This window comes from Micropterus dolomieu, linkage group LG04 (genome assembly GCF_021292245.1).
Source record: "Micropterus dolomieu isolate WLL.071019.BEF.003 ecotype Adirondacks linkage group LG04, ASM2129224v1, whole genome shotgun sequence".
NCBI lineage: Eukaryota > Metazoa > Chordata > Actinopteri > Centrarchiformes > Centrarchidae > Micropterus > Micropterus dolomieu.
The window spans coordinates 16,455,914-16,580,933 of NC_060153.1; the positions used below are offsets into that span (position 1 = coordinate 16,455,914).

Sequence of the window (125,020 nt, forward strand, 5' to 3'; positions counted from 1 at the left end):
ATTTTTTGTATGCTCACAAAATAATTGTTTAACTTGGTTAAAATCCTGGATCCCATTTTGCTTTATAATATGGAAAGTAAACTCAGAATGTACTTTATTTTTTCCAGAAAGACAAAGAAATGCCCAGTGACAAATTGCATTGAGTTACAGAAGCTAGTGGAATATAGGCCGACCTGGACGTGACGGGGTGACTCCGGCTCTCTGTATCTACATGTTAAAATGTTATGAATCAAATGCCCACCACCTGTTGCTTGCAAACGTGCACACACACACGCACACATCACCAGTTTTTCTTAATCACCCCTTCTTTGTTCCCCAGCACTCATTGTCATCCAAGTGTGAAAGAAACCTCCACTTGAGGCCCACCCATGACCGCCTCTCTGGAGCTCTCCAAGAGGTGGTTACGCACTCGTTTCCCCCTCCACTCCTCCACTCCAGCACCGTTTGCCATGGATGTTTCAAAACCATCTGACCTGGCTGTGCTAACGGGGGGCTATTTTGGGAGAGGGATGGCAAAACCGTCTGCTACTCGCGACGGCCATCGGAAAAAAGAGGGATTGCTAAGAGGGAGTGCTCGCCAGGCAAGTTGGTGAAAAGGGATTGGGGGGTTGGGGCGGTCGGTCCTCCTGTGTATGTGTGTTTGCAAACATGTCCGTGTGTGTGTTCACAGCCAACCCATTGCAGTGACCAAGTGTGGTGTTGGGGTTGTGTGTCGCTGTAGGCCATAGGGATTGCTGTTGAAATTGGAGATTTCATACTCTTGCAAAACCCAGACAGACGCTGAAGTTCATTCTTGGCAACCGCTTGTTGTCAGTTCAGCCTTTCACCCACATCATTATCAACATCTTGGTTTTGTAAAGGCAAAAATAGAGTGTTTTGCTTAATGCATATCATAGCCCTGCTCACTTTTTGTGGTGATTCAGCGTGCGTGCGGCTTTGCAGAAACTTGCACATGCAGTTTGAACATGCTTTATATGTACAGTATGTCCAGCTTATGGAACATTTTATAAAAATGTATCCATTCCAGGTGGTATACCTGTGCTTGGTGCCGCTTCTAACAGAAGCAGCCCATGGTGAAATAAGCAAGCCTTTTGGGAAAGAGCCTGATCAGCAGGTTGGGCAATTGAACATGCCAGTGAGTGAGCTTGGTATCTCTCTCTATTTGCATCTGAAACATCATCTCCCTCTGTGGGACCTGACTAATGCAAGTAAGAAGGCATTTAATGGTCAAAGGCATGAGTCGTCATGCTTGCCACTTGTTAAGGTAACTGAGCAAGCTGAAACACCAGCCACATGTGCTAAAAGTCTATTAAGCTTTAGGATTGCTCTACAGTGTCCTAATTCTGAGACGAGTTCAAAACTGAACATGGACTGAATAGTGTGACATTTCCTGAGAAGCTTTCAAGCTCTTCCGTGTGCAGTATTTGAAAAGTAGACGTAAATTTAATTTACTGCCTTTAAATGTATCTTATTCCACTCCTGCGTCAGTTCATCTTACATACTGTACTTTTAAACTTTGCAGGCATGTTGCAAGCTTTGTGACTTGCAATAAGATTTTCATCCCACTCTTAAGGATGAGGACATTTTACATTAAACAATCATGCACACGCGCGCACACACACACACACACACACACACACACTAGGGACTGGTCTGTAGAGTGAGTGGGCCAGTTCCTCCTACTATTTCTCTTAATGTGTCCCTTGTGCTGGAGGTGTGGAGCTGCCAGCATTGTTCACTAGCTACACTGGACGCTAACAGCTGTGTGTATTTACCAATGATAAGCACACAGTTACTGCGGACATTTTAGCTTTGTAACCTCATTAGTTATTGTTGACAGCGGGTGCTTTGAATATAGCATATGTATTTAAAGTTTCTAGGTGTGAGTTCATCTGGCTTTTTGCCTTTGCTCTTTTATCTGTGTGGGTGTGTGTGTCCGTCTGTCTGTCCATCCAGTGTCTGGCAGAAACGCAGCACAGATAAGGCGTGTCTGCATGTTTGCAAATCCTAGACTGGTCCCGCTGGACTATGTAAGCAGTTCCTCCGATGCAGCTCCGGGGTGTGGATCACAGGCTGTGTGACCGGGCCTCCCGATGCAGCTCCTGGTGCAGCCTCATAGGCATTATGGATAAGCTGCGAGATGCTGCTCCAGGGCTTGGGCTCATAGGCTTTATGAATGGGCCACATGATGCAGCTCTTTGGGTGAGGCGCGTCGCCGGCCTCCCACAGTTAAACTGCTTTTGTTCTTTTCATTTGGCAAAATTTCAGGTCTTTTAAAATATTGGATAAGTAGGATAGCTGGCAGGTAAAAGGGAAATGCTCCCTTCTTTTTTCTTTCATTACATAGGTGCTTTCCCACAGCTCAGGTGTGGCATGGGGTTTCATAAGGTTTTAATAACGAATGAGCAAGGATTTATATGAAAATGCTGCAAAATCAGTGATTCTTTTCCCTTTCTTGACAATGAGATCCTGCTTGTGTCCATCAGCTCTCCATTTCCTTCAATCTAGGTTTCGTGTGACGTTTCCAAGCAGTTAACAATTTGCTTTGTTTAGAGCAGTTAATAATTTGGTGGGAGGATTTGAGGGAATTTTGTGGTTTGCCTGAGGAACACAAACATTCACCACAGATTCTTCACACATGAATAACAGTGATATCAACACATACCAGATAAGGTACTGAAAAACTGCTTCAATTAAAGAGCGTCTATTTTAAAACATCTCAAAGCTGCAGAATTTCTCATTCCTCTCTCTCTCTCTCTGAGAAAACAATCAACTTTTCAACTGAAAGTGTATCGCCGGCAACCAGCTCCATCCAACATACCATAAAAAACACAATGATCTAGCTTATCAAACATTTGTGTGAGAGAGTATTTTAAATGCCTGGAATGTGTGACTCATTAGTCGTGTGTGTGTGTGCGTGTCACATCATCAGACAAGTTTAGATCATTTACACATTTCTTCTCTCCACTGAGTTCAGGAGACTGATGCTTTGCATAGGGAATGGAGGCCTAACTACTCTGTTTTACATAGCAGTTGAAGTCTGATAATGTGCTTTCTCTCTTTAAGAGCCGAACAACCTTCCTGCTTCCACCTCAGAGATGCTTGCTTGCTTGCGTGTGTGTGTACTGTAAACGATTCTTGAGTTGCTCCTTTGGTGTTTTTCACAGCAGATATTATGAATGAACTGAAATGAAAATATATTGTCATGTATAATTGTAAATGGAAAACATAAAGCTACATGTGACCCATACTTACGCAAATGAATGAATCTTTATTTTTATTTAAGGAGCAGGCTACAAACATTTCAGCCAATGGTAGCCCTTCATCAGATCAGTTACCACACACAGCACAGAACCTACGTATATACACGTAGAATTTACACAGGCGCACTGGTCACATGGCATATTTCTGGGAAAAATTTTAAAGATAAATCTGGGGATATTCTATATTTTTCGTATTGTAAATTAATCCTATTAAAAGAACAAAACGAACAATGAATTGATCCTGCTTTGAAGAATTGTCTGTGTAGTCAAATCCTGATACAGCTTATTCCTCTGTGCCATGGAGCTCCTTTGTTGTCCAAAAACTATTTAAAAACCTCATCAGTGAGCCAAATTGTTGCACTGGGACAGGTTCCTTCATTATCACGAACATGAGCACTGCACTGATTTTGAGTCAGTTCCACATACACCATCCTGCTGCTGTAAATGCTCGCAAGAGCACCAAATGTGTATTATTCTGCAGCTGAAAGTAGTCCCTAACAAAATATACTATTTACTCCACTCCTATTTACTACAGGTACCCAGTTGTTTTAAGAAAATACCTTTTTTATTAAAATTTTTGTGGTCCGGTTTTAAAATAAGAGGCATTTGAGACATTTTACATTTTGTTAAATGTATGTTTAACAGACCGTAATTATTTTTCTACAGAGACGGCAACACACTTATTATTTTGAACAAAATCTTTATTCAGCATATGACACATAATCCAAGAATAAAACATTGTACAAACCTTATTTTACCACACTTATTCCTTTTAACACTGTGTATTCCACACAGCCAAAGTTAGTGACTCCTGAAGGTGGCCATCACTCAAAGGAACAGTCATCTTTGCATGTGCATTTACATCCCTCCATCCATCCTGTGGGTTTTCGATTCGCTCCATAATTAGCTATGGTCGCACATAGGCCTGCGATTCGAAGCTGTCTCACTTGGTTTTCATGCTGCCATCAGCGCTGCACCAGACAATTACTCCTTTTCATATCCTGACAGTGGATGGACCCAGTAAGCTTGTGTTAGTGAACACTGCACTTATTTTAGGTGGACTGAGGCCTGCTCCCTGGGGCATTGCCTCTCAGTGACGCTACCTTGTGATGGGACAGCTTTTACACGGGCACACACATCCCAAACATTTCTGCTCAATTTGATTTTCACCCTTCTTGCCACACTTCATCAGCCTGTTTCAGCTATCAACCAAATCAAATCGGGAACATTCTGAGAGGATGTTCACTAGTAAACTTTTATAACCCTCATTCCCCTCTCTGTTTCTTCTTGCTGGCCTCCATTTCAATGATTTTTGAAAGATACCTTACCCTGGTCCCCGCGATCCTGTACGCAGGATAAGCGGTTGACGATGGATGGATGGATGGACCTTGCCCTGGTTGTGGAACAGTTTATTAGCAGTTTCCTGCAAAAGCATTTTAACAACCTGCATATGAAACCTACCGTGCAGCATAGAGTTAGCAAGTACTACAGAGAAAACATCAGTACTGCTGGTTAGTCTTGTCACTGAAAGTGAGATATGGTGAGTTATGTGACTCAACAAGTGACTTTTGTTGAGAAGAATGTCAAGAAATGATCCCTGTAAGATTTGAGACGCATGACTTATCACTCCAACATACAGATATTATCATCATTATGACAGTTAAATGACACAGAGACACTAAAAAGAGATCAGTAAATGAGACAAAAACAGCATCCAACTTCTGTCTCTGAAATTTGCATTTAGCTCTGCATGACTGCACATGCACATATGGCCTTCAGGGTTAATGTGGGAAATACACACCAACCATTCTCATTGAGAGACATTAAGCCCTCTAGGTGAGGCAATTATAGGACATGAAAAAAAAAATCAAAGGCTTCATTCTTGCAAAACATGCCTTAAAAAGAAGTCTTTTGCACTCCCCCTCCCCCCCCCCCCCCCCCCCCCGTTATTGCCACCCTCCTAAGGCTAAACAGCTGATTTATTGACGAGACGCCGCCAACATTATATGGTCTTTGAACCACGGGACACGGCGTGGCCAACGGGATGGAGACCTCATGACTGCCGACAGGCGGAGAGGCACAGTCTCCCCCATCAGCTCTCTCTGTGGGACGCTTTTGTCCGATAAGAGGTCATGCACCACACCCGATTCAAGTCATGTGCTCCTCGTTGGATGACGAGCAACACAAGACAACAGGGATGTGTTTGGCTGTATGTGTGTTTGAGCCAGTGAGAGCGAACGCGTCAACATCTGTGGCTGGGTACATGTTGTGCTCATCTTCATCTGAGAAATTATGTTTGTTGTTTGAGTTCATACCCTTCTTCTTGTCTTTCTGCTGCCTGTGTTTCTTTGCTGCATAGCCAAAGTTTGAAAGCATGTGCTGGGCTGGAAGAGGGGTGCTGTGTCCCTGTGAGTGGGTGCGTAGGGTCTGGGTCAAGGCTTTTTAATACTTTAAGACCTTAACTCTGCTCCAGGGGACTCTTACTCCACACCCACGCCAAGTTCTATTAAACTCTGGACCACGTCAACATTCCTGGGAGTAATGTAGACACAAGCTCTATAGCTACTCACGCATGCACATAATAGATTACTGCTGTGAGATACATTTGTACAGCCAGCACAAAACTGTTTGTCAGCCCTCGTGTGTCCACGTACATCTCTGATGCAAGTACTGTCATGTCACTCAAACATTTTCAAGTTTCTTCTACCAGTTTAGTTGTTCAAAGGTCTGATGAACTCCAAAACAGACAAGGATGTGCAATTAATATGTACGGTCAGTGCATATGGTTTTATTTTATTTGTTCACGGCCTCCTCATACCAATATATTTTAATATGTCAACATGAACATCAACTTTCCCTGACATTAAAAGAGTACTCCATCGATTTAGCATTGCTCTTCCATAACATTGTTGGAGTGTCAAAACCTGGTGCCTACATTAACCACAATGCAATCCTACTGCCGACAGTTTGGTTGGAGATTCAGGTGTGTTATGCAAGAGACGTTTTATAGAGGAGACACACCACTCAATCACATCCTCAATATAACTACGGGTAAAGCCCGTAATGGCAAAGATGGCGGTTTTTCCCGCCCCTCCCGAACGCTCCACTGACATAAGGGTCAGTTTTACTTCTACTGCACATGCATGGAAGTGGTGACGCATGTGTAGCAGAAGTATAACTGGTCGGGAAAAACACTTTTTAAACCTTATTTAGGGGCAAAGTCGTCAAACTTTTTCATCAATTTTTATTAGATTTTACTGCTGATTCTATTCATGTAGTTTTTGTGTCCCGGTGACCAATAAAAGTGCAGTTCTGGCTCTCTCCCCATTCAGATAGGAGCCTGGTCTTGTTATATAGCTGCCCGGAGGCATAGCCAAGATGGCGTCCGAGTGGCATGACTTGCCTATAAGGACTGTGGTTATGCTAGAAGCTGCTAATGTAGCCTCAAGCAGAGCTGAGGAGCTGGCTACACAGGTCTGGTAAGCTCACTTTCTTCCAACTCCACACACCGAGATTTTATTCATTTTCTAACCAACGCTGACTCAAGTGACATCACTTGAGGTAATTCATGAAATTTGCATAGCTACCAATTGAGCAACAAAAGGCTATACAACTTTTTCACATATGCATATGTAGTACTCCCCCAGACTTGTAACAGACTATAATGTGTACAATCGCTGGAGTTCCCCTTTAACCCAGTGTCAGGTGCCAAAACTTAGCCACACCTTAACTAAATAGTTTATTTCCCTTGACTACAATATTCCCCTAGCCTTAAAAGGGTTTTTAGTTACATCATTAAACGATATATTAACTGTACTACATACTTTATGTGAGCTAAGGAAAACAGCCTTTGATGCCACGTTACTAATTCATTAAAAAAAAAAAAGTAATTTGTGAGGGCATGACACCATGGAACTTTTTTCAACTCATAGGAAGCTATGTAAACATGTAACTATAGTACAATATAAACATGCAAATAACCACAGTTGAGTTTACAGGGTAGACATATCACACACAGTGAATCATTAACGATGCTGCATCCGCAGACTTTTCATCATTCATTGGCTTACATATTTCAGTTAGAAAAAGAAACACTGAACCAGGACCTTGTGGGATCGATTCTCTTCTGTAAACCTAGACTTCTTGGCACGTAGGATGATCCTGTCTAAGCCGTGTTGAAAAAAAGATGAATTTATAAGCACATACTGACACACACGTGCAGCTGATATATCTGTGCATTGATCTCTTCTACACAGTGTGTATACATATACAGTCACATATTGATGCTGTGTCTCACTTGCTCAGTCACGCACACACACACACATACCTTCAGCTAAGCCCTTAATCACAAGCATGCTCTTTTTCACTTTACATGTTGACCTAGACAAATCAATCCAGCAGCTGCCGGACCTTGACCTTAAACTTGCCCTGTCAGATAGAGCTCCTGTAAGAGGACATGCTCACTTTGTTGCATGTGTGCAAGCATGGTCCAATGGGGCTACACTTGCCATAAGTGGGGTAACATTATCTGGGTGTTATTTACTTTTTTTCCTGTCTGCTTGTGTGTGAATTGATTTACTGGGCGTTACGGCTAAAAATATTATCACTATATCTGGCAAGGTTAAAGGTTGATTTTTCCTCCTGAATGAAAGTTGAAGAAACCAGAAGGTTAATTGTGGTTTTAAACTTTTCTTTATGGTCAGAACATGACAAACATTTACCAAACAGTGGATCACTTCACAAATCTGAGGTACAACGTTCAAAACTTATTAAAAATTATGATGATAAAATCTTTTTTTAAACAAATATGCATGAGTAAAATTAAGTAAAATCTTTTTTTCAGTTATTTTTCCTCAACAAAATACATATCTTAATAGAAAAAATTAAGAGCTGATTTGTTTGTGATGCAAATGAATTAAACTGAACATTTGTTATATTTATATTCCGGAAAATAATATCACAATAATTATTGTTATCGTATTACTGCCCACCCTAGTTTAAGGTTGTTCACATATACTCCACTATGTGTTCCACCTATGCGGGCATCTGCATGCCTTCATACTGTATATGTTGAAGCTATCTGTATGTGTGTTTCTGCATTAGCACGAGTGTGTCGTGGGTTGTAACTTACTCTGACTGTGAGCCTAGGCCCCTGGCAGGGAAAGCTGTCGTTCTGGCAGGTCTCAGCAGGGCTCTAAAGCAGCTCTGCTCCGCTGGTGGTTGCAGGCCCGTCTCCATGTCACACTGAAGAGGTATTCAAGAGCTCCTTACTGGGAGGCCTCCAGCATGAAAACAGGACAATGTCATCATGTCTTATTGTTGGCAGCCATGTTAGCGCCACAATAGGTTCTGAGCCACCGAGCTGAAAAGAAGCATGGACATTTATGCCAGTTGATTTGCACAGTGTTTGCCATTTTCCCATGACAAATGGTAGCAAGAGCACTGTTGGAGTTAGAGTTGCTGCAGGTCTGCCAGGTCTGCCTTAGAGAATAAGCACCAGTATGGCACCTCTTTAAATCTTAAAATCAATCTCTATCTCTGGCTCTTTAATGGTTTCCAAGCAGCAATACATTGCATTTCCCAAATGTGAATGCAGACTATCTGAAGGACTCATGGTTAATTTCAAATTTCATGGCTTTAAAAAAAACAGTGGTCTGAAACGAAGGGTTAACAGCTAGCCTAGTGTCGTAAAAGATGCATTTCAGCAACTGCACACATTGAATCCGGACACATTTTACACCTAAAAGCAAGGCAGTGTTGTTTAACTAGCAGTTAACTTATTGCATTGCAGCTACGTCCGAACCAACAACCGCTGCTGGAAGTTTAGTGTTGTTTCTTTTAACAGAGGCTAGCTTTTCCCCCATGCTTCCCGTCTGTGTGCTAAGATAGACTTGAAACATAATGGACTAATTGAATCCACAGAGATGAAACTGCTTAATTCACAAAAGAACGTACTTCTTAAAAATGAAACTCATTGCAACCACTTTCTGAATGTTTTTGTCTTGCCATGTTTACCATATAATACAAGTACCTGAAGTCCTGTGTAAGTACTGCAGCAACAGCTGCGCCTGTTTTTTCTTAAAAGTTATAAAGTAGAACTGAATAGGCTTATTGTAACACTCATAAGTCTTCTGGCTGCCACTGGACCTGCATATGAATCATATGGCTGTTCCTTATACCCGCCTCCAATTTTCTTAATTCCTCAAGGGAGAAGAGCAATAGTTAAACATCCACCATTGTATTCTCAAAAATTCAAGTTTTAAGTGACATTTTTAGATTAATTCTACTTTTTTCCTCCCCAGTGTTAACATTTATCTTATTCATTTACAATCCAATTTATATGATCTTATTCTGAACATGTCTGTGAAACACAAACCAGGCAAAGCTGCTGCCTCTGCAGATGGCTCAGGCAGCACATGCTAGTCACAGCATATGGCCAGAAAGAAAGACAAGAAGGAGGGAGAAAGGTAGAAGTGGGTGAATGAAATACAGATATGTAAAGTGGTGAGGAGATAAAGCTCTATTGAGAAAGACAAAAGACAAACAGAGGTTAGTGGGATGAGCTGAAGGAGAAATGGGGCGCAGAGGGAGGGAGTGTAGAGCAATGGTGAGTGAGAGAGGTTATGGCTTGGACTCTGACCCAGATTTTAAATATGGTCTCTGACAACCTGATCTGACCGTGCTGCTGTGTGGTCTTCCTTTTCTTTCCATTCGTTACGGACGCCTGACGACCGCACGCCTCTCCCCTCAGTACTCTGAGCAGTCACTCGACAAGTCCGAGCACGTTCATTTAATGCAACATTAAAATGACAATGAGCTCGAGGTCAGAGCTTCACCAGATTCTCTTAAAGGAGGGTTTTTTCAAAAACTACATTGCTCTTTTCAGCATATACATGTGTTCATCAAACACGGGTTACACCTCAGGCTTGGTGAGAGGGCTAGAAAATGTAGGTTCGTGTGATTACATTAGACAAGTGTGTAGTTGCTGTACAACAGAGTTAGCTCACCCTTAAGTGTTATGAATAAAAAATGTTTTTCCTACAAGCAGAAAAATTCTGTAATTCAAAGTAGGCAGAAAATGTCTCTGTGTACCAGTAAGAGAACAGTGGGTGCAAGCTGAAGTCTTTGGCAGAGGTTGTTGGCATTCGTCTTTTGCTTACGCCTGTTTGGTTATTTTATGGCCAAGCAGGAGCTATAACTAAGCCAATTCCTTTAGAAGAAGATTTTGGGTGTTTGGCAGGGTTAATTGGATTTATTTTTTTTATTTGCCAGTATCAATAATTCCGAAAGAAACACCATATCACAATAGCCTGTCATTATTATTTTCTTCTTATTCATCAAGTCCAAAGGAGGATGGGCTTTATGACATTTGGGAGGTATTATAATCTTTTTAGCATGGCAAAGTGTCAGTGTACATTTCTTGAATTTATAACCCTCCTGCCTTGATAAACATGAGCACGCACACACAAACGCCTCCTGTACTGTGTGGTGAGATCGTTGGGAGTTAGGTGTCAGATACTGAGAATGCTTGGACCTAAATTAAGCCCACTGCTTCATCAAAAACATCCTGCCTTCCTGCTTTCGCCTGAGCTTCTGGTGACTTCTCATGGGACGAGCAGGTAAACTAGTGGGAACAAACAACTTACTCGCACACATGCACACGGGTTCAATAGGATGTTCTGAGACTGGTTAAAACCAAACATGTTGTGTTGCAGCAGCTTCTCTGAAAAAGACAAAAAAGTAGTTTCATTTTCACAGTTTATGATATTCCTTTACTAAAAATAAACTGGTGATTATCTATATTACCTACATTACTATAGCCACTACTTTTTCGTTGTATTGCAAAATATACTTCAGGAGGGAACTGCACCACGTGGGCAAAATGGGCAAAATCCTCAAACAAAGCACACTGAATGGATTCTACACCGTAAATAATTACATAGGCCTTAATCTATTCATATTCATTCAACATGATGCACTGTTAAACTACTAAACAATTCTTGCTGGTTAATGAATAAATAATTTGAATTCTGAAAGGCATCAACTTTCACTTTTGACACAAGTTTAAACTTGATAATTAACCATACTTACGTACACATATTAAAGTTTAAAAGCTTATGTTGCTACATTTACTTAAAGGTAAAGGTTTGAGTACTTCTTTCCATATACTCACTGGAAACAACACATTTACCAGCCTGTAAACACAATCGCAGTATGACCATTATGCAGTAACAGAGAGCAACAAAAAAAAAATTGGCTGGGAGGAGGAGAGCTCTGCACCACTCTGCTCCAGCTCCACTTCCACTGGTGACCCCATGGCTGTAAATCTGAAGTTAGAAGACCATTCCTTACTTCTTATTTTTTCTCTCCCTTTTTACTTTCTGGCACTCACTGACATCACTGACAAGACGTGACTGTCAGTATTTAATATGGACTCATTATATCCTTTTGGCGAGTCGTAGTCAGATGTTAATCTGTTTGACAAGTGAGTTCAGAAGGTGAAGTCTCAATGTTTGGTTGCAGATGTGTTGGACTTTTTCATAGAAAGTATGAAACTAAGCAGATACGATCTGGCTGACACATGTCACTGTTAGTCTCTTGGTGTTAACAGACAACTTAATAAAGCAGTTCCACTGCCTTGACATTTAGTCCAGTAAGCAGAACTACATTGCAAAAAAAAAAAAGAATTAGGTCATTTTACTCTTGCTCATTAAGCACGCATTCCTTCTTATTTACACCCACCCCAAAGCTTTCTGTGTGACAGTTGCTAGTAAGAAAAAGGAAAACAAAAGAAGAGGTGAGAATAGAGAAGAATCTCGCTAATGCAGTCAACTTCCAGGAAAACTAGACTGTGACTGCCTAATTATCTTGATGCCTGCAACACAACACATCCCTCTGAGCCTGAGCCAGGCAGATCACACAGAGAACAAGATGGTTAACGTGGCGGTTATCAGCTAAAAAGAATAAAATTTGTTTGAGGCTAACCAGAGTTTTTCACACAGTCCCCAGTGGCTTTGACAAGCAAGAGTGGATCAGGTTGATGTTGAAATGACTCCCAAAATGACACTAAAGACACTAGTATCTGCAGCAGTTTTGCAGTGCCTTGCCAAAGTCTACCCAAAAAAGTCCTCGCAATGTAACATTGTCAGGATAAAATACTCTTGGCTTCTAGATTTACAGCCAACATACATATTCAATGTTTGACTACCTAATTACCTGCAACATGAGCTAGGGACTGATAGTATAAAAGTGGCCCACATTTCCAAAACTTTAATGAGTAAATGTTTTGGTTAAGAGCTGTTTTGGGACAAGGTTCGCTACCTGTCTAAATGAACTATATCAGTATTTCTGAATCGCAATCCCAGGACACTGCTGTGGTCACAGGCCTGTCTCTGTTGGGTTGGTATTACTGGATTGAGTATCGTGTTCTATTGAACCACAGATCCACATGCAACGATCTATTATTTATTCTGACAGCTTTGATCTTGGATCATTGATCCAGCTTTGCATGAACACTGGAAATGTGTGCGCTCCACTTTGTGTAATTGCTCCTATTTTGCTAAGAAAGAACTTTCCCTAAGTCACAAATCTAAATGCTAATTGCTGACAGCCACGGGTTGGACACAGCCAGGCTGACACCAACACCTCAGCAGGCAATTGAAAACAACACATGGAAAGTTTTTTTTTTAGTTTTGTCAGATTTTAAATAAATCATCAAATTGCTGATTCTCCTTGCTTTATTCAGTCCCACTAAGGTCTTCCAGAGATTATTTATGAATTTTGCAGCCAAAATAGTTAATCTGTGATTACTATACTGAGAAACAGCAATGCATTGTATGGCCCGTTTTTGTAACTTATTTTGCAATAAATTGAGATCATGTCACAATGGCAAAAAGACACTAGGTTCCAATAGGAGTTTAAATGGTCTTCAGATGTTTCAACTGGTGCCTCATAAATGTATGTAGGGATCAGACTACAGGATTTAGTATCAGCCAAATAGTGGCCCAAACCAACAGGCAAGAGGTGTTGGTGTTTCATAGAGGAAGACAATTGACGCAGCATCTGGGGCACCTCACAGCATCCAGTCTCTCAGCATCCTCACAGAGAGAGAGAGAGATATCTATAGATATAGATATATATGTAGATAGATCATCCTATAACATCTTACCAAGTGCAACTCCTAACAAGCTCCATTAATCAAGAAGTTATTTTACATATAAAGAGGTTGATGGTTAAGTTTAGGTTTAAGGTTACAAATGGCTTGTTGAGGTCTGAAAGTAAGCTCTGCTTGAGAAGCCAACTTCAGCGGACTGATAATTCTCTAGGCATAAACAGTTTGTTATGTTTGAGGTTTGATTTTATTTGACCTGTGCTTGTAGTGGTGGTTCTGAATTTGCTTATTTTATGCGACAAAATGCAGCCACTGGTTAAAAAAAAAAAAAAAAAGAGCACTCTTCAGACAAAACTGCAAACTCTCACAAATGAGGAATGGTTGAGTTTGTGTTAATTATTTCTGGAGGGACGGTTTATTGCATAAAAGGGTGCTTATTCAAGCTTTTGACATTTTAAATAATGAAATCAAGTCGCTTAGCTTAAGTTCTTCAATCGGTCTTTAGATATGGACTGTGTTAGCTTTGCACTGTGTTAGAGCAGGTTATTATGGATGGGTGGAGAGGGGAGGATGGGATGGGGGCTGATGGGGGAATTTAGGTGCACTGACAAAGTTTAGCTGAGTTTATCCTCCAAACTCCATCACCCTCTGACCCCTCCACCCCCATCCTCCCATACATACCTTGGGAAAATGGGAGTGTTTACTGTGTACCGTTATAAGAAGTTGATTAATGAAACCACTGTAGCTGTTGCTAAAGCTCTGCTGGCAGGATAAGGACTCAATGCTTGTTGCATTGATTTTATCTCCTCAACTGATTTTGCCTCGAGACATCTTTATCCTCCCCTTGCTTAATAAAGCCAGAGGCTATCTGACAATTAAGCGTGCAGAGAGTTTGAAATGTCACCAGACTTGAGAGATCAGACTGTGTTGCAGGTGGTCAGAATCTGGACAGATGAGCACTAAAGCCAGGCTAGCTGTTTCCAGTCTTTATGCTAAGCTAAGTTAACTGGCTGCTAGCTGTAGCTTCATATTTACCGTGCAGACATGGATCTCCTCATCAAACTCTCAGCAAGAAAGTGAATAAGTGTATTTCCCAAAATCCCATGTTAAGAATGAACAACTTGTACTACAGAAAAAACATTTAGAGGAACGTATGTTGACATGACGAAACATTGAAAAAATGTATTTACAGTCCTACATGTAGTCATATTGTTTACATTCACACATCCATCCTGCCTAAAATAACCCATTCTGTATGCCAAGGAGATGACAAGACAAAAACAGCCAAGTATACCAAGAAAAGGCATAAGGGAAAAAAAGTAAACGCTGTCAACCCAAATAAGAACGGCATGAAAGCACTTCTGAATATTTTGGGTGCAGATATAAAAGATATTTCCAAAACTGTTGGTTTTGGAGTCAGATGGGCACTGCGCCACTGTTCTTAAGCCCGAGGAATGAGAAGGAAGTTCCAAGAAGGCACATTGCTGAGCTTAAGGTCGCCTCGGGCCTGCCTGTCGCATTGTGGCTCCCATGACTTTGGTGCCAACATAAAACAGCTCTTCATTCAACACTTTACCACATACTCTACACACACACAGAGGCAATTTATTCATGTCCACATTGGTTGCAAAGGTTACAGTGAGAAAAGCAATGCAGATGCTGACACTTCACAGACCTGTCAGCTCACATGTGCTCTGCAGATCAACAATACTTACAACACTGAAAATCATCGAGGGCATAAAAAACGCATACACACACAGACAATCTCCCTTTCTTCTGAAAACCAACTATGTACTGTTCCCATGACTGATGATTTTGCCAACATGAAGACCAAAAAAAAGAAGAAGCAGCAATTGATTTCCAATTGATTGTTTTCCAAGTGGCTTGAATAACTTCCATTGACAGCTTCGATAGAAGCAGAAAACTTCTCTTCTGTAATGGAAGAAGGTTTTGGGGAAGATGGGTTTTCCCTTTTTTGTGTAATATCCTCAGAGCCAAGCTTGGCACAGAGGCCTTCTGGACTGGAGGACGTCAGCTTGGGCCAGATAATGGGACTTCAAGTGAGCCACAGCGAGTAGAAAGAAAAGATCAGAGCAAACATGAGGCTCTGTCATGCCCCTGATTAGCTTAAAATGTTTACTTCATCCCCTTGTTAACTACAAATGCTACATAGAAGTTTGGTTAAAAGGCAGCTTTTCTTCAATGCTGTCTGTTTTTATTTTAAACAAGCTCCCCCACTGAAATGGGCCTAGCGTAGCTCACTATTACCTCTCTTAGCTCACAAAAGACTTGTGAAGAGGTGGGTGGGTGTGAGGAGTAAAATGGCCACATTTCCATTATGACTACTGAAGAGGTTGGACAGATAAAACACTCACTGCTGCAGGTTTGTTTGGTGAGTTTTGGCAGTTTGACCACTTCTTTGGCAAATGATCTTTCTGCCAAAACAAACACCTGTTTTTCCTCACCCTTTACACACACACACACACACACACACACACACACACACACACACACACACACACACACACACACACACACACACACACACACACACACACACACACGTGAATGCGCACATTTCACTTGCTGACTCCACACAATGGCATGACTGTATCTGCAGCATCAAACACACATCTGCCAATCGCCCTGCGGAGCTCATTGTTACTCAACACCGGGGCACACAAACGCTGAGCCGGGTTCAGCTTCCCAACACATTTTGCAATGCAAAGAGAAAGTGCACATGAGGTCTGCCAACATGCATCGCTGACCCCAAATAGCCAGAAAACAACTGGAAACCGAAGTGCCCCTTTCTATAGTTGGCGAGGTTGGGATGAGGAATGACTTTTCAAAATATTTAGGCTGAACTCAAGCTCAAGCTCAGGAAGTGGAGCACCTCTCAACTATGAGTACTGCATTTCTCCTCATACTACAGCAAATACTTTCACACAATACAAACACCAACACTGTCAGTATGAAGTGGCCCTCTGCTTATGTATATGCAAACTTAATCACAAAGATAAACAGTGGAAGATGAGGTCCGGCTGCTGACTGAGCACAGAAAAGTTCAATACCTGCGAGCAGTTTGACACTGCATATAAAAAGCAAACAGCAAGTACAGGAGAGGTCGAGAGTTAATGTGTCTGGTTGGGTGCATTTGTGTGAGTGTGTCACTGTGTATACATTTGTGTGTACACAGTACTGACCCCTGAGTCTAAAGATCTTATTTCGATCTATGTGTGAGAGTCAGAGACACGCCTTCTATGCCTATAGCTGAAGCCTGGGAGTCATGGGTAGTGTTTGTTTTGACCGTTCAGTCCACCCACCCACCTAAACTTAGTTGCAGTGCGCAGCACAGCCCTGTTATATTATTTGTTTATAATTGCAGCATACTGCTGCCAAACCTTTTCAAAAGGATCAACTGGAATTTGTGCTCTCCGGAGTTTATTTATTGATGCTGGAATCCGTAAGTGCATCTATCACATCTAATAGTTTGATAGGACCAGGATTGGGTTGTACGAGCTATTAATAAGTTTGCTCTTTCTAAGTTATTAGTAACTACTAGCTAGTTTCAAACTAGTTCTTTACTAAACTGGGTTGCACCATTAAACATTAAGATGTCTTAGCAAGTGAAGACTTTAGTGATAGGTAAATTGGTTGCTTGGAAGTTTCTCTTGTCACATCTGATCAAACACAATCAACTATGTAAACAGAAACTCATTGAAGCTTAACAAGCTGCACACAAAGGATAAAGGATGCCTTACACTTAACTGCCAGTCCTTTTTAAATGTAGGTACCACTTTGTTTTACTTATATATGGAAACATGGAGAGGGTACATGGGTTTCAGTTAAAATGACTGAGAAATATTAGATGCTATCCTAGCTGAAGTTATTTGATCATTTATGGCATGTCTACACAGAAGGTGTTTCAGCCACGTTTTTCAGTCGTCCGTGTCCAGCTGTTTACACAGGCGGCAAAACGGCTCATGCTTTATTCACACTATAGCCATATTTTTATGCTTTAAGTCTTTTTTATCCTTATTTTTCAATGCTAACTATAGCGATTGTGTGTTGGGATCAGACAAACACGGGCCTGAATGCATCCGGTGTATACACAGACGGAGCACTGAAGCTGCAGACAGATACGTGCATTAAACCTATCGCACTACTTCTTGTAATTTGATGTATATTGTGTTATTTTTGCGAAATGTCATTTAATATCTGTCTGTACCACATTCCATCTAAAGTCATCTATTAGCAAGCTAATGTTAGCGATAGTTCATTCAGTTAGCAACACACCAGTTACACCTGGCAGCTACTGGGTGTAAATATTTAGTAAGAACTAGTTTGTGTGGTGCAAGCTGTTTTAATTTAGTGATACTCCAGAGGATCCACAAAGCCAGTGAACAGCAACAAACGGCATCACATTAATTTGGCTTAAGGTATAACTGAGATGGAGAAAGCACCATCACAGATATGTGATGGCTGATCACCCCTCTCTATTCACTCGAGTCATACCAAAGCCTGCTCTCACAGGCTGATTGGCAAAAAGCAGGTCAGGCAGGTTCATTCTCTCTTTTTAAAGAGGGGTGCTGGATGGATTCACACAGGGAAGGTCTGCTCCAGTTTTTTGCCCTCTCCCTTTTGTCGGCAGTGTTTGCTTCTGGATTTGAGTGGTTCTTCTGGTGTTGGAGCACTGTCAGTCCACACCCTAATGGCAGCCTCTGTTTGAGAGATCTGTGACTGTGCCGCCCATGGTAAGAGGGGCTAAACTAGTCTTATGGGCGTGCCCCTTTAACCAGTTGAGTCATGCCACCATTGTGTACTCATCATAATGTTGTTTTTTTGCTGCATACGCAAATATGAAAAGTTATTGCCTACAAAAACTCTTGACAGGTGTATAGGACACATATAAAGTAGACTCGGGTAAATGAATTCACAGTGACACAAACTTTCTGCTGACTCATTCCCCCTCAACCATTGCGCTATATGTTAACGCCTATTTCACCAGCGCTCACATTCAAGGACATCTACCGGTTCAGCTGCTGAGTCTAAAGAAGATAAAGAGAAGCCACGGTGCATGTGATGCTGCTAGCCCTTTCACCCATTTCCATACTCTGTCTTGTCCTGACTCAGTACAACTTACTCGTCCACAGGCTTGCTGTAGTGCCACATTTATTGCTGTAAAGATGGATTTGCGCAGCCATGAAAGAGCTGTTGTGTGAGCTGAGTGACAGAGAAGAAAAAAAGCTACTGGACCTAAAATGTTACCCACCATTCACCATGTGCTCTAGATACATATTCATAAAGCCATTTTCAGTTCTTCTCCCTTTGAAAGGTTCCTCTGATTAAATATTTTGACAGTATTGCCTAATTCGGAGCAAGAGCAGAGAGACCTGCACGGACTTGCTGTAATTCAAAACCCAAATATAAGCAGACAGGTACTGAGGTGAAACTCCTGTGTCAAAATACCTCCATATTTACACTCAATAATACTTTTCATTCGTGATTAAAGCCAGGACCTGAGCCAGCCTGGCCTTACACCACCCAGGTGTTTCTAGAAACTATAATAGCTACTCCACTTGGCCAAACTCAAGCTCTATGATTTGACATATTCTCCTGACCCACAGAAAAAGTTCGGTAAGCTGAAACATACTTTATCAGGAGGGCCATTATAGCCTCTGCTGAAATTCGAATAATGATGATCAGATTATGATGCAGTATTTTCAACATGCACCCCCATCAGCCAGACAGAGGCTACAGAAGGCCAGGTGACCAAGAGCAGGGACATTTTGGGGGGGGGAGGAATGGCGTGACTCAGCAATACTGGAGTGGATTCAGCTTTGATAAAAGAGTTTAAAAACTCATTTATTGTCAGTTTGTGCCTTGTGAAAAACTAGAAACAACCGGGCTTTTTTTATTTTTAAACCTTCTTATGTGAATTTGACCCGTGGCTCACCTGTGCGCCATTCTCTGTCGGTAAAAAAGTCGAGGCTGATTGGTGTGGAGTTGGTGCCTGAGGGAGCCATGGCAGCTGGATATGGTGGCTGAGTAGCCGCCATGGGAGAAGCACACTGTCAGTCCTATGATAGCCATATGAGATTCCACATGCTCTGATGAGTAATTCCTCCCTCCCTCCTCCATCACCATGTGGTTCGTGGCCCTGAGTCATCGTCCACACTTTCCCTCACTCCCTCTCCCCTTGTCTGTCTCTCTCTCTCTCTTTCCCTCTACGTGAAGAGGATTCTTCCTTCCTTCCTTCAACAGTTGCCGTCCCACAGGGAAGCTCGACAGAATAGCCTCCCTCCGATGACTCACTCAGAAACATCGAGAGCTCCACTCCACACCACGCGCTCTCCAGCCAAGACAGCCCACCTCACCACACCCAGGCCTGGATCCCAGTCCTCCACTGCCTGCTTGCTTCTATGTCTCTCTTACTAGCTGTCCATGTCGCTGCATGTCTTCTTGCGTCTCTTTTTCTGTGTCTTTCTGTCTCCCTGGTTGCCATTTTCTATATCCCTCTGTACGGCTACTGCCTCATCAAGATGTCTCATTGTTTACCTGTGTTTATACTCCCATCTGCCTGTCTGTATTTCTACCAACCTGTACTGCGTATCTTAATACTCTCTGAATTTGTTTTGGTCCGCCTTCACTGCTTGTCGTCTTTGTCAGTCTGCTGGCCTTTCTGCCTCTGTCTTTCAGTCTGTCCCTTGGCACTCGATTGCAAAGTCAAAATACCGAAGGACACAGAGCGTATAGGCTCCCTGGTCTGCATGCTAAACTACGAAGACTTGGGAAGAAATATAAAGACAGTGTAATCCACAAGTCTGCCAAAAGGCAAACATTGGTATTGTTAGTAAAGATACGCTTTTCATTCTGCCGGTGCAGCTCCCAGATAGAGTTGTTAACATATCCAACTTTGTGCTAATCTGCATCAGCAAACGTGTTGTGAAACTTTTGACTTGACTTGACTTGGATACTGGGTTTGCTGTTCAATCTCAGCAGGCCCCGTGAGACTGGATCCTTCCATTCACGAGTTTTGCAATTCAATAAACGCTGTGACTTCTACTGTACAGTTGGTTTAACTGAGCTTAAATCTCTAAACCTAACCTACGGAAACAACACACACAGCATACATTGACTTGTGCCCCGGCCATGTAGTGTGACGGGTTGTTGGTGTTAATCCCTACACGCCGCTCAGAGATCCTTCTACATGTTGTAACAGGAGATTTGTTGACCATTGCAAGAGCAATAAGGATTTTTAGGGGCATTATGACTGGGTTAATAAAACACAGCTGCCCCTAAAAGTCCCTCACTTTTCTTGCTGCCTTTTCTCTTTTCTCTCTCCCTCCCTCCCTCCCTTGCTTAATCTTTGAATGTCTCATTCCAAACTTTTGAGATCAAACTACAACATTTGCTGGCTCCTCGAGTGCGATTTGGTGCATAACTTTGGTGTCTGTTCAAACGTGGCTGAAGAAATGCAACAACCTGGAGTGACCACAACGTCTGAAGTTTGACCTTTTAACTGGGCCTGGGTCATATAATTCACAAAACGCGAGCAGGCTTCCCAGTATTTATGAATTGTATATTTATAATGGCAGAGTTTTATTGGGTTTTGCAGTGACGTTTTTAAAGGGGGTTGAATGGGTTTAGAGCAGAATTTCCGAGAAGGGAGCGCTCCATGTGTTCATTAGAAGTTCAGCCTTCACAGAAAAGGTGAACACAATCTGAAACTTTTACCTTAGCAGAGAGTTTTATGTATGATGCTCACAATAACAAATACACACGCTCATTGTTACGGTCAATCTGAGGACGTAGTGCAGACCCCAAGCAGAAAACAACCTGGGAAATGTAGGGAAAGCCTATTTAAAGTAAGTCTTACAACCCTGCTAACAAATGGTGTGAGGAGAGAATATGAGACAGCCGCGGTGGAAAATGAAAAGATGTAAGCAACCCTGTGCAGCAAGTGGCGAGATGAGTCCGACTGGGCCTTTTAAACAATGTGAAATGCCACTGAGAGAGGCTTGGCAGGCAGTAGCAGCCAGCACTGTTTAATATCACAACTTTAATCAGTACACTTGGTGACTATCCCAGAGCTCCCCGTAGCCATGATGCTTATTCAAACCAGGCTCATTCCACCAAGCCTCCCTTACTAGGCCCTCAGCTCACTGCCTCATACTCTCCTACAGCATATATGGAGAGCTTTTGGCTGGAGTGGTTTTATCTGCTTTCTGTGATGTGTCATTGCACTTTAGTGGGCTACGTTGGAGGGAATCGGTGATGATAGTTTGAGTGCAACTCGTCGCAGAAACATTTTCATGTTAGATTTTAGGTATATTTTATGATTTTGTGAATGTTTTCTACTTTTGACATTTAATTTTAGCGGTAGGATATATCAGCTATAATCACATGGAATTTAATTAGAACTTCCAGAGGGTTTGACAAAGTGTCAACTTTCCTCACGACGTCAGTCCACAACAACCTATTACAGACGTAACAAGAAATGGCAGGCTTGTAAAAACAAATGATCTGCCACCAATCTGTTAAACACAGCCCACAAATAACTTATGATCAAGTGTTAACTTTTTAATAAATAAAACTGACGGAAAGATTAATGTAACAACTTCCAGCCCACCGCAATGCCAAGGGAGTCCATTTACAGGACTGTTTTTAGGTGTGTTTTAATAATCACAGAGGGTCTCGTGTTTTTAAAATAAAAATCCCATGCTTCAGCGAATGTCTTACCTATGTGTCACTTGCAGCATAAAGATGCCACCACGGCCCGCCGCTCTATTAATTACATAAAGCATCTAGTGTCAGGATGCTAAATTCATTAGTGAGGTATTTACGGCATGCTAGGGTCAGGACAGATATAGAAACAGGCCTCCAAAACAACTTCTTCCCCACTTTACAGACATGTTCCACATAATAGAGTGTGGGCACTTTGTGATTTTTGACAACGGTCTGTTTTTTTTAATTCATCTCAATATGTTGATGTAGAGTTTGAGCTGTAAGCTTCTACAGAAATGGTTCAACTTTGGATTCAGTTGCTCATCTAAATTCAAAGAGGGTGTGAGTAATTCGCTTGTAACGCAGCTAATTTAGGTTTTTATCATGTGTGCTCTTTGAAGAGAGATTAATTCAGTAATTTCACAGATTTTCATTGTAAATGTGACTTTTTTTGTCTTTTTGTCTATTTTGGCCTATTTTTGATTGGGCAAATATATATATATATTTTATATCTATTTATCAAGAGCTTTACAGCAGAATGAGGCCAGCTGAGAAATGTAGAGCCCCCTTTTTTTTTCTTCTTCTAGAGAAATGGCACATGAAAGCTGTTCATCATTGTGTGCATCAGAAAGAAACAACCTCTGCTCTGGTTTTCTGTGAAGCTGTGACTTTCTAGAGAAGCATGCTTCTCTCTGTCACAAGGTTGCAGAGGTCAGGTTTTACTAATCAAAGGTTTAAGCCAATTATTAAGCAATGACATTCACTGTCTGAGCTATTAAATAGTAAAATTTTAAATCTTTACATTTCCATTGGTTAAGTACCTGCAGCTTTTTCCAAATGCAATCCTCTTTCGCACTTTCATTCCTTGTGTAGTTCACTGCCTGAAGAGTAGCTTAGTAAAAAAGTGTAATATTGATATAATATTATGTACAGTCTAATGGATTTATGGTATTTATTATTGACTGTATGGTGACATTATTGTACTGTAGCGTACTTTGTGTTTAGTCTCGATATTATCGCCATAATATTCACCCAAATTTATTAGGCTATAGATCACATTTTGTGTCAACGGTATTGAATAGTGTGTTTACTGACTCATCGGGCGTTACATATTTGCTATTATCCCCTAAGATATCGCTATGCTTTAAAAAAAAAAAAAAGAAAGAAAAAGAAAGAAAGAATGAAAGAAATGAAAAAGAATTGCCTGTTCGTATTCTCCTTAAGACTCCCCATCTGCTCCCCATTTATCTTCTGTAAAACCTCAATATGTAGCACAAGTGGATTTTCGATAACTTGGTGGTCACATGCGCCAGAAACTGGGACTTTGTAGGCCAGTTGAACAAACTGAGGACTCACCTTGCCCGCAAAGACCCAGCCTCTGACACACACCATCATCATCACCTATCCCGTGGCCGGGACTCGATGTGGAGGGAACTCCAAAGGTTTACCTACGGATTCGGGATAGTTTTTTTCGTACCACAAGATTTTACTTCCAGGCGAGTTAATGAAGGAATGCGAAGGGTTTAATCTGTGCCCACGCCGATACATACCCACTGATCTGCTGTCTGTCAGTGTCTGGAGAGGTGATGCTTGCCAGGTGGTTGCTACCTGCGTACCGGGCAGGTGTCAGCATCCCGCTGCCATATGGGGACTTCGCGTAAAGAGCGCCGACTGTCTGGTTGGTTGTCTGGCTGCCTGGAGGAAATCGCGTCTGCAAACGAAGTTCAACTTCACCGTCCATCCACCGCCAGCACCACCGCCGCCCCAGTAATATCTGATCACTTGGTGTTGCACGCAACCCAAATTAAGCAAGATTATCCATTTGGGGGTGGGGGGTAACGAATTGTCTCTTGGAAGAAATCGGACAGCCCCCCTCCCCGGCCTATGTTTTCCCCTCTATCCAAGGAGGGGAAAAAAACATGCAGACGCAACAGTGTCGCGCCTTGTGCCAGTCCCCCCCAACACCCCTCCCGCCCTTAAAAAAAGCTTCTGTGTTTCCCACTGAGAGATCACCGGTGCGCACCCATGAACCATGGAGCACCCATCCACTCACCCAATATCCATTCTGAACAAGAGACAACCGGGGAGACAGTGGGAGAAAGGAGCCCGCTGTTACTACTGCCATTCTGTAGCCTCGATATTATGAGCAGGGTATTCCCAAACAGCTGGAAGGAGAGGATATATGGTGCTGCGCCCTCGTGTTGGGCCCTCCCCAAAATGGACCGGTGCTAAGTGGTAACCTGGTTATTTTCAGCGCGTCACTGGCTCCTCTCCAATTATAGGTTTCCGTCGGGAGCACAGCAGCGTGGCTCCGTATTTCCAATTATTCTGAAAGAGGACTTTTAAAAAAAAGGACAAGAACACTGCACAGAGTAGCCTAATGTCCGAGCATGTGTCTTTTGCCCGTAACTGCACACATTCCTGCGGTGTGTCGGCTCGCCCAGTCCACATGCGCCACACACACGCCCGCACGCCGCGCTCGGCTGCGTCTCCGGGCCGGGCGACTCGTCTGCGGCTCTCTCTCAAGGTGTTCCCCTCTTTTATCGATGCTGCTCAGGAGGCTGTATACATCCCAGGTTCATCACACCTCTCGTGTCGCCTCCCTGAACAGCAACATGTTAGCGTGTCGCGACCCCTGGTGGCAGCGATGCGCCATGACACTTCGTTACAAGCATGTATCAAACACACAACCTTTTATTGTTTTCACCGAGTGTGATCACGTATGGACGCACATCAGGGGTCACTTACAGCGTGACAGGATGCGTCTTTTGGACATATTTAGTCAGTGGCTTACTTCCAAATAGATTATTAAGTCAGAAAGGTTTCTATTCGAGCTCGTCATGTTATGTTACGTGCTCCAAAACGAGCAAGTCTTAATGCCATTTATCCATTTATTCTATTATTTTCTATTCTTCCCTTTTACATTGCAGTATTTTCTACTATATTCTATTCTTTCTGGTATTTCACATATAGACCTATTCTAATGTGATATTTTGCATTTTATTCTCTTCTGTTCTATTCTCGAAGTCATGCTCCACTTTTAGTGTACGTGGTGACGCTCTCCTGGCAGCTGTCAGCTGCTTTGTGTGGACAAGAATCACACAGTAATACCGGAAATTGGGCGACTTTCTGATGAAAATAAAATAAACGACGTGATGCTTTGTCCTGAATGAGCCATTATTTATTTGAAGAGTAATTGTATCTATTTTGTAGTAATATTACCTCTCTCGTTCACCCTATATTTCGCCTGGACACTTGATATTAATTAATTGATATTAGTAGGGAATCATTTTATTTTTAAGGGTTTGACCGGAAGCCATGTGTTTGATTTGACTTGACGCCGAATAGCAATGTCCGACTTTGGACCTGACAGGAACAGCCCGGCTTCTCCTAAACAAGATATTTCATCACTCCAGCAGCAGCAACAGGATGGATGTTCATCATCATCTGTATCATCATTTTGACATCTGACACCCGTCGGTGAGTCCATTAATAAATGTCTTCGCCTCACAGCGTTTGTATCTGTACATCATCGGGTTCCCCAGTTTCCAATGCAGATTCGGAGCTTCCCTTGATCTTACAGAAGCAAATTCCGGATAATGCCAAGCCAATACAGTACTGGACCAAGTTTATTAATACTGTAATGACGTCAGCATGTGTTGAGGGAGGGAGGCCGTCGACCATTCTGTAAAGACAGAAAGACACAGGCATAATCACAAAGGGTGTTTGAGAAATATTTTGCGGATGTTGATTAAGCAGGTAAATAAATACACCAGAGGAAAGCAACCAATACCTTACTGTATACACCAGTAGGCTACAAGTCTACTAAGCATGTAGCAACTATAAGAAAAATGTAGCCTCCTTAAAGTTTCAAAAGTAAAAGCACCTAGAATAACTGCTTTCAGTGTTGTATTTTCATAGATATTAATCTATTGGATTACTAGTGATTACTAAAACTGCGTTGTTAAGATAGGTAGCTTAATTTATAATAATATTCATATTTTATAAGCACAATACAGGTTTTCTGAGTAAACTATTAATCTGCAGAGGGACAGTACATTTCAGATAAATATAGTGGAGTAAAAAGTACAATATTTGCCTCAGGAATGTAGGTGGGGGTAGAAGTATAAAGTAGCATAAAAAAAAAAGAAACAAGTACCTCAAAATTGTACTCATGTACTTGAAATGTACTTTGTTAACTTTCCACCACTGAAAGACATAAAGATAAATTAATGAAGAATAAAACCCCAGCAACCAATTAATAAAAATAGTCATGAAAATAAATTAAAAAACTCCAATCACAACTGTGTCATTTTAGCCAATCTCAAAGAGATATTATAAAGATGGCTGTTCTGATCAGCAGTTTTGCCTCTTTTCGTTTTTTACAATTTTTTTATAAGAAGCTCCTCACAATCAAATGGTCGGTTCATGGTTGTAGATGTCAGTATGCCCACACAATGCGTCTTCCTCACGTCACCATGTGTTACCCTCCTCTTGCTCTCTGTAGTGCTGTGGGGCCATTAAGTAGCGGATGCAGCTGATTCCCAGCTGCAGGCGGCCCTCTCAATGGTCTCTCCCACCATGAAAGCGTTGGTGGATGCCATATGGGCGGTGTGGAGCATCGGGGCCTCAATTTATGACTACATCAACACCAATGCCATGGAGGAGCGCATCCACGCCCTGGAGAACGTTATCACCATCCACCAGTGTGTGATCGGGCTGCTGTCTGCAGGCGTATTGGCACTCTTCAGCTACATCCTCTTCAAGAAGCTCTGAGATGTGGGTAAGGGGTGGCCTGGGGGCGATGTGGGGGACGTGGACTGGCCAGAATGAGACATTGGTGTCCGGTGTGGTAAAGCTGGTCAGGCAGACAAAGGGGATTTTTTTATACATTGGACACAAAGAGGAGATGGCGTGGGACCTAACACATACATGAGCACACTGCTTTTTTCAGACGAGGTGGTAGGAAGGTGCAGCAGTATGTGGAAAAAAAACCTCACCACAAATTATCGTTTAGTAACTTCAGTTTAGTGCCACATTTTGTGATAAATCTGTTTTGGGGAAAACACAGAGGTTCATGTCCTTCAGTCATCAGTAATGTTGTGGATGTGGAAGTGAACATGTGGAGCTACAGAATCCAGCAGCGGCTTTTTAAAAGGCCAGTATAGAGTTTTTGTACTGATGATGAAGGATTTTATGTGCCGCTATTCAATATATTTAAATTTTGATTTAATACTCAACTTTAATGGCTTTACAACCAAAAGGATTCCTTGTCCCCCGTCACAGAAAACTTTCTTCTTAAGGGAGTTAAAATGCCTCTGAAAAAGCATTTAGACCATCATGGGACATTGTGACTCAGCAGCTCACTGCAAGTCTTGCAGGCTGTTGACTAAAATATGTCCTTCACACATTTGAACTATCTGAAAATATCAAAAGACAACAAAAATATCCAGTGTCAGCACAGACACTCAGTGTGCAGTGAATATGAAATGGCCAATATGCAAGTTTTTCTGCAAAGCCCAAGTAGCTGAACATATCAGAAACCCAGTACATCTGCCAACACTATCAGAAACCTCTACACACACACTGAAGTATTAGTGTGGTGTCAGTGCTACGTCAAACTCATGTTACACTGAGACGGCTTCTGCTGACAGAATGCGTCTGGGCATTGCCCCCACACTGTAATTCACTCTTTTCTAAAGGGATCGTCAGTGAAATGAATAGTTCGCCATAACAACTTATGCCTTAATGCGCATCATGTTCACTTTTGCACTGATTTCCTCAAAGCCTAAGAAGCCCTGAAACTAGTTTCTGTGAGAAAGATGATCAGAGAGTGCAGAGATACTTTAATATCTCAAAGGTCTTCGATAGTGTCATTTCACATTGTCACACCCTAAAATCTCGTGTTACAATTTTATAGGTGTGTATTATCTACATTATTAGACTTTAAAGAGCAACATCATGATCCATTTATATAATGCTTTTTCCATTAATGTAATACCTCATAGTTGTTAAATTACTGTAGTTGCCTCTGCTGTATAAAACAATGTATACTGTTTATAACAATTTGAAGTGTCCTTAAAAACTGTAAATATATTTGGATGTATATGGACAGTTTTGTTTAACCCGCCATTGTAACGTTTCATAGATGTGCAACTGTCCCATAGTACTACTGCTGCTTAATATTTGTTTTTTTTTGTTTTTTTTTAAAGGCGACATTTTGTACCATGAAACACTTGCTCAATGTGTGAAATTAGTATTTTAGAGGATAATGGATGTTTTTGTCATAGTTACTTAAACTAACCTGTGATGGGTCTAAAACTGTGGTGGGTCATTGAAAACTATTTCCATATGTGATGTTTGTTTATCTGTGAACATTTGTTATGTCTCAGAGGGACCACAACAGAGAACACCCCAGAATGAAAGACTGTTTTAATATGTTTAACAATATAACACCATCAAAGTTTGTGTGGAATTCAATTAAACTGGACACCTTTATAATACTACAAGTTTCCAATGTCAGTCTGGTATCAAATGCAATGCAAAGAAAATGGAAAGTAGGTACAAGTTAATTACAGCTGTAAAACACTGCTGCTTAAAGCTGCAATTGCCAAACCTAAGAACGTTTCTCCTCTAATGCTGCTGGAACCTTTCAAGAAGAATCGACAGGCCTTTTCCAGGAATTGCAATACTTGTTGAAGGGAGTGAAACAGTGCATGGATGGGCACAGCACTAGTATTATACAGGACCAAGAGAAACCCGTGCTCCGAAACCTGTGCTGCTTCTTCAGCTGAAAAAACCTCGGCAACATTGGCATTGTTGTTTTCTGAACTTAACAAGGTTTGATCGAAGCTACTTGGACCTTTTCAGGGTTACTCATAAGTGTCCGGTTTGAAGTAGAGTGTATTTCGAAGTGAACCTCTCCACATTCTCCCCCTCCAAAAACTTCATAGCTCTCCAGTGGATCTTGCCACAGTTCTCTGGCTGTCCCAGGGGTCCCAGCTCCTCCCGGATGTACTGCAGCCACAGATCTTCGGGAAAATAAAAACAAAACATTTTACGCTAAAAAGAAAAGGCTCCAATTAAATTATGACACTCAACAACTGTTCAACTTCCAGTATCCCAAATGATAGCTTTTTATTTGGCCTAGAAATCAGACTGGTAGTTTGTGTGGGATCCAGCCTCTGATAAATATTGAGTCTCACTCTTCACTATCATCTATAAAACAGAACTGAGCTACTGTGTATCTGGTCAAATAACTATTAAAGTACTTAGCATTGAACTTTTCTTTGGTGCAGAAGTTCTGTTAGATGGAATTTAGTCCTTGGTACTTGAATAACAGGAATAAATATTTTGAAATAACACTATTTTTCCTTTTGAGTCTTGTTCCTTTTCAGGCATTTAAACTCTTCTTACCGTCATCTGATGTGCCAAACTCCTGCAGGGCCCTCTCATAGCAGTCTCTCAGATTGTTCATCTTTGGACTCTCCTGGAGGAGCAAAGACCATTGTTACCACAGCTCAGGATTGTCTCCGCTTATCAGTAATATGAATAATATCAAAGTCCACCGTCTGTCCCCACTATGTCTTCGCTGTAATCAGTTCTCTACCTAAAACCTAAAGGGTTCAGACTGAGGAGTAGTTTACGCAAGAGTTTTCACATGTGACATACAGTACTTGCTTTACGTACTTGTTCCTTCTCGATCTGAATCATTCTGGTGAAAAAGGCCTTGGACAAGGGACGGTTTTCCTGTAAGCTACAGGAAGAGGAAAAAAAGTTTAATAGCTTTAAATCAACAGCTTCGTTATGAGACACTTTTGAATTTGCCCCACAGTGTTTTGGGACCAATTAAATGTTTTTTTTCCTTTGTGTAGTTCATCATTTAAATTAATGCACAACATCAGCGGACAAAGGTTTTTGTTTTTTTTACCTCGTAAACGTCTTCCTAGCTTTCTTGTAGCCTCCAGTGGAGTACGACCAATCAAGGTAGCTCCCTTTCATCTCCATGGCAACAGCTGCTACTGCAGACAGCAGACCTCTCTGGGAACAAACGAGAGAACAAACTGTCTGCGAGGCCAAAACACTGTGCAGATGCGAGGGGCTTTTTTTCCGCTTCGTCTTTAAGTATTTGCCCGCAGGTAGGTATTATCAAGGACAGCACCTGCTTATCCTGATTTCAGTTCATCCACACTGATTTTGTTCCAGTGTAAAGCAAGACACAAAAGGCATGTCATTATGTGCTAAATGTTTACAATAAACAGCTCTTCCTGTCAGTTGTCTTTGAAGAAATGTCGCAGCCAAACGAGAGCAATGACAGCACACTATGCAGTAACTCAGTCTGGTGGATTCTGGCGAACTACCTTGAAAACGGCTTCTGTCTCCTCCAGACTCTGGTTGGCCACGCTCCACTGGACCTGCAGCTGCCAAAGTGGTAGACTCTCCTGTCAAGACAGGACAGAAAGGATTTAGCTATTAGTTGGTTTCTAACCCGTCTCTAGCTCAGTGAGGAGTCCACTTTCCTCCAGTAGCACTGAGCGGAGGTTAGTGTTGTCAGTATCATACAATATCTCCTTTTAAGTCTTAGAGCAAACCAACCTGAGCATGCCAAGTTTAAATCAGGCCGATGCCTGCAGATTTAGCTGCAGTATTTTCTCCACTATATGCATAGATTTTAAAAATGATTAATAAGTCAGTTAAGATAGAACGTCCACATTTTCCTAATTCATTTATCTATACCTCTGCACCGTGCAATATGGAAACATTTTATTGTTCGACATACCAGACTTGAAACTCCTGCGGGTTTATACAGTTTCCTAACACTTAAAGAGAATGTTTATCTTGAGAGAAAAGACTTGCGTAATCAGCAGCAGCGTTGTAATCCTCCTCACACAGCTCCTTCTCAAGGCTACAGTCTTGTGAAACCCACACCATAACAATAACCAGCTATTCTGCTCACTACTATAAAGGCCTGTGGCTGAGTCAAAGCATGTGTCGACATAGTCATACAGCAATATACTGTGATGTGCAACAATGTGAAGGGCTGAGTGTCAGGGCAACACAAAATTAAGGACAAAAAGTCTTTTATATTAGTCTATTATATGTTAGTTGTGTTCAGAAAGCTGTACTTAACAGGAGAAAATCTTCAGAAAAACACTGACAACCTTTGAATATCTGAGGTGTATCAGGTGATTTCTAAGGATCAGTTCACTATCCATCCAAAGCCTATATATCTGTCAAGAGTGTAGGTATAAACAGTAATACTGCTAATTTAGACCCCAAATAACTAATAATTACACTAGCTATAATAATCATCATCATCTCTGGGTTTTTAATGTTTGTGTTTATAACTGAAGGTCTTAAAGTAAGTTTTTTGTCTTTTATAAGTCTTCATCATATATAGAGGGGGGCAGCAGAAGCCATTTGACGACTTAATGTAATGGAATAGAGACTAATTGGGCCAAGGAGATGGCCCACTTATACTGCAGCGCTTGTGGCTGATGTGTGTGTGTATTTCCATTCTCCAAGGAGAACAATTACACTGGTACAGTAGGAGCACAACTGATGTGGGGCTCAGTGTAAGCAGAGAAAATGACCAATCTCGATGTGACTGAGAACAAATTATGTAGGGTTAAAGTGTTAGCGAGTGTGTGTGTGTGTGTGTGCACGCGCACTCGGTGTACCTTAGGATTAACATGTGTTAGAGCGTCCTGGAAAAGCCTGCCAACGTCTCTCTCACTCCCCAGCTGCATTAGCGTCTGCAGACTCAGGCTCCACACTGACACCGATTGGCTGTAGCGCTGCGTGGCTGCCATGGCAACACCGGCCGCTCCCTCAGCATCTCCGGATGAGAGCAGGATCTGCAGCTAGTCACATGGAGAATGTCGTGTTGGTTGTTTCCACACATCAGTGCTGTGGCGCTTTGCAACATTGTTACCTCTTTTCATTTTACTTCATTTATAAATCAAAGAGCAACTTCTATCAAAAAAAGATTTCCTCCTGCTTCCATCTCCTCATGAACATGTAAGCCCCAACTCAGCAGTTAACTAAAGAAAATAATAAAGGAATTAATAAATTAATACCCAAAAATTGCTACAAGGCAAAAGCAACACTATCAATATTGACCAGTCATTACGAGTGACACCAAAAAGGGCCACAGCAGATCTAAGAACTGTCTTCAGATGCAATCACACTCACTTGGTTGACTCTGGTATTAATATAGTTTGATAAAAGTGTTACATTTTAATATTTTACTTGTTGAGGTTTACACTGCCAAATTAAAAAGCGAAACAGGACTTGTAACAGTACCATGGACTCTCAAATAACTTCTTTACTCAACAGGGTTTTAGTAACATGCAATTTTAGCTGCAGGAGGGTGTCAAACAGTCATTTTATGGACTTCTCTCTTAATAGATGGTAAACAACACGGAGGGGCTGCCATGCATAAAAGGTCCTTGGTGTGAGCCTTTAACCACTAGGCCAACAAGACATCTGCCTCTGACATTTGCGCTTTTTTCTAATTAAATGTCTTGAACCTTCGAACATCACTGCAGACACCAGTTTGGTTTCATTTTGTTGTGCTAGGAAGTATGATGAAGTATGAGTTACTACCAACTATCAGCTACAGATGTAAACATTGTTCTTTACATTGTCAGACTGACAAGCAAAGACGTTTATGGGTATCACCCGACTTTGACTGGCACTCACGCAGCTAGATTAAACTCATACTATTAACATGCAGTGTGAACAGACATTTGAAGAGTCATTATTTAAATGAGAGAAGACTGAACCATAAAGGCTTAAGAGCCCTTATGATTGCAGTTACACGTTAAATGAAGCTATTTTCTAACCCATTTCTTGTAATAATCCTCCTTCAGCAGTGAGGCGTCGTGGGCACGCTGCAGCACTCCCAGCAGCCTCTCCTGCCTCTGTAATAAATACACAAACACATAAAACCGTGTCAGGATTTACCCATTAAACATCCACCTCCAACACTGAAGGCGTTGACATTTTTTTAGTGTACATGTTTAATTTTTATCCTCAGGAGAAAACTAACTGCCATATTGACATTCATTTTAAACTGGTAGATTATTGACTTACTTTTTCTTTCAGCTCTTGGACGTTTGTCTTCCTCTTCAGCCTTTCTAAGCAGAAGGCCACATAGCAAGTCCACATGGACTCTACAGCGCAAATCACACAAGCATAGCAATAGTTTCTTATACTGACACATCAAGTAGGCAGGGAGTATGCAAGTAGTGAATTAAAACAGGGCACCAGTAGAGTTCAGAAAGCCAAATTAAAGGTGTTTTAGAACTTTTAGGCTACCTGGATCAGATGATTTGACAATACAATACTGGCAAAAACAGACTCACTTTGCAGTGGAAATGATATTGACTGTATGCACAAAAGAAACTAGGAGAAGTAAAATACAACTACATTGTAAAGAAAATATTCTTTTTTTATATGGTAAAACTAATTCTCGTCTTTTCTAAAGCACATGCAGTGGAAAAAATGTGTCACTGCAAAGTGATAAAACTTCAACTCTAATTAACTCTTTACTTCTTTTCATACTTTAGATAATTTTCATACTTTATAAATCCACAGGACACCGTAACATTATGTCCATTAAAACTACTCATCAAAACTCAAACAGCAAAGTCTCAACAACTGAGTTTGCTTGTGGAAATATTTCCCAAATTATAAATGTCTATTCACTCTTTGTGTATGTACTCTGTGTATGTGTTTATCCAATAAAGCCAACTGAATTGAACTGAACTGTATATATGAGCTCCTACCAGTATTAATGCTCTTGACTCCCTCCTCATAGACCTGGCAGCAGCGCTCCTCTCTGCGGCTGATATCTGAGGCCCGGCCTTTGGCTGTCTGCAGCTCCTCCCCAGCCCCCGGAGCCTCCAGCTCCCTCTTAGCCATGAAATCCCACGTCAAGCTGTTTTCTGTGTAGTTTTCCTGTAAGCTGCAAGCAAGGGTAAGGGAGTAGGTACGTTCATGCTTAGTGATAAAGTTCTGTTTGAGATGCAGAGTTAAAAAATAAACTCTTCTGGAAGTAAGCTGGTGCCTTACTCTTGCAGGATGAAGTCCTGGAGTTCTTTGGTGAAGTCAAAGATAGCTGCTATGTTCAGAAGTGAGATGACAAACTCTGCTTCTATTGGACAAAAAGATCAGCAATACAAAGGTAAAGTGAGCAGATCGAAGAATTTCTGTTGTTGGAAGAATAATTTGACATTTTATTAAGAGCGCTTATTCGCATTTTTGCTGAGGGTGAGATGAAAAGATTGATCCAACTCCTCTGTCTGCATCATAAATATGAAGCTGCAGCCAGCAGATGGCTAGCTTAGTGGCAAAAACAGCTAGCCTGGTTTTGCCTGGATCCAGACCTTTGAATCCGCCCACTCCACCAAGTTGACAATTCTGCCTGATATCAGTCAAATCCTGGCTCTGTCCAAAGGAAGCAAACTCTGCCTACCAGCAACTCATTTGTTTAATCCGTACAAAAGCCAATGTGTAAAAAACATTGTTTGTGGACATCTTACTTACAAAGTAGGCCAATCTTCTCCAATGTATCAGTGTCTAGAGAACTTTTAGACATTTTAAAATGAAAAAAGTCTTGTTTAAAATCAGGAAATATCTTTCTGTACCAAGCATAATCTGTGCGATCTTTGGTAATTATGCTACAGAAACACATCTTTGTTTGGTACTCAGCCCTAGTTGTTAAGATACTGGGAAATAAATGTAAGCAATGTTACCAGTTACCAAAAATGTAACACATACAAATAATATTGATAATGAAAATTTTAAAAAATAATAATATAAATAAATAAATAAAAAATATATATATTCATGGGCGTAAATTTCATCTCACAGTAGGGGGGGGGGGACAATAAACTTTTTGAGGGGGACACAAATAATACAGCCAAAATTATACTTGTAGGCCTATAGGATATGTGTACACAGAGAGAAGTCTTACTATTTTTCTGGCCAACAACACAAAGCAAAAGTTGTTTAAATATGAGTTAAGTTCATAGGTTCTCTCTCTCTCTCTATCATAATGCACAAAACCCAACACAATGGTGGATCTACAATATCAGCCTAATATCGGTTTACACACAGGATTATCGCTGTGGTAACAGATGCATAGATTACATTTTTCCTGGCTGATTCCCATTACTGATTTTTTGAAAATGTCTGACCTGCCAATTCTAATTTTGGCCGATTCCGATTTTATTTCTTTCTAAGATCTATAACTGATACAAACATTGTAAACATCTATTTTTATTAGGATCCCTATCAGCACCAGTATAAATGTTGGCTATTCTCTCTGGTCTCAGTTGTATGGTCATAATGAAACACTGATTATAAAATAACATTTTCACTGGAAGGAGCTGAAAATAAATTGCACACCATTTTAATTCTACTTAATTCTCCAATTTATTTTTGTGTTTAATCACAAACTACAGAAATCTGCTCACCTTTCTTTTCCCATCAGACACAGAAGCACACGCCTACACCTGTCTGTCTCTCTTTCTCTGTTTGCTCTGACTTTATTTGCCAGCAGTTTTATTTAAAAGAACTCGCATTTGGTATCTTTTGACAGCAGCCGATGAGCCGTGTGAGGTTACTGTCTTTGCACACATGAGAAACACGGCGCCATGCAGCGTGTTTGTAACGTTCAATGTGACCGGCAGAAAACTGGACATTTGACACTGTAAGCGAAAAAATTTCAGTCCCCAACTGATCGATCTGCACATCTCTAGCTGTAGAAGGTGAGTTCCAGTGCAATAAGCTGTTAAACAAGCTACCAAATAAGCTAGGTAATGTTATAATAACAGAGTGGGCTCATAGAAAAATAATCGGTTATCATAACTTTTTGTCATGATTAATTTATTAATGACTCAGCATCATCTGTATTAAAGACAAAAGAATCAGTTTATCCAATGTTTAAAAATAATAACACAGCCCTGCCAGCCTACTTAACATTACTGGAGCTCCTCAACTACTGACTGATTTGAACTGGTCTTCTGCCATTGAACTCCTGTGAGAGAGAAAGCAGGCAGTGGACCAAACCACTGTGAGGCACGAGAGGGGGGACTCAAAATGTTTCTAAACTTAAAAAGCACTTTAATTGCCCTGTTTGCAAGATTTTTATGTATTTTATATTTTGCACAGAATAGGAAATAAACTTATTAAAAAAAGTCTACCTTTGATTTTCCCTGTAGCATCTCTGTACACAACCTCAGCCAGTTTAGCACTCAGGATCTCTGGAGAAAACTCATATTCACCCTAGAAGGAGAAAAGAGCAGGTCTTTAGGCACTGGATATAAAGCTTCTGTGTGCGTGTGTATTAACTTTTTGCATTTTCCGCTGTTCGCACTTGATTTCAACAGACTCACCAGGTCCATCTCAGCTTTCTCCAGCTCTTTCTTCTGCTTCCTCAGTTTCTCGCAATGGAGCAGCTCCATGCGGAAGTACTAACACAGAGTTGTTGGAGAAAATTAGACAAAGATTATTTCACACATACAAAATCACAATCATCGCTCTTTCAACAGCAGCTACCAAGCCCTTTTTTCAACAGAATTTCGTTCAAGCAAAAACAAAGTTTTTCTGTACAGGTTTCAAGACATTGACTCTTTTACCTCCTGGTAGACTTTCTTGTTGTTTGGATGGAAGCGCAGAGCTCTCAGAAACAGGTGTCTGGCACTTTCAGAGGAACTTCTATCCTCCAGCTCACTCTTGGCTGCCATGATCCACAGAGCTAAAGAGGGAGGAGAACAAAAATTCATTTGTATTTGTAGGTGACATCATGTGCCCATTTTGCCTGGGCATGCACTTGTTTTGTCAATCCTTAAAATTGGGATTGCAACAGTGGTATCTGGAGTAGTGGGAGTTACCACAGATTGAAAAGCGCAATCTTTTGTACCTGGTTTGTCGGGGTGTATGGCAAGCATGGCTGAGAACACCTTGCTGATCTGGCCTTTGGTGGCCTGGTGAGTGAAACCCAGAGGACAGAATTATTAGCAAGAGAAGACACAGTGTTCGGCCCCGAGTGGTACTTAAAGCAAATGATGAGATCATTACATACCCATTTCTTACAGAAAGCAACATGCGAGAGCCATAGCTGCACATCATCCTGTGAGAAAAGAAGACATATGACTGTTCACTCATTTATACTTACATCAAGTCTTACAAAAATTGTATCCCATTAGATGTTTAGATTTTAAACAAACTGGTGAGTGAAAACTAAATGAATCAGAGAGTATACAGTGTGATGCAGAGTAATTAGATCATTTCTTTTAGAAGATCAATGCAGTGCAATTGCCATAATGTGTAATAGATGCAAAGATTTAATTAGTACACTACTGAAATACAGTATACATGCTTTGTAGACGGTACCTTCCATTTGTTTGTTGCTCTTCTGAAGACACTGTTTATTCTGTGGATGACGGGGAACTCAATCTCCTCTCTTTTGAAATGGTAATGTATGTGCTGCAAAAACAAAGTTAGGCATGATGAGACATTATCTGAAAGGAACAGGCCGCCAGTGTCCACTCACTCCATTTGTTTTGCATGTATGTTAAAAAGTATAGTTTACCTCTAGAATATGCAAAAATATGTTTAACATCAAATGAATCCTAACCAAAGTGAATATTAACATTGGATAAAGCATTCCACTGCTTCACACGCCACTTACCGCTCTTCTCTTCTTGATCAGCTCTAAAATGTTGATTTCATACTGTAATTAAACAACATTCGGAAGTTAGCATTTTAAATAGATCAATCATAGCCTTTGTTAAGGGTCCAAGCCCGAGTGGGGCTGGGAACCCTATTGCAATCGTTCTTGTTATTATTATTATTTTTTTTTCTTCCATAAAGAAAATGCATACTGCGGCCTAGATGGTAAGTGCTACAGATGTGCAACTCACAAGGTAGGTCCAACTCTTGTCAATGACCTCAGGCGAAAGAATTCGCACACTTCAACCTCTAGGTGGCGCTATTAGCAAGGTCAAAGCGTTTGGGCTTGGAACTCCAGCCTACGATGGCGCATATCAAAAACCTTACATCCACGCATTCGGGGATCGAGCTGAATTTCCTGGTATAGGCCAAGCCCATTTCTGCCTAAACTTTTTTTTCCCGCTACATTGCGAAAACTGAAAAACCCATTTTAATTAACTCCTCCGACGCCAAACTTGGCACAGATAATCTCTGGACCAAGCTGATAAAGATTTGTAGAGGAAATTTTGTTATTATAAACTAACAAATGTTTGCGAAAAACACTAAAAACAGGAAGTCATATCTTAGGCTTGGAATGGCCGATTAACGCCAAATTTGGAGCAATAATGTGGGACGCCCCCCTGAGGGCCTGACCAAATTTGGTGCAACTAGCCCCTAGGTGTCACTATTTAACCCTAAAAAATATTTTCTCCATAACCACAAGTCGTGAAAGTTGAGCTGAATTCTTCAGCATGGTCTCCTGACTCCAGGCACCAAAGTTGACCCTAATATGCCCATAGGTGGCGCTGTTATTGCACATTAGAGACAAAATCCTATTGACTTACATGCATTTTATATCTTCAGAACCACAAGTCCGAAGTACATTTTGCTTCATAACTTCGCGCCACTACATCACACAATCATAAACCTTATGTCTACGTGTTTGGGGGATACTTCCGCTTCGTATGGTATAGGACACACGCCTCTGTGCGATGACGTTTCTGAAATCTGTAAAACCTATTTTAATGAACTCCTCCCAAGCGGCAAATCCGATCGGCACCAAATTTCGCACGGACAATCTCTGTTTAATCACATGGGCGAAAAAATGTCAAAATTATAAGCTAACAAATGTTTGCGAAAAACACTAAAAACAGGATGTGATTCATATGTCAGGTTTGCAGCCTCCGATCAACACCAAACTCAGGGACCTTATCTGGCACGCCTCACCAAGGGGCTGTGTGAAATTTGGCTTCAATCGGCCTCTAGGTGGTGCTATTAATCATCTATAAAATAACACTCCCATAGACATACATTCATTTTACATCTCCGTAACTGCAAGTCCCTTTAATTTCAAACTTATTTAACGCGGGCCCCTGAAGCCGGGTGGACTCGCGCGGCCCCCGTGGGGTGAGGGGTACGGCTGGCGCCGGGGGCCTGGACCCCGCTTACAACTGTTTGCAGTTCTAGTTTTATTTTTGTTTTTAAAACTGGAGGCAACGTGATCATGGCACTCTACCTGAATGTATGCAATGAAGTCCTCTTTGCTTATGATCAACCTGTGGAGCTTGTATTCCAGGGCTGTAGCTCTCTTGATTATAGATCTGAAATAGTAAAAAAGAAAAACAGTTTCCCTAAGAAGTAAATCTAAGAATCAACACTTGAATTAGCCTGAATTACTGACTGGCTCCATGGGCTTATGTTTTTTAATATATATATATATGGACTGTGGATCATGAAATGAACCCACAGGTGTCTATATAGAGATTGTTCCACAGCTCCAGAATCTGTTTCCTGATCTGTCATTTCTGCTCTCTCAGCTTACAGTGAAACTTTATATCCAATCAAGAGTAAGCTGGGTAGTTTTATAAAAATAGTACACAATATCTAGAGTTTTTTTTCCTTTAGATCCACTAATATTTCATTTGTAGCGATGAGGTCAACGATGGATTAATATGCTACAAGATGACAAAATGGATGCTCTTGTCGTCTCTCCACATTAACGTACTTTCGCCAGTTGCCCAGTTCAACAAAACATTTCTTATGAGAGGCCTTCCCTAGACTAAATGGTTTTAAAAGGGTGTCCTCGGCATATGTGTGTGTTGTTCTACTAAATGAAACTCTTGGCACGTCGTCTGTTGCCTTACTTGACTTCTTTCTTGGTGAACAGTCCCACTCTCTCCAGCTGCTCCAGCTCAGGGATTCTCTCCTCAATCCGCTGCTGAACGATCTCCGCCATCTTGTCGACGCAGCCGTTACGGGTTCAGGCTCGGCTGTTATTTGGTGATATTAAACTGATTGTTGTCAACTTTAAATTGAAAAACACGAGACTGTAGGCAATGGGGCTGCTGCTTCTCTGCCCTACACATGTGTGGAAGTTGTGATTCGCCCCTCTTCCGGTTCCACCAGCAAATAGTTCCGTCGGGAAACACGAGCTAGTGATGACAAAATCAATTTAAACCATATACTGGATATAGGAGTCACGTACTGTACAGTTTGGTTTGGTTTGGGGAGCCACATACTATTTGAAACCCCCCGAGGACACATTATTTCCTATTTATTATTTGCCGTCTTGCTATCAACATCTCAAAACCATAATTTTTCAATTAAAGTATTGTTTTCATTACCAGACTATACTGACGTTGCGCGTACAGTTGTACTGTACTGTTGTAAAGTTCAATTTCAATGAAAACATGACGCCAAAATACCATATAGTATGACAATATTATTATAAAAGCAGTTATTAAATGACAGTGATATTTTATTTGTTGGATATTTTGTGATTTTTAGCCTATACCATATGTACAATAAATTAAGATTACTCAGTATTGGGTACTTTAAGCATAAAGCCTAAGAAGTACTATAAGAGATAATAATCCCCCTAACCATAAGCTTTTGACAGTGTTTTGGAGATTGCATTTATTGCAGGCCATAGTTAATTTTTCCATGCAATACATTCCTTTAACAACGTACATTCAAGTAGAGGAAATATCAAGTCCCATATGAAGAAGAGACCGCAGGATCGCCTTGATGTGAATGCTGATAAACTTGATTTCCCGCAAAATCGCAGAAAGCGAGAGCGGGTTGTATGTCATCTCCGGAGGCCAGCAGCCAATCACAGCGCTGGATTTTCTTAGGCCGTCTCCCATTGGCTGAGAACTGACTAATACTCTGTTGTTCAGTACAAATTGAAGGAGACCACACCGACAATAAATTACAGATAGAATATTAATTTCAGCCGAAATACTCCAAACTTCTCCGATATCAAACGACATTTGTGATAGTTGAATGCGGTGGAACCTCAGCCGTACGGAGGTTTGTTTCCTAGTTAACCATGCTAGCACTGCTAGCTAACTAGCCAGCGTCTCGTCGCCTCCTCTTCATCTTCATGGGTTTCTGCTGTTGAGTCTGCCAGGCTTGTGCTGGAGGCAGCGAGGCTAACAAATTAATGCCATCGGCCAGGGTAGGTTGCCTTTATTTGTGACTGATATCTACCACACGCGGATTTTAGATTTTTCGCCAATTCCAGTTTGAACAAACTAATGGATACTACGCTGAAATACAAAGCAAACTAACATGTTAGCATTGTGATTTTAGCTGAGCTAGCTCGCCCCGACTGCTATCTGCTAACGTGTTGTATTGCCACCATTTGTTCTGTAATAATTTATGTATTGATAAGTGTTGTTGTTGTTTCACTCGCAGAACTCAGGTCATATTATGAGTGGGGCGAGTTGCAAAGCTAACGGTGCGGTGTACCCTGCCTCATCAGCAATGATGAACTCTGTGAAGAAGCCGAAGATGGAGCAGATTCAGGCCGACCATGAGCTGTTCCTACAGGCCTTTGAAAGTGAGATTTCACCATTCGTCACTTTGCAATGCGGCTTTTCTGTTTTGGCCAAGCATGCTTTAATTAAGCGTGTAGCTACCGGCTTAGGTTTACTGTTACTTACTTTGTTTTCAATATCTGGTTTTGGCTGACAGACCTCCGGAGTCTAACTAATTCTGATGGGATCCCCAAATATTGATTGTTGTAACTATAACGTTACAAATCTCATGATTACTATATGCAGCGATTATCCGACTGGAATCAATGACAGCGTATTTATTATCAGTTTTTCTTTGGTTGTTGGATGTTTTGCCGAATCAGCCACCACCTGTTAACACCCCCATATTTTGGCATGTATTAGCAATAATGTGGATTAATTTCTCAAACACCGACGTAGAGAATTTGAATGGCAGCTGACCGATAGAGAGGCCTGTCTCATGAAGCATGATAACTGTACTTTTGTAAAACACAGAACAGACCTTTTTTTGTTGTTACAAATTTTATTGGGTTCCAGGTTTAACTTTTTTTTTAGGCTGTGTCCAAATTAAACATCTCCATAACTTTTGTATCTCCTCCCAGAACCAACTCAGATATACAGATTTCTCCGCACAAGGAACTTGATTGCAGTAAGTAAATTAATATACATATTTTTCTTCAGTAATGTTATTGATTAGCCAGCCCAATGGGATTAAGTCATTAATTCATTCTTATTTTCCCCCTCATCTTAGCCAATATTTTTGCACAGGACGTTGACTTTCATGTCTCACAGAAACGGTCGATCAAATGCTAGAAGGTATGAAATCTGATGTCTTTCATGGTATCTATATGAACAGAGTTCCTTTTTGATACATGTGGTGATGCACCAGTAGAGTTTTTAGATGATTCTTACATTTTTTATGTATTTACTTGACTTTGAATCCTTTCCTCCCAGGAAAACATTCAAAGTGGATGATATGTTGCAGAAGGTGGAGAAGATGAAGGGAGAGCAGGATTCTCCAAGGTAACACAGCTAACAAATGTGGAGGTGCCCCCTTTTTATAGCTGGATAGTTTTTAGAGACTAAAATACCAGAGAAGCAGCATTTACACAACTTGTGACTATTCATATTGACAGTTTGAGCACTTATGACTCAGTTTCACATGTGCATTTTTCCCATTGGTTCTTTAGTTTGTCTTCACATCTACAGTTAACCTTCACTGGGTTCTTCCATAAGGATGGTAAGCACACTTTACTTTTTATAAATTACTTGTGTTTGGTATGTTTCTTTTAAAGTGAGATGCAAACAATGCATATAAAATTGTCTGGATAAAAAAGTTTATATATCATTGTCACTTGTATCCAGGTTATGATCAGGGTTGTAGGGTTGTTGTTTTTTTTTTTTTTTGGAGTATGTTGATTAAGTGTTGCGAATGTAAACATTATGTTCTGGTCTTAGAAACCTGGATAAGGCCTTATTATAGTTTTGAGAAACCTAAATACGCTACATGGAGTATTCTGATAGAAAACAGGAAACGGTGGCAGTTAAACACCTTATCCAGCCTTCTGATCAGTCTTTGTTGGTACAGAACATGGTGGATGTGATGATTAATCAAGACACAACTGCACACAGATGATCAGAAACATGGATACTGTTAAAATCATGTCTGCAGTGATGTTAATAACCAGGTTTCTCATGTTCATGTAAACATTGTATCCTGGATAAGATCAAAACAAAGATACTAGTGCCTATGTAAACACTCTTTGTTAAAGTGATTTATTGTCATGACACCAAGCATGGTATGGAATGGGGTTTAAGCAAGCAGTTTGCAAAAAATAAATGTAAACGCACACTTACACTAGTGACAGAAGGACACTTTCCCTCAGGAGTGACGCAGAAGATGTCTTACAACTAGTACATAGAGATAAAAATGAAAATCATGTGTGCCTCACTTTAATATTATCTTGGATTTTGTTGTGAATCAAAAGTGGACACCAGGGCCCTGTTTCAGAAAGCAGGCTTAACAAACTCTGAGTTTATCCCTGAGCTCTGGTTTGATTGACCTGAGATAGGAAACTCTGAACTTTCGGTTCCATAACAGTTGATCAGAATAAGTTCAGTCAACTCTGAGTATGTTGAGCCTGATGGGGGAAGCCATCGTCAATGGAGCTCCGATGATACGATTCACCATGGCAACGGGTAAATAAAGGCAGAACCTCCATTTAAATCAGGTGGAGCTAGTAATATGAATGCATGCCAACATGGACCATGATAGGCTCTAAAACGCAGGAGTGGAAGAAGGATCAATGTGTTAACAATATTAGGTTACTACACAGCGTTGCTCATTCATCATTTACCAGACTGGAATTTCCTTAATGAATGATGAAGTGCTACAGCCCATTACGTTCGATTTTAAATAGGAAGGCTATATTTATTAAGCTGTAATGTAGCCCCTGTAAGTGTTTTCAGTGCAACTGTCCACAGAGTGACAGCGTTATAGCCTACCTAAAGACCGACATAGATTCCACAATGTGCGGAGATCTGTCCTTACATCGATGACAGATTGATCATAAAGTGGTCTAAAAACTAATAGCCTATCTAACCGGGATTTTAAAGTTTTGTGTTTGTTTTTTGAAAGATGTAAATGCGTTCAGAGATGTGCTTTGATATCGACAGAATGAATGAGGAAATGAAACTGTGTGTCAGACAGCCGCCTCAGGCTCCGCAGGAGGGAAGAGTCAGAGAGAAACTGACGGTTTTCCAACTTGTCCTGTGAACGTAACCTCCTCCCGAGGAGGTTAGGTTCACAGCATCAGTTGCTGGAGTTGCTGATCTAGGGATTATCTGATCTTGCTCTCTGAAACAGAAAACCCAGAGTTTCCCTCATCTCAGGCTTAACATACTCAGAATTTTCACTAATCCCGCTTTCTGAAACGGGGCCCTAGATTGATACTAGACTGTTTGTTGTTGTTGCTTTACAGAAAAGCCATCTCAGAATTCAGAAAACGAACAAAATTCCGTGTCCTTAGAGGTGCTACTTGTCAAAGTCTGCCATAAAAAACGCAAGGTGAAGTAAAATATTATTGAGCCCGTCTCTGACTTCAGTTAAGTCATTTCATCTGCCATCACTTACTAGTGATTTTTGTCTGTTAAATTCAGTTGTTTTTCTTCCAGGATGTCAGCTGCCCGGTTAAGCAAGTGCCTACAGGTAAAAAGCAGGTGCCTTTGAATCCTGACAGTAACCAAACAAAGCCTGGCTCCTACCCTTCCTTACTGGTCTCCAGCAACGAGTTTGAGCCCAGCAACAGCCACATGGTCAAGTCCTATTCGCTCCTGTTCAGGGTGTCGCGCACAGGGAGAAGGGAAACTAATGGTCTGGTCAATGGAGAGTCCAACGAGAATATTGGTAGGACATCCACATTGCAGCCTCCTTCTTTTCTTCTTTTCTTTCTTTTTTTTGTGCCGGAGCACAGTTCGTGTTGAAATGAATAATTGGCTAGAATTGAGCAACAGCAATATGCTGTTTGCAAGGAGCCAAGGAGGGTGCATCTGCAAAAACAATGTTTGATGTAACTGAAATGGTTGCTGGCTAGTTATGAAATCTTTGTTTATGTGCTAAGAAGTTACAGATACTCCTTGCAGAAAGAAGAGAAGTTCATCCCATAGAGATGAAGGAGAGGCCACAGAGACCTTTGTTGCACAGATGACTGTCTTTGATAAGAATAGGTAAGGTTTTGTCATGAATCCCCCCCCCCCCCCCATATTGTTCCTTTGACTGTACCTTTTGTTTTGTTTTTTTGTTTTTTTTTTTTTTAAATATTTGTTCTCTGCAGGAGATTGCAGCTGCTGGATGGGGAATACGAGGTGTCAATGCAAGGGATGGAGGACAGCCCTGTCAGCAAGAAGCGAGCTACATGGGAAACCATTCTTGATGGAAAGGTAGGGGGGTTTGTACATGTGTATGCTTGGGAGTGTGATATTTTTTTTGTGTGTTACACAAGGAGCTGCGATTTAGATCCCTTGGAATATCCCCGTCCTCATGTCCCTTTCATATCTTGTTACTCTGTATAACTGTCCCACAGAGACTGCCACCATTTGAGACATTTTCTCAGGGACCCACACTGCAGTTCATGCTGCGTTGGACAGGTGATGCTAGTGGAAAGTCCACTGCCCCCGTGGCCAAACCCCTTGCTACCCGTAACTCTGACAGCTTCACCCCTATGGAGACTAGGACCAGCAACCACCGAGCTGCCCTCATGAGTAAGTACAAAAGCACTGCAAGGTAGCTTTAACTTTGTTTTTAAGATGAGGCATTATTTTGAAATGCTCTGTGATGTGGAGCATTTCTTTCAATATTGCTTTTTACAGAATCCTTTTTTATTGCAGCTTGAATTACACTTAAGAGCAGGAGGCAGAAAACATCCATAGATGATGAAGGATGGCAGGGGACATACACAGTTCATACAGAGTCCACCTTCTGTTATAATAAGTACTGCAAAAGTGTTCATAAACTGCACCAAACAAAGAACTAAAGATCACTTTTTTTCATGCCAGATTCTCTGAGCTAAGCTGAATGGGTCATGATTTGGGATTTTTCATCCACTGTTAATATTGGTGTGGGATGGTCTATTTGTAACTGAATCTGGAAAAAGGCACTCAGTGAGTCATAACTGTTAAGTCCCTTTCAGACATACACTTCACTCCATTAATGTTGCCGGTAACTTAACATATCACTCTTTTGAATAAGGCCCTTGTCATGTTCCTCTAGAAGTCTTGATTGGGGTAAGTGTGTGTGAGAGAAAATGCTTGCGCACTGTACGTGAGCAAATGGGAATTACGGTCATTACATAACATCTTGTCATTTTTAACTGTTTGGGCAGTGTGAAAAGGGCAGCAGATTGTATATGTTAAGTATTTCCTAATAAACTAAAGAAATGTGGAAGAAAACATTGGGGTGTCTACAGGGTTGCATAGGCAACATGATGCATGATGGTCATTAAAGGTGGGGTAAGAAATTCTGGAGGAATCAAATTCCATGACAGATGCCATGATATAGAGCGAACGATGATCCAGCAAGTAATGTAACTAACGTAAGCTAAGTTGTGAGGTGGTAAGCTGCTGCGAAGCTAACATGCAGAGAGGACAAGACGGTGCCAGAGCCACCACACCAGCTCCAGAGAGCAATACTCGCAAATCTCCTGCTATAACAGCAGATCTTTCCAAACTAGAAAGTAAGCTGAAGTCTGTGAGCCGAGCCACAACTGTGTACGTTATGGTACACAACAGATTTATTTTGAGCTCACACACACACAACGGAAAGCTAGGCGACCATGAGGGGATATTTGCAGAATTTCACAAATGTATTGGATTAGAATTGCTTACCCCACCTTTTAATTAAGCCACAGAGAAACATTAATTCAACTGCACTGCTGATGCAACCCATAAGACCTGTAAATGCTTTAAATTTCTTTTGATTACATGCCAGCTGTTGTGGTAGAAAGGTATAATAGACTTGTGTTTTTTTTTTCTCCAGAAATTGTAGGATCATTGCTGCTGTATTTGTAATGGTTCTGTCATTTTTTTTTTTAACATAACAGAGAGCTATGTTTAAATACCAAAAAGCCATTACTTTTAACAGGTGGATGAAGCCACCAATGTTTCATATTCCATGTCTGAAAGGGTCTTTAGCAACTGAAATATGTGTGCTGTCATTTCAAATCTTGATGCTGAATGTATCAAATCGACTTTTATGATTTTGGTGATTCTTTAAGAAATAACCTCTCCATCATCTGTTCCCGTCAGCAGTGAAAGAGTCAGTCAGCACAGACATTCAGACGAGGAAAGAGCAGGTCCCGTGTGAGCCGCGGCAGAAGCTCCGTATATTTTATCAGGTACACCACACTACGGTAACAAATACGACTGGGACACTGATTTACAAGAATCTTTTGGTGAGGTGGCTGAAAAGCAAAATGTCTTTTGTGGTCTGTTTCTTTTCTAAATGTTTGGAATTACCGTCACATTTTGAGACATTTAAAGTATCAACTGTTTTGACTGTGTTGGCCACCCGGTCCTTAGGGTTTGTGAACCAAAATGTGACTGTAACTCTGATGTTATGCAATACTGTCACCATATCACCCATTTACATCTGCGCTAAGTTTACCTTCTCTAATTTAGCTTGCAGCTAATGTGATTTGTCCTTGTTCAGTTCCTGTACAACAATAACACACGGCAGCAAACGGAGGCAAGAGATGATCTTCACTGTCCCTGGTGTACTCTGAACTGCAGCAAACTCTACAGCCTGCTCAAACACCTCAAACTCTCCCACTCCCGCTTCATCTTCAACTATGTGGTAAGGAACGGAGTGTGCGTGGTTGGGGCTAGTCGCTTGTCTTCAGAAGACACCACCTGATTTCAACCAATTTTGAAGTCGACAAAATAACAAACAGCTTGGTGGATAAATTGTAAAAGTAAGAGGCAACTGCTCCTTGGACTTCCTTACGAACTGAGGAAATAAACAACGCTGGCTACACAATGAAAAATGCAAAAACTCTTATGTGCTATGTAATTTTTGCAGGAATTGAGTTGTATCACATTGATGCTGAAGCTACATCAGACTGTAGCTAGACAGACAGCATTTGTTAGCAGGTTGAATACATTTTCTTGGGATTTGTTGATGATAACCTGCGTTAATAAGTGCGTACTATGCAGCTGTATTAAGGAAATATTAATATTGTTTCTGGATTATTGAATAAAATTAGTATTTTATGACTCTAATCAGTATTAGTGTGGGGGGGGGTGGGGAGACATAATCATGGTTTTTCAAGCCGTTTGTTATAATGAAGAGGTAAGTTCTGTTTAACACATGTGATGACAAATGTCCTTGCCTCTGCTCTTTGTACCCTTTCACAGTTTGCAGACCACACACAGGGGACTGTTTACTGGTGTTTCCTGGGGGGTGGGCACCTCAGGTTGAGTGTGCACCTGCTCACCTTTTACTTGTGTTACATATGCAAGAAAAATGCAGGCGTTGTGTTTAAAAAAATAAATAAATAAAAAAATTTAAAAAATCCGTTTGGCAAACAGACCGACTGCTAACATTGTTTTGAACTCCATAGTTAAAAGGAAGAAGGCAGCATGTAGCTTTCAGGCAAGTTGGGCGGAGCCCTGTGTGTCGCACACTGCAAAAAGAAAAATGCTAAATGGTTCAAGTTGCAGGGCAAATCATCAGTCAAACCACAAAAGGCAACCACTGTTTAACAAGAGGTCTGGGAAAACTAGTCTATTACCACCTATTTGCAGCTAGTTGCTTCTCCGTGTTTCTCTTTTAAAATACTTCTAGGTGGGCACCTTTCATTTACCTATCTGAACAGGCACTTTTTATTGAAAGCACAATGTGGTTTACCCTGTGAGGAATCCTACTGCTAACTGTGACAGACGGTGACAGGTTCCCCTTGATCAGAATAAGTACCAGGCCTTATGTGTGTTTTTTTTTTTTTTTTTTTTTTTTTTTTTTTTTTTTTTTTGCTGAATGCAATTTCCTGTAGACTTTTACTAATTTTCCTTTTGTAAAATTTACAGCCTCACCCTAAAGGTGCAAGGATAGACGTGTCCATCAATGAGTGCTACGACGGCTCATACGTTGGCAACCCTCAGGACATCCACAGCCAACCTGGCTTTGCTTTCAGCCGCAATGGCCCCGTCAAGAGGACTGCAGTAACTCACATACTGGTTTGCAGGTAAACTTTTAAACCTTTCATTTGGAATGGTTTAGTGATGAATTGATTTAATCAATTTAATTAACTTTAATGAACTGTTCATAAGCAATGAGCTGGATTCAAACTGGGTTTGTTTGTTTTGTTTTTTTTTTTAAAGAGGAAGGACACGTTTGTGTGGGGGGGGAAAAATTCAAGATGTGATTTATCATTTTTTCATATATTTTTCCTAATCAGTCTTTTTTTTTTTTTTTTTTTTTTTTTCTGCCCATATAGAGTTTGATACGTATTTCAATGTGTCTGATGAATATTTAATCAACATTTAAATAACAGCTGCAGCTTATTAAATCTGACACACATTTTTCATGATCTACTTCATCCACATCCTGAAGGACCTTGTTTTAAAAAAACATTTTTATAAGTTTAAATTACTGACATGGGATGAAAAGTTTACTGGGAGAATGAGACTCCTGAAATTTGACATGAATCTCTTGCAATCTACTAGAGAGAAGACTCGCTCTGTTGGATTTATTGGAACTAAAACAAATACGAATCGTGGTTGTAAAGTGGTGTTACAGAGTGAAGCTGCTTCCCTCATAAAGGATCTCTTTAACCAGACAACAGACCTGTTTCATTTGGCCTGTTGGACTGAACACAGTGGAGTTCAATAAAAGAGTAGCATGTTGATCAGTTTTATTATAGCCGGTATGATTGGACTGGGACGTCTTTAGTGATTCATCTTTTTCTTTTTGATAGTTGGTTGCATTTTATGACAACTTGTGAAACATTTACTCTGAGACTTTTGCCCAAATGTTGCTGCATATTGTAATAACAAATTCAGCCTGAGGGTGTTATTTCATTAGTTTGTGTATGAGTGCTGAAATTTGAATATAATGTGTTGAGGTAACTATCAGTGTATAAATAAATCTATCTCTAACAAATGAGAATATGAAGATTTGAAATTCCAGCCTACATAGATCTGTGTCCTCTTCCACTAGGCCCAAGAGGACCAAACCGAGTCTATCAGAGTTCCTGGAGACCGAGGACGGAGAGTTGGAGCAGCAGAGAACCTACGTCAGTGGACACAACCGTCTGTACTTCCACAGTGACAGCTGCATGCCCCTGCGGCCCCAGGAGATGGAAGAGGATAGTGAGGACGAGAGGGATCCAGAGTGGCTTAGAGAGAAGACTGCCACGGTGAGAAGACATTACTCATTGTGGCATTCTGTGTCTGGTTTCACTATTGAATTAAGATGTAGCACTATTTTTGGTGTTTTTAAATTTGGTCCCTATTTTCACACATTGTTGTGTCGAAATGACTAGTAGGAAAAATAGCAAACACGCTACAGGGGCTGCAACGTATTCCTACGGGGCAATTACACCATCAAAATTACGTCCACAAAGTGCTTCTTTTTGCCAAACGAGGTGTCTGGTAACATCATGGAAAGGATCCATACAAATGACTACTGGCAATACCCTTTGTTTTTAACAGGAAACAAAAGTCTTGCTGAAAGACAATTATACTCTGAAATTTCATGAGAGGTGAGTTGTTGCAGGAAACGCCGGTTGGAAATGTAGAGCAACTGCTAGCACGACTTTATTTCCTAAACTCCAACTATGACGTACGTTTTCACCGGCGATTCTTGCAACAGCTGGCCTCTCACGAGATTTCATAGCGAATTGTCCCTGACTTCTGACAAAGGGTGTCTCCTACTGAAGCAACACAGAACCTCATCTTGGCTAGGTTTTTACACTCCACACTGTGTCTTCTTTGTTTACTGTGTGGGGAGCTGATCCTGGACTTAAATGTTATATAATATTCATTTTGACTGCATTGATTCAAGTCTGTGGTGACGTCATTGTAATTTGTAGTGTTGTTGGAGTGTGTTTTATTTTAGTCTTCTACTTTATGTCCTGTCAAAATGCAAAAAGACATCAGGGCTGTTTCATTGGTTTAATAATGCAGTTAACATTGTAACCCTTATCTTTCATTATAATGTTAAGATTGGCTGGAAGCAGTTGACCGCATTATGACTTGAAAGCTGCTCTCTCTGCATCTTACTTGGTAATTATCATTTATTCAGATGGACAGCAACACTTTTATCTCTTAAAAACAAGTGTGTTCACCTCACTAATGCAGGTAGCAAGAAGCCTGCAATGAAGTCGGTGAAATGAAAAATTGTGGGGTGACCTTCGACTGAGGCCAGAAAACTTGAACAATCGGACTCTTCAAATGTTTTTAAACAGAACAAAAGCGGTTGGTTTTGAGTGTTTGAGGTGCCCATAAAAAAGGAGGAAAAACAAAACCTAAAAATTAAGCTTCGGAATAAAGATTTTGGTGTCTGATTACCATGGCAACAGAGCATTTGGGTCAACCTCACTCCCCCATAAATAACTAAAAAAGTGCTCAGAGCAAAAGCTGTTGCCAACTACACTTCCTCAGCTTGCTCTTACACCCGTACACAACATTTTTATCACTTCAGTATTGATTTCCTGAGCCTGCTAACATCACTTTCTGTAATGTCTTATCACGACTCATTGCCCTATCAGGGCTAAGAGAAAATTCCTAAAATGAATGGATCATCGTTAAAATTGTTTCATTGCTCTCAAGACCAGCCTCCATTAGTCTGTTCACAAGTATAGGAGTGTGACATACATTGTCCTGTTAGGGGTTGTGGTTGTTTGTTTTTCTCATTGCATCATCATAATTTGTACGTTTTTGTTATTTTACTTACAGCAACTGGATGAGTTCACAGATGTCAATGAGGGAGAGAAGGAAGTGATGAAGCTGTGGAACCTGCACGTCATGAAGCATGGGTATGTTCAGTGCAACCACGCTGGGAGATGTTGGACGTTACTCTATCCTCATACAGTATTCCTAGAGCTGCTCTTTAAGCAGTTTAATGGTTGTGTATTTATGTAGTTTTCTTTTTGATGGTTGCTTGCCTGAACGTAGGGTTGGGCGATAGACCAGTGATGTAATCTTCCTCAGTAATAATATAACAAATGTACAATAATTGTTTGATTTAATTCATTTGAATCACGAATTAATTGGCATGTAATATTTCTATTAAGATATTCATTTTGTTGAGGAAAGGGGACTGAAAAAACAATTTACTTGATTTTACTCATGCATATGTGTTTTTTTTTTTTTTTATCACAAATGTTCTGCCTTAGATTTGTTAAGTGATCCACTGTTTGCCAAGTGTTTGTCATGTCATAAAGAATAGTTTGAAACCGCAAATAACCATCTTGTCTCTTAACTTTCACTAGGGAGCCAAAACCAGCCTTTAAACTTAAAAGAAATAATGATTTGACATTTATCGTGGTAATTATCGAAATCAAATGATTAGTTTGTTTTTATTTATTTATTCATCTTTTTTGGGGGGGGGGCATATCACCCAGCCCTACCTGAACACCAATGACAATTTCTTGAATTTTGTTGCCGTGGAAAACTAAACAGTACCAAATGTAATGAGTGTTAAACAGGAGGGCCTCTACAGATTGAATACAAATCCAAAGCACTTCATTGTAAAGCATTATATGTACAGTATATCCATTGGATCTGTGGTATTTCGTCAAATAGACAGTAGTTTTATATAATGTAGTTGTACATTTTGAGACAGCTGCTCCTGTCCCATCAATCTGTTGAAACAAAAACTAAGCTCTTCTGTTCTCTATTGTCCCTGCAGTTTCATAGCAGACAACCAGATGAATCAGGCCATCATGCTTTTCGCGGAGAACAGCGGTGCCCACATCATCCGCCGTAACCTGTGCCGCAACTTCCTCCTGCATCTAGTCAGCATGCACGACTTCAACCTGGTGAGCACAGCCACCATTGACCGTGCTATGGCCCGTCTCCGACAGATCCAAGAGGAGCTGCCGGTCGCTGAGGAGGTGCAGCAGGACCAGACTCTGGTATCAGCAGGAGCCTGCAACGGCAACGCCGTCACCTCCACTGGGGGGAAACAGGGCAAGAGGACAAAAAGCGCACTAACGGACTGATGATGGATGGAACAATGATTGTCGTGGGGATTTTTGTTTTGTTTTTATTGATTTGTTTTTTCTTTAATGAACATTACCAACCCTTTGGTGCTTAGATAGGTGGGAGAAGTGGTCACCGGAGGATCTGACCTGAAGCAGACCAGTATACAAGGTAAATATGTTTTTGGAACTTGAGAATTGAACCAAATATGAACTATATAAAAGTGAATCACAACACCTACACAAAACAGGAATTTAAAGGACTTGATAATGTCCATTGAACCTACTTAATATGCATTTTGTAGGAGCCAATGAAGTATCTGTCTTTGGGTGAGAGGGTGAACAGTCTTCTGATGTGGCATGACTGCCTTTTGGTGTGTCCTTGTTATAGACAACTGTGTCAAGACTACAGTCAAAACTGTATTGGTAACATTATCACTTGATTATTTGTACACATACACAATAACCTTGTTGAGAACTTATCCTTTTTAGCTGATTATTTTAGCACTTGGTGTTTTGTATTTAGAAAGCTTACCTTGAAATTGTCTTTTTGTTTTTTATATTCATGCTGCGCCAAATGTCTAATGCAGCTTTTCCACTGACATCAGTGGATAAACTAGCGTGTTTGATTTCACTGTTGTGAATGACATTAATTTGAAGGGTCATACAGTTAACAGAATATTACAGTAAAATGATCTACACTTGTCATCAATGTGTAGAGTAAATAAAGCTTGTGTTAGGATCCCAAAATGGATTGTGGGTTTTGCTGGTAGGTTGCAGTGACAATAGCGTAATACTGTAAGCCTTGGATCCTGGACAAAAGAAGAAACTCAAAACACCTACTTCATCAACCAGAAGTAAGCCTTTTGGCCTGCATTGATAATAGCTCAAGGAAAGCCAGGGAACTCAACCTTTCTGAATATTTTCTTTTTCCTAAGATTTACTGAAACAACCAGCAGCACATCACCTGTGTATTGTATAGAGTGCATAGCATTGTAAGACAAAAGTCAACAGTTTTCTGATGATTCTTGGCACCTGTAGTTTCTTTTCACTTTGAGGTTTGAACATGTTTTGAATTACAATCTTAAACATGTTGGGGTTTTTTTGTTTTAAACATGGGTTCTGAGTATCAGTAGCTGTTTGACAGAAATGTGTACATGTAATCACATCAAATGTTTAGTCGTACAGATTGACAGATTGATGGTGGTTTGGTTTTCAGGTCCAAGTCCGTCGTCTGTCCTGTTAGGTGCAGTTTATGCCAAAGGGGAATATCTTCATCAGGCTCTTAGTTCTGTATTTTTTTTTTAATTTTTTTTTTTTGGGGGGGGGGGCATCTTTTTCTTTTGTTCATTCTATGACAAGTTAAACAAAAAAAACAAGCAGCAGTAGTTTTATAGTGTGCACATAAATTGGTGATCACCATTCATTATTTCATACTTCTCTTGTGGACAACCAAATGAACAATACATTTCCTCCTTCCAGTAAGCATGAAAGGTTTCTGTATTCATCTGGGGGGAAAAAGGGAGACATTTATCATTATTTGTCAAAACACCCTGTTAAAAATTGAACTGTACACTCTGGCTAAGGGGATTTTTATATTTAAAGAAATAAAATAAATTTGACCTTATTCATGTCTGTAATGTTTTAGCCATTTTGGATATTAGCTATCATTTTGCTCTCTCCATCTCAGCCTCGCAATTCCTGTTGTACAATATCCCAGTCTGAATGATACCATTCACTGCAGGTTAAAACATCTGGGAAGGGGGGGAAAAAAATACATATCTATATCTCACAAATGAATACACCCATTTTTGTAAATATTTGACTATAACTTTTCATGTGACAATATTGAATAAATGACACTTTGCTACAATATAAAGTAGTGAGTGTACAGCTTGTATAACAGTGTAAACTTGCTGTCCCCTCAATAAGACATCTCACAGCCAATAATGTCTAAACTGCAGGCAACAAAAGTGAGTGCCCCCTTAAGTGAAAGTGTGTGTGTACAGTGGGGAGAACAAGTATTTGATACACTGCTGATTTTGCAGGTTTTCCTACTTATAAAGCATGTAGAGGTCTTTAATTTTTATCATTGGTACACTTAACTGTGATGGAATCTAAAACAAAATTTGATTTTTAAATAATTAATTTGCATTTATTGCAAAACAAGTATTTGATCACCTACCAACCAGTAAGAATTCTGGCTCTTCTTTAAGAAGCCCTCCTGTTCTCCACTCATTACCTGTATTTAACTGCACCTGTTTGAACTCGTTACCTGTATAAAAGACACCTGTCCACACACTCAAACAGACTCCAACCTCTCCACAATGGCCAAGACCAGAGAGCTGTGTAAGGACATCAGGGATAAAATTGTAGACCTGCACAAAGCTGGGATGGACTACAGGACAATAAGCAAGCAGCTTGGTAAGAAGGCAACAACTGTTGGCGCAATTATTAGAAAATGGAAGAAGTTCAAGATGACGGTCAATCTCCCTACTAGGGCTAGGGCTCTGTGCAAGATCTCACCGCGTGGGGCATCAATGATCATGAGGAAGGTGAGGGATCAGCCCAGAACTACACGGCAGGACCTGGTCAATGACCTGAAGAGAGCTAGGACCACAGTCTCAAAGAAAACCATTAGTAACACACTACGCCGTCATGGATTAAAATCCTGCAGCGCACGCAAGGTCCCCCTGCTCAAGCCAGCGCATGTCCACGCCCGTCTGAAATTTGCCAATGATCATCTGGATGATCCAGAGGAGGAATGGACAAGGTCATGTGGTCTGATGAGACAAAAATAGAGCTTTATGGTCTGAACTCCACTCGCCGTGTTTGGAGGAAGAAGAAGGATGAGTACAACCCCAAGAACACCATCCCAACCGTGAAGCATGGAGGTGGAAACATCATTCTTTGGGGATGCTTTTCTGCAAAGGGGACAGGACGACTGCACCATATTGAGGGGAGGATGGATGGGGCCATGTATCGTGAGATCTTGGTCAACAACCTCCTTCCCTCAGTAAGCGCACTGAAGATGGGTCATGGCTGGGTCTTCCAGCATGACGATGACCCCAAAACACACAGCCAGGGCAACTAAGGAGTGGCTCCGTAAGAAGCATCTCAAGGTCCTGGCGTGGCCTAGCCAGTCTCCAGACCTGAACCCAATAGAAAATCTTTGGAGGGAGCTGACAGCGACAGCCCTGAAAATCTGAAGGATCTAGAGTAGTTCTGTATGGAGGAGTGGGCCAAAATCCCTGCTGCAGTGTGTGAAAACCTGGTCAAGAACTACAGGAAATGTATAATCTCTGTAATTGCAAACAAGGTTTCTGTACCAAATATTAAGTTCTGCTTTTCTGATTTATCAAATACTTACGTCATGCAATAAATGCAAATTAATATATTAAAATCATGCAATGTGACTTTCTGGATTTTTGAGGACACAGTGGGTACTATAATATTGGACTGGGGCTGTCTGCTCTCTTGAACAAAGGTACCACTGCTGTTACCTTCATTTTCAGCCTGGGACCAATAATCAAGAGAGTCCTAGGGGTTGCTCCATAGCAATCTGTCTCAGATTTTGAAATTGAAACTGAGGTCGGTCATACAGGTAAAAGCTGATACTGGTCAAGGCAGTGAACAGACCATAAAAATGCAATGTCTTGCGCTTTAAGCTGATTGCTTTTGAGTCTAGGTTCAACTTTAATGTTGGAGAGCAACATGTCATGTTGGTTTATTCTATCAAATAAGCAGTGTATTTTTTTCAAGGGATGCTGTGCTAATTTGCCTCTGATAAGACATCTACAATCCTAACTATAGTAGGACGTTTCATGTCCTGATATTCTGTAACAGCACTTTCAAAACCCCCACATCACCCGTCTCATCTTTTGCAGCCAATAATAATCGCGTTTTAGACATTATGACAAGTTGTTTTCTTTTATTTAGGACTGCAAAACACAAAGATACACAAAAGCAAATTACAACAGCAAGAGCTGTCACTCTGCACTCTATTCTGTGTGAGAAAAAACCGGAGTGGAGATGTGGTTTTAGAGAGAAACTATAGAACTTTAAATTATAAGATGACACATGTATGTTGTCATCTTATCTCACAAAAAAACATTTAAGCGATTGTGATGAGTAGATTTAACGACTTTTGTCTTTTCTGAATCAAATCGCTTTCTAAGCTGTACGAGAGCCTCAGCGTGATTTGTCTGTAAATGCACGATCTTTGGCTACACTGAACTTCTCGCGCTTGTTTTAAACGTCATTGCGGAGCAGTTGGGATGTTTAGTCGCAGCACTGATCAGTGACGTCTCCAGAGGTGTGGTGCATTTTTTGTAGCGTTTACCTTTTTATACTTAAATTAATTCTGATAAAATATACGCTTAGCTAGCTTGGTCGGTGTAAAAAGAAAATGGACAGTTTTGCCTAAAGTTAACGTCGCATCATGCATGACAGCCCAGCGCCAAAGCCAAAATGCCACCGAGAAGTCTTTAAGTTAAGCCGTTATTTGAAGCCCTTCATGATGAGAAACAAACTCAAACGAAGTAAGACCTGTAAAGATGTTTCGCGTCCAAGCAAAGACCGCCAGCGAGCCGCCGAGGTGATTCCGTTAGTGTTAACAGAGTCAAGCTGCTCCAGTCATGAAACATCCGATTCGAATTTTTGCGCTAAATACATTAAAATTGCACCAATTTTCGTGCATACAGCGCGGCACAGCAAGAGTAAACGGAGCAGTGATAGGAAGCAAGATCAGCATGTAAACAAGCTGCAGGAATCGGCTCCTCAGAGTGAAGATGTGCAACTGGTGAAAAGTGAGCAGCGTTTATCTGTTTCAGTTTTTCACCTGACAGAGAAAAAGGGGCCCTCCTGGAGAGGACAGTTGTCACCCTCGGCTCTGCACTGCTGTCTGGATGAAATCCAAACATCTAACCCAGCATTTCCAGCCCGAACAGTGTTCAGCACTTTTCAGAAGAAGGCCAGCGAAAGGCTGCAGAATTCTCTATCCACAGGTGAAAATGAGCAGCAGTGTTATTATTCTCAATAAGCATCGCTTTGGTTAGCAATCCAACTGAACCAGTCGCCTCTCTCTCCTTTCCAAAACAGGAAACTCCCCTCATCAACGCTCCCTACAGAACCACATAAAAGAGAAGAGGAAACGGGGAAATGAAAGCACTGAGAGGGTACCCAAACGTCCCAAGTGTGGTCTCGTTGGTATGGGTTACTGTCACATGTCAGTGCAGGTTGTCCAGGAAAGTACTGTCCTGACAGCCAAGGAGCAGCCCAGAAGAAACAAGCTAAGTCGCACTCACAGACTGAAGCAGCAAAGTGGGAGCCCAGCAGGCCTGGTGAACAACTGTGAGCCGGGCTCCGGATTGATAAATTGCACAGAATCTTACTTCCAGTCTCTCAAACCCTCTGACATTCTCCAAAGAGGTAAACTTGTCATATGCTGATTGTTTTTTTGAACATAAATACTTTTATGTTTTATATCCTTTAAATTGCAGGAACATTTCCCCCCTTTTGTCTAGATTACAGTTTTGGGGATATTCCCTGGACGGACAAATACAGTCCTCAGCATTCAAGTGAAGTCGTTGGCAACTCTGCGTCTGTAAATAAACTGCAATGGTGAGTTTTCTATAAGTAGCCCCCTGGTTCTTTCACTGATACATTGGACCTGAAATAAGTGTGGTGTTTCTCTGGAATTCAGTTGGTTGAAGAAATGGAAACTAAGAGCTGAGTGTGACGAGAGGAGAAAGATGGAGGAAAGGAAACGAGAAGACAACAGTATTGGTATGGGCTGGCATTTGTCACACTTAGCTTTTGCTCTTGTATATCAGCTCAGGGTCATTTTTAATGTGGTTTCTAATTAGCCATAACCAAATGGCTTATTTTTGGTAATACACATGACTATAGAGTTATTTTACTGACTGAGGATTTCACAGAATTTTTGATTTGTGGGATTTTCAGTTGGTTAAGTAATAACTGTCCTCATGTGCAGACTCATGGGACTGTGGAGACTTCCAGGGTGAGGCTGGGGCAGAGGAAGACACAGAGGAGCCGCTGTGTAACGCCATGCTGATCACAGGACCTCCAGGTGTGGGCAAGACTGCCTCGGTGTATGCCTGTTGTCAGGAGCTTGGCTTCAAGGTTGGAATCAAACTTGACCATTATCTTTGAGTCCATGCTGCCATATTTCAAATCTAATCCAAAGTAGGCTTTGAAAGATGCCTGAGATGAATATAAAACAACTGAAAAAGGTTAAGGGGTTCACACATACAACCAGTTTATATTTGACCATAAAAACGGTTATTAGGGCAATTTTGAAATTGAGTCTCAAAATGGATTACTCGTCAAATGTTGATATTTTGTGGCCCGTACCACAGGACCAAATCATGAGTTTCACCAGGTTCTACATTGCTTACACGGCAATGAATCATCTGGACATCACACTTACATAAGAGGATTTATCCTTTAATTTGTCTTTTTCCTTTTCATCAAAGGTATTTGAGGTAAACTGCTCCTCACAGCGGAGCGGCCGCCAGGTGCTTTCCCAGCTGAAGGAGGCTACCCAGTCCCACCTAGTGGAGATGTCGGGGAAGGACCCACTGAAACCAACTTATTTCAACAATTACAGCTGCACTCCTAAATCTGAGACTTTACCTGGTAGGACGTAATAAGAAGCATACAAATAAATATTTTAAATATAGTATATTATACAAAATCCTTCCTAGCTTACTTTGCAACATTGGAGATTGTTTTGTGAAAAAGTGAAAAACCTAATGTTGTCAGGTTTATGTAGTGTTTCGGTAGACAGTAGTGGAGGTCTCAATGTCATATAAACATATTTTACAGGCCTTTGTGTTTTTTTCTTTAACAGGAAAAGCAGTGCCATCGAGAAATGTCACATCTAACCCAAAAAAGAGAGCAGCACAGACCTTTGGCCAATCCAGTCGCAAAGGAAAAGCTAACCCAGCCACAGTCACTTTGGCCAACTATTTTAAGATGAAGGCCAAAGCAGATCACTTACACTTTAGTGGCCTGTCGCCATCTGAAAAACCAGACAGCAAGAAATCCGGCAACCCATCACCAGGCTGTGATCAAACAGTGCCACAGAACAAAAAGACAGCCACATCACTCATTCTGTTTGAAGAGGTAAACCATTCAGCAACCCCACACTGTAAGACATATAATTTAATGGCTATGAGAGGGCACACAACCTGTGTTTGGTCTGGGCTGATCCATCTGCAACTGTCTACTCCCCCAGGTTGATGTCATATTTGATGATGATGTTGGTTTCCTCGCAGCCATCAAGACTTTCATGACAACCACTAAACGACCAGTCATTCTGACCACCAATGGTAAACACTCACACGGTGTAATTTTGAATAGAACAGACTTGAGAACAAGCTGTGATGCTAAATAAATGTCTTCCTTAGATCCCTCATTCAGAGAGAGATTCAGCTGCGGCATAGAGGAAATCATTTTCAAAACCCCATCAGTGGTATGTTTTTATCACTACACCTTTGTACATCATCAGTGTGAAATCATGTTTCCTGAATTAGGTCGCACTTGGCTGCACTATTAAGGGCTCCACACACATGCAGAATAATTAGTGCAAATATAAGCTGGATTGGCCCAGTTTGTCATAAACTTACTCCATCTATTCCAAGGTGAATGTCTGTAGCTACCTGCAGCTGGTGGGTCTGGCTGAGAATGTGCGACTGGAATTGGACGACGTTAGCAGCCTGATCAGACTTTTCAGAGGTGACGTCAGGCGCTGCCTGCTGCAACTGCAGCTGTGGGTGCAGAGTGGTAGAGGACGGGCGTCTCAGAGTGGAGGCTCGCCTAAGGAGCCTACACATGTACAGCGTAAGTTGGTCTAAATGAATCACAATCATGATGTAGATTTTGTTACCAAAAACATTCAATACCAGCGCTGATTTGCAGGAATTTTCTCAATTTCCTAATATAGGCTCAAATGTTACTGAAAGAGGAGACAATGCAGACTTCCAACATCCTCAATATGACACAGGCTGCACTGCTAGCATGCTGGGTCACCCCCCTGTGAGCCAAAACCAACTGTGTAACCTTCTAAAGGCAAGTCCTGTCATCTTCACTGAGTGTATATGAAATCTGTAAACTTGTATCTAAAGAAAAATTAACTTCATCTGTAAATATTTTTTAATTTTTCAGTGTGGGTACTGGACTGAAATAGACATGCTCAGGCTCCTGAGGCTTCTAGCTGAGAGCTGGAGAGGAGGTGTGCCTCTTCTGTACTCCAACCTGGAGCTCCTTCTTCCCATCGAGGCCAAGGGAACTTCAGTCCACATCGTGGGCAGGGGGACTTGTTCTGGGCTGCAGAGTGAGCTGGCGCTGTCTGACATTGACCTTCAAATCCAGCAGCTGGATGGAAATGTCAGTCCAAAGGCGTCAGCCACCAACAGCATATCTGTCAGGAGTAACTCCACGCTTAGCAGGGGGAAATATGACACCACGTCATCTTCCAGTTTGACACAAACTCCTCCAAGACCATCATTATCGTCAAAGAGGGCTCATTCAAGAGATAAGACTGAAGAAAATGCAGCCAAAGTGACAACCTACTGTTTGGATGCCTTGGCTGACTTCTTTGACCTCATGTCATACCTTGATGCCACAATGCCAGCCGCAGTGCCGCTTGTTTCGGGCTCATGCAGACCTGAGGCGTTTGCCTGGACAGGAGCTGAGATAAAAGATGGCTTGTTGGATGAGATGAGCGAGGAGGGGGGGGGAAGGAGTTGGAGCCAGGAGAGGCTGGCAGAAGTCCAGGCTGTTGTTGAGGGTTTGGGGTGTCACAGGTGCTGTTGGCAGGTGTCCAAGGCATGGACTGAAGTCCAAAAACACAGACAGGAACTGGGAGACATAAGCTGGGGGAGGCTGGTGGAGAGACTGTCGTTGCCCGCCTCTTCCAAAAGACAGAGCTTCCGCTTTAGTTTTCAACCTCTGTGTGCACCAAGGTGAGTCTATTCACCTTCTCAATACTGATTCAAATTATTTACCTGTCACTTCAGTCTGGATGCATTTGGTGTTTTAGTAAAATATATAGTATTTTCCATTCATGCAATGGCTTACCTTAATTTTCTGGAATCTGGGAAAGGACACAGTCCACATCATCAGAAGAATGTCTGTTTTTCCCCATGTCATACTGGTGCCTGTCCCCTCCAGTGTGTCCCAAAGGAGGTACGAGCTGAACAGGACAGTGCTTGGCAGTGAATCTTTCAGCCTGCTGGGGAACAGGCAAGCTGTCAGTGTGGACTACATGCCAGTCCTCCGTTACATCTGTCGCTTTCAGAGAGAACAGCAACAGAAAGAGGAGCCAGTCAGGTGAGCCAGACACACCATTTTAATTTCATTTAAAGAGGCAGACTGTCATCACTTCAAATAGCAAATCATATAAAATTATAGCACTGTTTTTTAACTCCTTTACAACAAACCCAGCCACATCATGGTAGTCAGTGTTAACCGTGAGGTAGATGATGGTAGTTTTTAAGTAGATGATGGTAGTTTTTAAGTATTTTAAACCACACTGCTTCCTCCTGAATTTATAATATAATTTATAATAGTTTTTGTTAGATCAGAGCCAACAGATGTTATCATTTAAGTCTTCCATTTGAATTACTGTTGGACAAAATGTTAGTTCCAAGTATTGAACCCTAATTTGACTGTTTAATGTAATTTTGTAAAAAAATATGACCCAGTATTTGCAGAAACAAAATTAAAATGTCTTACTCCTCACATTAGGTTTCTGAAGTACCTCAGCAGATTACACCTGGGTCTCTCAAAGTCAACTATTCAACACCTGGCAGAAGAATTCTCAGAGCGAAGCTCACATCCTCACTACCTCGCCTTACCCTAGTCAGTATTTATTCTACTGTGCATTCATTTTACATGAATTACTGTCCCCTTCTAAATACTGTCAAATGAATTTAATGCAGTTGAGATGAGAAATCATGTTTTATTTTTACATGTATGTGTGAACCATGAAAAGAAAATAAAATGTATTTTTTATATAAAGGACTTTGATTGTTCAGGTGAGATCAGTACAGTGTTTTTTTTTTTGTTTTTTTTTTAATTATTAGTCTTTGATACATAATCCTTAAAACCTTTCAAACACAAACCAACAGGAGTGAAAATCCTCAGACAGCAGGAAGATGGCAGACAGCTATTACTTTATGCTAGTGTCCAAATCGAACAAGTTCGACAGCGATAATAACACCGTAGCAACACTCACGTCTCCCAAAAAACAGTATCCAAGTTTTTTTTGTAACAGTAAGAAAATTTAATATTTTAACCATTACCATCAACCACCACCAAATCTGTTCATATGGTCACTGTCCTAAGTGTTATCTCGGGAAGTATGCTTTATGTAGAGCGTAGCCGGGGCATGAGATCGGTCCATGTGGTGGCTAACTGGAAGATTCACTGAGCAGCTCGTAAAAAGCCACAGCCTGAAGCAGGGCGTCACAGAGCTCCTCCCCTCCTCTTCTGCTGCCTATTTGGAAAGAATTCCTGTGCTTCACCAGCAGCTCTGGGGGGAAGTTTATCCTGGGAAGTTTCTGTGTCACCGACTCAGTCATCAGCTGTCGCACCGTCTGTGCCCCGCTGGTCCGTGACTCGCCCACCATGAGTCCAAAGTGACGTCCAACAGCAGTACGCATCATGTTCAAAACTCTGCAAATGAAGAAAGGAAATTGTGACAAGTCATTTCATGAGCCGACTTCAACACGGTTGCCACAAAAAAAGAAGATGTTTTTTTATTATGAAATCCCCTTTTCCCACCTGGGAGGAATGTTGGACTCTGGTGTTGAGTTTCGTGGCTCAAGCAGGGCAAACAGCATGGCCTCCACAGTCCTCATGTGGGCCATGATGGGGAACAGGGCCGTATTCTGGACTGAGATGGAGGATTTCTCTATTATGTAGAAGTCCGCTGGCGGGAGGAGTGCCACAACTGCGGTGACCTAATGGCAGAAAAGAAAAACTACATATTGTGCGGCTGTATACGGGTTTACATTCTGTACTGCAAGTTCCAACCAAATGTTACTAACAAGTTAAAACACAAAGATGACAGCTTCACCTACAAAAAGTCATGAGATTAGTCAGTGTGTTATATAATAACATGGACTCTGGATGGTAGTCTTACGTCATTCAAGTAAGCCGAAGCCATGTATGTTCCCCTCAAGAAATTTGGGCATTCCAGCTGTTGCCAATCAAGAACCGTCATCCCACGGTTCACATGAGTCCAGGCGATTTTATTAGTCCCACATACTAGTGACACAATGGAACTTGCTTCCTGAGTGAAGAAATACAGAATCATGACAGGTGGTCATAGTGAATTATCCTGCTTTCTCATTTTACATGTTAACATTTTGTTTTACAATTGAAATGAGATAAGAACACGGGATCTATCACGGGGAAGTCAAAGGTCAGGGCCAACTAGCCAACAGGAGTGGGGGCCGCCTTGCCCTACACTCCACTTATGTCACGTGTCAAAGTCAGTTTGGAATATCTTCTGTTTGTGGAGAGTTTTGTCAGGAAAGTTAACTCAAGTGACTTTATTGAGCTAGGGGACAACATGTACACAAATTCTGTGTTACAAACGGGGTGTTTGACAGGGATGAGTGTTACTGTGAGAAATGTAGGATGCAGCTTAACCCATACTAGGGACTATAGGTCAGAATATCTCTTCCTCTGCTGCATCATTTGTAAATTGTATGAGGACCCCTTTAAGCATCTTTAACTGACCCAACCCCACAGTCTAAGGCGGATGCTTGTCAACACAGAGACTTGAGCTCACATCCCCAAGAAAAAAAAGACAAGTCTTTCCTCAGCCACCCTGGTTAAGTTATGTTTATAACTCTGGCTTTACACTATCAAATTTTTGATTTAAAAAACTAAAGTCAAAGATAAATGAAGCACCCTGGTGCTGCAGAGACACCCCCTCCTACAAATCATATTCTCCAGATGTAAGGGATGTTTGGTACAGACCCCAGCAAAAAGTTAAATAATCATCATTTTTATTTCTGAAAATGAAATGCATTCCCACTAAAACCATGACTAATTTTGCATTTATTTTGGGGGGGGTTGGGTCAAAGTTATTGCAATGTGATTATCTTTTTGCATATCGTCCAGCCCTACTTTACAATAAGCTTTTATATCAAATAATGACAAGGGCAAGTGAGTGGAAATGTGGGAGTGTTGACCAATAGACATGCACAGGATCAGAACCGCACCTCCAACCAGGACCGGTCAACCTCTGGCCTGATAAACTTGGCCAGCTGAATCCTCACTTTCCTCTCTTTCTTCACCGGGTTGAGGATGGAGTTGAAGACTGTGACCGCACTTTTGTGTTTCAGCAGCGGCACATTCACCACACTCTCCAGAGTTTTAAAGGGTCCGTTTTTAGTCCTGTACTCCACAATGTTGAGCGACTTGCGGCCTCTCAGGAGCTTGACGCCGGCCAGCACCGACGGAGTGGCGGTATTGAGCAGCTGGAGGATGACGTCTCGTTGCTCGGAGGTGTAGCATGCATCCAGCGGTCTGCTGTCCTCTTTGCAGGGCTGAGAAGAGGAGGAGAGGGTGGCGTCCAGGGTCTCAAAGCCTGCCACGGGAACCCGGCTCCGCCAGCAACATGTGCACTGCAGGTACCGCAGCTCCAGCTCAGGGAGGGAGCCGTGCTGAGGGCGACGGAACAGGCCGAACTGTCCTGCGTACAGTCCTGCAGGGGAAATACAAGAGGGAGCTGACTGGTGACAATCTGAAAGAATGCGACCTGTATGATCTCAACACAAATGAGTAAGAGAGCCCTGGTGTAAGTTATTGTGGACTTAACAAATAACGTTAGATGTCGGGCTTAAATAGTGCATTAATTCACAAAAAAAATGTCAACTGGGGATACTAACAAACTGTAAACGCTGAAGTTAGTTAGCAGTTAAAACTTGCTGAACATACATACAACTAGCTAATTCAAATGAATGCAAACAGCAGGTAAGAGACAAATGTCACTACTAAAACCTACTTTTCTGAGCGACCGAGGACAGAAATCGCCTGGCGAACCACATCCTCGTTAATTTAAATAAGTAATAGTTCGTTTTAGCTACAACATCATCCAGGTTGAACCACTTTTTCTTGCTCTTTCGGTTATTGTCCGACGGCTTTCGACACCCGGCGTGGCACCGCAGACCACTTCCATTGGTTCCGGAGTTGTTCTTCGTGTTTCCTGGCGGATTGCGGGGCCGACACTGCCACTTGCTGTATGGCGGTGTGTAGAGTCACTGAGAAAGGACTAATCTTCTTAGATACAGCCTATGGGACTAATTTATCTGGGGTTGATTTTTTTTTTTAATTTTTTATGTTTACATACCGCATTATATTAGTGAGTGAGGGTAGACTCAACTGAATATAATAAACCTATCTTAGTACAGTGCAATACAATTTAACAGCACCACTACCAGTGGTGGGCTGTAACTAAACTATAGCCTATTTACTCAAGAACTGAACATAAGTACTTTAGTATTTTATGACACCTAATACTTCTACTCTAACTATATTTAGCAGCTTTACTTATTTCTCTGATTAAGATCTGACATCCATAAAATGTGATTTATAGTTTATAAAATGGGTTGAATTGAAATAGATTAAACTATGCAACCACATAAAGTAGTTGACTATTTGTAGTTCAAATTTCAAACTTCCACCAGATGAAATATGAAAATGCTGCTTACACAGTAATGCAACACTGAGAGGGGCCATTTCTTCATCCAAAACACAGTCACAGTGTAGACTCATCTGGTCAGTTACACTATTACACATGACATGGGCTTATACTTATTGATAACAAGTTAATTATTCTAAATTTATATTTTCAATAAAATAGTAGGATAAAAATGTTTTAATTAGTGCTGATAAACCAGACCTCATGAAATAATTAATAGTTTGTGAAGAATGTGATTAGACCTCTGCTCAGGTTAAAGTTGAATAGAGCTCTACTGGGAATTAAACAAGGGCATCCAAATCTGTATAGCTACTATTAAAAAAGATAAATGTAAAAATTGTCCTGCCCTAACAAGTGCAAAAACTAAAGAAAACAAAAAACGCAACAGGAGAGTCAGTCAAGTACAGTTAGGTTTAGGGTGAGCTAGAAAATTGTTACAGGTTGGCATTTAATGTTTCAGTGTATTTATTTACAAAGTCTCCAATTAATAAAGATATGTATTTTGTTATGTCTAGCCTGCATTTAATGAATTGCAAAATAAGCCTAAATGTACAACAGTGTGCCTCTAACATCTCCCCCACACCAGCCAAACACAGTTTTCTATGAGCTACATACAAGTCTATCAGTATGACATTGTAAGTCAGTCACCCTGGTACATGGTGACGTCTGTTCCACTTCCTTTCTCTGTTATTTCTGGACCTCTGCGTTTGTGTGCAGAACAATAAACTTCATGATGCTGTGCTGGTAAGAGGAAATGCTGGGCCACTGGCCAGTGAGAAGGATTTGTGTTTTTCACCTGCTACAGAGCAGACTAGCTCTACATCAGTTAATGCGCAAAAACAATATGGAGTTAATACCTAGTAGCTCTTTTGTTGGTACTTAGCTGTCAGTCTGACAGAAGCAAACTGCCTTTACCTATGGCCAGTCTGGATAGAAATAACAAAATCCTGTTCGATTTGGTGCAACAGCCAGGTAACAACGTATGCGCTGACTGTGGAGCTCCCGGTGAGTACACTGACAAAGCTTTATGACCACAATAGGATTATTTTTAAATGATATCAACATTGTTTATGAATGAACACGTTTTCTTTATTTATATAAGTGTAAAGAATGGAAAACTGCGCCATCAGGATATGTGACGTTGTTTGTTAACATAACTACCTCCAAAGTAATATTTTACAGCCAAGTCACGTTTTAAAATAAACTTTCATTAGGGTAAGTGGTGGCTGCTGTATATTCTGCAGAATGACCTCATTGTTCCTCGCATAGCCCCCCCCGACACTGTTGCCGTCGCTGACCAGCAGTTGTTAAGCTGATGATACGCGGAGCAACTTTTAGAGCACTCGTGTTGGGCAACGTTGCCGTCAGTGGTAATGAGTAAAGATTACTACCGTAATCCCCTTCCCCCACCACTCCACCACCCGACCACCCGCCCCGCACCGCCGCTATCCGTTCAAATCATAGACGGACTTGCCTCCAGCAAGATTGACCAGCAACATTGCTCAAAAAGTTGCCCTGTGTATCATCAGCTTTAGAGTGTGAGTGTCTGTGTGAGAGAAAGAAATTAAATGCTTAAATTAAACTTTCTGTTCAATGTAACATCAGATTTGTAGTGCACATTACCCTAAACTGTTATTGTCACTTTTATTGTACTGTGGTCTGTATTTGCTCCTCCCACAACTAGAGTTAAATGAGTAGGCCTATTTAGTTCCTTCTAACAGTGTAAACATTGTGCTATGTGTTTTGCTCACAGAGCCTGACTGGGCATCCTACACTCTTGGTATCTTTGTGTGCCTGAACTGTTCGGGGCTTCATCGTAACTTGCCTGCTGTCAGCAAAGTGAAATCCATACGCTTGGATCTCTGGGAAGATTCACTTGTAGAGGTATAGATATCTTGTTTGTAGTCATTTTAAATGGCTGACTAATAACATGTATTGATCGTTTATTCAATGTACATTTTTATATATTAAAAATGTGCACCATCCACTTCACACTGGCACAATATTAATAGGTATATACATATTGATAAATGTTTACCTTTGAATTTTTATTCTTTATATTTCCTTTTTCCTTTGCTAATTCATTCCCCTCATTCTATGTGTTTTTCTTTATTTCACACTTTTCTTTATTACTTTGTAGCATTGCCTCTAGATATGTCACTTTGCTGCATATTCTATAAGCATGTGACAGATAAAACCTTTCAATTTTGAGTCTTGAAACCTAATCTTACCACCGTGTTAATACTCTATTCTGGGATCCGTCTCATGAGTCTTGGATGACTTGGTTTTATTAAGTCAGTTGTCTTGCAAATGGAGTAGTCCTGCTCTGCAAGACGGGGATCTACAGACACAAAATGAAGTGAATGAATATTGTCTTGTCTCAACTTTTGTTTTTTGTTAAACTTGTGGTTGCAGTTCATGCGGGAAAGGGGAAATTCAGCAGCCAAAGCCATTTATGAGAAGTGTGTCCCTGGCTTCGTTTACCAACCTCAACAAAAAGACTGCGTGTGAGTAACCGTCAACGCGTTCACCGTCCATTCACTTCATTAGTGAGGAAGAGGAAGTGAAAAGTGAAGACTCAACTAATAGCGTTTTTAGTGAATAGGAGTGGAGAGGTACATTGTGGTAAACAAACAGTAAGAGCACTAAGGTGGAGCTACTACAACAGACAGTATGCATTAGACTCATGCATTTACTTAAAAACTTGTGTTTCATCCATAAGGACGTGGTAATTGGGTGTTTTGCGTTGCTTTTAGTGTTCTTAAAGATCAATGGATCCGTGCAAAGTATGAAAGAAGAGAATTCACAGGAGAAAACAACTATCTTCATCAATTTTATAGCTCAGGTAATTATCCTGCAGTTATTCTGACATAGAAATATTATTCCCATCAGCACAAGATTCAGAGTTCTGCATTTGTTTTGTCTGTTGCTTTCCCTCTCTTTTATTTATTTATGTGTCTAACCCAGACCAGTTTGAGTCAACACTGTGGAAAAAGGGCAAACACAAAAAGCAGTTTTTTAAGAGGATCTTCCTGCTTTCCCGGAAAGACTTCACCCTCAGATACTTTCTCAAAGAGGATGTGGGTCATTCGTTTGCCATATCATCATTTAGTTTACAATGTTTTATGAGCATACACAGGTTACAGTCCAACACCTTTTTGTTTCTAATCCTTCCTCAATCCTCTCTTTAAAACCAAGTCCAAGCTCCCCAAAGCCATAATCTCCATGAAGGACCTGAATGCAGTTTTCCAGCCAGAGAAGATCTGCCATGCGCACGGTCTGCAGATCTCCTTTCTGCACGACGGACGTATGAGAAATCTGTTTGTTTATCATGAGAACGGACAGGTGAGCTCAAGTGTTGTAGTGCTATTCTATTTTCACTTTAAACAGATAAATGTCTTAACTTAGCAAATGTAAGCAGACAAAACCTGTCGCGTGGACACCGCATCAGTGCATGTACAGAGTGTCTTAACGTTAAATCTCACACCAGGTCAAACTTGCCATGCCAAAATGTGTATGGGTGTGGTAAAATGTATGTATGTATGTATGTATGTATGTATGTATGTATGTATGTGTATATATATATATATATATATATATAGACTAACAGGGTGATAAACATCAAATAAATCCATTAGCACACCACTGATATATCCCAATATGTTATAAGCTAGAACAAGGACAACCTTAAAATGTAAAAAGGCACATCAGCTAATCTCCACACATATGAATTTTATTTAACATACTCAAAGATATGTGTGTCATGGTCAAGACTATGAAGAAATAACAACAAGAAGCTCTCTGTTTTTTCCCCTAAAATGTATGAAACTGTCAAGACAGTACACTTGCATGGATGCAGTGTGTTTATTAGTCTTCCTCAAATGCTCTCCTATATCTGATGCCTTATAGGAAATTGTATCCTTGTTCAATGCTATTCGGGCAACGCGCTTGGCGTACCTCCAGAAGAAACATCCCACTCTTCGAGATAATGACGTAAGACAAATTTTCAAAACAGTTAGCTTCGATAGATTGTGAAAGTTAAAGTGTTAAACTGCAACGTTTGCTCAGTTAACAGTGTTACCTGTGTTTCTTTGCACAGTTAATACCTCAGATAACAAGACATTCCTTGAAGGAGGGGTACATGGAGAAAACTGGCCCAACGGTCTGTCAGCTGTCTGAATTTATCAAAGAAATCTATTGGATTTATTTATCATTGTTATATAAGACAGATTAATTTGATTCCTTCTTTTCTTTGTCTTTCTTTCTCTCCCTCTATGCCCCTTTGTCTGTGTGTGTGTGTTCGTGTATGTGTGTTTTCAGCAACGGGAGCCATTCAAGAAGAGGTGGTTCATACTGTGCTCAATAAACAGAAAGCTTCTATATTTTAAAACTCCACTGGTAATTAACAGATAATACCACAGTGTCTACAGTGCGTGTGAAAAGTGACTGTGTAAATAAATAAATAAATCCAAAATAGTACCTATATATGTATATTAATAATAATGAACAATAATTCTAATATGCTCTAAAAAAAAATACAGTGATTATGCATTCAAACAAACTGCCTTTTTTGGAAGTGGACAGCATTTCCAGATTTTAATCAAATGCAGATGTTAGCCTGATTTGAAACAATACAGAGTGTTTGCAGTTAACTACACTTGTGCTCTTCTGTAAACGCATCTCTCTGCTATTTGTTTTGACTGTTAGGATGCTATGGAGCTGGGTTCTGTCTTCATTGGCACAGAGAGCCATAGCTACTCTGTTTCAGAGAGCAGCGGCCGGAGCACAAGGGGAGGCCGCTGGCACTTCAGCATCACGCTGCAGACTCCAGACAGGCCGTACGTGTTCATGTGTGAGCATGAGCAGGAGCAGAGGGAGTGGCTAGAGGCCTTCAGAAAGGTCATCTCTCAACCTATGACCCCAGAGGACTACACTAGTAAGATACTGTTGTTACACTTTAGCTTGTGTCCTTGGTGTGTGTGTATCAGATGCCATAAACATGACTTAATTTGTGCACACACACTCCTCTCTCTTTCTTTGGTATAGATGAAGCCAATTTGAGAAGGGGAAAATAACTGGAAGATTTCCACCTGCTGGTTTGAAGGAGTTCAGGATGCAATAACAATCCTTCTTGGACATAAGAGACTGAAAGCCTTACTTTCAAAAGATGCTCCTGAACTTGTCAGTGGGGATTTAAAAAATGGAGACAAACTCTCTCTTTTACTAAGTACCGCTGCTCCTTCGTAAGATCGATGCATTTCAGAAGCAATATCTGTTAAAGTTGCCATTGATGTTGCCACAATGCAATGCGTTATGAATAAACTGGAACCAAATATTGTATTTATTAAAAATAAGGACTATAGGCTAGTTGATGTATAATTGTGCTTTTTTTTGTAGTTTCTGTTTAACTCATCTTTCTTATGCTGTTTCATTGTAGCTGTCAAAAAAGTTGTAGCCTAACACTGAAAGCTCTTCATAATTTTAATAAACTGAATACACAATTGATTCCTGCTTTTAATATTATTTACTATAAATCGAAAGATAGAGCCTTAAAGCAACACCTGCATGATACTTAGTCTTGAGGCCCTGTCTAGTAGAAGCTTAAGGGCTACTTTGTAGACCTTTGTTATATATTGTGCTTACATGGTGCATTTCTGTAAATGTGTGTGCATTAAACAGACGCTGCAGAACCTGTAGCGTTGTTGCTTTACTTGCGTCTTGGGTCTCCACCGTAGGGCTCGGGGTTTGACCACATCCACGGTCTTTAACAGGCGCTGTCGAGCTGGGGAAAAACACAAGCGCCTCACTCCGAGCCATTCTTCCAGTACCAGAAATATCAAGCTAACCATCATCATAATTAGAGCTAAGTCTAAGTTAATATTAGGATCTTGGGTCTGTACCTTAAGTTACAATTTGTGATTGTATTTATTAGTTTCAAAAGACGTCAAATGCTTCTGTTAGCAATATACGATCTTTGCTCGCCTCAGTCAGCTGAATCGGAGGGGCGTGGCGGAAAGCAGTGTGAAGTTAATGTGTAGATTAGCTGGCTGGACACATCAGCGACAGGACTGACTGACCTGACTGTGACAGGCAGCTAGAATATAGTAAAACACCTTGTTAGTATCCCGGATATCTAGAGGATAGTACAGATATCTACCGGTGTACCGTCTCTTCTGAACCAGCGTAAACCGGAGCTGAAATGCGAACGTAGCCGTTAGCACGCAAGCCAGGCCGAGGAGAGCTGGCTGGCTGTATCCTTCATCCAGACAGAAGCGTAAATGTTTCACACATACCACTTTACCGAGCTCGTCGACGCCGGAGAAGATGCGCAAGGACGTGAGGATATTATTAGTGGGAGAGCGTAAGTAAAGCTGTCATTCACACTGTGTTGGTCAGCAGTAATTGACTGCACTGTGCACTGATGCTACCAGCTAGGCATGAGATGCTGACAACCAGACCAGTGTCATGATGATGGTGTTCATTTCAGTCCTTTCATCCCTTTAGCTTAACTTCTGGTGTGTGTTTATTGTGTTTTAATTTGTCTGTCTCTAACCTATTGTTTTTGCTGCATATCTTGGCCGGGACACTCTTGAAAAAGATGAAAAATATATGTTTAGGTCCTACCCAACAGAAAGACAGACATAAGATATTGCTATCCTGAAGAGAGCATTGATATCACTACAGATCATCATTGAATTCATGGGATATCGTTGAATTTAGGGATGTGTGAACTCCAGGCAGATGGGGGATTTTATTTTCCAGAATCAAACCACCTTCACTCTGTGGTTACTTCTCAGCACGAGGCTCAGCTGTTTTAGAAATTAGATTGCTTTCAGGTTATTAACAGAGCAGTTAGGAATGACGTTTGTAATTTAAGAGGGTCTCTGGCAGGAAGTCGCGGGGAAGTCCGGTGATTTTTAAACGGTGCTAGGATGAAAGATTGCACCCATCATCACTGAAACCTGCCTTGTGGTTTGTATTAATGTCCATAATGTGAAGTCTGTCTCCCAGTCACATGCCTCAATGGCATGTTACACTCAGTGACAATTACTGTCATGTTAGATTAATAAATGATGTCCTTACAGCTAAAATATTAATAGAAATTGTAATGGGTGTATGGGAGGATCTCCGGAACAGTCTTTCTCATTTGTACTGAACTCTCCCTCCTCTTGTTTCATCGTCCCTTGGCAGCCAAAGTGGGGAAGACATCTCTCATCATGTCCCTGGTCAGCGAGGAGTTCCCAAATGTGGTATGGATAAATAATTATGTCAGATTTGACTGTAGTATTGAAGACCTCTAATCAATTGCAAACATGTCCATGTAAGTGATAGCCAAGTTATGTTCACCCTAGGTTCCCTACCGAGCTGAGGAAATCACAATACCTGCAGATGTCACACCAGAGAGAGTTCCTACGCACATTGTGGACTATTCAGGTACTTTAAGCCTGTGACTGTTTCTTTCTTTGACTCTGCAGTGGCTGACAAATGTTTTTTGGTTATTTAACTGTATTCAATTTTGGTAATCTTTTTTTGTGAAATTGTAAATATACAAAATTGTGTCTCCAAATCAGAAAGAAGAGCACTCTGCTGGTTTTAACGGTAGCACATTTTCTTTCTCCTTCAGAGGCAGAACAGACAGATGAGCAGTTGTTTCAGGAGATTGCCAAGGTCAGTCAGTGTGTTGCACTTTTCTGTTAACATGGAGATAAGTGCTGAGTCAAGGTATAAGCCTAATGGTCTGTGTTTGCGTCTCTCATAGGCAAATGTGATTTGCATTGTCTACTCTGTCAACAACAAGACATCTATAGAAAAGGTGAGATAGCTCTGTTGCTAGCATTTCCATAATATGTTTGTAAAGCAGTATAACTTGTGAGACTATCAGTGTGACTGCGTGTCACTTTAATTTGAAGTTGTCTTTCAAAATAGTGATGATCTTTTATGTTTTTATCTTTTCTACCTTTTGTTTTCCATAGGTGACCAGCCACTGGATCCCCCTCATTACGGAGAACACAGACAAGGACAGCAGGTGTGAACTCGAATTACTCAATTTTGGGCAGTGAAATAATAGGGTGAAGAGAGGGCGCCGTTTGTCACAGCACCGCCAGCTCTTAATGCACGATCAACCCAGTGGAAAGTGTGCAAAAGACACAGCCATGGAATCCCTCTACTAGTGTTTGAAGTGATGACCCAAAGTCACAGGGTGTACACTGTGTTGCCTCTGTGTTCAGTCCATCAGGGAAAAGGCGAGGAATATATTATATTGTTATTTGATCCTGTGCGTGCTGCAGGTCTCTCTCTCCCTCTCCTCCTGCGCTGTGTGCATGTAGTCAGTGTGTGGCATGTAGGGCAGGCGGCTTCTTTCTCACTCTTTCTTTCCAGATCTCTGGATTAAGATGTTCCTACAGGTTCTACATATGTAAATAGTTTGGGTGATCTTCTCCCTTTGTATTTTAAAGTATTTTTTCACTCTTTTTATTCAAATATATGATGTTCCTGTAGTGAGATTGTGATTATTTGGCCAAAAATGTATCTATCTACCCTTTTCTTTTTCTTTTTTTTTTTTTTTTAAATACGGTGTAAGCTAAGGTGATCTCTCCTTAACCGCTCCAAGCTTTGTGCAAAACATTGCATGGTGACATCATCAACATGCAAGTCAGCATATAATTTTAGCAACTTATGGAGCTAGTGCTAGATACTTTAATTGGAAATGATTTGGCAATAAAGGGTGGACAATGTCTGTCAAATGCTTCTCTGTAAGCAGGGAGCAGCGGTGGAAGAGCAGATTCGGCCTTGTTCTCCCTTTGGTGTTGTGAGATTTTCACTGCGAAATGAGTCACAGCTTTTCTGGGAGGAAAAAATACAACAGTACATAAAAGACAAGTACTCTTTTGCGTGTGTGTTGTTGTGTATTCAGGGTTCCTCTGATCCTGGTGGGCAACAAGTCGGACCTGGTGGAACACAGCAGCATGGAGACCATACTGCCCATCATGAACCAGTACAGTGAGATAGAGACTTGTGTTGAGGTGAGAGGGGAACAAAACATCATCATTTAACCTTTTTTTGTTTTTTGTTTTTTTGTTGATTTGCCTGAAAAATACTAATAATACCATTTTCAAGTAACACGGTAGCAATGCTATTGATTTAGACGACAGACACAGACATGTTGCCCAGTGCATAAGGACAAGAGGGACATAAACACAAACGTCTTCTGTAGTCCATGAATTAAACAGAACATAAAGAAGGGGAAGAAACGGGACAGCAGTTCAACAATAACTGCCAACTTGTAGGAGCCAAGAGGAACAGTATTGTTTTTAGGTCAAAATAGAGTTGAATGGTTTTTACAAGATGACAGTGTAGAAACAGAATATCTGCAGAAAGGAAATGACCCAAACTAAGAATATTTTCTCTCCCTATCTTTTCTTGTCATTTACAGTGACATCTGTAAAGCCCTTTACAGCCTCTGCTCGTACACGTTAATGTTTATGATCCTCACTATTAACTAAACTGAACATGTGTGTTTCCCCCTTATAGTATGTCAATTTGTCAGTTTACATTAAGGTGATTTTTAACTTGGTGAACTGCCAAACTCTGGAAGATTGATTGTTAGCTTGTAAACATTAACCTAACTGACCATTCTGTCAAGGGTATTTCTGTTGCTGCCCTTTTTTTTGCTTTCCATGACATGATGTTCACTACATACAAGGTTTACAATGACGAGGCCCGACATTGTTATTGTGTTATATTGATGTTGTTTTTTTAACTGGCATACAGTTATGAGCGAAATTAGGAACGGCAGCATAAGAGGACTTCATACTTGACACCGGCCATGAGCTTAACTCAAACCCACAACAGGAGGACTGCCATACAGGACACATGTCTGAGCAAGATGAGCGTGCTCCTGATGTTTGAGTGAAATTGGCACAAACAAAAGCAAAACTCTGCTCTGTTGTGTTACTCTTTACTCTAACACTGATTACTAACAGGGCAGCACCTTTCTTTTTTTCAGACTGGTTAATTATACCAGGCACGTCGTTCAGACAGATCCTGTGTGTTAATACCCTGTCTGGTCCTGACTTAACACACATAGACACACAGTGACAGGTAGGTAAACAGGGATGGCCCTGCTTTCCTAGGACACGGTTTGCCACATCGCAGTCATGTAGAGCCGCACTGTATTTTCACAGGGTTACAAAGGTGTTAAGGTTTCTTTATGCTACAAGGCAATGTGCAGTATTGGAAAAACGGTATATATGTATGTATAAGCAAACAGCCTTCTTCCTTTTATTTTGTTGTTTTGTAGTGTTCAGCGAAGAACCTGAAGAACATCTCAGAGCTGTTCTACTATGCTCAAAAGGCTGTTCTGCACCCCACAGGTCCGCTCTACTGTCCAGAGAAAAAAGATGTAAGAGCAGAAACACACAGTGTGAATTTTGTCCCACTGTTTGTGATCCAGTGCAGCTTTTTTTTTGTATTGTATTTTTGTATTTTTTTCACGTCAATCCACAATTCTGTCTGGAAACTGAATATGTCACTTTTGATTTTTCTCTTTGACTCCCAGATGAAGCCACTTTGCATAAAAGCCCTGACTCGAATCTTCAAAGTTTCTGACTTAGACAATGATGGGATTCTCAATGATCATGAGCTCAACTTCTTCCAGGTAATTCATCTGATGATTGTCACAGCTCACAATGTGACCATTGGGTTTCAGAAGAAGTACAATTTGCACAGGACCTCTTTTTTTGTGCTAGTTTTGACAACAGTGATGTTTTTGTGTGAATGCTCACAGCGGACGTGCTTCAACACCCCACTAGAGCCTCAGGCGTTGGAGGATGTAAAAAATGTGGTGAGGAAGAATTTGAGTGACGGAGTGTGTGACAATGGACTCACTCTGAAAGGTAGGATGGACCAGCCTCCTCCTCTTGTTTATGCTCGCACACACACACACACACACATTGTGCAGCATGTTTTGTGACTGTATTGTTGGGCATTTCTGTAATATTCTTTTCCAGGCTTCCTGTTCCTCCACACCTTGTTCATCCAGCGAGGTCGCCATGAAACAACATGGACAGTGCTGAGGAGGTTTGGATACGATGACGACCTGGAGTTAAATCAGGACTACCTCTTCCCTCCGTGAGTCTCGGCCTTGTTGTTTTAGAAACCAAGCACCAACTCCATCCTGCGTGCCTTTAGCTCTGCCTTATTAAAACCTGCAGTGGATTATGATTACATTAAAACACTTCTTTTGTTCATCAAATTATTTCCCTCACTGTGTGGACATGATTGATACTATTCCTCTTTTTTGGGTTGCCTATTAAACATAACGTTCCAACATAAAGTTCCCTTTTTGGTTCAGTTTAATCAAGAAACATCTGTCTTTCACTTATAGTCAAACAGTCGGTGTTGTTAAGCCCTTGAATTAGATATTAGATTCCGTACTTGACACAGTGCTATAGTTATTAGCAGGAATGGATTAATAGATAGAGGATTATGCACATTTTCACCTACAGTGTTTGCTGGGGATTACTTTATAAGTGAACTGTAATATTTATCCTCTTATTTCATCTTTGTAGTAATGCTGATCTTGTATTCTTCCCAGGCTCAGTGACTTTAACATTTACTTTGCAATATTTCACTCTTCTCTAGGTTGAAAATTCCTCCAGACTGCACCACAGAGCTCAACCACAATGCCTACCTCTTCCTCCAGAGCGTCTTTGACAAACATGACAAGGTACAGTCCTATGCACCTGGTTCTGTATTTATTTTGGCTTCTGGCCTAGAGAGGCATTTATAGGAAGCTGCTCAGTACCCGGCACCTCACAACACCAAAATACCCTTCCACAGCCAACGCTGACCACCTGCTGCGGTGTGAATTAGAGAATTAGCCGTGAGGTTCAAATGAAAGTCAAAGAGTGATAGTGGCAGCTTACACCATGATCTGCTTTCTGTCATGGAGATTAGTGTCCAACTGTGAAAAGTGTGCTTCAGTCATGTTTGTTTTTCTCAGGTAGAAATGAAAGGCAGCAAACTAAGGGAATTATTTTCTTGAAATCAACTGAGCAAAGGCTCAGTTTACCCCCCATCCCTTTACTTCAGTTCACCATCCTGAACAGTAACCAACCTTTGTGTTTATCAGGACCGTGACTGTGCCTTGTCACCAGAGGAGCTGGGGGACCTGTTTGAGGTTTTTCCCTACATGCCCTGGGGTCCAGATGTCAATAACACAGTTTGCACTAATGACCAGGGCTGGATCACCTACCAGGGATATCTCTCCCAGTGGACGTAAGTGGCCATTAATAAGTCAAATTATTATCAAGCTAAAAGTGAATTAAAGCCAGTATGTGCAGAATTGGAATTTTTCTGACTTTGGCACCCACTAGTAGTAGTATCTAAAGTACCATCTTTGATCCTTTTCATAAACTTCCCTCTCCAAACCACAAACTTTTTTAAATAGATTGAAATATTAAAATCAACTTGTGTTGTGGTGTCATTGTGCAGATGTTACTCTTTCATTGATGCTGGTTTCTGGTAGCTCCATGTCATGTTCATATAATTAGTCTCCTTCTAATGTAGTGTACTACTGTCGAGGACCAAAAGCTGGCTCTGAATGCTTGGTCAGATTCATAATCTTGTTTACTTAACCTTTCAATAGATTTTTCCTCATACAGATGCTGTATTTTATTTAGGCAACAACACAATTAAACTCCGATGTATTTGGATTAGTTTATTGAATAGAAAAAAAGGTTTAGTAGAAAAGTTTTTTTTGTTTTTTTTTATATTCCTCAGTGTGAGCTATCTGGGGAAAAAAGTGTTGTTTTCTTTTTAGTACTGAGACTCCGGTATCATATTGCCACTGTATCATCTTGCAAATGAAAATTGGCCAAACAACACCCAGTCCAAGATAGAAATTCTACACATAGTGGCTCTCCTTAAAGTGTATTCGTTAATAATTAACAATTTTCACAGTTACAAAACACCTATTTACAAGTATTTCCCATGGTGGGTGGATTTAAAAAAAACCCACATTATGTCAGTCAAGTTGGTTTCTATATTTAATTTAGCCTGTTTTGCCTTACATCCAATAAGGTTAACAACGTATCTGGATGTCCAGCGATGCCTGGAGTATTTGGGTTACCTTGGTTACTCAATAATTGCTGAACAAGAGTCCCAAGCAGCAGGGATTACAGGTAAATACTTATTATTGTGTCTTTTTCCATTTTTGTATTTATATTCAAGATGACGACTTGTAGATTTACGTAAAAAAGTTGATGGCAACGCCACAGTCTTGCTTGTAATGACGACATTTGGCAAGTTTTCATATACATTCATACATTCTAATGGTAAAGGCTGGACTATTATTGAGTGTCATAAGCTCATTGTCTTGTTACGGAAATTGCCTTTGAGCTATTTTACTCATCAGTCGTGCTGTCAGTAATCACATCAGTTAATCAACACTGTCATAACAGTGGTGACGCAACAGCTCATTCTGAATGTTGTTGCTGACTAACCGCAGGCATGTGTTGTGTAAACTGAACTGATTTCTGATGCCCCTGCGTGGTTTGCCCCCTGCAGTGACCAGAGATAAGAAGATTGACCTGCAGAAAAAGCAGACCCAGCGCAGCGTCTTCCGCTGTAATGTCTTTGGAGACATTGGCAGCGGCAAGAGCGGCTTCCTCCAAGCCTTTCTGGGTAGTAACCTCATGGTAAATGGAAATAAACACCAGATATGACACATTTTAATGCATACTTTGCCCTCACAGGTGGTTGACGATGTCCCAGATGTAACTTAGTCAAAGATTACAGTTACTATCACAACAGACTTCTTATTCTTGCACATATGGGATCGTATCACTACAGACTGACATAGATTTTTCCTATTGCTGCATGTAACCATTGCTTGCAGTCAGTTGCAAGTCACATAATGTTTCTTCTCTTCTCTCAGCGCCAAAAATTGATCAGAGAGGAACACAGATCCTACTATGCCATCAGCACAACCTATGTTTACGGCCAGGAGAAATACCTTCTTGTGAGTATCAAAGATACCTCTAGTATTACCTGAATTACTAGCAATCCCTTTGCATTTATGACTTGTGTCTTTACACAGCTTTTCCAGCGCTATGAACAACAAGTATAATAATGGACAAATATTAAATATATTAACATTATATTATAAAAAACATAATTTGTATTTATATGTACCGCTATGCATTGTGTGTGAGATGGTCAACTGTGAACCATCAAAGCGAGACCAGCATGAGGTTGGCTGTGCTTACCTCAGGCTGTTTGTATAATCTTCTTACCATGCTCATCTAATGCTTTTGTCAAGCAAGCACTTCTACTTGCTTGACAAAAGCATTAGCATTGTGTTACTTACTTGCAAACATATTACGATTTGCATGTGCCTGAAACACTGCTAGTTATGTGCAGTATAAAAAACTGAATTTGTAGCTGCATAAACATATCCTACTGTTCTTTCTACTATCCATTACTGACAGGAAATGATGGCCGTAGTAAACCAGGCCTCTAGAGCTGGCCACAGTAAGACTTGGCTGCTATAACATGGGGCTAAAGTTAGCTTTTTTTAAATGAACCTCCTCTCCTCTCAGCTTCATGAAGTGTTCCCTGACTTCGACTACCTGTCTGATGCTGATCTATCCTGTGACATTGTCTGCCTGGTCTATGATGTCAGCAACCCTTACTCCTTTGAATACTGCGCCAAAGTCTTCAAGGTAAAACTGCGTGTGCATTGCCCACATTAAATCAAAAGACAAAGGTTCACCCACTCATGGATTTGGAAAACATTTTTAACTGCGCTTTTATTCGTCCCCCCTTTCTCTTTATTATCTTAGCAATACTTCATGGACAGCAAGACTCCATGTATGATGATAGCAGCAAAGTCGGACCTGCCGGAGATCAAACAAATGTATGGCTGCAGTCCCCTGGAGTTCTGCAGGAGGCACAAGATGCCGCCTCCACAGTCCTTCACCTGTAACACCGCAGGAGCACCCAGCAGAGACATCTACACCAAACTTACCACTATGGCCATGTACCCGTAAGTATAGAGACACTTTATTTACATTACTTAAACTTACACTAGTCAGTTAGCTGATTTTAACTTTGTTACTAAGAAGTCATTAAAATTGATGCAATTAATGTGTATCTGGAGCTGAAATTGATCATATAAAGGACTAAGGTCTGTGGAAAGTTGCACTAGCCAACTAGTCTTGTAATCCTCAGCTACTTATGGCTCTATGAAAATGCAGTTTTGTAACTGCAGCTAAAATCTTGTGATTTAGTCTTTTCCTTCAAAAGAGGTCTGTGTTTTATAATTAGCAATGTAGCTTTTGGTGCAAGGAGATAGAGAACAGAAAACTTTGTTTTATACATCCCCCTGGTTCTGTGGAAAGTTTGAACTAGTCATGTAAATCCTCAGCTACTTATGGTCTGAGGTGATGACGTAGCTCAGTCACGGACTGTAAAATAGACTGTTTTTTTATTGGTATTTAACGTTATAAGCTGTATTTCCTGTACGCTTTGAGAATTTCCTGCCAATCTTGACCCAACTGCAGAAATGAATCTGTCTAAAACGGGTGGGATAGACCGGATGTTTTTCCCCCTTTTGCATTCCACTTAATCTTTTTGTTGTTGATGTTTGCAGTTTAAATACAAACTGTGCTCTGTGTAACTTCAGTGACCCTTTCCTTTAACACCTGCTCCCTGTGGAGATGTTCTTCTCTGAAAGTATCAGCGTCAGACATGATGTACTTCAGCCTACATGAATGCACTTCACTGCCCTCTGGACATGTTGCACTCAGTCTGACGCCACAGTGTTTTGTATTGTGGTTAAATGGGTTTCCCTGCTGAGAAGTAATTTAGTCATTTAGCTTGCTGTGCATTGTGCAACACACATTGCCGCTCTGCAGATCATTACACACAGCAGACCAGCCATTATTTAATCCACAGTATGACTATTCTAATCTAGAATCTAGAATATGCTATAATCACTCTGAATTCAAAGAAAATACTGCATTTGGTTAATTTGAAAATTATTTGAGGAGTAATTCTGAACACTGTCTCTTGGCAATAATCCAGTCAAAAAAATCTTCTCCCATTGCATCTCCTCGAGGGATCTCATTTGAGGAAGGTCTCTTGTCGTCAAAATCTGTTTTCATTGTCGTTCATGGATGCTGGCTCTCGGGTGGTGAGCCACAACCTACTCGTTTCATGGCGGTGGCATCTTTGAACTCCATCTTGCCTTTCTTCCTGTTTGTCTTCCCCGTACCTCTCCTCAGCCACGCCCGGCTACGCTGCATGTGCACTTGTAACCGGTGCACCTTCTGCTTGTGTCAGAACTTCCTCAACTCCGAGCTGCTGCAGACGGTCAGGGCCAAACTCTACGCAGTCGTACTCAGAAGGTCCTTTTTAAAAATCTCTTTTCAACCCTGTCTTTACCTCTGATTACCTCATAGATTTGTCACCGTCATCAGCCCAGGCTTGACCCATTAATTTCTTCTCATTTTTTTGCTTGCTTTTTTTTTTGAAAAATTGTTTTATTTTTAGGGATCGATTTCCCAGAGGTTAAAATACACTAGTAATTACTTCTAAGTCTGTATTTAAGTCACTCTCGTTTCCCACACCATATTCTCCTGCTGCATTTCTCCTTCCCCCTTGTTTCATATAGTAAGATTCCTTTTAAGTTTGTTCTTTTTCCCCCAAGAAACCATTCTGATGTATTCAGTTTTCCTTCTGCTTTCTTTGATATTGCTTGTGAGCTTCCTGTAGTAGGATGTATTTTTCTATTTTGATCTCAGTCTAATTGTCATTCGGTCGGTATCAGCTTCCTTATTGTTGTCTTCTCCGTCATGTGACTGCGCCTCAGCCATCTCATCTAACGAAGATGTCATATTTAATTGCTGGTCTTGTCGTCTCATGTCATAACTATAATCCTGCATGTCCCTCGTCTGTTTGACTGGCTTTTGCTTCAGCATCTCCATATTTTGAGGCACCATCACTGTTCTGTTCAGTTCATCTGTATTTTGTTAATGTTCATGTTACTTATTTTCACATCATCCTCCTCAGCAACACCTCTCACTACTGAGGCTTCCATTCTTCACTTTTGTTTCAGAGATATTAGTTCAATAGTTGTTTAGTTGTATCAGTTTGGTTTAAGTGATGCATTAACATTGTTCTCAAAGTCAAGCAGAACGCTAAGAGGCTGTATATGTGTATCTAACTCTGACTAAGTTATGAGTAATTTATGATGTAGTAAATCGCCATTACTTTTTACTCTCTTTCTCTTTTTATTTGTCGTCTCCTTATCTCTTTCCTTATCTCTCTTGGGCCTGCTCTCTCTCCGTTTAACAGGCATGTGAGCCAAGCTGACCTGAAGAGCTCGACCTTCTGGCTGAGAGCGAGTGTCGGGGCCACAGTGTTTGCAGTGTTGGGCTTCGCCATGTACAGAGTGCTGCTCAAACCACGGTGATTCTCGGGCACCTGGGTCTGACCCTCTTTACCCAAATAGAGCTATTTTGACCAGTCACAACATTAGGCTTTCCCAAATGAAAATAGTTTTGAAAATCTGTCATGGTTTTGTAGTTTGAGTACCAAACTGGGTATTTTGTTTTTGCAGGGGGGAAATGTGTGAAAGCTTACCTTAGCAAACAGCAAACATTGTTCCTTTTTTTTGTTTTGGCATTTTCATTCCACTTAACTGGATTTCTCTCTTTGGGAATAAAAAAGAAAAATGTTTAATTTTGTACCAAAATTGCTAATTTGCTTGATATGTTTGTCTGCAAGTATTTGCAAAGTAAATTATCTATATTTATACTGAAAATGAGGGTAAGCTTTTCGGCTGTGGTGAGTAACATATGAGTGAGTGTATAAAGCTATTTTTTAGTTGCTTGCTGTCACTTGTAATATGGCTTGTGATATGTGAGTTATACAATAGCACTGATGCTTTTATTAGACTTAACTATATGTAGTGTGTGTGTGTGTGTGTGTGTGTGTGTGTGTGTGTGTGTGTATATATATATATAAGGACGGACTGACATAAATTTGCTTGTATTTGTCGAAAAGGGTCAACGTGTCTAATTCTTTCAAAAAACTGAATGCAAAGATCACAACTCGCACAAACGTTAATTAGCATTGATTATTCAAGGTGAAAGGTAACGGTTTGCCTTTCAAGGCCAAACTCTTGGACGCACACTTGTTTAAAAATGTTTGTACTTCTGAGCAGGCCAGTGCTTGAATAGTGAATGTGTTGAAGGGTCTGCTGCTCTCTCTCAAGTCTTCCCACGTTGGTCACTTTATTTATCAGCACGTGCGTGGGTGTATGTGTGCTAGGATATTGAAAATCTACACTTTACAGCCATTCTGTACATTTTGTGTTTGCATGCTTCAGAAATTCACGACCACATTCCAGTGTTTTAAGACTTACTGTGCAAAAGAGTCACGATGCCGACTTCTCCACATTTCTTTCCAGCTCCCAGTAATCCAGGGATGTAGTAAAGTTTATCGACGGGAGTGCTGATAGGGGTGTGGATAGGTAGTTGTGTGTTGAGTCATAGTGAAATTTGATAGTCTTTGACGCTTCTTGTGATTCCCGGTCATCTCTCATGATCGCAGAAGATGCAATAATGTGGCCCCTGATGTTAATTTCCATGCAGCTGCAAAGTTCAGTCTGATGTATCTACTCATCCCCCGCCTTTCCAGAAGTTTACAATCAATAAATATGTCTATGACACCTAGTGTGATGAAATGTATTCTTTTCAGTTTATGAAGGGATTTAAATATTTTGCCACTACATGCTTCCAGTGAAAATATTATAGAATAATAACTATTTGATTTATCAACTAAATTCTATCCATAGTTATCACCCAAGGAGTGCTTTAAGAGAGAGACGGGAGAACCAGGCTGCTGCTGGGAAAGATACTATCTCGTGGCCTCAAGATAGTATCTCAGATACTAAGAAAAGAGCCTGCACAATGGAGCAGCTTTTCTCTCCAAAGAAGGGAGTGCACCGTTCCTGCTCCAGCTTCCATCTACTTAAAGTCTCCTTGGGTAGACTTTGGATAGACTAATTGATTAGAAGAAGAAGATAGAAGTTATACTTTATTAATCCCATAAGGGGAAACTAAGTGTTTTCACTCTGTTGTTAATTTTTTGTATTTTACATACAGGTCTGAAATACATATACATACACACACGCACGCACGCACAAACAGGACCTATAGGTATAACACCTGGAGAGATGTCAGAGCGAGGGGGTTGCCACTTGGTGCGGTACCCTTTCGTGGTTGAGGATTCAGGGGCTTGCTCGAGGCCTTGGCTGGAAACTGGAGGGTCGCCAGTTCAAGTCCAGCTCGGACCACAGATATGGGGTGTGGACTGGTAGCTGGAGAGGTACCAGTTCACCTCCTGGGCACTGCTGAAGGTGGCCTTGAGCAAGCTCCTGAACCCCCTTCACCCTTGGAGATTGGTTAAAGCCCTGGCGATTTCACTTCATAAAACAGGTTAAACGGCACAATTCAAACACCTTTTACCTCATTTACCGCTGTTTTAACAAAGAACATTTTCCTGGGGCAATGTATGACAGCCTGAACTGATTATTTGATTAGGCCTACTGTGATACAGGTTACAGGTATAAATACCTGAGAATCTGTCCATCCCAGACTCTAAAACATGTCTGTCTGTCTTTCTGCCTGTATTTTGGCTTGTCTGTTCAGTGGCTGCTCCTCATCTTAATTTGGAGGTCTGTGACCTGGTGCGCCCTGCATGCGTAAAAACATTTGCGGATCGTTATTTATTTGCTGCATTGTTTTTGTTTTTTGTTTTATAAAAGTAGCCTAATACTCGGACCGGAAGCCAGCGATAAATCCCAATATTTCCCCGTTTTCCCTCTACAAACTGTCATGCATAGAATTTAAACTGGGACCTGCGATCACATTAACAGGCTAAAAACAAGAATGACTACAAACCTTCAACTGTTTAAAACAGAGGATACAACCTACAAGTAGGATTTGTGTAGGAGAAGATAAGAAATCATATATTGTTGGTTGAACAATAAAAAATATGAAGCCTTAGGCTTTTTGTCATTCATTTGAATTGTAGGCTTTTATTTGGCTTTGATCCCACATGCTCACCACTGCGTTTTGTAAAGAGCGTTATGGCGAATCCATTGCTCTGTTCAGTCCTGACGGATGTGTTTTATATTGGTTATATAAACCTTATAATTAGGGATCCAAGCAACGAAGCTGCTGGAGCCCTATTGGTTTTTAGGGCCCGAACACAAACCCTGCCAGGTCTTATTATTCATTCTTTCATTCTTTCTTTCTTTCTTTCTTTCTTTCTTTCTGCAAAGTAAGCTCAATTTTGGGGGCCTACACATACTTGAAAACTCCCCAAACTTTGCACAAAAATCAGGAGTGGCGAAAAATTTCGTATTTTATGGATTTCACGCATGGGCATGGCAAAATAGCTCGCTAGCAGAGCAGCCCCCAGACTAAGTTTCACCTATGTGTATGAAATTTCTGTGGTACGTGTATCATGTCCAGAAGTACAAAAAAGCCTCTTGGAGCCATTGCCTAAACCCAACAGGAAGTCGGCCATTTTCGATTTAATGGTCATTTTTGGTGATTTACACACTTTGTACTGTAACGAACTCCTCTTAGGGAATAAGTCTGATCGACTTCAAATTTTCTTTTTGCACTCTAAACCCATTGATGATTAAAAGTTGTACAAACGGTTATCACCAGTCGACTGGTTTGCCCGTGACGTGCTGTCAAAAATCAGTGATTCGCCATCAAACAGGAAGTTGTTGTAACTTCAGTGTACATGCTCACATCTGCACTAAATTTGATATGTATAATAAGAGTCCCGCCCTGAAGACATCCACATGCCAACATTCACTCAAAGCCATAGCGCCACCTGCTGGCAACAGGAAATGACACGTTTTATGTTATGTACTACTGCTAGCAGGTTGGACATATCAACTTTAGAACTGTTCCAGAAAACCCATAACACATTGATGAAGTCATGTTGTAAAAGTTGTGAGTTTGCAGTTAATGGCGTGGGGGTGGTATGGCAGCAAAGTTCCCCGCTACGCCATGACAGAGGAAGTTGTTGTAACTCGACTGTACATGCTCAGATCTCTACCAAATTTCACACGTTTAATAAGAGTCCCGCCCTGAACACATGTACATAGTCATAGCACCACCTACTGGCAACACGACGTGATCTTCAACGAAGCAGCCCCCGCGCACGTTTTACCTACATGTACAAAATTTCTGTGGCAGATGTATCATGTCCAGATGAAAAAAAAGCCTCTTGGAGCGATGCCCTGAACACAACAGGAAGTCGGCCATTTTGAATTTTATGGTTTTATGGTTTAGGATTTTTTACACACTCCATACTTTAACTTCTCCTCCTAGAGAATTAGACCGACCGACTTCAGCTTTTACCTGTCTGCTCTAAAGCCCTTGATGATTAAAAGTTGTACAAACGGTGGGTTTTTGCGAAACGGCGTGCCCGTGGCCATGTTGGCGCTAAAAAATGTGGTTATGATTTCGCAAAGTGGGCGTGGCTTATTACAAGAAATGTAAATTTCTAGACATTTCTCATTCCTAACTTGAAAAAAATGTAAGAATCATCCGTTTGTCCTAGAGAGCTGAAATCTTTTCAGCGCATCCACTGATATGTAACTAACGTTTGGCTCACTGCAACATATGGTAAATTCAGTCAGTCACTCCATATTTTTCAGAATATGCTAATTCAATTAACATCTATATCTCCACAAGTCTTTCTTCAAACACTACCAAACTCGAGAGAGTCGTTCTCCAGATGGCCGATATCAAGTGTTTCAAAGGGTTTTCAGATCGGTCCAACGGTAAGTCTGCAGTGATATTCAGTATCTCGCTGTAACTTGTACAGTATGAACAACATTTTCTTTTTAACTCAGTTTTGGATCAAATGCCACCAAAATAATTAACAACACTCCCAAAACCAGCAGATTGATGTGTGATTTTTTTCAGAATTATTTCACCTACATCTTGACTGTTGTAAGCGTTTTGAGTTTAAACTGACAAAACTATCCGGCTCTGGCACATGTGACGTCACCACCTCAAGTTGTCAGAAGGTATGGCGGAACACCCTCCCACCAGTAGCTCAGTCAGTTAGTCACCTGCTCTGGAGATCTGCAGGTCCAGGGTTTAAATCCCCAGTTGACCAAGTCAGACTTGCTGAAAATGGGGGTGTTCTGGCATTGTAGACGCTCATCAGTATATTGAATACATACCTTTGAAGAAGAAGCAATACAGCAGGGGTCGGCAAATTTAGCATCTGAGCAATTTTAAATGGTGGGTGAAACGGTAGACGGGACAGTTGGTTGCAATTCTTTACCTCACCGCTAGATGCCACTAAATCATCACACTTAACCTTCAATGCAACGGTATATCTATCTTGAATGAGTATCTTTTCTTGACTGGATTGAGTGGTGTGTAGATTAAATGTGCAGTATGAACATGTACATCCTATTTTAAGTTTTGTCGAAATCATGAAATTTAGAGTCTCCAAACAGTCCTAACAAGGAGGAAACTGGAGCACCCAGAGAAAACCAAAAACCCATGCTAACATGGGGAGAATATGCATATTGCACACAGAAAAGATGAGTGCCCGACTTCTGCTGTAAGGCCACAGTGCTACACACTGAGCCACCTTGCTGTCCTCATAGAGATCTACAAAGGCTTTACAGCTAAATTATTGAAAGCAAGTTCTCAGGTGTTTTGCTAAAAAATATTCATAGACCTGATCTTGACTCTGCAATGTTGTCCACATTGCAGCAAGACCAAATCATCCTCTTCCACTAAGAGAAGCATCTAATGCAGTTCTACTTCCGGTTGGGCTTGCTGTCTTCCGTGTCGTCCAGGTTGCTGTTGTCCTCCAGAACAGTGGCAGGTGCAGCAACAAGGGTAGAGTTGGAGTCCTCAGATGTGGAAGCTGACACATCACTTTCACTGACGGAGTCCTCATCAGATGTGTCCTCCAGCAGAATTCTGTTCTGTGGAGGAGCAGGCTGAACTGCAATGAGACCTGTTGGCAGTGTTACCATGACTGCTGCTGCATTTTCCCTATGAAATAAAATAATAAATAATTTTTACAAATTACTCCATGTCAGTGACGATAAAACCAGCCACTAGCATTGATTTAGTGGAAGTCTGACACCATCTTACCCAATTTGCGATGACACATCTACATAGGTCATCATAATGGTGTCTTTCCTGATGTGGGCCTGCATGGTGCTGGGTCCTGGCTTTCCAAACTGAAAATAATTTTGAAAATCTATCATAGTTTTGTAGTTTAATAGGTCTCAAATGGGTGGGGGAAAATATTGTTTTTGCAGGAGGAAAATGTGTGAAAGCTTACCTTAGCAAACAGCAAACATCCTTTTATTTTGTTTTTTGCATTTTCATTCACTTAATTCACTTAACTCACATGTCACTTAACTGGATTTCTCTTCTTGGGAATAAAATGTTTACATTTTTAAAAATGTTTAATTTTGTACCAAAATTGCTAATTTGCCTGATATGTTTGTCTGCAAGTATTTGCAAAGTAAATTATTTATATTTATACTGAAAATGAGGGTAAGCTTTTTGGCTGTGGTGAGTGAGCTTCAGAATTTCACGACCACATTCCAGTGTTTTAAGACTTACTGTGCAAAAGAGTCAATAAATATGTCTATCTATTTTTATTCTTTTCAGTTTATGAAGAGATGTATTTATTTTGCCATAACATACCAGTGAAATGATTTTGTGTGTTTCTGAAAACCATTAGATACAGGAGACTCTGGGGCAGAGAATGATTGTGTAAAGTGTTACTTGTTGTGAAAATAATGCAGAAAGTATTTTTTATTAATTATTGAAAAGGAGATTCTTCACTATAATTTTGTATCTGATATCTCCCCACATGATCAACTTTTATTTTATCCTGTTCTAACAAGATAATGTTGGTTACATTTCCTACATGCTATCAGGATTTACTAAGGCACAAGAGGGCAGCATTGTTTAAGAAGAAAAATCGCCAGTGAATTAAACCTGTCACCAAATTTAGCGCCTGCCATGTAATGTAGGTTTTAAAATACTGTGTGAAATTGACTCAAGCCTGTTAATTTGTTTAGATAAGTATACCGGCTCTCATAATGAGCCAGTCTGCGAGGGGAGGCAGACCGGGGTGAGATCATGTTGAAGTGGTCAGTGATATTATACAAGGTGGGACTTTCTTAGTGTATAGTAAGAGCTGGAACCACTTTGAGGAATATTATACATGTAGATCGTTATCTTATTGCATTGTTGTTCCAGCACAGTCACCTCAACTTACAAAACCCATTTTGCTCTTCAACAAATGGGCCGTCTCTCTCCAGATGAAAGCCTCTCATTAAGTAAAATGAAATATAATTTATAAACCATGCTCATCAAGTTGATCCCTCTATAATTTAACAGCACCCCTGGGTCATCATAGTGAGTGTTTGGTATTGGGTTAATAATAGATTTCACCTACTTAGATATTGTTTTGCCTGATTCAAAGCATGTTTTAATTAATCTAGTACATCTTCTATTTCAGTAGACTAGTATTTCATCTCAGGTTGACCATATTTATACATTTTATCAAAACATGTTTCACGAAAAACATGTCTGTCATTTTTTATGAGCATATTAGTCTGGAGCAGCTTGAACCAACTGGGCAGTAGGCGGTATACAGTGACTTCATCAGGGACTTGGCAGTTGGGATTATCTGGTTTACTCAAAGTCTTGACCTTTAATTTTCATCTCACCCAGACCTTACGTCACTGACTCACTAACCCACAAACTTAAAAAGCAGACCCCGACATTGTGTTAAATCAAGCGATACCCTGGGCCACCCAAACACTATAAGGCTTGGGGTTGTTATCCATATAGATCTAAGAAACACTGCATTTGGACGTCTGCTTTGTCAGGACATTTAAAGCACCGCTGGTTCTCTCACTAATAACTATCTTTAATTATGTTAGACAGTCAGAAACTACTGCAAGATAACTCCAAATTTAACCATGAAAATAAAGTCCTAGTGCTAGTAAACCCTACTTTCTGTTGGTACCAGGAAAGTAATCTAAAGGTGCATGTGCTTTAGACACAACAGACCTTTACAGCAGTGATTCTCAACCATGGGTACTTTCGGGTATTTCTGCAGTTCCATAGGGTATATATATTATACACATATTGCGCCAGGTCTAAAACCTGAACGTCACCATTTGCAGTCATTGAGAGTGCATGAAAGGTTACCAAGCGACCAAGCAGAAAAGTTGAAACCACTAGAAATGAAACACCTCATACTGTTAAATAAAAGTGATGGATAAGCAGTTGAAGTAGTCAGCTAACAGTAAGATTAATACTGCAGCTAAAAGTAATGGATGAATGGTTGAAGTACTGAAATACTGACAGTTATATTATATGAACAAAAACATTGTAACAATATACACATTTATATAATCATCCATTTTAAAATAGAACACATTTGAAAAATCACTGATTTTATGCTGGTACGGGGCTGAAGGGACAGAAAAGGTTGAGAACCACTGGCTTAGAGAACAAAGTGCCTGCAAACAGCTTTAAGAGAGACTCTTGTTAAAAGAAAGCAGTACTCGCTAGCTGTTAATTTATACGTGAGCTAAGTTCATCCTTATAGCAGATGTTTTTCTCACTTTATATCTTGTCTATCAATTCAGATGAGCTTTATTGGCTTGAATGTGTAACAACAACATTGCCAAAGCATCATACAAACTACATAAGAACAATCAACCCCACACATTTCATTAAACAAGTAATTAAAGTGTCTTTGTGTTTGTGTTAAAAAAATAAAAATATATTAAAAATAAAAATAAAATAAATAAATAAAACTGTAACTGTTTGTGTGTGTGTTAAAAAAATTAAAAATATATTAAAAATTAAAATAAAATAAATAAAACAGTAAGCGTGTGTGTGTTAAAAAAATCAAAATATATAAAAAAACTCTATCTCTCTCCTTTTTTTCACACTGTCTTCCCTCATCACCCAGTCCCCCCATAATCTGCCTCCCTGCCTATCTGTTACAGCTCTCCAGCTGATGTTAGCACATGACTTGCAAAAGCAGCCACGTCAATGCCACGTCAAATGGAAATTTCCATTGTAGCTAACGATACAATAATTCTCCTCACTCCTTGGGTAATTTGAAAGATGGAAATCTGTCCGAGGGAGATGGTGACAAGGTTAATTTACTTAGTCATCGTGGGATCCAAATAAGAAAGGGTGCTAACATTTTGCAGCTATTGGCACATGTAAAACCTCCAGGGCCTAGTGTTAGTGTTCATTTTCCCATGTTGTTTAGTGCAGTTACACCCTGTAATTTACATCTTTGTATGAAGGATTTTATTTTGGTTTTCCAGTTGAAATAAATGTGTTCATTGTGAAGATATAAAAAGGCAGCTTCTGGTTCAGTGATACGTTTATGCAAATAAGATCTAAAAGAGCTCTAAATCCCAACAGCTTTATGCCTTGAAATTCTTATATCCTATTAACGAGTGTGCAATAGGATCAGCAATTTAGTCCCTAAAGTGTCACCCATGCACTGGCTTTGTCTACACAGACAAAGTTAGGTTTTTTTATGTTTTAATGATTGCTAGAATGTGAGACATAATAAGTTGACAAAATTCCATAAAACGTCTTTCCCATCTACAAATTACAGAATCACAATATTTGGCCATGGTTTGCTGATCTCTGGCAATGGATAGAGAATGGCTCATGGGTCTTTTTTTATAACAACATAACAGACTCCAACTTTAACCCAACGCTGCTGTGTAGGAGTCAGGAAAAGACCCCTATGGGTTAAAAATATCAACTGGCCAGATTGTTTCCATGGCAATGCTATCACATATGGTACCTGGGGGAGTTTCACTATAAGGCTACTGATCAACCTACACACTGCAGACCACACCGTCATCCCATAATTTCTCCTCGTACATGGCTTCCACCCAACTATTAGGTTTGTTTGATGTCTCTTCAGGTAATAGGTAGGTGTATGTCTTAAAATGGGGCCCCATGATTTGGATAGGACAGTTTATTTTCCCTAAAACAACCTGGTATTTACAACCCTGGCCACTCCCTCCTTCCTCAGCCTTTAAAGCAAGCGAATTTAGCAAGATTTTATGCATGCTGTTTTTGTAGGAAATTAATAATAATAATAAATAATAATTAGTATTTATGACATAAAATGAGATTCCATTAAATGTGAATGAACCCCACTGAGAAAGTGGGCCTTTGTGGCAGCAAATATCAGGATACACAAAGAGAGACACACAGTTTAAACAAACCAACAATTGATTTATTGCAAAAGTAGCATGTGAACAACAGTAAAACATGTAGATGAGACAAAATTACAGGAGATGTCAAATTTCATTTGTCCATATTGTGTGAAGTTGCAGATTAAAATTCAATTAATTAATTACATTTAAGAATGATTGGAACTCTGGCTGCAGGTTAATTTGAAATCCTCTAGGATGTTAATCACATTTGTGCTGCGCTTGGTGAGAATTGATCAATAATCGGAAAATATGCACCTACTGAAATGGTTTAATAATTTATTGAATACCATACAGGAGGACTACTGTACTGATTTTTCATTTTTCTTTTGGAGGTTACAAAAATATGAAGCCTATCACTTGTATAAATCTCAAACAATCTCTGACCTGTAACCATATAACAATCCATACTCTCTTGTTCCGTAGCTTTCAACCATAACAGCCTTCCACAGCAGGACTTTGCACAGCTGACAACAAAAAGTGGAATAAGAGAGTGTGTGACCCTTAAGTTTCAAAATTGTAAAACCCCAACCAAGGGTGTCACTTTGTGTTTAAAAGTGGTGGGACATAGGGGCTCAGATTAGGGGTGTGAAGAGACACTTAGCTCGCGAGACATCACAATATGTAATATTAGGTTCACGAGAGCAAGACAGAAAAGATCCTTAAACAGTGTTTTAAAGATATCCTCAATGCGGAGATATAGGTGGGAGGTCAGGGGGGATCTTTAAACACTTTTCCATTTCCAGCATTCTGGTGAAAGTTTCTGCACCAATTTATGGTTGAAGTGTTTTTATTTATGTAAAAAGAAACAAAAAAGTCAGGTGGCATGTGACATTTCAAAATGTATAAGTATTACAGAATATAATGTAGTGCAGGTCTGAGGCATTCTGTGTAGCTTTCAGATCTGTTTCTCAACTTTTCTCATGTAATATCCCTTTAATATCATCCCAACACATTTGTAGGCGTGATATAGTCTTCCCTCCTCTTTTGTCATGTTCACAGGGAGAGAACGGAAACTTTGGCTAAAAAAGAAACTGTGTCAAGAACTTGTTAAAGTCAGTGATTGGTGCTGCACGTTTTTGGGTCATTTTATAATCAGCAGCTTTTTTTTTTTTTATCAGCAGTTACTTTTTTTGCACAATGCATATTTGTTTTTTCTATATTTTAATTACACTGCATGTTTTCTTAATGTGCAAATAAACCTTTGTAAAGGTATTTCATATATTATTTACATACAAGCTGTATTTCAGAACGTGTTTTAACAAATTATGCTTTAATAAAGTTCCCAGTGTAAATGACACCTGACTCTAACTCCAGTTTTGAACAATATAGCACAGCATTTTATATTTACTGCTTTTAATTTTTGAAACATTTAGTAACACATTATGGCCATTTGGTGGTAAGGGAGTAGGTGTTAGAGATGGACTATCTAAATAAAATGCACCTGTAGTAGGCTTCTGGAGTGTATTTTTACATTTTTACATTATTTACAATACTTTGTTGGACAGTCTTTGTTCCATGTTAGAGGTTGAATGTGAACAAAAAAAGTCAGGTTCAACTAAAATAGCAACAAATATAGCCAATTATTACATTTCTTGTAAGACAGCCTTTATAAAGCATTTAAGTTTTCTTTGTAGCCTAACATTTTATTGATGCTTTAAATATCGGTTACAAGTCATTAATAAGAACAACATTGGGTTGCCGAATCGTGACAAATAGGCCTACTTTGGACTGAAATTCCTCTTTCACGCTTTTCTTTTGTCTTCTTAGCTCTTTTCATTTTAGGAAGCCCCTCAAGTGGACCACGAGACAGCTTAACTTCTGGGAAGACTATAGGACCCAGATCCATTCACTAACGATGTCATGTAGGCTAATCTGCAGAGTTGATGAAGTAGGCTAATATAAAAAGGACAAAAGCCTTATGTAGCTCAAAAAGTGAGAAATTCATTTCCCTTTAAAACAAATAGGCTAGAAATTATCTGTAAAGCAATGATGATTAATTTAGCCTATTACATTAGTAGGCTAAGCTTACTGAATATTAGACTGGTGTAATAAATTAGACTATAGTAGGCTATAATAGGCTACACATCATGCACAAATGACCAAACGACCTACATTCTCTAAGACATTGAGGCAGTGACAGCCAGCTGTTCAGCCAGGGAGCCGGAGTTCCTCGAAATCCCTGAGCGGGAGTGGCTGGTGATCCCTCCTCACCGCCTGCCAAATCTCTCCCTGCCTCCCATAGCTCTCCGCCCCCACCCTCACCCTCACCCTCCCTTTCCATCTCTCTCCCTGTGCCTGGAAGGACGCATGCGGCTGGAGCAGAGTCCCCGCGTCTCCTGGAGCTGAACCAACCTTCCCTGCGGAGGCGGTCGGTGTGTTCCTCCCCAACTCTCTGAGGCTTCCTCTCGGCACGCGGCAGAAGGAGCAGACGGATGTCCCAGCGCTGCGCCGCCGACCGGCAGAAAGCAGCGTGCCAGGTATCATGACGCACCCAAAAAACCGGGCACTTGCTTGGACTTCTCTCTTCGGGTCTGCCGTGTGATGTGATTGTGCCCACGCTGTTTAATCGAGTTTCACCTGATCCCCTGGACGGAGCCATACGAGATTTGTGCGTCATCCGGCCCGGTTTGACATCTCTGTCCCGCGTTTCGTGTTGTTGTCAGTGTTTGATGATGTCATTATTTCTTTCAGATGGATCTCCGCTCCGCTGCTGCCTCTGCTGAGTAGCATCTCTCAAAGTGAGAAGACTTGCTCTGCATGTGTGCGTCCGCCGCTTCACAAACTTGGACCGCTGCCTCTGTTCGTGGCGAACAACATCCAGCTCTGCAAACCTCCGTCACTGCACACTACAAACGGACTTTATAGCCCAGAACTTTTACTAAACTTTCACCAAATCAACTTTTCCTCTGCGGATGAAGATTTGATTGTCCGAGTCTATGTTGAAGTGTGCTGGGAATAACTGGTGTACGCACGCCTCTTACATGTGTGTCATCTCACCTGCACTCATTTGACCGTCTAAAAATACAAGAAAGATCCGACTTAAAGGGACGCACAGCATGATACACAGCGCCCTTGCCTTCCGCTGTTGCTGACGCACATAGGTAGCGAAAATTGGCTGTAAACTATGGGGAGTCATTCCTGAGGATTGAGTCGCAGCTCTCCGCGGGTGTATGGAGAAGAGCAGCCCGAGGATGACGGGCGGGCCCCGGGAGACGCCGGTAAACTCCTCTCCGGCGGTGGCAGCCAACGCGGAGGGTGAGGAGATCGAGGTTTTGGAAAGCACCGACGTCCTCCCCGTGGCTCAAGAGGACGTAAGTATACACACAGTACAGAGGGTACCTCAAATGCACATTCCATATAACCACTACATTTTTCTAATATTTACAATTATCTAGCAATACCTTCACTTTCCTTTGCACTGGAGCACATCCACGCGGTGATTTTGACTGATTTAGACTAAAAGTAATTTATCTAAATGTCATGGCATAACTCATAAATGGAGTTCAACAGTAACACCAGAGGGGATTTAAAATACTGAGTTGGACAATGAGAGTAGCCACCAAAGACACACAGCACATCCCTTTTCCAAGGGACTCTCTCTCTCTCTCTCTCTCTCTCTCTCTCTCACACACACACACACACGCACACACGCACACACACACACACACACACACACACACTCTGCTCTCACTTCAGTCTCAGACTTTCAGATAGCCTACTGTAAGAGCCCCCTTACACATAATGATCCACACCTTGGTACGTTATTATCTCTTGCTGTGGCTCATTGACCACAATGATCAGATAATAACAGCATGTGATGGCAAGACTGCAATTAAGGCAAATGCGCACAGACATGAAAGTCCTTTTGGCCAGGATTCATCATTTCCAAACAGGTGCTCTTCTCTCGCTCTGGCACCTGTTTCTGAGATTGTTTCCCCCACTGTCCACCTCTCACTCACTCTTCCCCTTTCTCTTTATCTATCTTTCCTTGTCTCAGCAATGGAAGGCTCTGTTTGACAAGGTATGTAGTGCAAGCTACAGTGGCTTGACTCTCTTACCATATATGCATGTTTAACTCATTGTGGAGCGGTGTTGTCTTCAAAGGTGCTCATCTGTGTGTGAATTGTTTGTGACCTCTGACAATCGCTGTTATCAGCCTGAATCAAGACAGATGTGCTAAGCAGATGAAACACTGCACTGTCCCGCTTAAAGGTCATGAAACATTGGGAAGAATTTGGATGGACTGAGATTCAGTGTTGCACCAAAAGCATAATCGGGAACAGGAAAACTGGATAAAGTAACCTTTTAATGTGAAAAAGTAAATATTTGGACTTTTTGTAGTGTGTAAGTCGTGTGTGCCCGAAAATTACTTCTATGGTGTGATTTTTTTCTAATTGTGTCCATGTATCATGACCTTGACATTGTAATTATACTTTAATACTGGCTTTATCACTAATATAAGTGACTTAAATTTTGCATGTAACTGTCAGATTTTTTAAATTCTATGCCTAGAAATCATCAAGCTCACTCATGTTTGCCGTCCCTCCTGTGCTGCTTACATTACATTACATTTACATTTAGCTGCTTAAAGCATCCCAAAAGATTTCATGCTGGTGAATACAGCTATTTTTCGAGTGCTCACTCGCTTCTGTCTATAGTTTTTTGATTACTTTCTTTCTGTGGGTACATATCTGGCACTAGAATTTAATTTGGCTAAATGAGGTGAAACCAGCTGGCAAAGATGGCACAGCCTTCTCTCCTTCAGCCCCAGATTGTGATTTAGGCTGATCAGACAAATGTATTTTTAGATCAAAATCTTGCCTTGTGGAGCTTTAAATCGCTGCCTGCTGGGTAACAATCACAGCATAACGTGCGACCAGGCTGCGGCTTTGTCAAACCAAACTCCTGTAGAGGCGAGAGCATCAGAGGAGTTGGAGTATGTGGGTGTCATCCACCGACGTTGACCCTGATAATACAATTAGGGTGATACATAATCCTGGAGGGCTTGATCTATCAGTCAGACCAATCTTGTGAGAAACACATGCAGACGTGCGCCCGCACATACACACACACACACACACACACACACACACAATGATACATCCAAGAAACCCCAGGAGAAGAGAAACACTGACCGTCTGATCATGCAAGCAGCATGTTGGACTGACAGACGGCAAATGGGCCCCCCACTATCACACACACACACACACACACACACACACATACACACACGTACATATACATGCACAGACACCACTCCGTGGGGCTGCCGCAGCACCTGCCTGCCCTGGGGCCCCCTACTTTCTCCAGGGAGGGAATTGTATGTGTATGTAGGGGGGGTTAGCAGAGCGGTTTAGGGTTGAGCCAGAGGCTCGTGTCAGGCTCACTCTTTCAGGGGGATACTGAGGTCCCACGGGATTACGGGAAAGGCTAGCTGGGGTGTGGTGTGTGTATGGGTGTGTTAGTGATGGATCATATTCTATGGACAGGCATTAAGTGGGCCTTTCAAACCGCTGTCTTTATGCATGCAGCACAGCTTTGAATTTCCTCAAGTGGACATCGGTCTAAAAAACGTGGGTTTGTCAAATGGCAAGGTCACTGCCCGGTCTGGCAGCAACAAATGTCCTTTCAATCCTTTATTCTCCTTACCTTCTTCCTCAGTGAGTTGCTCCATTAGTCAAGGGGCTGACCTCGGAGACCCCCAGCTTCTGTCAGGCGACTAAGGGAGAGAAATGATGGGTCACTAAAGACAAGAAAAAGAAGGATTTTAAACCAGTCGGACAACCTGTGTCACTGCATGAGAGATAAAAGAACAAGGTCTAGTCTTTTATTTGTCTACTGCAAAGATTGTGCAAAGTGCATCTATTTATGTCCAATATGTGTGTTTTATTGGCAGAATAATGAGGGCAGACGTAAAATAACACATCTACAATATCAACGATGACACTTACTGACTGCATGGACTGCATTTACTGGCACTGGCCTAACCATCGAGGGGTTCAGTATCTTGCTCAAGGACACTTTGACATGTGGACAGGAGGAGGCAGGGATCAAACTGTCAGCGTTGAATCATTAATGGATGATCTGCTTGGTGAAGACATTTTCATTGTGGTCCTTTATATAAAGAGAGTAAAGATTGTGTTACTGTAGGTGGCTGGGCAACATCACACATCCAGCCATCCAATACAGGCTTTGGCATGCTTCAGATGAAGTTGTTGTTGGATTGTGGAGTGGCAGCAATGTCAAACAAGGGGGCAGGTTGTAACTTTACAAAACTGACAACTGACAGACATGCCCACTTCACGCACCGATTGGCCAGATACTCCGTCCCTTCTTGACACCATCAATGTCTTTGAGGAGAGACTGTCTGAACGTTTGTTCATTTGTACGAGATGGCAGGCTTTTCATCACGCCTTTGAGTTTGGCCGTTCGGATCACCAACACTATGCCTGCAGCCAGGGGTATACTGGGACTGAAATTCAGCCCAGGACTTTGAGATAGAAAGGCCTTTTATGTGAGCGCCCTTTGGGGGCTTGGAGAAATATTTTTTGCACTTATTTTAATTCGTATTAGTGTTTTTGCTGTATACAGAGAATCAGATTATGCTGAAGACCTTCAAGAAACTTCAGGATGACACCTGCCTCCTCAGTTTGTATAAGCAAGGCAGCTCTGCACTGAACAAGACCAGGTCCCATAAAATACAGCAGTGTGTATGTGTGCATAAAAATCCCTCATCTTTATCTGTGAGTCGGCCTCTCTCTGGCTCAGCTTCCCATGTGCTGGACCCTCTGCTTTTACTGATTGTACAGTTACATATGCACGTGAAGAAAATCAGTAATAAATGACATGATAAAATAATCTATTCGCTAATTCTAAAAACACACTGTCCCTGTACCTGCATTGTTTTGTCTGGTTTCATTTACCTTCTCCTCCTGCTGCTCCTCCTGTTCCTTCTCTCCCTCCTCATCAACATGACTGGGGTCATCATCACCCTGTACCCTGTCCCTGTGCATCACCTCCACAGCTAATATACATAAAGACATACAGAGATTCCTCGGTTAATTTGGCACATTTAGCTGCCTCTTCTGCCAGCATCACACTTTCCTTTTCCCTCTTTCACTCTCTTCTCCACATTTACTGTCTCTGTTGATTCTATCACACAACCCAGCACTGACTTCAGCCACCCGACAAAACGTATTGCCAATCAGATTTCAGCAAAAACGAAGATTGGTCCAAGTTGGGAGGGGACGCTCATACACCCCCTCCATATTGAAAGTATTGGTTTGGCCCAGTCAGACACACAGACAGCGTTTGCTTCAGCAGACTGGCCGGCCGGCGCGGTCACGGATCATAAAGTAAAACAAAAATTGAAAAATAGAAACTCCTGACCCCTGGCCGGTTCGGCCTGAATGGACCAGCCGTTCGGTATTGCTCCCGAACACTTTAATGGCCAGTCCGCCCCTGCCTGCAGCCTTTAGATGTGGTTGGACGACACTTGTTATTTTTTTCAAGAATGCTCTGTTCTACCCTTCCAAACTTCTCATGAGCCACGATTTGACCTTCTGGATAGTAGTTGTAACTTATTCAATCAATGAAATGTTCCAGTGAGTGTGATACATTGGCAAAATAAGATGTCCAGAGATGAAGACAATGATACATCCCTTGTGTTAATCAATTCTGGCACCCCTGTCTAGTCACAGGCAGAGTAGACCACATTCATTTCAGTCCATCCAATCAGGGATGTTTACACAGCAGAGAAAAGACAGGATCATCTTCTTTCCCCCATCCTTTTTTCTGTTTTGACATTGGCTTTTCTTCTAGCTTCTTTAAAGCAGTTTGGGCCGTGTACAAAACCTTCCCATCATATCATTTTTACTGACTCCCATGTGAACTAGCTACATACAGCTATCAATTTCTGGGTTTCAGACCATTGGGGGCTAGAATCAAAGTGCTGTGTCGCTCTGTTCGCTTTTCAATTCACTCCTCTCTCCTGTCCCCGGAGAGGATTTTGTTGCTGTATAAGTGCTTTTCTCCTCTGCGTGCAGGAAGTAAGAGCAAACCTCAGAATGCTTTGATCCATGTTGCCCATCGCCTGAAACAAACATGAGGACTGAACGCAGCCAGAGGCGACATCTAATGACGCAGAAGAGATGCTGTTAGGAGGATGATAGCTGCACTGCCCTCATAATCAAAGTGTCCAAGCCTCTATTTGTCCTCTACACGCACATGCACCAATTTGGAAAGACTGCAGCCATGGTAGCCTGATTACACACAATGTATTTATCATCCAAAAGAAAGAACAGGGTCTGTTTTGGAGTCTCACTAAAGTACCCCTTCGTGTTGTTGTTTTGGGGGATTTCTGGGGATTTGAAGATGGACCACAGTTTATGTCCAGGATTTATCTGATAAATCGTATTAAGCATGTTTAGATCGCACCCCAAAATAAACCAATCTTTGTTTTGTATTCCCTGGGAAGACACATCAGATGGATTTCTCCTGTACGACTGTGTCAAGGAGGAGCTAAATTAGAAATTCTTTGTCTTTTACCTCATTATCTTTCTTCTCATGTTCGTCTGTATAAATTTTCTCTGTCTTTAAGTTGCCTCAGCACAGTGAGTGATTTTGTACAACGTGAATGATGAAGGGCTACACTTACAGCAGAGACATGCTAAGCCATTATCTAAGGGGAATGGGATTGTCCCAGTGCTTGTAAAGCCTGAGATTGGAAGTCCCCTGGTGTACAACCTGGAAACCTGGCTCATCTCAAGGTCGATGGAGCACTTGTAGAGACAGGATGTATACAAAGCATTGACTGGATATCTGTGGTTCTGTGCAATAGAATCTTTCTTTCTGTTTTTTTTTTACTCAGATGGCTCATCTCTGCAGCCTTGCAACAGGATTTTTTGTCTCTTGTATTCTTAGAAGACTAAAATCGCTACTATCATGAACAGAAACAATTCTGGGCTTTTTGTCTGTGTGCGTATGTGTGTGTGTGTGTGAGTGAGAGATCCGTATGTGTGTCCACTGTTGCCTTTGTGTTGACAGCCTACTCCCAATGGCATGTTGAAATACCCCAGGCACGCACCCGCAGGAGCTTAATGATTAAACACTCACATGGCTGCATACTTTCCATGGAAGTGTTTTCCCCTCAATTTCTTGCTTGGTAGCTTATAAAAAGCCTCTGCATGCAAGTTATGATCCCAAAACCTCTCACTGTAACCGCACAAATTTAAGTCTTTTAGACCTTTTAGGAATGTTGCCTAGCCAGAGGGACTTACACAGTACATACTGTTTTAGTGAAAACACTGTATCAGCCATATGGTACATGATTTATGATCATCCCATCACTTTTTAACTTAAGTAATGACAGAGAGGTCTGTCGTTAGAATAGCCTGGCTCGGGTCATTAATTAAAACAAGTAGAAATTCAGTGGTGGGGAAGCCACCTGTTCCCGGTGGGACTCGTGTTTCCCAGAGTCTGTGTCGTGCGTTTCAATGAGCTTGTTAGATATTCAGTGGCCATGGCCGAGAGAAAACGAAGGTCATTATTTAATTCGTTTTGTCTGGCAGTGCCGTCTCACCCCACCTCATGGCACGGCACAGCAGACACCATCTCAGTGTCGCTCTCTTTTTTTTTTTAAACTTACACTTCAAAGGAACCACCCAGGTAACTGACACTTAATGGGTAAGCCAACTGGGAAGCCTCAGCTGCGTTTACTGGTGCATGCAGGGACAACATGTCCCGCCACGCCCTGCCAGTTTTACCTACATTAAAAAACAGTAGGAGTTTAGGCAATTAGATCATAACCGCAGCCACTGCAATTACTGATGGCAACAGTAGTAGAGACTGTATGCAGCTGTTAAGTTAGTCTTTTTGAGTAGGTGAGGAAAGAAAGTTTCAGCTGCGCCGGTTGAAAGACTCAGGTGTTTGGAGATTGAAAGGAACCTGCACACAAAAGGGTAGGATTTCAAGATAACTGAGAAGACTTCAAACAATAGAAACTTTTCTTTGCTACATCACAGAACTGATGATGATCCAAAATATTTTCTGTTTATGCACTTTGATTTTTTTCACCTGTTTTATCACTTAAGTAAAGCACATTTTTGCATTAGTCGGCCTCTTCTTGGGTTTCTTTCCTTTATAGTGTGTTGATTCCTTGGTCTTTTTCTCTTTATCCATAATATATATGGTATACTGATGTGCTTATCAGCCTAATTGCCACCGACACATACACAGATGGTGGGGTCACAGTCTGCTGACCTGCTCATCGAACACTAGCGGTGATTGACAGCAGCTGAGTCTTGGACTCAATGGGAATGAGTTTGTAGTGATATTGAACTGTGTTGTCTTGATTCAGTATCGTACAAAGTAGTTACAGGCAGCAAAGTGCATCCCGCCCCATTCTATTAAAAAGCTTCCAGGCTGTTTGGTGATGAAATAACAGACAGAGCCTCAAACATTTTCATTGAATGATTTAATCAGAGCTCATCTTTCCATGCTCGTCTGCCTATCCCGTGCTCGACTCTAAATAGATTTCCTTAATGAAGGTGGCGGAGTGTGAAAACACGCTCTGCTTTTATGCAGAAGTAAAAATAGCTGCTGTGCCTGTCGATCTGTAAATGGGAAAAAGAAGACGGCATGCCAGTTTACCCGTAATTGGCTACAGTGTGCAAACTCATAGCAGGGGTGGCATGAAATCGAAGTGTCTCTTTTGATATGGCTCGGTGATCTAGCCACCTCCATATGCTTTGTGTGTGTGTATGCGTCAGTACATACAGTATGTTTGTACCCAGCAGACCTAAAAATGTAAATCCATTACTAGAGGCCGGAGGAGGGCAGTGGAAGTGACAGCCCACAACCCCGCTGTGCGGTGAAGGCTGGGTATGCCTGCTGCCTTTTAGGACCAGCAACAGTGTCAGTGTTGATGGGGCTCCTACACAAATGAGCCCAGATTTGTTTGCTTTCTATCTTCTCTTTCATCTCCCTCTCACTTATTACCTCTATCTCTCCGTCTCTCATCTTTTTGTTCTGAAGTCCGATTCCCCATCAGAGTTAAGTGGATGACATTGTAGATGTGAAGAGGCTTCGATCTCAGTCTGCTCATCGATGCTTTCATCTCATCTCTTTTCATTAGCTCTGCACAGTTCACGGCCTTCACCACTCACTTGTTCATCAGTTTTAAAATAATGGCTCAAGAAACTGAAGGGCCACAGTGCAAAAGCATCAAATTAGGGTTTGAACAAGGAGCTGTTTTTAATTGAGGTTGTAGACTTTGTGATTTCAGTATGTGTCTGTGTCACTGCTGGCCGTTTTCAGTCATTGCATTTAAACAAACCAATTGATGTCGTATTATTTTTTTGTTCTTGTTAAGCCACAGCAGTTAAAGAGGCCAGCAGTGAGCAGTGTTTCTTGTACCACACTAACCCAGCTAAAAGCAAAAAGACTGTTGTTGATTTGATTGTAGTTTATGAATAGTACCTTTTAAAAGACTGACTGACTGAGTAATTCCTGTGCTGGAGCAATGAAATCACAAATGTATGATACCAAAGTAATCTGACAAAATAGATGACAACTTAATGATAACACCTGTATTGTGAGATCATATGTGCTGACATTTAAAATGAGTGTTCATAGAGAGGGTTGAAGGTGTTCCTCACAGCTCAAGACAGTGCCCAGCATTGTTTGCCAAAAGCTTATTTTCACTGTCCACAATAAGAAGCAAGGCCAAAGTATGTTAAGATGTTCTAAGCGCTCTAACAAAAGGTGGGGTTAAAAGCCTGATGCCATAGAGAGGGGGTGAAATGCGATAAAGGTGTGAGGGAGGGCACAGGATTTCTGACAATATGACCATCCGACAAGCACATCGGTTTAAGCATAGTGACGCCTTTATTTTGGATGTAGTGCCAGAATGTGTCCTTGGGTTGTTTATTTTATAAGACTACCTTTGTTCAGGGTAAGTTGAAGAATGTCCTCCTTTCCTTCAACTTCCCAGTCAACCAACACTGTTGAATGGCTTCCAGCTTCCTATTTCAGTTCATCAATCTGGTCCTCCGGGGATCAAAGACACAGCGCCGGTCCATTCTTTCCTTATGGCTGAAAATGTAATACCTTCCCACATAGTTACAGAGCTGTTGACAGAGCGACATACTTGCCATGACCCATCGCAAACACCTGCGTTCAGTTTGTGTGTGACAGGCTTTTTGGGCTTCTGTTTTCTAGTGACGGCTCCGAGGTTCTAGCGACCTGTGGAACAACAAATGGAAAATGTCCGTCTCTGTCTTTTGTCACAGAGGTTATAGACACCACAGGAATCTTCACCGAGTATGATCCTGAGAAACGCACACACGTACATATTTGGGACACATTCCTATGCCATAGGCCATACAGATCTACAGTGAAGCCTGGCAGGTGCACTGTTGACACAAGTACAATAACCCTGTGTTTGCTGTGTACACCTGTTTATGTGTGTGTGTGTGTGAAAGAGAGAGAGAGAGAGCGCTTGTGTTAACTGATTTCTGCCTCTTCAGTCAAGCGTTGGCCATTAGGGAATGTTCCACACAGAGTGTACCACTCAGCAAACTCTTTCATTACCCTCTGTTCTCCCTTTGGAAAAAAAGTTTAGTCTTTACTGAGACAGATGGCAACATTGACGACCACCACAAACGAAAGCTGACAACTACCCAGCGCAGATGTTTATGCCTGCATGCTGGATTTGTGATGCCAGCTACACTTTTTGGGTTTGAACTTTAAATTGTTGTTTGCTGTCTTTCAGATCACTTTGTCTTGCTATGTGCTCAGCTGTCCGTGAAGCACTGTTCAAACAAACCGCCTCACTAGCATCTCCCTGTTTATTCCTCCTTCTCGTCCTCTCCCTGGAGAGTTTGCACTGAATTCATGGCAGGCTGCAGTGTAGACAAGATAAAGGTAATGGCGTTTTTTTGCTGCTTTATAAGGTTACACGCTAAACCTGTAGGTAGATTGCTTAGTTTGCAGTTCACAGCCACTGTTCGCTTTCTAGATTCACTTCTCACATTTTCTAAAACATTCTTTTTTAGAAGCATTTGTTGTCTAGAGAAAAATCTGTACAATATTACCTTTTAAAGACATCAGGTACAACCCTGTGCTAATTCTCTCATTTGTCTTTCCTCAGTGTTGCCTTGTCTCGTTTGTGTATACACGACAACTTTCCAGAAGCTTAAAGCTTTCCTTGCAACTCACAAAGCAGTGTCTCTTTACTTGACACCTCACGTATGGGAATAAAAACTGTTTCCACTTGGCACGACGCAGGTGGGGTCCCAGTCAGCTTTTGGGCCTGTGATAGACTGTGAACACAGAAACCTCTCCCATAGCAGCTGTTCTCTCTGTGCAGCCCTGCGTCAGATTCCTCTGTCTGACTAGCTCTGTAAGATTGCTCAAATAAATTAAGGTGATTAAGAGGATTCCCCCAGACTCTGTGGTTGTCCCGGTTTCAAGATCACAGTGCCTAAAGAATGACACTGTTCACACACATTCACAGAATAGTCAAGTTAGTGTGAACATTCACCTGATGATATATTTTGTTTTAATATGATACCTTATTTATGTTTTGAAGTAACCAATCTAAACTAATCCAGGTTTATATGCATTTATTTTGTTTGTTTACCCAGAAAAGTACACAGTGCATTGATAAACGCACACCCTGATACCTATACAAATATATACATATATAAATGGCATTATTCTCTCTTTTATTAAATCAGGTAATAAAATTGAGTATGTGTCCTTTATAAAAAAAAGATTTTGAGAATAAAGTAGAAATATTTTAAGAAAATTACTTCATTTTGAGAATATAGAGAATATATAGAACATAATTTTACAAGTAAAATTGTAACATAAGTTAATCAGGTTGACATTTGAAGCATGTACTGCAAACATCACTGGTGACATTTTGTAGGACAGTAAAGGTGGGTTTGGCCTGTCAAATAAAAGTATTCAGTCTCGGATGCCGTGGCTGTTTTGCTGTTGTCATGGCAACCTTGCCTGGCCCAGCCTGGCATGCTCAGCAGATGCCCAAGGTGAGCGACAGTGCTTAGCTTTCACCCAGATCTCCATTCCCGTCCTGTCCCCTCCGTTTCGTCTTACAGGGCATCACTGCCAAAGCCTACCAGCAGGGCCAAAGTGCTGAAATGCTGAACTGTGACAAGGAGAAACCACATGACACAACACAAAAAACAGGCCAAGAGAAAATATAGCCACTTTTGACCCTTTACTCCCTGAAGTGATGTTTGTCTTTGTGGCAGTGTTGTTGCCGACTGCTGGTGTGTTTTTATGAAGAGGTGAATTAGATACACTGCAGAGCACATACTGCTCATTTGCAACATGGAATTATTCAGTGTATAAAAACTTGGCCAGATGTCTTGTATGTGATTCATTGATGAGGGCTCATGCCAAAATAGGTAAAAAAAATTAGGTCACAGATGGAGTTGGTCCCACTGATAATAAAACGCAGTCACGTTTACAGTGAAGTATAAGGGTCTGAGAAGAGTCTGTGACCCCCTTCTCTGAAGTATATCCATGGTGCCAATTACATCAGACTGTTCATAGACAAATCTTTATGTTTGTGTTGATCATGAAAAGAGATACCTCTGCTGTTCCGCAGTGGGGACTGCAATAACATAATACAGTTGTCTGTAAATAAGATTAAAAACTATTTTTCACAATACAGACATGTCTTTTTTTTTTTTTTTCATGTCTAGTGAAGAGTAATAAATCACGGTGCAGTATATTGTCACAAGTCTTTGGTCTTTAGCCCAAATATTTTGTGACATTTGCTCATTTCATGGTTGAGCTGGTGTAAATTCATGTAAGTTGGATTTTTGGGTCTTGAAAACAAATGGTGAAATCTCCCCTTTGAAGTAAGAATGCACTGAATCAGTTTTTACTCTCCCAATACCTCAGCTCAGAGTATCTGCCGATGCAGAGTACTGATCCAATACCAGTATTCTGTTATTCCCAATTCCCAAAGTCTCAGCTGGCTTTTCGATAATACATTCTGACATAGTTTTTTTGTATGGTTAACCCAGCTGAGTTAACAATTACTGCTATTTCAAGATATTATTGCAAAGTCTCTTAAAATGAATGCTTGGCGACCTTTCGAGATCTTTTGTGTCTGTGCTCTACTTCGTTCGAAAAATACAAACTAAAACTCTGTTTGTCTTTCTCAAAACTTGCTCAGAAACTCTCAGAGCTACTGGATGTTCAGCACTAATGCCACTGCACTTTAAAAACTATTTATTGCTCCAATTTGGATGTTCTTCAAGAACTCTAAGCTGTCTGCTTGGAGTCGGATTACACAAATTGCATATTAGTGTGAAGTGTGAAAACAGGGCCATGAGATAGCCTTTAGGCTGTCCTGCCCAGTGACAACATTATCACCCTGACAGTGTCGCTGCCTAATAAAAATCTTCTCAGTTTCAGGGGCAGAGGGGGGGAATTCTTATCTTTGTCGCTGGGTTTACTGCAGACAAAGTTGCAGATACAGCATCTCATCATGGTGCCTGTCAGCATCGGGCACTGAGGGTGTCATTATGATAAGAACTATCTCCTTCAGGGGAGCAGCTGCCAACGTTGTGATAAGTTACAATTCCATTACAAGTGGAATAAGGATCCTTTTTAATCGTCACTTCTACAGCAGAGCCTTCCCAAAATAAATGTAACTTTTTAATAGGGTAAATGTAACAGTCTTTATGTTGGTACAATTACATATGCATGTATGTTTTTCATCAAAATGGTGATTCTTTAGTCCAGGACAGTAGCAGTAAAAGTGCTCTAATGAAACAGATGTGTGTGTGTTCTGTCGATTGCTCTGGTATTTTCTGTCTAAAAAATTACGTTGAGACAAATCCATAGTTCATTTCGTTATCTTGACTGTCGCCGCAGATCTCATTATTTTCAGTCTTTCTTATACCTCAACAAGAACTGTGGGTTGAAAAGATAGTGGCAATGAGACTCCGCTCTGATTAATCACACAGGAAAGGATGGAACAAGAAGCAAGCAATTTCACTTCCTCTGCCTCTTGAAGTGACTTTTCTTTTAAACTTTCTGAAGATGCAAGTCTATAGGTCTTTTCAGACAGGTAGCGATTGACAGACCTTGCAATTAATTTTCAATGAGGTGCAAGTGGGCAGGTAGGGAGGTGCAGGCAAGCTGACAGGCTGAGCAACAAGCAGGCACAAAACCGTGAAACTGCCCACCTGCCGGCACACTTGAAATGTGTTGAACTTTTGAATAGAATATATCTTTATTGTCCATCATGGTGGAAATTGTTTTTGACTCACCAAACACAAGAAACAACCATATGCGAAACTTGTTTTCTTGGCAATGCGCATTGCAAATCGATGGAAAACTAAAACTAGGCTATGGTTACCACGTATAGAGCGCCTGACGCTTACTCGCTGAGCGCTTGTCTCCCTGTCTGTTCACGTGAGAGCGGGCTGAGTGTCGCTTACTGTTTGAAAACAGTAAGTCTTGTCATCACCATGAGGTTTGCTTGCAACCAGGAAGTCACCGCTGCTGGCTGAGAATTACAACTCCCTGACCCCAAATTGCAAGCGCTTAAAAAATAGCTATATAATGCAGTCGAAGGGATAATGTGTTGAGTGAGCTTTGGAGGTGTTAGTTGATGGATTTTTATTACCTTTGGACAGAGCCTAGTTAACTTTAATCAGAGGGAAAGCATTCAGGTATAAAGTCAGAAAGATACTTGAGATCTTTGATTAAACAAAGCACTTGTGTTATTTCAAATGAGAACAAAAAGGGAAAAATTTCCATGTTAAAAATTGGGACTCATCGTCATGATTGGGAATGCTTTGGCTGATGCATGAAGGCATTATATCAGCCTCAGTTCTTCAATACATAGAACTGTCTTTTCTGGAGGTTTTTTTCCTACACAGTAATGCAGCTTGAAAGAAGTCCTCTCTCGCCTTAAAAGGAAAGGGGAGTTGGTCATAGAGAGAGCGGGGACTGTTTCTTGCTTGCTGACCTCTGAAGATTATGGGAATAGGATTATGAAGTAGAGAGTGCCGTAGTGGGGCTTTCCACCACCACCAAAGATCAGGAGGCAGCTGACTGGCTGACCGCCTGATTGTAGCCGATTAATAAAGCTCCTGCTTGCAGAATTGTCCCAACACAGCCCAGGAAGTGAAATGTCAGTTGTGGCAGAGGGCATTTGTACCTCATACTGCTATAATATGTCCTCTCCCCTCCACTGCCTTATCCGTCTGGTAGAGGAGGGGTTCTTGTTGAAGATTGACAGACAGTTTGAAGGGTCCCACCCGACCCAGATGGCAACCTTGAAAATGTTTCAGACAGTCACACTAGCTCCCTGATCCTCACCCCCAGCCTTGGTCAGCTCCCTCTTTTTTCATGCCTTTTCTTCTAGAGATTTAAAGAAAGTAAGAAGGGGGCCTCCCTCCGGGGCAGCCCCAGCCTCGGGTCCATTTGCCAGCTATTAGAGATCATAAATCTCAACGGTGAATGGAACCACTGCCATCCGTGGTGCAGGGTTTTGATGGTGTTGTGGGGGGGTTGACCTCAGGGCAGAAAAAGAGTCTGAATGGGAGAGAAAGACAGCCCGGGGACGGCTCGTTAAACAAATGTTTCTCCCTTCTTTTTATTCCCCTTCTTATTCGGTAAAAAGCTGCTGAATGCGTGGAGCAGTGAAGGGATGTTTGATAAAGGGTTTGGCCCGGTGGTAACAAGAGGTTCTCACCTCGGTGTAAATGGGAGGTTTGGGGGGAAAAGGTCACCAGCCAGTTTCTCTATGCTGACCTGCCTGTGTCCTATGCTTGAGTGACTCGACTACCCCAGTCGATGTGTATGTTTGACAAGGATTTTGACATTTGTGTCTCAGTGAGTGTGACATTAATAGCTGCAGTAGTTTAAGCTTTCCCCTCCTGGTGGGTGTTTGCATGTCTTGAGCCCTGTTTTTGTTTGTGCGTTTCACTGTTTCATACATGCTTCTCTCCAGTGTGAATACTTTCCACAAGCAGCGACAGGGGGTAAATTGTTTATTTGAACGCGCGCTAGACAGCCTGCTGAGGGCCGTTTGGCTGTCTGCTGCAATCCCCTCTGCTTCTGCAGACACGCTCGGCACAGTACAGAGCTCCCCCCCCCCTCATTTAGTCTGTCTATCCCCCTCTTTTAAACTATCAACCAGTCTGTCTTGCTGCATCTCGCCGTCTGTCACACAAAATCAAACTATGTCCACACTAATGCAGATGATTTTGAAAACACATGTTGTTCTCTCGGTTTTGTCTCTTCATCCAATCTTAGATGTCTGGCTCTAATATTTAGCTATTTTAAATTCTTTCTAATATGCCAGTTGTAGTGTTTAAGGAGAAAACATTTGTGTTCCACCTTTCAGTAACACACAGTAGCATACATAAAGGATTTCTAAAGAAACCAGCTGTACCCCGCTAAGACCATGGATGTATTAAACTTCTGGGGAAACAAGGACCCACTCCATGGCAAATGATGCAAAGCCTTCGAGCTCGCTCAGGCAGTCAACCCCTGTACTCCAATTATATTGCAAAACAGACCGGACACGGACTGACGATGTGCATGCACTTCTGTTTCTATTACGATGAGGGTCAACATAGGCATAGACAATCACAAGTGTTTGTCATCACATAAGTGTAAAGTGTATTTGGGCTGAATGCAGATAGTCTGAGGTACTGCAGGAAGTCACATGCTTCATGGACTTCATGATTACTTTGCTAAGTCTGTTTCTATGCGCATTTTGTTTTCACATCAAATTTTTCACCTCACAAAAAACTTTGAAGTTACATACTAGTTAATATATTTATATATATATTATATATATATACTTATTGTCGGGTGGACAATTTTTAGGATTTTCTTTTCTTTATTTGGTAGAATTTATGGTAGTGAGAACTAGACGTTGTTGCAGTGTTACAGTACTCCTATAAGAATAGTATAGTAATCTGCTTTGGTCACCTTTTTGTACCAAAGTGGGGCAGTGGTCAAATGACATGTGCCCTATTCACACTGAGGACAAATACACTTTTCTCAAGTCAGTGCTACAGTCACCTTTGGTCTCCTTCGAGAAAGCTTCACAACAATCAATCATAGAACAATCTTCTTATGCTTGATATTGCAGCATCTGTCAAATGAAAGCCCTGATGATATCCTGATTGCATCTTGTCTCCCAGAGACCCGAGTGCCTCTCTGTCTGGGAGAGCAATAAACCTGCAGGGGAATATGGTTTTAAACTTTAGGCACTGAGTTCGTCAAGGGGAAATGGGCTCTGTGCAATAACAGTGCAATGAAGTGTGTGTATGACTGTGTGTTAATGATTGCTCGGGGTTGAGCCAGAGACAGAGAACAGGGATGGCGAGTGGGTGTGCAGTCCTCCCGTGTGGTGCTGGGTAATGGATCTTAGTGGCTGTCTGTGGAGTGAGCTGCTGTGATATGGTGGGAATTAGTAGAGATGTCGATGGGACAAAGACAGAACATGCTGCTGTTTGATCAACTGTATTGATACTACGTTGCCTAGAAACATTTAATTTGGATGAAGCTGCTCCAAAGTGGTAACAGCCCTCAGGGCTTTGTGGTGACGTGGAAGAGGGTTTTCTAACGCTTTCTCTAGAAGAGAGGTTGCTTAAGGCAGAGTGCTTGTGATAGTTAATTCATCCTTAATTAGTAAAGCAAGATGAAGGGGATGGCAGTTATTATTCACAATGTAATGGGTGGGCTGGTTGCAGGGAAAAGAAAGGTTGCACATTTCACACCTTCAACAGAAACTAATATTAAATAAGGTTTGCACAGACCGGCTGAACACAAGTTATGTGGCATATCACCATTTAAACCTAAAGTGTCCATGACAAAGACAAAAGAAGTGAGTGCATTTGAAATAAAGTAGACAGTCAAGTAGTTGCTTTGATACCATCTAAAGCTTTTACAGAATGAGACCCTGATTATAATCTTGGTTGAATTGATGACTGATCTATTTTCTGATGTCTGGCTGATCCAGGGTTTCATTTATATAATCTAAAGTGGATTTTTTGCACCAGTACCATTGTACCTCGAAGGATTCACCTTGCTAAAAGCACCCCGTTCAGTTAGGATTCCCTCATTCAGTCTCAAGAACATGAAGAATGCTTAATTATCAAGGTCACATGGAGAAATGTACTTTCAGACAGACAGCAGTGGTTACTAAAAGTGAAACAGCTCCTGTGGTTTAGATGTAGTTTACCTGTTGGATCAGGGCTTGCAGATGTAATAACTGTGAAGCAGCTCCAGTCTTGTTAGCTTGTGTGTGTTGTAGTGTGTCCGAAATGTGCTTCAGGTCCAGCACAGTAAGGGAATCAGATGTGCAGGGATTTTAAAGTAAAATCATAGTGTCTGGCATCTAACAACATATCAAGCCCCATCTGTTTGCTGTGTGTGTATGTGTGTGCATGTACATGAGCATCTACCCACTGAAGACATCTTCACACAGACCAACGTTGCCTGGTTACAGGCCAGTTGGCAAGGAAACGGTGATGGCCCGTGCTAATTTGTGATGGCCTCAGACAACTATGTGTCTGTGTGTTTTGGGCTGCGTGCGCACCTGCTTGTGTGAGATGAATGAGGGCGTCTAATCTGTCAAGAAAGACAGGTGACCCAGCTCTTCGTTGATGAGCCCAGACAGACACAAAGTCAGTCATTCCTGCAGCCACCATGAAATACACTTCTGTGTGATGGAAAACCAATTCAGGACTGTCTGAAATCCATGTTACTTATTGACTGGATCTATGTTACTTACCTGGAAAATATTATTTTGAAACCAAAGTGGTCTAAGATCTCACTACTGGCAGCAGCTATATTGAAATCGGGCAACAGTTATTAGAATGTTTTTGTATTTCTATAGTGCAATGTTTGGTTTAAATGTGGGAATAAAATTATTTCAGCCAGAACTGCAGTACTGGTAGGGTCTGACTTTCCTTGCTGTTGTGTGTTTTGCATTACAGGACTGAAGAAACTACATTTGTTTTGCATATAGAAAAGCATGAACAGAGCAAAGCAAGTGCAACAGATGCATGATCTGAGGATTCATTTTGGTCCCTGAGTATTGGCTGCGTGTAGTCAGAGTTAATCTATTTTATGGTGAAAAAGACGGAGGAAAGGAATGAGAGCAGAGAGAGTACATTAGACTGCATGCGAGAGAAAGCAATTACCTGTGGCATATTACGTGCATTTCCCATCACAGAGGACAGGAGGAGAAAAAGGGAAAGAAAGTAGAAGACGAGAGAAGAGATACTGTGGCCAGCAGGCCCTGACAGTCAGTTCTCTCTGTACCTGCTGATAAGACCAATCTGAGTGAATATAGCTCCACAAGTAATGCCATGCACTTGGAAATAAAAATGTTTGGCCCGATATTGGGACTTTGACATGGTGTCACTTGCAGGTCCAGGTAGGAGCAGCTACTTCGCCGAGAGAGCTTAAGGCTCACTGCAGGAAGGAGATGGATTTGATTCTTGCTAGTGAGTTCTTCTCACGTGGTTTTCCTCTCATTTTCCAAAAACATGAAGGCCAGGTGAGGTTCTAAATTACCCATAGGTATCAATATGAGTGTGAATCCCTGGAAGACTTATGTCTCCGAACAGTGGTTGGTAAAAGGTCAGTGGGGATCCTGTTACTTAATGTACATTTAATCAGTTAAGAATTAGGTTAGGAAACACCTGTAGAATACAATGGAATCCATTACAATAACCAGCCATAAAACATTTGTGAAGCACTAAATCTTTGTTGAGAATGCGTCAGAGAGATGTGTTTTTAAATCTGTGGTCATTTCTATGGGTGTAGTTTGTGGCTTATTTGTACTCTATTGTTAAATTATAAAGAATACCTATAATTTTGCCACTTCCCCTATTTTTCTTTGCATCCTTTCTATTTAAAAATGACAAACAACACTTCCCAATCATCACCTGCTTGTGATTAACCATCACCCTTTGTCTCTCTTCATCTTCCTGTGTCTCTCACACTTCAAAGCAGACTGGATTCCTTCTGCTCCCTGTACTACAGTGATCATCTCCTCACACAATAAGCCTCCGAAATAACAAGTTCAAGTGTGCAGTCTGTGCAACACTTGCCCCCTCAGTCTTTCACCAGAGTTTTCCCTGGGGGAAAACACTGCTTGTATTCAAACACGAGTAACGAGGGGAAGAAAGGAGAGTGGGTGAGAAACTGTGGAGGAGCTTGCTGTTTGATGAAAGTGGGTTATACAAGTGCCGGGCTGGGACAAGTGAGGTCCTCTCTCAGCTTGTTGATCTTGCTGATTTATGCAATGTCAGATTGTGTCTTAATTGACTCGGTTTGTGCCCAGCTGAAGGTTATCCTATCCTATCAAAGGCAGTAATTTCAGCTGTAATTTCAACTGCCTCCTGCCAGCAACTGTGTTTTATTTCTGACCAGCAAGCTACGCTGGTTTATTTTCACAACAAGTAAAGTATGTTTATATTTTAAATACTATTAAAGCATGCACTGCAGGCATTGTGATGTTATGCTATCATGTCACATAACAAGCATATAATTAACGTAATTGCAAGAAGATGTCAAGTCAGCAGGATAGCAAGTGTTGAACATAAGTTTCTAGTCCCAAAATGTCAAATATTAATATTTTGTTGTTCCCAACTCTGCGTAATAATGCTTTTCTTTTCTTTACCCTTGCCTTTTCCCCCCTGTCATGCTATTAACTCTACCAGTTCCTCTGTCTTCCATCCCGTCCTCCCCTCTCTTTCCTTACTCGTCGGTGGCCTTGGCCTTAGCCTCTGAGTATAGGAGTTGTTTATATCCGCATTAACAGGCACTGCTGTGGCATTTTGGGGGCTATTAGAAGTCTTGGTGAGGCATTAGTCACATCTCAGAAGTGTGACGTGGGCAGTGCACTGTCTGGGCCAGCGGGGTCCGTGACATGCATGGCGAGCTGGTCTTTATGCCAGCCAGACGGCTGACCTTTTCCTGCAGAATCCTCCGCGACAGGAGAGGTGATGTCTGGGTAATTAATGGTGTGAAACCTTGGCGGCTCATCGCATCCCGTCCCACTCTGCTGTCGCTGTGTCACTCTGTTGTCAAGTGACACCGGCTTGGGGAAGGGTGGGAGTGTATTGGATCTGCCCATCTGTGTTCATCCCAGGTGGAAATTTGTTCCTAGCTTAGAAAAGTTCAATTTGAACGCTCTGATGATAATCAAATTGAAACGGGGAATGAGAATCTGAGTGACAGCCGGACGGAAAAGAGTCATCTTGTTTCAGTGTCACACAAGTCAACATCAGATCCTTGTTTTTCCTCAGTGCAGACAAAGGTGTTATCCTCTTAAAAGAAGACAAACACCTCACACACAGAGCACAATTAGATTCATTTTATTCTTACAAGCTGCAGCATTCCTGTATCTTCTTCTGCTCCTCCTCCTCCTCTGAACAGTACTGCTTTTGTCTGGATTAATCTGAATTCTCTCTCTGTCAGAGAACAATGAAACAACCCACTGGCTACTGTCTGGTACCCCATCAGCATCAGTGCCTGGCCGAGCCGGGAGCTGTCAGGTCAGGCTAAGACTGTGGTAGAGATCAGACCTGCTCATGTCAGATTGACCTCCGTGAGCGTGGCGCTTTATTCTTACAAACTGCACTGACCGCTGTGTCGACTTATGTGTGCATTTGTGTGTGTAAGGCTTCCCATCAGTTTATACAAGTTGCTCTCAGTGAACATAATGATCTGCACCATAAAAGGTTAACCATCTGCTTAAGAAAAAGCTTATATGTGAGACTGACTAAGTGTTCTAGGCAGTTTTTCTAAAATGTCTCCTTTTATGTTAAAATGTCAGAACAATAGAAATAGATATTTTTTTCTCTTCTGTATTTGTGTTGGCATACAACAAAACTGTGCATTACAGCTACCATATGCTAAAGAGTGGGACAGACAACGCCCAGTACTCAGTTGCATCTCAGCAGGTTAAACCTTAGATGATTGTGTTCAAATACAACATTTCTGTTTCTATCTGAATGAGTATAAAATGGTTCAATCCTGTCTTGTAATTGCTATCTAGAAACTAAGACAAACAGGGTTTCAGCTTGCAGCAGCTGTGAGTTTGTTCACTAGAAAGCATTTTGAAATAGAGTTTTTGGGAGTAAACAAGACTCTACAGCCACATTTGCGGCTCTGTGAGTCTGGACTAGCACTGCACAGTGGCGCTTTGATGCTAACATCACCCTAACACAAAGTGTGGCTCATGGGAATGTCATTAGCTTTGATGGTATTTTGTCATAAACCTAAGCCACCATCAAATTAAAATTTTGATGGTGGCGTTACAGGGAAAGTTAAGGGATCACCAAAATTATTAAAATTCATCCTGAGGGGAACAGGAATCTCTGCACCAAATGTCATGTCAATCTACCCAATAGTTATTAAAACATTTCACTGAAAAACACAAATTTCAACTTCGTTCCTCTGGGAACCATGAATGGATGAATGGTTTACTAAAAAAAATAAAACTTTGACTTGCTGCTGGTGCTAGATGAAAAATCACAAGGATTCAACCTCTGGGCACCATGGATATCTGTAACACACAGTTGTTGAGACATTTTAATCTAAAAACAGATTTCACTATAACGGGTGTGAGAGATAAAGTCAGTCGACTGTGGTCTTCTGGGTGATGTCATCTGTCAGTCTGTGTGTTTGACTTTTTACCTCTCCATCACTGCCCTGCTCCCATTCAGAGTTGCCACTAGCTGACAAGCTGTCGCCTCTACTCAACCTGAACTGGTCTCCTAAATGAGACCAATTCTGTGCCCCACCACCAGGGCTCATGATAAGCACAAAAACCACAGAGCATTTCCCAGCTTAAAGTGCCCTGTAGCTGTGATAAAGTACTCTTTCGGCTGTGTCAGATAATGTGTGTCTATGTGTGTGTGTCTATCTGTGTGAGTGAGAAAGAGACAGACAAGAAAGATATCACACAGGAAAAATCCCTTGGTGTGAAGGGCACGGCCTGAAAAGCCTGATTAATATGAGAAGGTGAGTGTGTCTGAGTGCCTTTCCATTGTACATGCTATGTCGGAGTGTGTTTAAGTGTGTGTGAGTGATGGCCAGTAAATGAGCTGCCCCTGGTCTCGCCTGTCCTCCCTGGTGTTTCAGCGTAATTAGCAGAGAGACTAACGAGCTTCTCGCACACTAACGAGGCTGACTTTTTATTAGAACTGCTAATTGCTCGATATCAAGGGAACACTAGGGCTTTGTGTTCAGGAAGCACCGGGAAGCACAGTAAATGTGTGTGAGGGTTTTGTTTATTTGTGTGCGTGTACTTGTGTGTATGAATGTCTACAATCTATGCTGCTACAATGTTGACATCTGCATACCCACAGTAATTGAAAACCTGGAGAAGAGGTCGCATTTGAAGACCTTATTTAAACAGGACTTTACATATATAATTGTGTATAATAGTATAAACTGTATGTCTGTATGCACCTTTACATGTGTTGCACCTTTACGTGAGCCACATTAACTGGAGAGTGACTTGTCCAAACAGGATCCTATTGTCCTCACTAGAGGTTCTAATCAAGCAAAAGTGAAAACATCTGTGTGGGTGTACCATGTGTGTGGAGTAGTTTTTTTATAGACCCTTTTTTTCGCAGAAGATATTTTGACTTGTAATTGCAGAAAAAGCACAGGTGAAACCAATTTTGTTAACGATGGCTCAGTTCCATTCAGTGTCCCTGGAAGCCATGGCAATGAGCCAGCATGCACAATACCAGGACCCTGGAATTGGCTAAATTAAATAGATTATAATTTATCATATCAATTACTTGCTGTGACAAGCCAAAATGTCTGCTGTGAAAACGATCTATTGTTAATGAAGACTGTGTGTGTGTGTGTGTGTGTGTTTACTCCTCTGACTAAGGTGACTTAAAATCAGGAGCCCATAGCTTTTCAATCAATTAATTCGTTTACTAGCATGCTCCTAATTGCCTGCCACAGTTTACCTTTCCTGCCCAAACCAAGAAAAGTCCCATTTGGAGAGGATTTATTACATTTGGTGAATGTATATTTACTTTATTGTACTTGTGCTGATCTGTGATTTTAATTCTGTATGGAGAACATACATGCACAATTTTTAGTAATTACATGGTTAATTAGAGTCACAAATACCTACTTTATTTGCACACAGAATTTGAGTCTTATCTGGACACACTTTAAATTTTTAAAGTGTTCCTGAGTTTTTAACACCAATAGCCTGCAGTCCAGCCTGGGAACATTTATGACTAAGGAAAAAACAGGAAAGCCATTAGGAGAGTGAGACCTGCCAGCTCATAATATAGGCTGATATAATGTCAGCTACTGGTAATTATTCTGTCTGGGCTAGTCCGCCTTCATGCAATATAACTGATTGTATTTGTAATGCAATACACTATCACCTCATACTGTAGTTGAAACCCTTTAGATTAGAGGTTTGCAATTGTACGGGAACAAATCAAAAGTAAAAGCGAAAAAGGTCAATATGGAAAGTATCTAAAAGAGACTTAATGTCTGGATGATTTAATAGCTTGTTTTGTCTATGGGTCAGCAGACTGAGCAGGTAGAGGCTGTTTTTTTTTTACTGCAGTCCTTATAATAGCAGCGACTCAGAGGTGCACACTGCCTGACTCTGCGGGGGATTGTAAGTAATTATACTGCTGGACAGGCTGTATGCTGACTGGATTTTGCCATACCAGTTATTTAACTAGAAGAAGCAATAATAAGATACAGAGACTTAATAATATAGTAACATATTTTGGGGCTTAATACCCAAAATAACAGCATATACCACAGCTGTACAAAATCATACTTTTATTGACTGTGTTTATCCAGACATGCAATTTAGTAGTTCACAGTAATAATATGGGGATGTTTTCTATATAATGACACATGTATGTTCAATATATTATGTATATATACACAATAGTACAGAAAGTATAAGCACTCAAGGTGAGTTTCCATTCTTATCTGGTGCTTGTTAATATGAAACAAACAATTCTTCCCAGTCATACACACACACTCCTTTGTCCTCTGGCCCTCTATCATTATGGCCGGACAGTAACTCAAGGGCTATTGGAACTCCTGTTCCTTAGGTTACACATTATTGCACTCGCATTCAGTCCCGTCACGTGTGTTGCCATGCTGATTAACCATGGTCATACCTGCTATACCGCCTCAGCCTGGAGGATGTGACTACAGAAGTAGTTACTGACGCCGCAAGCAGCAGCCATATCTCATGTTTATGCAGTGTGTTTACTGCTTCTTGTCCTTGTTCACCAACACACCTTTGCTGTTATTTGAGGTACTGGACAACTTTAATTATTCTTTTCTCACAACTTTTACATGATGAAGTGGTTAAACAAGCCCCACCTGCTGATATCCTGCATGTCACAGCATCCCCATGAGACAGGTCACACATGTTACTGTTCTTCATGCCTGTTTCCTACACAAGCCTGTGTGGTTGTATTGTTTTCTTTAAAAAAACCCCAAAACAAAACAAAAAAAACTTTATTGTGGATAAGACTTCAGGTTCCTGACATGTCAGTTTGTTTCACAGTTTGTTTCACAGCATTTCTGCTTTATTGCATAGAAGACAATGAGGAGTGATAGGATGACTGGAGAGTGACTGACTCACAGCAAAGGTCTTCATACCAATACAAAGCCAACATTTTGTAATTAAATGGTACAGTGTGGGCTGTTTCCTTCAGAGCTCCCAGGGTGCATCATGTCTGAAATGTTGATAATGTTGTTATCAAAGTGTTTTTTTCTCCATTTTCTGCTTATGCAGCATAATTTGGCACGAGTTCATACTTTTATTGCTCCTTCCTTTGTTTCCCAAAATAGATTTCTTGGAAGCACATACTCATGTTTGAGATATTACACTGTATAGATATATATAGAGGAGAAAATGTTAAAATAAGTTATGATTTATTTACAGAATTACAAGGAATTTGTAAAATGTCCCACTGTTGAGTGATTGTCCTGCAGCATTTTCACTTACATACACTGCATGATTATCACATGCCAACATTCACTACATCAGCTCTTCAGTACGTGACAGGTTCAGTGTGTGTAACGTAGGCGTAAGAGGATTTGAGAGTGGCCACTTTGCTGTTAGTAGACCAAGATAGGATTGAGTTACTCACTGTCTCTCTTAATTAACTCTGGTCTGTCTTTGTTCACTCTCCTCGCTTCCTTCCTTCATTTAGCTTGTGTTTACTGTTCTAGATAATACCTCATCAGCAGCTCAAAGACAGTGACCCATACCAGTTTGGGTCAAATGTCAAAGGTCACTGAAAGTGCTGGAGATCAGCCAGGGCTGAGAGTCAATGGTGAAGTTGATCAAAGTCTTAAATGACCTCCTGCCAAGCCTTTCTCTTTTTTGAGGAATTTGATCAGCAGGTGTAATATTCTGTAACCAGACGATTAAGTACAGCAGAAGACTTTTTGATTCTTTTCAGTCTCCTATGTGACTGAATAGGGACAGTTGAGATCATGGAAAGCAATGAACAGCAGCACGAGTAAGTGAGAGATGCTTGGACAATCTTTCCCAGATTAGCATTATGGTCAGAAAATTTGATGTCTGCTTACTTTTTATAAGGCCTGATGATGGTTGTCACCTTGATGGCTAGATATAATCACATTTTGTGTTGAGTATACTTCTCACTGTAGCCTTTGGTATATTTTTATGTTTGCCCTACTTCATATTCCATGGTCTCGGGGCAAACTTGAAAACAACACTGACCCTTACAAACTGCCTACCCTCCAGTTCCTTAATATTCAGCTTTATGAAAATGAGGCAGAAGACAAAAAGCCTTGTATTGTGTCCAATCTGCACCCCCTCCCCACAGCCCAAACCAACCCTCTTTACTCCCTGCTCCCCTCCCTCCTCCTGCTGTTTTTCTCCTCCTCCGCACTGACACCAGGCTGCTGAGAAGCCCTCAATATGAAAGCTCATTGGCTGTGAATGTTTTGTGGTATTATGTCTGCACCAGGATTTATGAGTGTGTATGTGTGTCTATTTTAATCTGGGGATTTGCATCACGCTCCCTTTGCTGTTTGCAAAACAAGCCTTGTGGAGCAGACACAATAACAGAGTTGTTAGAAAATGAAAAATATTGAGATAAAAGTTCACTCAAATTCACAATCTGGTGAATGTTCCTACATGCACAAGCTAAATACTTACCAAAATGTAAGTACTGCATTACCCAAAATCCTCTCCTCACTCATATGTCCATGTAGTATTAGTAATGCAGTAACTAGGTGCAAAAAGAAGCATCTCCATTATTTTTCTTTATTATTACAACCCAGTAAGGCCATTACAAAATGTCGTTAAATAAATAAAAGATACAATTAACTAGAGCTGAGAGAATTAGTCAATTTATTGACAGATCTGTTGAAAAAATGTATCATTTAAGACTTTTTAATTTATTTATTTTACACAAAACAATGCAATTTATTAGTTCCAGCTTCTTAAAGGTAAATACCTCCTGGTTTTCTACATCTTCTATGAGAATAAATTGAATAGCTTTTCTGAGTATCTGAATAACAGACAAAACAAACTTACAAATGGCATTTTTCACTATTTTTTGGGCAGGTTATAGACCAAACGTTTAATCAATTAATCGAAAGAAAAGTTGTCAGATTACTAGATACTGAAAATAATCATTAGTTGCAGCCCTACAACTGAGATTTTGTTAGTCTTTAGTTTATGGTGATGCTTGAGTAGTCTTAGGTGGAGAGTGTATCATATTGTCCTTCTCTGCGTGAAATTCAGGGCGCATCATAAGGAAATGATCACTAATTGAAGTGAAGGGATTGGGTAAACCTTGCATGAAATTGCCATCGTAGGCCCATTGTTGAGTGGATGTCCCTCTGTTGCTCCACCTCAGCAGCCATCCTGTTGAATTCAGGGACTGCTCACTCAACTATGAAGTGTGTGGTATTGCAGAGAGGAGCAAGGCAGTGTTTGTGAGGAAAATAATGAAAATAATGTATGGCTGCCTGCGTCTGGGAGTGACAGTAAAAGAGATAACGGGGCAAATTTATTGAACCATTTATTTTTCTTCTGAAGGAGCCCACATGTTAGCTTTAGAGAGATATAGTGAAGGGAGAGAGTGAAGGAGAGGGGTATGAATGTAGGGTGAGGGTGGTGTTCTGTGTGAGGCGGGGCAAGAAGGGTGAGAGGAGGCTGGCTGGGATTTTAGGGGTGTGTGTGTGTGTGTGTGTGTGTGTGTGTGTGTGTGTGTGTATTTGAGAGAGAAAGATGGGGGAGGTGTGTTTTGAGGGGTCTTGGATTGGACTGTAATCCTTTAGTCCTGGTTAGAAATAACCCTGTGCAGTCTGGGACAAACAATATGACAGGGACACACACACACATACACAAACAACATATTGTTTCGCTCACATGCTGAGCGAGACTAGATTTGGCTGACATTACTTCACCATGACAAAATGTCCTTGGCAGAAACTAGCTGATTTACTGCAAGAGAAGGTTGGTTCTTTTATATTTAGAGTTTACATTTTATTCATTGTGTATATGTGT

The 125,020-nt window shown here is 41.1% G+C and overlaps 7 protein-coding genes and 1 long non-coding RNA gene across 18 annotated transcripts in view; 6 read left to right on the forward strand and 2 right to left on the reverse strand.

The window, feature by feature from the left end:
• The first annotated feature begins 24,874 nt into the window (after positions 1-24,874).
• Positions 24,875-28,604, forward strand: LOC123969827. The gene is made up of 2 exons (XR_006824799.1): positions 24,875-25,581; positions 26,609-28,604. It is a non-coding gene; the product is annotated as an uncharacterized LOC123969827 (long non-coding RNA).
• On the reverse strand, positions 28,519-40,233 carry utp6 (UTP6 small subunit processome component). Its single transcript, XM_046047536.1, has 19 exons — positions 39,969-40,233; positions 39,341-39,425; positions 37,805-37,846; positions 37,507-37,599; positions 37,196-37,243; positions 37,034-37,097; positions 36,750-36,868; positions 36,507-36,584; positions 36,315-36,396; positions 34,180-34,261; positions 33,894-34,072; positions 33,199-33,278; positions 32,949-33,026; positions 31,782-31,964; positions 30,462-30,542; positions 30,032-30,141; positions 29,791-29,857; positions 29,518-29,590; positions 28,519-29,132 (listed from the first exon to the last, which is right to left on the reverse strand). The coding sequence occupies exons 1-19, from the start codon at positions 40,058-40,060 to the stop codon at positions 28,978-28,980; spliced, it is 1,791 nt and encodes a 596-aa protein (XP_045903492.1). The 5' UTR covers positions 40,061-40,233; the 3' UTR covers positions 28,519-28,977.
• On the forward strand, positions 34,188-54,947 carry suz12b (SUZ12 polycomb repressive complex 2 subunit b). Of its 5 annotated transcripts, none has more exons than XM_046047535.1 (17): positions 34,188-34,291; positions 41,524-41,668; positions 42,227-42,273; positions 42,376-42,440; positions 42,579-42,647; positions 42,815-42,864; positions 44,606-44,691; positions 44,799-45,030; positions 45,245-45,350; positions 45,458-45,563; positions 45,707-45,884; positions 47,427-47,515; positions 47,830-47,973; positions 49,203-49,360; positions 50,335-50,533; positions 52,074-52,153; positions 53,029-54,947. In XM_046047535.1, the coding sequence occupies exons 2-17, from the start codon at positions 41,539-41,541 to the stop codon at positions 53,339-53,341; spliced, it is 2,052 nt and encodes a 683-aa protein (XP_045903491.1). In that variant the 5' UTR covers positions 34,188-34,291; positions 41,524-41,538; the 3' UTR covers positions 53,342-54,947. The 5 variants fall into 5 exon arrangements, with proteins under 5 accessions (XP_045903491.1, XP_045903490.1, XP_045903487.1 ...); XM_046047534.1 differs by lacking the exon at positions 34,188-34,291 and adding an exon at positions 40,983-41,284 and having other exon boundaries at positions 45,248-45,350; positions 47,430-47,515; XM_046047531.1 differs by lacking the exon at positions 34,188-34,291 and adding an exon at positions 40,984-41,284.
• Positions 54,948-57,594: 2,647 nt separating this feature from the next.
• Positions 57,595-63,388, forward strand: atad5b (ATPase family AAA domain containing 5b). The gene is made up of 14 exons (XM_046046495.1): positions 57,595-58,326; positions 58,421-58,750; positions 58,846-58,942; positions 59,025-59,107; positions 59,316-59,464; positions 59,818-59,980; positions 60,195-60,469; positions 60,582-60,675; positions 60,754-60,818; positions 60,988-61,186; positions 61,290-61,414; positions 61,511-62,310; positions 62,519-62,677; positions 63,095-63,388. The coding sequence occupies exons 1-14, from the start codon at positions 57,762-57,764 to the stop codon at positions 63,207-63,209; spliced, it is 3,219 nt and encodes a 1,072-aa protein (XP_045902451.1). The 5' UTR covers positions 57,595-57,761; the 3' UTR covers positions 63,210-63,388.
• A 2-nt stretch (positions 63,389-63,390) lies between these two features.
• tefm (transcription elongation factor, mitochondrial) lies at positions 63,391-66,602 on the reverse strand. The gene is made up of 5 exons (XM_046046500.1): positions 66,369-66,602; positions 65,584-66,068; positions 64,494-64,643; positions 64,133-64,311; positions 63,391-64,024 (listed from the first exon to the last, which is right to left on the reverse strand). Exons 1-5 carry the CDS (start codon positions 66,409-66,411, stop codon positions 63,760-63,762), a joined length of 1,122 nt encoding a protein of 373 aa, XP_045902456.1. The 5' UTR covers positions 66,412-66,602; the 3' UTR covers positions 63,391-63,759.
• LOC123969266 (arf-GAP with dual PH domain-containing protein 2-like) lies at positions 65,648-72,557 on the forward strand. 2 transcript variants are annotated; one of them, XM_046046499.1, is made up of 11 exons: positions 65,648-66,145; positions 68,818-68,948; positions 69,480-69,571; positions 69,821-69,909; positions 70,032-70,144; positions 70,263-70,409; positions 70,974-71,057; positions 71,164-71,226; positions 71,385-71,462; positions 71,772-72,000; positions 72,111-72,557. In XM_046046499.1, the coding sequence occupies exons 1-11, from the start codon at positions 66,127-66,129 to the stop codon at positions 72,137-72,139; spliced, it is 1,074 nt and encodes a 357-aa protein (XP_045902455.1). In that variant the 5' UTR covers positions 65,648-66,126; the 3' UTR covers positions 72,140-72,557. The 2 variants fall into 2 exon arrangements, with proteins under 2 accessions (XP_045902455.1, XP_045902454.1); XM_046046498.1 differs by lacking the exon at positions 65,648-66,145 and adding an exon at positions 67,840-68,069.
• A 319-nt stretch (positions 72,558-72,876) lies between these two features.
• Positions 72,877-85,803, forward strand: rhot1b (ras homolog family member T1). Of its 2 annotated transcripts, XM_046046497.1 has the most exons (20): positions 72,877-73,425; positions 74,256-74,314; positions 74,417-74,498; positions 74,689-74,732; positions 74,824-74,877; positions 75,038-75,090; positions 75,979-76,087; positions 77,365-77,466; positions 77,623-77,721; positions 77,851-77,959; positions 78,074-78,194; positions 78,708-78,792; positions 79,198-79,343; positions 80,148-80,248; positions 80,634-80,764; positions 81,004-81,087; positions 81,668-81,790; positions 81,911-82,113; positions 83,354-83,476; positions 84,426-85,803. In XM_046046497.1, the coding sequence occupies exons 1-20, from the start codon at positions 73,389-73,391 to the stop codon at positions 84,541-84,543; spliced, it is 1,983 nt and encodes a 660-aa protein (XP_045902453.1). In that variant the 5' UTR covers positions 72,877-73,388; the 3' UTR covers positions 84,544-85,803. The 2 variants fall into 2 exon arrangements, with proteins under 2 accessions (XP_045902453.1, XP_045902452.1); XM_046046496.1 differs by lacking the exon at positions 83,354-83,476 and having other exon boundaries at positions 72,885-73,425.
• Positions 85,804-96,745: 10,942 nt separating this feature from the next.
• The window catches only part of rhbdl3 (rhomboid, veinlet-like 3 (Drosophila)), a 67,644-nt gene continuing 39,369 nt past the window's right edge, over positions 96,746-125,020 (forward strand). The window contains exons 1-3 of one of the 5 annotated variants that reach the window (XM_046048347.1): positions 96,746-97,033; positions 97,117-97,736; positions 98,423-98,446. In XM_046048347.1, coding sequence (XP_045904303.1) covers positions 97,596-97,736; positions 98,423-98,446 — 165 coding nt within the window. In that variant the 5' untranslated portion in view covers positions 96,746-97,033; positions 97,117-97,595. Of the gene's footprint in view, positions 97,034-97,116; positions 97,737-98,422; positions 98,447-107,198; positions 107,350-120,451; positions 120,497-125,020 lie in introns of those variants that run through there. The other 4 variants (XM_046048348.1, XM_046048349.1, XM_046048350.1 and 1 more) reach the window with 4 other exon arrangements.

What these genes read in the sequence shown, in the direction of transcription:
- rhot1b (XM_046046497.1), top strand. Translation starts at nt 73,389, where the DNA reads ATGCGCAAGGACGTGAGGATATTATTAGTGGGAGAGC. An exon ending in GCACATTGTGGACTATTCAG is followed by an intron (nt 74,499 to 74,688) that starts GTACTTTAAGCC and finishes TTTCTCCTTCAG; the next exon opens with AGGCAGAACAGACAGATGAG. An exon ending in GGATATCTCTCCCAGTGGAC is followed by an intron (nt 79,344 to 80,147) that starts GTAAGTGGCCAT and finishes ACATCCAATAAG; the next exon opens with GTTAACAACGTATCTGGATG.
- atad5b (XM_046046495.1), top strand. Translation starts at nt 57,762, where the DNA reads ATGCATGACAGCCCAGCGCCAAAGCCAAAATGCCACCGAGAAGTCTTT. An exon ending in GCAGAATTCTCTATCCACAG is followed by an intron (nt 58,327 to 58,420) that starts GTGAAAATGAGC and finishes TTTCCAAAACAG; the next exon opens with GAAACTCCCCTCATCAACGC. An exon ending in GTCAGGAGCTTGGCTTCAAG is followed by an intron (nt 59,465 to 59,817) that starts GTTGGAATCAAA and finishes TTTTCATCAAAG; the next exon opens with GTATTTGAGGTAAACTGCTC.
- tefm (XM_046046500.1), bottom strand. Translation starts at nt 66,411, where the DNA reads ATGTGGTTCGCCAGGCGATTTCTGTCCTCGGTCGCTCAGAAAA. An exon ending in GTCCTCGGTCGCTCAGAAAA is followed by an intron (nt 66,069 to 66,368) that starts GTAGGTTTTAGT and finishes TTTCCCCTGCAG; the next exon opens with GACTGTACGCAGGACAGTTC. An exon ending in CTTCGGCTTACTTGAATGAC is followed by an intron (nt 64,312 to 64,493) that starts GTAAGACTACCA and finishes TTCTGCCATTAG; the next exon opens with GTCACCGCAGTTGTGGCACT.
- utp6 (XM_046047536.1), bottom strand. Translation starts at nt 40,060, where the DNA reads ATGGCGGAGATCGTTCAGCAGCGGATTGAGGAGAGAATCCCTGAGCTG. An exon ending in GCTAGGAAGACGTTTACGAG is followed by an intron (nt 29,858 to 30,031) that starts GTAAAAAAAACA and finishes CTCTTCCTGTAG; the next exon opens with CTTACAGGAAAACCGTCCCT. An exon ending in TTCAGATCGAGAAGGAACAA is followed by an intron (nt 29,591 to 29,790) that starts GTACGTAAAGCA and finishes TTGCTCCTCCAG; the next exon opens with GAGAGTCCAAAGATGAACAA.
- LOC123969266 (XM_046046498.1), top strand. Translation starts at nt 67,982, where the DNA reads ATGGCCAGTCTGGATAGAAATAACAAAATCCTGTTCGATTTGGTGCAA. An exon ending in TCATCAATTTTATAGCTCAG is followed by an intron (nt 69,910 to 70,031) that starts GTAATTATCCTG and finishes TGTCTAACCCAG; the next exon opens with ACCAGTTTGAGTCAACACTG. An exon ending in CCACTCTTCGAGATAATGAC is followed by an intron (nt 71,058 to 71,163) that starts GTAAGACAAATT and finishes TTCTTTGCACAG; the next exon opens with TTAATACCTCAGATAACAAG.
- suz12b (XM_046047531.1), top strand. An exon ending in GGAGAGCAGGATTCTCCAAG is followed by an intron (nt 42,648 to 42,814) that starts GTAACACAGCTA and finishes TTGGTTCTTTAG; the next exon opens with TTTGTCTTCACATCTACAGT. An exon ending in TCTGCCATAAAAAACGCAAG is followed by an intron (nt 44,692 to 44,798) that starts GTGAAGTAAAAT and finishes TTTTTCTTCCAG; the next exon opens with GATGTCAGCTGCCCGGTTAA.